The 136,743-nt window shown below is 39.0% G+C and overlaps 2 protein-coding genes and 1 long non-coding RNA gene across 4 annotated transcripts; 2 read left to right on the top strand and 1 right to left on the bottom strand.

The window, feature by feature from the left end:
- Positions 1-30,641: 30,641 nt before the first annotated feature.
- Positions 30,642-33,610, bottom strand: LOC138445990 (uncharacterized). Its single transcript, XR_011259076.1, has 2 exons — positions 32,844-33,610; positions 30,642-32,733 (listed from the first exon to the last, which is right to left on the bottom strand). It is a non-coding gene; the product is annotated as an uncharacterized lncRNA (long non-coding RNA).
- OTUD6B (OTU deubiquitinase 6B) lies at positions 33,094-55,615 on the top strand. 2 transcript variants are annotated; one of them, XM_069600657.1, is made up of 8 exons: positions 33,104-33,333; positions 33,972-34,123; positions 36,588-36,668; positions 44,110-44,422; positions 46,005-46,066; positions 47,940-48,046; positions 48,728-48,778; positions 52,784-55,615. In XM_069600657.1, the coding sequence occupies exons 1-8, from the start codon at positions 33,252-33,254 to the stop codon at positions 52,794-52,796; spliced, it is 861 nt and encodes a 286-aa protein (XP_069456758.1). In that variant the 5' UTR covers positions 33,104-33,251; the 3' UTR covers positions 52,797-55,615. The 2 variants fall into 2 exon arrangements, with proteins under 2 accessions (XP_069456757.1, XP_069456758.1); XM_069600656.1 differs by lacking the exon at positions 52,784-55,615 and having other exon boundaries at positions 33,094-33,333; positions 48,728-49,557.
- A 2,262-nt stretch (positions 55,616-57,877) lies between these two features.
- LRRC69 (leucine rich repeat containing 69) lies at positions 57,878-134,509 on the top strand. The gene is made up of 8 exons (XM_069600661.1): positions 57,878-58,060; positions 85,001-85,127; positions 91,712-91,784; positions 94,632-94,827; positions 97,726-97,797; positions 111,442-111,543; positions 120,492-120,671; positions 134,181-134,509. The coding sequence occupies exons 1-8, from the start codon at positions 57,878-57,880 to the stop codon at positions 134,289-134,291; spliced, it is 1,044 nt and encodes a 347-aa protein (XP_069456762.1). The 3' UTR covers positions 134,292-134,509.
- The last annotated feature ends 2,234 nt before the right edge of the window (positions 134,510-136,743 follow it).

The raw sequence follows: 136,743 nt of genomic DNA, 5'->3' as shown, positions 1-136,743 counted from the left end.
ATAGATATTTTTATATCGTTTACATTGTATCAATATTAAGTATATCGCAAGCAATCTAGAGATGATTTAAAGTACATGGGAAGATGTACATAGGTCACATGCAATACTGTATAATACTGTGCCATTTTATGTAAGAGACTTGAGCATCCAAAGGTTTCGGTATCCTTTAGGGGTGGGATGGGATGGTCTGGAACCAATACCCCAGGGACAGAGAAGGACAAGGGGCGACTGTAGTGTCTTATCCTGTCATCTATCACACTTTATTGTAATACTGTGTTTACATTTTCATGACCCACTCACCTTTTACCCCCAGCTGACTTTGTGAGATCAGAAACCAACTCTATCTCATTCACTATTACATCTTCAGTATCTAATACAAGGCACAGCACATTAATAAGCACTCAATAAATGCTTGCCAAATAAATAACAAATGAGTGTATGAACAAATGCTATGCAGTCCCAGAATCTTACTAAAATAAATCGTTAACAGGAAAAAAGTGAAAAGAGTATTTCTTGACGTTTTGATATCAGAAGACGAGCATTTTGCCATCTGACTATGTTATTGTTCTGTTATATCTTTACAACTAGAGTTCCTTTATTGCCCAGGTATAATGATCAGTATCAATTTTTTTCATTCTTTATTTCTTTTATGTGATTTCTCTATTCATGTCAGAATTCATTTGAGGATGATACAGTTAATGGGTATATTGGGATTATATTTGCCACAATGTCAAATTTTACCAAAAGTGAAAAAAATTTTTTCTAGATGAGTATCACTTCATTCTAGTTTAAAGATAATATTATAGTTTATGGTTACTCAGTAAATAGTAAATGGTGATGGTTTAGTTGCTAAGTTGTGTCTGACTCTTGCAACCCGGTAGACAGAGGAGCCTGGCAAGCTACAGTCCATGGATTCTCCAGGCCAGAATACTAGAGTGGGTTGCCATTTCCTTCTCCAGGGGATCTCCCTGACCCAGGGATCGAACTCAGGTCTCCTGCATTGGAGGTGGATTCTTTACCAACTGAGCTGCAAGGGAAGCTCAAAATACTGATCAATCTAAGGCATTTTATGATTATGACATCACTATTTACTTTCACTTTTGGAATAATAGCATAGTATAATCAGATATGTATGAAATAACAGTATGGGATAAGCATCTTTGTATATTTTGTCATCTAAATCAATCCAGGTTTAGACCAAGTTCTTTGAAAGTGATTCCGCAGATTCAGCTCCTTGAGCGCAGAACCCGTTTATTCAGGGAGGCACGAACTGAAAACAGACAAATGATGTGCCTTCCTCATCTCTGTCTGCCCCAGTCTCCAATATTTAACTGTGAAACTGAAGAGGATAACAGCCATAAACACTCCGGTTTCGTCAGGGGAGGGGAGGGAGATGACTTGCATTTAGAATGGAAAAAGCATCGCATACGCTGAACCACAGACTCCTGAGATCCAGTTGAGCACATGTCACTAGTCGCCTTCCACCGGAGCCGGGGAATGCTCCTTTATTAGGGTGATTCTGCTCCCGGCGTCCTTATGCTTCCTCACCTATTGCTCTCCTTGCCTCTTTGCTCTGCTACTGAGTTCCTTCTTGTCCATAAGGTATGGCTCCTGTTTGCTGCTGAGTAACTTCTCAGCCTGTCTCCTGTCTAACACTGGAGGCCCAGAGGCCTTTTAAAAATTGTGAACTGTCTCTTTTCCTTTTAATGCAAGTTGATAAACTCCATTTAAAACTTTACAGGCTTCTTATAAATCTGATTAGGGTTTACTTCCTACTCCCACAGCCACAGACATAATTCTTTATGGAAGTGAAGCTAGGTCAGATTTGAGACCCTTCAGATTTGCAGAAACTCCTTTGTCTTAGCTAAGGAAGTCTTTGGGTCACTGCTTAAATCTTTCTGATGCCTTCACAAGGGATTTTTATGGCCATCCCTTGGATTAAAATTTTATCCTGAGGCCATTTCTTGTTAAAAATCTCTTACTGGACTGGTCTGAACCCTCTGCTTTTCCTCTAGATACTGTTGTAAACTCAAAGTTCTTTTTTTAGTTCATCTCTTTGATAGGCAAAATAACGACCCCTCAAAAGATGTCTAATGCTAATCCCTGGAACCTGGGAAACATTACATGGCAAAAGAGATTTAGCACATGTGATTATGGAATGCAGATCTTACCATACGGAGGCTATCCTAGATTACCCAGGTGGGCCAGTGAGTCTTTAAAAGCAGAGAACCTTCCCGGTCGTAGTTAGCAGTATTCACAGAAGCAGAAGGAGGAGAGATTAGAAGTGTGAGAAGGATACAGCCTACCACTGCTGACTTTGTGGGCGGAGGTAAAGAGTGTGGGTGGCCTTTAGAGCTAAGAGTGACTTTCAGCTGACAAGCAGCAAGGAAGTGGGGATTTCAGTCCCACAGCCACAAAGAAGTTGATTCTATAAACAACTTTAATGAGCAAAGAAATCGTGAGCAAAGAAGAACAAAAAGCATCACTCATCCATCACCCACCTATACAAGGGTTAAGCTGAAACCCACTGCAGTCTCTCCTGCGAGGAATCCAAAGTGAAAAGCAGGATGAGGCACTCTGTGCTTTGGATAAACAGGCCTCTAGATCGGTGCACATCTTAGGAAGAATTTCAATGACCCCAGGTTCTTGCATCTTCCATATATAGAAAAGTACTAAAATAATTAACCTGAGATGTTTGTTCTTTGTGATTAGCAATAGTCTTTTACCAAGATTTAAGCTTGACTGTTTGTATTTCCTAGTCCCTCCTCCCACCCCAGCCCCCCCAAAAAACCCATATATATTCTGTCTTCTCCTCTACCTCTTTGGAGCACTTCCTCAGAGCTGTCTCCCAGGCTACACTCCTCAGTAAGACTCTGAATAAAACTTAAACTCACAACCCTTTATGTCCTGTGTTTTTTCCAAGGTGACATACAGATCTTCCCCTAGAGCTTGTAGGTGGAACATAGACCTGCTAATCCCTTGACTCTGGGCCAGGGAGAACTACTGGACTTCTGACCTACAGAAGCATTAAATTAAAACAAAATAGAAACCAGGTTTGACAATCCCACAAGCAGACAAAAATCATTTAAGTTACATAAGCAAAATAAATCTAGCTTATTTCATGAACAAAAGTAAAAATCAACTTAGCTTTTTTCTTATAAGTGACTTATAATCATCTTCCTAAAATGGTATAAGATAATCACTTTAACCAATCCTCTACTACCTGGAAACCCCCATTGTAATACCCAATCACTGTAAAAGTTAAACAACTTTCTTGCTTCCACTTTATAAAATCATCCTGTGATGTCATGCCTCTGAGCTTCATCTCAGTGTTGGATCTGAAGACTCCCAGTTTGCAAACTATCCTTTTGTACAACAAAACTCTTACTTAATATTATTTTAGTTATATAGTTTAAATTCTTATCATCCCTAGACTTTGACAGAATTATAAAATGATAAAATCATGTTGTTTAAGCTGCTGTTTGTGATAATTTTTATGGCAGCAATATAAAATGCCACCTCTTATCAAGTACCTTTATCTTATCAAACACCTTTATCTTATAAATGAAGCTAATTGTTACTTTCTGTATCGTGGATGGAAATTAGCAAGATCAGCAAGTTCATTGTGTGCTTTTTCTACCTTCCAAGTTACCACAAGCAGTAGTTCATTGGTAAACCTCTGTTATCACGTCTTTGTAGCAATTTCCTCCCTGTTTTATAGCTTCTACTAAAAGTTTCCCCTCTATACCTTCCAGCATTCTCAGTCTCCCTAGTCCTAAAGACAGTGGCATACCATACACTTGGGTTTTGTTAGAGCAATACTAATTTCTGTTACATTTATTTATTTATTTGCCCTTTAAGTACCAGTCTCTGTTGGATTTATCTTTTGCTTTGTACTTTCAGTACCACTTTTTATTGCTTTGTAAGAATCCACCATCTTACAACATAGTTGGTTAAAACAGCAATGTTTTACTTTTCAGAAAGATGCTTTCACCTGGTGGATGAGCAGGGTACTAAAAAAGCTGCATTGGCTGAATCTCTGTCTACAAATGCACTTTTACCCTGGGCTTCTTCATTCCATGTCAGTCTCAAAACAGGGTACCTAGAGGGCAAAGACACAGCTGCCAAGGCTTCACAAGCCCAAGGTTTTGGAACACCTACAATGTTACTTCTTCCGTATTATATTGGTCAAAGAAAAGCACAAGGCCAACCCACATTCAGACAGGGAGAAGGATAGATTCAGTCTCTTGTTGGAAGATGTGGCATGTTACATGCAAAGGAGCATGGATGCAGAAGGTGTAATTCACTGGAGGTCATTTCATAATCTCTCACAAACACACAAAGTATTTTGTGTAAAAAAAAATTCATTAAGAAAGACAAAGGAGAGTTCTTCAAGGGACGTAATGCTTTAGAGAAGTTCAATTTTAAATTCTTTGCTTCTCTCTCTCTTTCTCTCCACAAATTGGCACTGAGGAAATACCATGTGAGGAAACAGTGAGAAAATAGCTGTCTGCAAGTCAGGAAGAGAGTCTTAATCAGAAACTGAGCTCCTGCTCTGAGACTTCCATCCTTCATTTCCAACTGTGAGGAAAGAAACTTCTGTTGTTTAAGCTGTCTGTGGCATTTTGTTGTGGCAGCTTGAACTAATGCAATCTACTAGAGTAAAGCTGCTTTGTAAAAATCCTTTTAGCCCTCGAAGACACACATATGCACATTTCATAGAGAAACCTATTTGAGACCATATAAGCAGTTGATTAATGTAAAAACACATTTTATGATAAGAAACCTACTTTTCCCATGGCTTCAGAAGCCAGCTGTGTCACTGAGCTGGACCCTGCGGGACTTTCCCCACCACCCTCTGCTTTAGGTTTTCTTTGAAGCACCTAGGCAACAGTACTGGCTGCACAATTCCTGAGCTGTTCTGCAGAAGTGGAAACTGAACTACTTGATGACCATGAGCACATAGCCCTAGGCCTCCTGGAGCCTAAGGACTGTTCCCGCACCATCAGCCAATCAGGGAACTGGCATGAGCTGATTAGCTGACCACAAACCCTGCGACCCCCCCACCACCTGGCATTTAAAAGTGTTTTGCCAAAACTCTTTGGGGAGCTCAGAGCTTTTTAGGGCATGACGCAACAGTCTCCTTGCTTGGCCCTGCATTAAACCTTTCTCTGCTCCAGACTGACGTTTGGATTTGTTTGGCCTCATTGTGCATCAAGGAGTGTGTGTGTGTCCCCAGGAGCCTAACAATGCACGCTGGTCCCCTGCCCTCTCCCACCCCTCATCTCCCTGCATCCTCTGCAGCCCCCCATGTCTCCCTTCCACCCTCTGGTGTTTGGGATGGTCCTGCTCCAAGCTTCTTTTTCAAGTAGAAGCCAAGAGGAGGATCGGGATGAGTGAGTCTCAGATTTCAGCAGTGATCGCAACAGTTCACAATAAACAGTGATGAGGTTAAAAAAAAACAAAACCAGAAAACTTGAACTCGAACACATGAACTTACAAGAACAGTTCTGGTGAACGAGCGGAAGTCTGGTTTTGTGCCCGTAGCAGGTTGACCTTGGCTGGGATAGGCCCCTCCCTGAGCCCCCTGCAGCTGCTGGAACCCGTTTTGCTCCAGGGATCTCAGAGGGCCTGTCCCCAACGGGCACCAGCCACCCATGGCACGAGGCTGTCTGGAGCCAGGGAAAGTCTGGATCTGCAGGCCACGTTTAGTGTCTTTGGAAGTGACTCACTCCAACTTGCCCAGGCTGGGAATTCTCTCCACTCCATTTGGGGTTCTTCCTTTGTGAGAAGTGGGCAGCTTGGTCCACGCTCTTTCGCAAGCCGGGCCTATGTGTTTGGAGGCCTCCGTCTGGGAATAGAGGTGGAATTTGAGATTATACCTCCTTTGATTTTTTGTTTCGGTGACCATATCTTAGTTGTTGTTTGTGTTTTTGTGGGTATCATTCTGGGGTAAGCCACTTGCCTTTCATTCTTTTTTTGGGAGTCAGGCTACTCTGGAGCCTCTGTCTACTTAAAAAAAAAGATGCACAACGTGTTATGAGAAGCTTTATTTGGTGCAAAATGAGGACTGCAGCCCAGGAGAAAACACCTCAGATAGCTCAGAAGTGCCCCAAAGAGGTAGGAGGGAAGGTCAATCTATGCGATTTTGGTGAAGGGGGAGTTCATGTAACCAAGCACTTATCTTATGAAAGATTTTCTGCTAGTCACATGGAGCTGAAGTCACCATGAAGGCATTTAGTGCTTTTCTAGATGTGAGGCAATGCAAGGATTGGGCTTGTAAAGTCAGATCCTGAAAATATCTAACTGTTCCAGTTTTCCTGGAGTACAAAGCACCTCATCCCTGTTATCCACACTGGATTCCCTTCAGGGCGTGTGGAAGGTCATCAGCTGTAGCAGCATAAGGGTCAGTCCCCTCAGAGGTAGATGGCAAATGCCCTTGGCAAGGGACAATTTGTAATTGACAGGGCCCCCTCGTGTTCACAAATCCAACCATACTCTGGGAAGCATTTCATGACCGTTTCCTCCCATGGAGCTAGGAAGGCTCTTTCCTAGGTCTGGTGAAGACTTTTCTGATAGGTCACTGCTGGACTAAGTCTTAATAGTCAAAGGTCTCTGGATGCCTATCTTCTAGCTATAGAACAGAAAGATGTTCCCTCATGTTGCATCTTCCCATATCTAGAGTTGCACGAATACAGTCATTGATCACATACCAAGCTATATCTTTGATCAACTGCTACAAGTCACCTAGTCATCATTATTTTTGTTGGAGGTTCAGTTAGATATTTGGTAATTGCAAGCAACAGCAATCTTGTAAAATAAGCAAATACCAATAACACAGCTAGCCATATTATTAAAGTCATAAATGAGAATTATGCCAAGAACTTCCATTAGGTGGAGCCCAGTATATCCTTAGGTTGTCTGAGTTAGTCTATTCTGTACCGATCTTTATTTTTAGTTTTTTAGGGAAATTATACATGGGCACTCCCAGCCCAATTTCCTAGTGTTACTAGGCTGATTATCCTTGCTGCTGCTGCTGCTAAGTTGCTTCAGTCGTGTCCGACTCTGTGCGACCCCATAGATGGCAGCCCACCAGGCTCCCCCGTCCCTGGGATTCTCCAGGCAAGAATACTGGAGTGGGTTGCCATTTCCTTCTCCAATGCATGAAAGTGAAAAGTGAAGTCGCTCAGTCGTGTCCGACTCTTAGCGATCCCATGGACTGCAGCCTGCCAGGCTCCTCTGTCAATGGGATTTTCGAGGTAAGAGTGCTGGAGTGGGGTGCCATTGCCTTCTCCATCCTTAGTATAATTTAATTGTTCCCAAGATAAAGGAGGGGGGCCTTAACAGTCAGGTGTTAACCACATCAATCAGTCCCGTAATGGTTGGGAGTTTTATTCCTTGGCTGAATTTTTGCTTATTGTTCTGATTGAGCTTGAGTAACTTTGGAAGAAAACTCATATTTCTGGCCATGGTCAGAACAGGCATTACTAGTTGGCCAGGTGAGAGGATCCTATCTACTAATATCAAGAGTAGCCTAAACAGAATTGAACTTTCATTCTTCTAAATAAATTTCCTGAAGCCGTCTTCCAATTAGAGCCTTGGATTTGAGGGAAGCACCAAGGTAATTTAGAAACACTTGACACAGGTAACTGGCCCAAAACTCAACGATTTGCTTCCCTGATAGCTCAGTGGGGCTCCCCTGATAGTTCAATTGGTAAAGAATCTGCCTTCAACGCTGAAGACCCTGGTTCAATTCCTGGGTCGGGAAGATCCCCTAGAGAAGGGATAGGCTGCCCATTCCAGCATTCTTGGGCTTCCCTGGTGGCTCAGCTGGTAAAGAATCTGCCCGCAATACAGGAGACCTGGGTTCAATCCCTGGATTGGGAAGATTCCCTGGAGAAGAGAAAGGCAACCCACTCCAGTATTCTGACAGTCTGTGGGGTTGCAAAGAGTCAGACATGACTGAGTGAATTTCACTTTAACTTTTCAACAACTGGATTGATTTTTTAAAATTAGCATAGGGTCATGTTCACGATAGAAAACTTTTGATTCATATGTAAAGATCCAAGAAGTCAGGAAAACATTGTAAACGATCACGAGTCAGGACCAGCATCTTGGGTAAGCTGTCTACTTGTGATGCCTTCTCAGTTCTTTATCAAATTACTATAAGTCATAATTAGTTTGAGGAGAAGGTTTTCCTTATACCTGGAAAACACAGATTCAAATCAGTAATTTTTCAGATGGAAACCATAAAAGTTATAAGCCTGTTCACCAGTTCATTCAGTCCTTTTGTTAACCTTTCATGATACTATCAAGTTTCCCATTAGTTTCCTTTAATTTCTTACCCAGGTCAGCATTATGATCTGAAAGTTAGAAACTTGTGTTTGTCTATAAGTCCTTTCTATAAATCTTCTTGAAAGGAAGCATTTTTGCAAAGGAATTAGAATAAAACAATAACTGTATATAATGACGAAAGTCTTAAGGCACGTTTAAAATCTGATTATAATGCAATTGACAAAGAAATTTGGTTACTGTAGTGACAACACTTTAAGATAGTAACTCTAATTAGGACTGATAGCATTTTGTATGAGGATGTATCAGAATTTTTAAAACTCCATATAGTTCTAGGATATCCATATTAGTAAGAGTTACCATTTAATGTAACCTGAGGAGATTTATTATTCATTTGACAACCCTTCCCATGCAATTAAACATACTAAATGAACCTAATTAGTTTAACATCTCTCTTTTGAATGTTTCAGGGGCCCTTTGAGGCATCCCAAAGTTAGCTAGAGGTTAAAAGGGCTTCATTAGAATTTGATTTAGGAAGTTTTGTCAATAAATAGCAAAAAGGGTTTATAACACTCAGTCAGATGGATTACAGGTCACTGTAAAATGGTATTTATTGCCTAGCCAAAATAACAATAAAAGATTTCAAAGGCATATACATAACAGATCAATTAAGAGGTAATGAAGCATAAACTCTATTATTGAAGACAGTTCAACATCTGGAGAAAGCTTGTCCTCTTCACAGAGAGAAAAGCCAAATTCAAGCTTTGCACCAGCTTATTTTTAAATTCATTTACGCAATGAAATTTACTTTAAGCTTAGTCAATCCTGACCATGCACAAAACTCTTTTATTAGGGTCAACTGTCCACAAATATTTTTATCACTTTCTATGTTCATAACTTTGTTCTTCCATTCAGAAACAGACATCCGTGTCAAACCTACTGCCTTTTCCCCTAACAAAATGCAATTCCATTCTTCATACCTTTACTAAAACACACATTCTACTTTCCTTCAGCAACCATGAATGGTCCTTTATGCTAACATTCTGTAGATTGGTCAACATAACTACCACTGATAATTTCTAAAAGAACTTTTGGTTTCTTATACAGAATGTCTCGGGATAGCACCAAACATGTTCATTAATAGTCCAAAATCACTTTAGTTTCTCTGTAAGAGGAAGTTCAGTTCAGTCGCTCAATATATATATATATATATATATATATATATATATATATATATATATATGTTTAATTCCCTTGCTTTTTGTATAATTCAAGGATGTTGGCAATTTGATCTCTCGTTCCTCTGCCTTTTCTAAATCCAACTTGTACATGTGGAAGTTCTCGGTTCATGTACTGTTGAAACCTAGCTTGAAGGATTTTGAGCATAATCTTCTAGCATGTGAAATGAATGCAACTGTACTGTAATTTGAACATTCTTTGGCACTGCCTTTCTTTGGGATTGGGATGAAAATTGACCTTTTCCGGTCCTGTGGCCATAGTATGATAAAATGATATTATAGTTTTCTTTTTAATTTTTGTTGGAACATCATTGATTCACAATGTTGTGTTAGTTTCAGGTGTACAGCAAAGTGAATCAGTTACGCATATACACGTGCCCACTTTATTATTTTTTAGCTTTTTATTTTATATTGGCACATGGCCGATTAACAATTTTGTGATGGTTCCAGGTGCACAGCAGAGTGACTCGGCCAGACACGTACATGCATCCATTCTCTCCCAGCCTTGCCTCCCATCCACGCTGCCACATACCTGAGTAGAGATTCCTGTGCTTTATGGTAGGTCCTTGGTGATTATCCATTTTAGACACAGGAGTGTGTACATGACTATCTCATAACCCCTAAGTATCTGTTCCCCCCACTCTTCCCCCAGATAACCATAAGTTCCTTCTCATAGTCTGTGAGTTTATTTCTGTTTTGTGAATAAGTTCATTTGTGTTTTTTCTTTTTAGATTTTGCTTTCAAGGGATGTCATACAATATTTCTTTCTCTGCATAAAACCTGCTTCACTCGGATGACAATCTCTGGGTCCGTCTACGTTGCTGCAAATGGCATTATTTTGTTCTTTTCAATGACCAATACCCCACTGTATATATGTAGCACATCTTCCTTTTCCATTCCTATGTCAGTGGACATTTAGGTTGCTTCTGTGTCTTGGCGATTGTCAACAGCGTACAGTGACCATTGGGGTGCACGTATACTTTTGGACAATGTTTTTCTCTGGATATACGCCCAGGAGTAGAATTGCAGCGCCATATGGAAGCAGTATTTTTAGTTTTTTAAGGAACCTTCATACTGTTCTTCATAGAGGCTATACCAACATACATTCCCACCAACAGCATAGAAGGCCTGCCTTCTCTCCACATCCTTCCTGGCATTTATTGTTTGTGTATTTTTTCATGATAGGCATTTTGACTGATGTTAGGTGATATCTCATTGTAATTTTGATTTGCATGTCTCTAATAATTAGTGATCTTGAACATCTTTTTATGTGTCTCTCAACCATCTGTGTGTCTTTTTTGGAGAAATGTCAGTTTAGACCTTGACCATTATTTACTTATTTATTTTTAATTGAATGATAATTGCTTTACAGAATTTTGTTGTTTTCGGTTTTTTGTTTGTTTGTTTGCTTTGATAATATTAAGCCTCATGAACTGTAAATTTTGGAGAATATTTTATCCCTGTCTTTTGGTTGTCTTTCCATTTTGCTTGTGATTTCCTTTGCTTTGCAAAATACTTTGAGTTTAATTAGGCCTCATTTGCTTATTTTTTGTTTTTATTTCTGTTATTCTGGGAGATCAGTCAAAAAAGATCTTATCGCAATTTATGCCAGAGTGTTATGCCAATGTTTTCCTCTGGGAGTTTTGTACTGTCTGGTCTCACATTCAGGGCTTCCCTGATAGCTAAGTTGATAAAGAATCTGCCTGTAATGCAGGAGAGCCTGGTTCAGTTCCTGGGTTGGGAAGATCTGCTGGAGAAGGGATAGGCTACCCACTCCATTTTTCTTGGGCTTCTCATGTAGCTCAGCTGGTAGAGAGAATCTGCCTGCAATGTGGGAAACCTGGGTTCAGTCCTTGGGTTGGGAAGATCCCCTGGAGAAAGGAAAGGCTACCTGTTCCAGTATTCTGGACTGGAGAATTCCATGGACTATACAGTCCATGGGATCACAAGGAGTCAGACACAACTAAGTGACTTTCACTTTTCTGTGCATTCTTGACAGCTCTTCTTAATCTCTTCTGCTTCCATTGGTTCCTTACCATTTCTGTCCTTTATTGTGCCCATCCTGGCATAAAAGGCTCTGTCAATATCTCCAATTTTCTTGATGAGATCTCTGGTCTTTAGTCTTTCATGTTCTATTGTTTTCCTCAATTTCTTTGCAATGTTTATTTAAGAAGGTCTTCTTATCTCTCCTTGCAATTCTCTGGAACTCTGCATTTAGTTGGATTCATCTTTCCCTTTCTCCCTTGCCTTTCACATCTCTTCTTTCCTCAGCTATTTGTGAAGCCTTTTCACACAACCACTTTGCATTCTTGCAATTCTTTTTCCTGGGGATGACTTGATCACTGCCTCCTGCACAATGTTACAAACCTCTGTCCATAGTTCTTCGGGTCTAATCCCTTGAATCTATTCATCACCTCCACTGTATAATCATAATGGATTTGATTTAGTTCATACCTGAATGGCCCAGGTCTTCTCTGGTGGCCCCGTGCAGTGCAGGAGACCCGGCTTCAGCTCCTGCATAAGGAAGATTCTGTGGAGGAGGGCATGGGAATCCACTCCAGTATTCTTGCCTGGAAATCCCATGGACAGAAGAGTGTGACAGGCTACAGTACATGGGGTAGCAAAGAGCAGGGCATGACTGAGTGGCTAAACCGACCTATCTGAATGGCCTAGTGGTTTCCCCTTCTTTCTTCAATTTAAGCCTGAAGTTTGCAATAAGGTGCTCATGATCTGAGCCACAGTCAGATCCAGGTCTTATTTTTGCTGACTGTATAGAGAGTCTCCATCTTTAGCAGCAAAGTATATAATCAATATGATTATATTGATTGACCATTTGGTGATGCCCATGTATAGAGTCATCTTTTGTGTTATTGGAAGAGGGTGTTTGCTATGACCAGTGTATTCTCCTGGCAAAACTCTGTTAGCCTTTGCCCTGCTTCATTTTGTACCCCAAGGCCAAACTTGGCTGTTACCCCAGGTATCTCTTGACTTTCACTTTTGCATTCCAATCCCTTATGGAGAAAAGGACATCTTTTTTTGGTGTTAATTCTAGAAGTTCTTTTAGGTCTTCATAGAATCAATCAACTTCAGCTTTGTTTGGCATTAGTGGTTGGGGCATAGACTTGGATTACTGTGGTGTTTAATGATTTGCCTTGGAAACAAACTGAGATGATTCTGTCATTTTTGAGACTGCATCCAAGTATTGCATTTTGCACTCTTTTGTTGGCTATGAGGGCTACTCTGTTTCTTCTAAGGGATTCTTGCCCACATTAGTAGACATAAGGGTCATCTGAATTAATTCACCCATTCCCATCCATTTAGTTCACTGATTCCTAAGATGTCAATGTTCACTCTTGCCATCTCCTGCTTGACCACCTCCAACTTTCCTTGATTCATGGACCTAACATTCCCGGTTCCTATGCAATATTGTTTCTTACAGCATCAGGCTTTATTTTCATCACCAGACACATCCACAACTGAGCGTGATTTCTGCTTAGACCCACCAGCTTCTTTCTTTCTGGAGCTCTTAGTAATTGCCTTCCACTCTTTCCCAGTAGCATATCGGACCCCTTTGACCTGTGAGGCTTTTCTTCTGGTGCCATAACTTTTTGCCTTTTTGTATTGTTCATGGGGTTCTCTTGGCAAGAATCCTGGAGTGGGTTGCCATTCCCTCCTCCAGTGAACCATGTTTTGTCAGAACTCTTCACTGTGACCTGTCCATCTTGAGTTGCACTGCATGGCATGGCTCACAGCTTCATTGAGTTATGCAAGCCCTTTTGCCACCGCAAGGCTGTGATCCATGGAGGGATTTTTTTTTTTTTAATGATAGCTGAAAGAAAGAAAAAATTTCATGAAAGAAGAAGAAAAGTAACTTAGCAAAAAGGATTTGGAAATGGGCAAGAAAGGAAAATGTGAGATTTTAAACACTGTAACTTAAAATATTTGAACAAATTAAAACAGAATATAAATCAGAAGACATCCTAGAAAGTTAAAAGACGAAAAGAGAAAGTTCTTTAAGGTGTTTCTTTTTATTTACTGGCATTCTATTATTTGCCATTGGGTAAAAGCTCATCGAAGAGACAAGACCTGATCTTCCATCTTATAATCACAGCTGAGAAATACTGAAGGTAACATGTAAGAAGATATTTCTATAAATGTTGAATTCAAAGATAAAAGAAACCTTAAATACTCTTTTATCCGCCTTTACTATTGCTAAGTGATTATAAGTTCATGTTTGACTTATTAAAATGTTTACTGAAGGGCTTCTATATACTAGGCACCATACTAGGTAATGAGAACACACACGTGAAGAAGACAGATCTAGTTAGTCCATGCTTCATGGAAATATATCCAAGTGCAGGATTCAGAGAAGACAAAAATATTACAAAGAAGAAAAATAAGGCACTTGCAATAGAGAATGAATGTATAAGATTGTGAATTACTTTAGACAGAGTGGTGAGAGAGTGATAACAGGTCTATATTTGCAGTGTTGAGAAATCACTGTTTCCAAAGGTATCCATGCCTGGGAAAAAAAAAAAAAAAAGCATGGTAGTTCGAGATACCAAATTCCAGATGGCTTAATCAGATTGTAATAGAGTGTGGCATGGGATAAGACTGCTGATGGCCCTGAGAAGCATACTAAAAGCTACACATTCATTGAAAACCTAAACAGTTGGAACTCTTAAGCTCGGCTTGAATTTTTAAAGATCACTGCATTGTGTTATAAAGAATAAATATGAGAGCAGCATGTTTTTGTAGTACAAGTGAGAAGTGGTTAAGGCTCAGACTTATACAGGTGCCAGTGAAAGCGGAGGAAGGTGGATTAATATAAGATATAGTTAAAAAGTAGGACTTAATGATTTGTTGTAAGTAAAGTAGTCAAGAAGGATACCCAGGGTTTTTTTTTTAATTTATTTATTTTTAACTGAAGGATGATTGCTTTACAATATTGTGTTGGTTTCTGCCATACATCAACATGAATCTGCCATAGGTATACATATGACCCTTCCCTCTTGAACCTCCCTCCCACCTGCCATCCCTCTAGGCTGTCCTGGAGCCCCAGTTTGTGTTCCCAGAGTCATACAGCAAATTCCCATTGGCTCTCCATTTTACATACGGTAGTGTGTATGTTGGTTGTCCCAGCTGTCTCTAGTGGTAAATGCAGGCGACATAAGAGATGTGGGTTTGATCCCTGGGCTGGGAAGATCCCCTGGAGGAGGGCATGGCAACCCACTCCAGTATTCTTGCGAGCAGAATCCCACAGGCAGAGGAGCCTGGAGGGCTACAATCCATAGGGTTGTGAAGAGTCAGACACAAGTTCTCCATGGACGCACACAGTCTCTATGTTTCCACGCTACTCTCTCCATTTGTCACACCCTCTGCTCCCCACCCCCCATGTCCGTAAGTCTGTTCTCTATGTCTGTATTTCCATTACTGCCCTGCCAATAGGTCCATCAGTGCCATCTTTCTAGATTCTTCACATATGAGTTAGTACACAATGCAAGTCTTTCTCTTTCTGACCTACTTCACTCTGTATAATCGGCTCTAGGTTCATCCACCTCAGTAGCACTGACTCAACTGTGTTCCTTTTTAGAGCTGAGAGGTATTCCATCGTATCCATGTACACAGCTGATAACATCCATCTGTCAGTGAATATCTAGGTTCTTCCACATCCTATGTATTGTGATAGTGCTGCAATGAACACTGGGGGTGCATGTGTTCCTTGCAATTATGGTTTTCTCAGGGTATATGCCCAGTAGTGGGATTGTTGGGTCATATGATACTTTTATTCTTAGTTTTTTTTTTTAAGGAATCTCCATATTGCCTTCCTTAGTGGCTGTATCAGTTTATATTCCCACCAAAAGTGCAAGAGGGATACCCAGGTTTTTGATGTAAGTAACTGAGGAAAGTGGTGTTATTTATTGATTGATTTGTTATAATTTTCTGTATGTCAATTATACCTCAATGGATAAAGCTTTAAGAAGATAAAAGGTTAAAAGAAGATGCTATCAGAGAGAAAGCAGCGCTATAACAGTGATACAGCAGGTAAAGAGACTGGCAGTGCCTTGAGAGAGGTGCTATATAGTTGATGGCAGGGGTGCCATGTAGGTTTTGAAGCATCTTTGACAAAGTGAAACGTATGAATTTTTACCTGAGTAGAAGGCCAGCTTAAAAAAAAATTGTATTTTTCCCAATTCGTAAAAGTACCTTGAGGAAAACTTCTGTGTCAAGAAAAAACAGAGAAAAAGATCAAAATTGCTAAGGTCTGGGGTTGGGAGTAGATGGGATCAGACATGAATACAGGCATAAAAACAGGTGGGGTCTTCTCAGATATGGAGTGATGCCGTTTAATGAGTTCTAGGACTTTAAATACGTTAAGTCTGAAATACCTGTGGGGCGATCCAAGTGAAGTCAACCAGGAAGCTGTATATGTACGTCTGACCCTGGCACTTGGAAGACAGGTTCATCTGGCACGGAGATGCGTAGTTACAGCCATGGGAAGTGAAACTGGCAGGAAGTGCAAAGAATGACAGATGTGCTGGGACAGAGCCCAAAGGCATCCAGCAAATCTTAGTGAGTGATAGAGATCCAGCCAAGAGGAGAGGCTGTGTCACAGAGGCCACGGGGGAGACAGATGATGCTGAAGAAAGTATATATGTATGTATTCCAGACAGTGATAACTGTTAGCATTAAGCAGGTTAAGCAAGGCATTAGGAAAGCTAGGTGGGGAGGGCACATTGCTCTTGGTTTTGTTTTGTGAAGACGGACAAGGGCAGGGTTATTCATGTTTGAGTAGAAGTTGGACAGGAGGGATAGTCAATGGTGTCCAATATTACTTACAAAGTAAGCTAGTTGCAGGCTGAAAAGTGATGATTTTGACAGTTGTCTTATGTGATGGGAAAATATGCAGCATTAAAAATGCTTTACTGCAAGTGAACAAAAATCAGAAATATATATATATTATATAGTCTAAATATCAATTCAGTTCAGTTCAGTCTCTCAGTCATGTCCGACTCTTTGCGACCCCATGAATCACAGCACGCCAGGCCTCCCTGTCCATCACCAACACTCGGATTCACTCAGACTCATGTCCATCAAGTCCATGATGCCATCCAGCCATCTCACCCTCAGTCGTCCCCTTCTCCTCCTGCCCCCAATCCCTCCCAGCATCAGGGTCTTTTCCAATGAGTCAACTCCGCATGAGGTGGCCAAAGTACTGGAGTTTCAGCTTTAGTATCAGTGCTTCCAATGAACATCTAGGACTGATCTCCTTTAGGATGGACTGGTTGGATCTCCTTGCAGTCCAAGGGACTCTCAAGAGTCTTCTCCAACAACATAGTTCAAAAGCATCAATTCTTCGGTGCTCAGCTTTCTTCACAGTCCAACTCTCATATCCATACATGACCACAGGAAAAATCATAGCCTTGACTAGATGGAACTTTGTTGGCAAAGTAATGTCTCTGCTTTTAATATGCTATCTAGGTTGGTCATAACTTTCCTTCCAAGGAGTAAGCATCTTTTAATTTCATGGCTGCAGTTACCATCTGCAGTGATTCTTGAGCCCCCCAAAATAAAGTCTGACACTGTTTCCACTATTTCCCCATCTATTTCCCATGAAGTGATGGGACCGGATGCCATCATCTTCGTTTTCTGAATGTTGAGCTTTAAGCCAACTTTTTCACTCTTCTCTTTCACTTTCATCAAGAGACTTTGTAGTTCCTCTTCACTTTCTGCCATAAAGGTGGTGTCATCTGCATATCTGAGGTTATTGATATTTCTCCTGGCAATCTTGATTCCAGCTTGTGCTTCTTCCAGCCCAGCGTTTCTCATGATGTACTCTGCATAGAAGTTAAATAAGCAGGGTGACAATAGACAGCCTTGACGTACTCCTTTTCCTATTTGGAACCAGTCTGTTGGTTCATGTCCAGTTCTAACTGTTGCTTCCTGCCCTGCATACAGATTTCTCAAGAGGCAGGTCAGGTGGTCTGGTATTCCCATCTCTTTCAGAATTTTCCACAGTTTACTGTGATCCACACAGTCAAAGGCTTTGGCATAGGCAATAAAGCAGAAATAGATGTTTTTCTGGAACTCTCTTGCTTCTTCCATGATCCAGCGGATGCTGGCAATTTGATCTCTGGTTCCTCTGCCTTTTCTAAAACCAGCTTGAACATCTGGAAGTTCACGGTTCACGTATTGCTGAAGTCTGGCTTGGAGAATTTTTAGCATTACTTTACTAGCATGTGAGATGAGTGCAATTGTCAGTAGTTTGATCATTCTTTGGCATTGCCTTTCTTTGGGATTAGAATGAAAACTGACCCTTTCCAGCCCTGTGGCCACTGCTTAATTTTTCCAAATTTGCTGACATATTGAGTGCAGCACTTTCACAGCATCATCTTTCAGGATTTGAAATAGCTCAACTGGAATTCCATCACCTCCACTGGCTTTGTTCATAGTGATGCTTTCTAAGGCCCACTTGACTTCACATTCCAAGATGTCTGGCTCTAGGTGAGTGATCACACCATCGTGATTATCTGGGTCGTGAAGAGCTTTTTTGTACCGTTCTACCGTGTATTCTTGCCACCTCTTCTTAATATCTTCTGCTTCTGTTAGGTCCATACCATTTCTGTCCTTTATCAAGCCCATCTTTGCATGAAATGTTCCCTTGGTATCTCTAATTTTCTTGAAGAGATCTCTAGTCTTTCCCATTCTGTTCTTTTCCTCTATTTCTTTGCATTGATCGCTGAAGAAGGCTTTCTTATCTCTTCTTGCTATTCTTTGGAATTCTGCATTCAGATGCTTATATCTTTCCTCTTTTCCTTTGCTTTTCACCTCTCTTCTTTTCACAGCTATTTGTAAGGCTTCCCCAGACAGCCATTTTGCTTTTTTGCATTTCTTTTCCATGGGGATGGTCCCTGTCCCCTGTAGAATGTCATGAACCTCATTCCATAGTTCATCAGGCACTCTATCAGATCTAGTCCCTTAAATCTATTTCTCACTTCCACTGTATAATCATAAGGGATTTGATTTAGGTCATACCTGAATGGTCTAGCGGTTTTCCCTACTTTCTTCAATTTAAGGCTGAATTTGGCAATAAGGAGTTCATGATCTGAGCCACAGTCAGCTCCTGGTCTTGTTTTTGTTGACTGTATAGAGCTTCTCCATCTTTGGCTGCAAAGAATATTATCAGTCTGATTTTGGTGTTGACCATCTGGTGATGTCCATGTGTAGAGTCTTCTCTTGTGTTGTTGGAAGAGGGTGTTTGCTATGACCAGTGCATTTTCTTGGCAAAACTCTATTAGTCTTTGCCCTGCTTCATTCCGTATTCCAAGGCCAAATTTGCCTGTTACTCCAGGTATTTCTTGACTTCCTATTTTTGCATTCCAGTCCCCTATAATGAAAAGGACATCTTTTATGGGTGTTAGTTCTAAAAGGTCTTGTAAGTCTTCATAAAGCTGTTCAACTTCAGCTTCTTCAGTGTTGCTGATTGGGGCATAGACTTGAATAACTGTGATATTGAATGGTTTGCCTTGGAAACGAACAGAGATCATTCTGTTGTTTTTGAGATTGCATCCAAGTACTGCATTTTGGACTCTTGTTGACCATGATGGCTACTCCATTTCTTCTAAGGGATTCCTGCCCACAGTAGTAGATATAATGGTCATCTGAGTTAAATTCACCGATTCCAGTCCATTTCAGTTCACTGATTCCTAGAATGTCAACGTTCACTCTTGTCATCTCCTGGTTGACCACTTCCAATTTGCCTTGATTCATGGACCTGACATTTCAGGTTCCTATGCAATATTGCTCTTGATCGCATTAGACCTTGGTTCTATCACCAGTCACACCCACAACTGGGTATTTTTTTTGCTTTGGCTCCATCCCTTCATTCTTTCTGGAGTTATTTCTCCACTGATCTCCAGTGGTATATTGGGCACCTACTGACCAGGCGAGTTCCTCTTTCAGTATCCTATTATTTTGCCTTTTCATACTGTTCATGGGGTTCTCAAGGAAGAATACTAAAGTGGCTTGCCATTCCCTTCTCCAGTGGACCACATTCTGTCAGACCTCTCCACCATGACCCGGCCGTCTTGGGTGGCCTCACGGGCATGGTGTAGTTTCATTGAGTTAGACAAGGCTGTGGTCTTAGTGTGATTAGATTGAGTAGTTTTCTGTGATTATGATTTCAGTGTGTCTGCCCTCTGATGCCCTCTTTCAACACCTATCTTCTTACTTGGGTTTCTCTTACCTTGGACATGGGGTATCTCTTCACGGCTGCTCCAGCAAAGCACAGCCGCTGCTCCTTACCTTGGACGAGGGATATCTCCTCACTGCCACCCCTCCTGTAATTTAAAAGTAATTTCCAATAAGAAATATCCTGTTCTCAGGACATCCCTGGATGGTGGGTAACACTTAATATCATGGATAATTTGTTCAAAATTTCTGCAGAAATGTTTTAATTAAAAAAGGTAAAGTAACTTTATTTTTTCTTTTAACATGAACATGATGATGAAAGATAAATAAAAAATTATCCAAAAGTCTACCACTCAGATGTAGCTACTGTTAAATGTGCAATATCCAAATATTTTTCTACATTTTCTGTATAGATGGAGAGACAAATACATTGAACAGTAGAAAAAAGTAAAAGAAGTAATATTATATTTGCTTTTGACTTTTATTTAGACTTTCTCTTTCCTGTATGTCATGAGACCCTTTCCATTATCCATCAGTAGAGAGCTTGCTCTTTTTAACAGTTATACATTAATGTATGTAACTAACATCTTATACCTGGACATACACATTGTTTCCAATTTTTACAGATTTTCTCATACTCTTCTATTGTTATCCAGGATAGATTTCAAGAGATTAAGTAGTTGGTTTTGGTATGAATTACTATGCTACCTTCAAAAGTGTAAAAGGTTAATCACACTGAAAGAATTTATTGATCATTTCATCACTATTGTATTATTTGCTCCAGTTCAAATCTCCTGGACCCTATTTTCTTTATCTCTAGCATAGGATTGATGATGGTAATAGTTTTTTCTTATCTTAGTGAACTGAGGTTTTAAAATAGTAATAATATATAAGGACTTTATAGTCATAGAGCACTGTGCCCATTTTAGCAATCATAGAAGGCATATGATGGAAATTAATTGAATATCTGCAGTTCTTCTTTAAACAAAACTGGTGCAGAAGTTTAGTTAACATTTTTTTTTAGAATACAGAAACCTCTTAAACTCAAACTTCCAAGTTGATTTTCATTCCATTTTTTTTATTATTACAAAATATTTAGCATATAATAGCTGAGTAAACAGGTTGTTGCCTAAGAGCTCAGTGTTGGTAAACTAGTAGTTGCTTAGGGCTGCACGTCTCAAAATGCACGGCCTTCCCATTTTGCTGTAGGTTGAACTGGTGGTGGTGGTGGTTTAGTCTCGGTTTCCCCCCTAAATTCATATGTGATGGTGGTGATTTAGTAGCTAAGTCATGTCCGACTCTTGTGATCCCATGGACTATAGCCTGCTAGGCTCTTCTGTCCATGGCATTTCCCAGGCAGGAATGCAGGAGTGGGTAGCCTTTCCCTTCTCCAGGGGATCTTCCCAACCCAGGGATTGAACCCAGGTCTCCTGCATTGCAGGGGAGTTCTTTACCAGCTGAGCCATGACGGAAGCCCAAGAATACTGCGGTGGGTAGCCTTTCCCTTCTCCAGCATCTTCCCGAACCATCAATCAAACTGGGGTCTCCTGCATTGCAGGCGAATTCCATAGCTCTGACTATACGAATCTTTGTTGACTAAGTGATGTCTTTCTTTTTAAATAAGCTGTCTAGGTTTGTCACACCTTTTTTTTCCAAGGAGCCTGTGTCTTTTAATTTCATGGCTGCACTCATCATCTGCAGTGATTTTGGAGTGCAAGAAAGTAAAATCTGTCACGACTCCCACTTTTTCCCCTTCTATTTACCATGATGTGATGGGACTGATGCCATCATCTTAGTTTCTGGTGAAAAGCCAACTTTTTCACTCTCTTCTCTCACCCTCATCAAGAGGCTCTTTACTTCATCTCCATTTTCTGCCATTAGAGTGGTGTCATCTGCATATCTGAGGTTGTTGATATTTCTCCCGGCAACCTTGATTCCCACTTGAGTGTCATCCAGCCTGGCATTTCACATCATCTACTCTGCATATAAGTTAAATAAACAGGGTGACAATGCACAGTCTTGACATACTCCTTTCCCAAATTTGAACCAGGTAGTTGTTCCCTATAAAGTTCTAACTGTTGCTTATCGACCTGCATACAGGTTTCTCGGGAGACAGTAAGGTAGTCTGGTATTCCCATCTCTTTAAGAATTTTCCACAGTTTGTTGTGATCCACATAGTCAAGGCTTTCTCATAGTCAATGAAGCAGATATTTTTCTGACATTCCCTTCATTTCTCTATGATCCAACAAGTGTTGGCAATTTGATCTCTGGTTCCTCTGCCTTTTTTAAAACCCAGCTGGTACATCTGGGTTTCATTTCACATACTGCTGAAGCCTAGCTTGAAGGATTTTGAGCATAACCTTACTAGTATGCAAAATGAGTGCAATTGTTGGGTAGTTTGAACATTTTTTGGCACTGCCCTTCTTTGGGATTGGAATGAAAATTCACCTGTCCAGGGTCAATAGGGGCTTCCCTGGTAGCTCAGCTGGTAAAGAATCTGCCTGCAATTCAGGAGATCCCAGTTCAATTCCTGGGTTGGGACGTTCCCTTGGAGAAGGGATAGGCTACCCACGCCAGTATTCTTGGGCTTCCCTGGTGTCTCAGATGGCAAAAAAATCGGCCTGCAATGCAGGAGACATGGATTTGATCCCTGGGTTGGGAAGATCCCCTGGAGGAGGAGGGCATGGCAACTTATTCCAGTATTCTTGCCTGGAGAATGCCCATGGACAGAGGATCCTGGTAGGCTACAGTCCATGGGATTGCAAAGAATCGGACACAACAGAGCTAGCGACTAAGCACAGCACAAGAAGATGCCAGAGAGCTCATTCTCTCTCCCATTCCTGCTTCTTTCCCTCCCTTCTCCTCACCCTGAAACGCATCAGGAAACAATGAGAAGGCTGCTGTCTACAAGTCGTGGAGAGAGTGCTCATCAGAAACAGAGTCTCTTGGCATCTTGACCTTGGACTTGTCAGCATCCAGAACAGTGAGAAATAAATTTATGTTGTTTAAGCTACTCAGTCTATGGTATTTTGTTATGGCAGCCACATAGACTAAGAAATATAATTTTTTCCCCCTTTTTATCATTATGATAGTCTTTAGGATGATTGGCTCAAAATTGCCAACTAATAAAAACTAAGACCCAATTCCCTTCTGCTGTGTGTAACCCTGCTGAGGTAATTTGTGACGCTCGAATATCAATCTCATTTCATAAATAGTTGCAGTCTTGCCAACCAAACAGAAAATGGAAACCCTCAATTTTCCTGTAATTTTTTTTTGGCATATAGATTCATACCATCATTTAATCCTCCTGAGAGTCCTTTGAAATTAACAGTTGGGAACAGGTATTTTAGATTTCAACTCTTCTTGTTTCATATTGGGATTATTCTCCTACCATCTCAGAGAGGATAATGAAATAATGTTTCTAGTAAGCTAGATTTTCTGGCTCAGTGCCAACAGAAGAGAATACAGCAAGTCTCCTGAGCAGTTCATGGTAACCATGTACAAGTCCTTCAGAACTTTTGTATTGATGTTTGAACCTGTGGCAGTCATCAGTGTGGTACTCTCTACCAAAAAAAAAAAAAAAAAGAAAGAAAAGCCAGAATTTTTAGGCTTCATTAGTAGAAATATGGCTTCCCAAACTCAAGTTGAAAAAATACTGAACAAAGCATGTTGTTAGTGTATACTTATTTTTCACAGATTGTGAATTCATTTACTAAAATTAGTAACCCTGAAATCAAAACTAATGGCATATTGATGTGCAGAGCAGCAAAAAAATTATACATTATAAATTATACATTGTATGATTATACATTTATAATTATATAATTATACAGTTATACATTGTACCAGTCCCCTGAAATGTATAATCCCTGATGAAATGGAAAAAGGTGACAGCCTATCTTGTCTCAGTTCTCACACTGTAAACAAGTGTCCTTTTCAGAATACAATTACTGGATTTTTGGAATTTTGTGCTTTTTATGAGTGATTTGGCTGTTTTAGATGATCCCTAAAGGTAGTGTACTGTTCTTAAGTAACTCACAGAGGAAATATGTGTTAGGTAAGATTAACTGCCTAGAGCCAAACATCCTGGAATGCAAAGTCAAGTGGGCCTTAGGAAGCATCACTATGAACAAAGCTAGTGGAGGTGACGGAATTCCAGCTGAACTCTTTCAAATCCTGAAAGATGATGCTGTGAAAGTGCTGCACTCAATATGCCAGAAAATTTGGAAAACTCAGCAGTGGCCACAGGACTGGAAAAGGTCAGTTTTCATTCCAATCCCAAAGAAAGGCAATGACAAAGAATGCTCAAACTACCGCACAATTGCACTCATCTCACATGCTAGTAAAGTAATGCTCAAAATTCTCCAAGCCAGGCTTCAACAGTACCTGAACTGTGAACTTCCAGATGTTCAAGCTGGTTTTGGAAAAGACAGAGGAGCCAGAGATCAAATTGCCAACATCTATTGGATCATCGAAAAAGCAAGAGAGTTCCAGAAAAACATCTATTTCTGCTTTATTGACTTTGGCAAGGTCAAATCTGGAAAATTCTTAGAGATGGGAATACCAGACCACCTGACCTGGCTCTTGAGAAACCTATATGTAGGTCAGGAAGCAACAGTTAGAACTGGACGTGGAACAACAGACTGGTTCTAGATAGGAAAAAGAGTACGTCAAGGCTGGCTATTGTCACCCTGCTTACTTAACTTCTATGCAGAGTACATCATGAGAAATGCTGGACTGGAAGAAACACAAGCTGGAATCAAGATTTCCAGGAGAAATATCAATAACCTCAGATATGCAGATGACACCACCCTTATGGCAGAAAGTGAAGAGGAACTAAAAAGCCTCTTGATGAAAGCAAAAGAGGAGAGTGAAAAAGTTGGCTTAAAGCTCAACATTCAGAAAACGAAGATCATTGCATCTGGTCCCATCACTTCATGGGAAATAGATAGGGAAACAGTAGAAACAGTGTCAGAATTTATTTTTTGGGGCTCCAAAATCACTGCAGATGGTGACTGCAGCCATGAAATTAAAAGATGCTTACTCCTTGGAAGAAAAGTTATGACCAACCTAGATAGCATATTCAAAAGCAGAGACATTACTTTGCCGACTAAGGTCCGTCTAGTCAAGGCTATGGTTTTTCCAGTGGTCGTGTATGGATGTAAGAGTTGGACTGTGAAGAAAGCTGAGCACTGAAGAATTGATGCTTTTGAACTGTGGTGATGGAGAAGACTCTTGAGAGTCCCTTGGACTGCAAGGAGATCCAGCCAGTCCATTCTGAAGATCAGCCCTGGGATTTCTTTGGAAGGAACGATGCTAAAGCTGAAACTCCAATACTTTGGCCACCTCATGCGAAGAGTTGACTCATTGGAAAAGACTCTGATGCTGGGAGGGACTGGGGGCAGGAGGAGAAGGGGACAACCAAGGATGAGATGGCTGGATGGCATCACTGACTCGATGGACGTGAGTCTGAGTGAACTCCGGGAGTTGGTGATGGACAGGGAGGCCTGGCGTGCTGTGATTCATGGGGTTGCAAAGAGTCGGACATGACTGAGCAACTGAACTGAACTGAATTCAGTGTTTTTTTAAGGAACTTTAGAGAACATAACTACCACCTCTAACAAAAATCAACTAGATACAGACATGTAGTAGTGAATCACAAAATTAGAATCACTATGGAATAATGTGTGCTATTACAGATTTTTTATAGTTTATAAATTATAAGTTAAAAAATCTAAAGTGTTAGCACAGTTGTGTCCAACTCTTTGCGATCCCATGGACTATAGCCCACCAGGCTCCTCTGTCCATGGAATTCTCCAGGGAAGAATACTGGAGTGGGTTGCCATTCCCTTCTCCAGGGGATCTTCCTGACCCAGGGAATGAGCCCAGGTCTCCTGCACCGCATGATTCTTTAAAGATAAAAGGTTCTCCTACTCATTATTCAACTCAGTGATTGTAGTGCATTATTTTTGATGTTTAATTCAGTTGAAACTATAAATTTGAATATATTTCATTCTTCTTTAACAACTACCCATCAACTATAGGTGTGGCCCTTAAGGTTTAACCTCCTTTTCTTTTTCTTCTATTTCCTATCACTCTTTCCAGGGTGATTTCTGATGGATACAAATGCCAGCTTCAAGTCAGAAAGCTAAAACCTAAATTTCCAATCATGACATGTCTTCTGGCTCTGGATCTGAATTTCTAAATACCTGTCTGACTTACCCACAAATGTCCCTGTCACAAATCATGCTCAACATGTTACAAACAAAATTCATTTTCCCTTCCATGAGCCATTGTTTTCTGACCTATGTACCTTACCTGAAATAATGAGCTTTATTCATTATTCTGTGAATTTTTTCCTCACAACAATCTTCTACATAGGTGTTGTAGTATGGATGAAGACAGGATTGTATAGATGGTATAAAGTGACCTTGAGATCAGATTTGGTTCTGATACTTACTGTGTGGTCTTAAGCCAATTACCTTTTTTTTTGAGCCTCATTTTCATGGACAGTAGATACAATATAGGTTTTATTATTGTTCTTCTTGAAAGTGTGGTAGGTACTCAAAGTGGCAGCAACAACACCCCACAGGGACTCGCAAGAAATCTCAGTTTACCCTAAACTTGGTGAATCAATATTTGCATCTTAATATGATCTTCCCTCGTAGCTCAGTTGATAATCTGTCTGCAATGCAGGAGACCAGGGTTTGATTCCTGGGTCAGAAAGATCCCCTGGAGAAGGAAATGGCAATCTACTCCAGTATTCTTACCTGGAGAATCCCATGGACAGAGGTGCCTGGCGGGCTACAGTCCATGGGGTTGTAAGAGTCAGATACGACTTAGCGACTAAACCACCACCATGATCTTCCCAGGCAACTGGTTTGCATATTTAAATTTAAGCATCACTGGTCTGGTTTTCCCTTGCTAACAAAGGTTTTGTAGCGCCTTCAGGGGAGTAGATCATTCATGAGTCAAAAAAGTCCTGTAACTTACTAAAGCTACTATTACAATTATTGCCAATGCTCTTACGTACCTGTTATCAATTATATATAGCTGCTGTAAATGGATATTTTATTCAGAAACCTTGAAATATCTAATTTCAATCTACTTCATGGTTATTTTATTTACTAGAGAAAGGTCCATTCTTTCATTATCCTTTTATTTTTTTATGCATTTTTTGCTGTTCTGGGTCTTTGTTGCGGTGTGGAGGCTTCTCCTGTTGCAATGCAGTGCAAAGACTTCTCTCAGGGCCTCTCTTGTGCATGGGCTGAGTGAGCACGCACACTCAGCAGTTGTGGCATGTGGGATCTTAGTTCCATGACCAGTGGCCAAACCCACGTCCCCTGCCTTGGAAAGTGGATTCTTAACCACTGGACCACTGGGGAAAATTGTCTTTTTGCCATTTTAAATTGTACTCCTTCAACATTTTAAAATTTGGATTGTTCAATAAGTTTTCCTTGTGTTCCATCTTTACAAAGAAAAACAGAAGCACTAGTTCTCATCTGAAATATTTAGAAAACCAGCCCAAATCGTTGATTTAAAGAGGGATGTTGCAATAGCCTAGTTTAATCACAAAATCTCTCATACAATAACACTGCTTGAATGAACCTGTTTCTAGATTCTAATACTATTTAACCCTTATTAAACATTCATAATGTACAATGCACTGTGTGAACTGAGGTTTATAGATGCTTAACGATACAGTTCATTATCTAATCTGTGCCACTGTTACCTTGGCATACCACATTTCTAACAAGCTCCCAGGCAATGCTCACGCTGCTTTTCTGAGGATGATACTTTTCAATAAAGATTGTAGAGCAAAAAGAATTATATAGATGTCTGAGAAACACAGTGACGGGGAGACGGCCAGGTTGGTGGTGAGAGTTGAGAATTAGCTTCTCTCTCTTTAAAGAGTCAACTGTTAAGTCCTTAGATTCATAATGGTAAATTTCAGTTGTGAAAAATCTGCCACTATGGTTTTTCCAGTAGTCATTACAGAATGTGAGCACTGGACCATAAAAAAGGCTTGAGCACTGAAAAAACAGATGCTTTAGAATTGTGGAGCTGGAGAAGACTCTTCAGAGTCCCTTGGACTACAAGGAGATCAAACCAGTCCATCCTAAAGGAAATCAGTCCTGAATATTCATTGGAAGAACTGATGCTGAAGCCGAAACTCCAATACTTTGGCCACCTGATGCAAAGAACTGACTCACTTGAAAAGACCCTGATGCTGGGAAAGATTGAGGGCAGGAGGAGAAGGGGACGACAGAGGATGAGACAGCTGGATGGTCTCAGTGACTTGAAGAACAAACTCCGGGAGATAGTGAAGGATAGGGAAACCTGGTGTGTTGCAGTACATGGCGTTGCAACTGAACGACTTAGCAATTGAACAAGAAGTTAACTGTGGCACTTAGAATAGTTTATATTTAAGTAAATCCACTGCTTAGAATTGGAAGGTAGCAAAATTTACAAAGTTCAGTAACTAGGTCTTTCCTAGGTGCATATACCATTCTTCATCTCCTTCCTAGCTCCCTGCCTTTTGTACATCGATCCCATAATATACAACACATAATGTTCTTATTCTTGCAGTTCCTAAATTATTATTTATTATAATCTAAATCATTATACATTGGAAGTGAGAAACAGATTTAAGGGACTAGATCTGATAGATAGAGTGCCTGATGAACTATGGAATGAGGTTCGTGACATTGTCCAGGAGACAGGGATCAAGACCATCCCCATGGAAAAGAAATGCAAAAAAGCAAAGTGGTTGTCCAGGAGGTCTTACAAATAGCTGTGAAAAGAAGAGAAGCGAAAAGCCAAGGAGAAAAGGAAAGATACAAGCATCTGAATGCAGAGTTCCTAAGAATAGCAAGAAGAGATAAGAAAACCTTCTTCAGCAATCAATGTAAAGAAATAGAGGAAAAGAACAGAATGGGAAAGACTAGAGATCTCTTCAAGAAAATTAGAGATACCAAGGGAACATTTCATGCAAAGATGGGCTCAATAAAGGACAGAAATGGTATGGACCTAACAGAAGCAGAAGATATTAGGAAGGGATGGCAAGAACACACAGAAGAACTGTACAAAAAAGATCTTCACGACTTGGATAATCACAATGGTGATCACTCATCTAGAGCCAGACATCCTGGAATGTGAAGTCAAGTGGGCCTTAGAAAGCATCACTATGAACAAAGCCAGTGGAGGTGATGAAATTCCAGTTGAACTCTTTCAAATCCTGAAAGATGATGCTGTGAAAGTGCTGCACTGAATATGCCAGCAGATTTGGAAAACTCAGCAGTGGCCACAGGACTGGAAAAGGTCCGTTTTCATTCCAATCCCAAAGAAAGGCAATGACAAAGAATGATCAAACTACTGCACAATTGCACTCATCTCACACGCTAGTAAAGTAATGCTAAAAATTCTCCAAGCCAGGCTTCAGCAATACATGAACTGTGAACTTCCTGATGTTCAAGCTGGTTTTAGAAAAGGCAGAGGAACCAGAGATCAAATTGTCAACATCTGCTGGATCATGGAAGAAGCAAGAGAGTTCCAGAAAAACATCTGTTTCTGCTTTATTGCCTATGCCAAAGCCTTTGACTATGTGGATCACAATAAACTGTGGAAAATTCTGAGAGATGGGAATACCAGACCACCTGACCTGCCTCTTGAGAAATCTGTATGCAGGGCAGGAAGCAACAGTTAAAACTGGACATGGAACAACAGACTGGTTCCAGAAAGGAAAAGGAGTACGTCAAGGCTGTCTATTGTCACCCTGCTTATTTAACTTCTATGCAGAGTACATCATGAGAAATGCTGGACTGGAAGAAGCACAAGCTGGAATCAAGATTGCCGGGAGAAATATCAATAACCTCAGATATGCAGATGACACCACCCTTATGGCAGAAAGTGAAGAGGAACTAAAAAGCCTCTTGATGAAAGCAAAAGAGGAGAGTGAAAAAGTTGGCTTAAAGCTCAACATTCAGAAAACGAAGATCATGGCATCTGGTCCCATCACTTCATGGGAAATAGATGGGGACAGTGTCAGACTTTATATTTTTGGGGGCTCCAAAATCACTGCAGATGGTGACTGCAGCCATGAAATTAAGACTCTTACTCCTTGAAAGAAAAGTTATGAGCAACCCAGATAGTACATTCAAAAGCAGAGACATTACTTTGCCGACTAAGGTCCGTCTAGTCAAGGTTATGGTTTTTCCTGTGGTCACGTATGGATGTGAGAGCTGGACTGGGAAGAAAGCTGAGCACCGAAGAAGTGATGCTTTTGAACTGTGGTGTTGGAGAAGACTCTTGAGAGTCCCTCGGACTGCAAGGAGATCCAACCAGTCCATTCTGAAGGAGATCAGCCCTGGGATTTCTTTGGAGGGAATGATGCTAAAGCTGAAACTCCAGTACTTTGGCCACCTCATGCAAAGAGTTGACTCATTGGAAAAGACTTTGACGCTGGGAGGGATTAGGGGCAGGAGGAGAAGGGGACGACAGAGGATGAAATGGCTGGATAGCATCACTGACTTGATGGATGTGAGTCTGAGTGAAGTCCGGGAGTTGGTGATAGACAGGCAGGCTTGTTGTGCTGCGATTCATGGGGTCGCAGAGTTGGACACGACTGAGTGACTGAACTGAACTGAACTGATTTCATGACAGTAAAAATGTTCAAATATGTTATTTTCCAGCATTTAACTTAGCTCTTAGGCTTTTTTGCAATGTGATAATTTGTGATTTCTAGAAACATATTAAAGTTTTCTCTGCACCCTAGTATAAGATCACTTAGAAATGTTTCAGGACAATTTGAAAATAATATAAATGCACACACACCTCTAAGCTATTTACTTCTTAGTTATCTCAACTTTTCATTTATTTGGCTTACTAAATGCTTTAAGTATTGAAGTCACAGTCCGACAGTTTTTGTGATGCGTATTTTCTTTAAAGGATTACTTTATTAATTCTAAGTACATAAAGTGTACTAATGTTAAATGTACAATTTTAAAAAACATGTATACATCAGTAAAACTGTCACTTACAGGAAGATATTGAACATTTATTTTACAATGGATTCATGTTATCTACCACATAAAGCATCTTAAATATCACAACCTGTACTGTATATTTTATAAATGTTATAGCTTGAGTTGTCTAATAAAAATATTGCTCCCTTATGACTAATTGTTTTCATATTCTTTAAATTCTTTTACAGTTTTCTACAAATGTGGGTATCCAGGATTATAGATTGAGTTTTGATCCAATTTAATCTTTTAAAATAGGAATATTTAACCAGTTTGAGTGTGGTAACTCAGCAGTACCTGTATCAATCTACTTTATGCCAATTTTAATGCTTCCTTGCTGTTTTCCACCACTTCCCCTACAATTTGAATATGTACTCTATTTGTAGCATTTATTGTCAAATTTACCTTCAAGGATCTACTACATAAAGCAGTAGGTACTGATTTTCCACAGGCAAGATGTACTTTAAACAAGGTTTCAATCCAGTACTACCCCAATCGATAATTTATAAAGTTTCTTTTTACACTGGTAGTATTAGCATTACAAATTTGCTACTTTCCCACCCCTGTAATTAAAACTAGTGGAAACAAAACTATACTACTGGTTTTCCCATTTTGTCAGGTTAACATTTGATATGCCTTTATTCTACAGGTTCTGTCCACAGTGACAAAGTCCGTTTATTTTAATGTTTAACTTAAGAAAATGCATATCTTTACATGCTAAAAATAAAGCAGTATCTTTTTGTTTTACATATTAAACATTTAGCATGCCTTTTAAGCTTATAAAGACATAAGCTGAAATTTTAGACCCAGTTTACATATTTATGTTTGCTTGCGTTTAGTTTTATAATTCTACATAACACTGTAACCTTAAGGCTGTTTAACTAAACCTTACCACCAAGTTTTTAATCCCTTTGCCTCCTTAGTCTTATTATTTTAATCCATGTTTTTTGTTGGCTGCAGTATATCATTTAACAAAGTTTTCAATGGCAGTACTTAAAAGATATATTTTCTCAGCCTCTGCATATCTGTGAACGCTTCCAATTGCCTTGGTACAGAAATAACTTGTCAGGACATCTAACTGGTTCAAAACTATTCACCCTTAAAACCATAGATGGGCTCCCCACATGGTAAAGAATCCGCCTGCCAATGAATGAGGCAAAAGAGACACCTGTTCCATCTTGGGGTGGGGAAGATCCCCTGGAGGAGAAAATGGCACCCCACTCCACCATTCCTGCTGGGAGAATCCCCCAGTTAGAGAAGCCTGATAGTCCACGGGGTCGTAAAGAGCCGGATATAAGACTGAGCCTCTGAGCAAAAACTGTAGATACTATTCTGACATTTACAGTTGCAAGGGAAAAATTTGAGGTCAGGCTAACTTTTATCCTCTTATAAGTGGCTTGATATGCCTTCTCTGGGATACTTGTGGACTTTTTTTCTTTACCTTTCCTAATTAAAAAAAACTAGCACGATATATCTAGGTACTGCTTTCTTTTCACTAAAACTTAATGGCACCCTGCAGGCCTTTTCTACTTGTAGATCTAGTTTCTTAACTTTGAATATTTTTCTTCAGTTAGTTCCTTAATTACAGTTTCAGCTTCATTTGCTTTGTCTTCTGTTTCAGGTATTCCTATTATGCATAGATGTTATCACCTGGACAGGTCATCGAGGGCTTCCTTCTTCTCTTTACTTGATTCCTTTTACTGTTTTTTTTTTTCTTTTCCCTGCATGGTTTGAAAATTTCTCGTTTTGCGTTCACTTCAGTAATTCGATTTTGTGCCCCATCAGACTTGAACATTTCCGTTCTCTCAGCTCCCTCGCACTTTTCAAGTGCTCCGACAAGAGCAATTTTTATCATTAAGCATAGGTCTTTAAGGTCTGGTGCGATATGATACTTAATCCTTGCTATCTCTTCTGTTTTCACCGCTATACTCGTTTCAAGAGGCGGCATTTTCTCAATTAGCTGTTTTCCTTCGGACCTGCGGTATCAGGACCTTGAAAATAAGAAAAAAAGAACTCAATCCCCTACTGTTTGACTGAATCAACACAAAGATTTCCAATGAGAATTATTCAAGATTTTGTTGAAATGTTTTTTCTTTCTTACCTTTTGAACAACCCTTCTAAGCAATGGCACCAAAAGGGAAAGATGTTTCGATTAACGAACAAAACAAACGTCCGAAAAAGTTCCCTCTACGTCATCTCTGCACGCCTCAGTCTACGTCATCTCTGCACTGCTCAAGTCAGGGCCAATAGACTAGCGCTCACATGCAAACATCAGCCGACGGAGCCACACCCACAATCGGCCGACACGCTCCACCCCGCCGCCCCTCCCTATCAGCGCGGGTCAAGGGAGTGCGCACGCGCAGACCTTTGACCTTTCGATACCGCCTTAAGGCGGGGCTGGATGCCATTCGCGGCCAATGGCGCGCGGGGTGAAGGTTGAAAGGTGGAAGGTGGCGCTAGGCCGCGGTGCTGGTTCTTCTCAGCGCGTGTGCTGGGCTGCCTCCCTGTCATGGAGGCAGTCTTGACTGAGGAGCTTGATGAAGAGGAACAGCTGGTGAGACGGCATCGCAAAGAGAAGAAGGAGCTGCAAGGTGACGGGGGAGCGGGGAACCCAGGAGTCGCCAGGACCCAGGGAAGGGAGCGTGGCGGGTCGTTTCTGGGGAACGTTGAGGGACTTCTGAACCCTCCTAGGCTTCTTCAGGGTAGCCAGTGACCTACATCCCAGGCCCCCTTAATCCCTCGACCTTCAAAAGCTTCCTCTTTTTGGGTGCGCCGCGTTCCCCCATCCTGCGAGGGCGCCGGGGTGCGGGTTTCTGAAAACCCTTGTTAGCCACAGTCTTGGATTCAGGCCCCTCCTTTCCTGTTCCTGCCCTAGTTAACCGACACTTGGCCCTAATCGGTGCATTTCGAAATATCTCACCTCAGTTTTAAGGACTCGGAAAGGAGAGTTGAAAGATTTAAACGTTTAAGTTTCTTCCCCCCCACCGCCCGCCCTTTTCTCATCCCACACCAAACTCACGGTTATGTTATTATTATTTTTTTTTTTGAGAGAGGGCCTCAGCTTCATCTGGACTCTTCTCTGTAGCTGTCTGTTTTGTAATCTGTCTTTTTGCTTTCATAATTACTTTTTTCCTATACCCTTTTCTTCTTACCATCTCCTTATTGCTATTATCTCTTATTTCCTCTTAATCCCTTGGTTTTTGACGTAATGATTTTGGTGGCTTTTCAGCCAAAATACAGAGTATGAAGAATGCTGTTCCCAGGAATGACAAAAAGAGGAGGAAGCAACTTACAGAAGATGTTGCTAAGTTAGAAGCAGAAATGGAACAGAAACATAGAGAGGAGCTGGATCAGTTGAAGCTGACTTCTAAAGAGAGTAAAGTATGTGAAAGTAATGTTTCTCCTTGTCTACAACATCGGAAAGCACAGTTAGCTATATAAAATCCATAATTTATATAGATTCTGTTACACAGTTAACTAAGTATATGAAATGTAAAACTGGAGGGAAAGAAGGCACTTAGTCATGCTCAGGCATCACCTTTCATTGGTATTTTTCTGATCAGGTTTACATGGTAGTGTGTTTTTTAAGGAAGGACAGCAAAGAAAGTCTGCTGCCCCAAAGATGAACGGATTCATAAAATGGGCTAGAGGAAGCTTTATCACAAGAAAGTGGAAGACCAGTCTCCTAGTGTCAGAATTGCTATTAAATAGTATTTGAACCTGGGCAAATTTACTTTATCTTCTCAAGCATCAATTTCTTCACATGTATGATACAAATACTACTGCTGTTTAAGCACAAGATTTTTCTAAGAAATAGAATAAATGTGAAATCATTTTTTAAGTTATGAAAGTGCTTTATGAGCAAGTTGTAATAAATAGAAATTTACTGATGTTTCTTGGGTAAATTGGAGCATGTTAACTGTCATCAGTTTAGCTAATATGTATCTCATCAGTATAGCTGCACACAGTGTATTGTATGCCACATACTTTGTTTAATATAGTGCATTCATTTTCTCAAATAATTCTCACAATAACACACTGGTCAGTGTTACCTCTGAAGTAAGTGTGGATAATCCCAGTTTTAAAGTGGGAGACAGATTCAGAGAGATTAAAAACTGCCTTCTAAATTTATAACAACTGTTAAGTATCAAAGTCCAAATTCAAATTTAGACCTCTTACTCCAGAAGGTAAATACTGAATTCTGTTATAATTTTTATCTAGAGTGATAATTTATTTCATGGGTTTTAGATGTCAAATATCATAGACTCTTCACTCTCATTTTTGATAGTTGAAAAGTTCTTATGTCTATGCAAGATTTTATCAAGTAGTAGTAGTAAAGTTGCTGAGTCTTGTCTGACTCTTGCAACCCCATGGACTGTAGCCTGCCAGGCTCCTCTGTCCATGGGATTTTCCAAGCAAGAATACTGGAGTGGATTGCCATTTCCTTCTCCAGGGGATCTTCCCGACCTAGGAATCGAACCCAGGTCTCCTTCATTGCAGGTAGATTTTTTACCAACTGAGCTATAAGGGAAGCCCAAGATTTTATCTACCATAAATAAATTTTATTTGGTTTATTTTTGATCTGCTGTTGACAGGGAAAATGGCTTGTTTATACTAAGTTTAATAACTTAGTTTTATTTTCTTGAAGTTTTTTTGCCATTCATCAAGATCCTGGCCTTCCTTGCCTTTAACACACTTTATTAAAATCCAAGTAACAAGGCATGCTTCCAGGTGTTTGTATTGTTAGAGTCATGACATTCCTAATTATCTCCTTATCTTTTCTGTTAGTGAGATAGGTTAGTCTCTCAGGCCCTTCAATTGTGAGATTTCTTTCCTAGGTTTCGAAGGTGAAAAATGTTTGATTGTTAAGTGACATATTGTCCAACTGTTAAAATACAAACTCTCTTCATACTTTGAACTATTACCTTTTTAAAATTTTAACTGAAACTTGTGTTCTTCTAGAATGTCACCTGAATTCTTTTGTCATTTCTCTTTTTTTCCCCAGTTGTTTCTTTGTATCTTGCCTGTTGTCAGTATGGCAGTTTGTAAATTTTAGCACATTCCTCTGAAAAACTGTAAGAATCCTATTTCACTCTTTGAAGTCTTAATCTTATTTTGATATTTTGATCATTTGGGCCAAAGAGACTTAGAGACTGCTGACTCTTGTTATTAGAGGCTTTGATATGTTCCATGTTTGTGTCACCTAAAAACTAGCTTAATATATAGTTGTGGTAATAAAATACTAGCTGTTAATCCTGATAGTAAATAAGTCTAAATCTGTTTTCTTTAGCAAACATATAACAGTCATTTGATGATTAAGACTGGTTGTAATGTCTTAATGATAACTATAAATTAACAAATTTCTACTAGGGTCAAGAAGCATTGCTTATCAGGTTTTGGCTAACTATGATGGAGGAAGGCCTTTGCCCCCATTTTTGAGGTTATGAAAGTAGTATAAACTGAGCCAACACAGGACCTTATATATTTTATAAAGTAAAACATTTAGAGATGGGAAGGGTGGTGCACTGAATGAATTGGCACTTGTAGGAAGTATTTATATGAATGGAGTAGGCATTCTGAGACGGAAGGAAACCATGCAGAAATAAGCATTGTCTTTGTAGAGCTATAAGGAAAGTTCTTGGGAACCTGACAAATTCTCTCTAAAATATAGAGAAAGTATATACAACCATGTCATTTAGTATTGTATCTAGTGCTGTTATTCAGATTTGAATTGTGGAATGACACATAATATGTGACTTGCAATAATAATTTAATAATCTAATAGTTTAAATAATAACTTAAAGGTATTTTTCCTTAACTTGGTAATGTTTTTTGTTTCCTTTAGATAGATTCTGTTGCTGTCAATATTTCAAACTTGGTTCTTGAGAATCAGCCACTTCGGATATCAAAAGCACAAAAGAGACGGGTATGAAAGTCGCCTAGTATTTGTTACTGCTATGGGTGTAATACTATATTAGGTGTTGTATTGGAAGGGAATAGAAAAAAAAAAAAAAAAGGGAGTTCCCTTGCCAAAGGACCTAAACTAACATTTATTAGGCTTTGAAGTGAACTTGCTCAGTCGTGTCCGACTCTTTGTGACCCTGTAGACTGTAGCCTACCAGGCTCCTCCGTCCAGGCAAGAATATTGGAGTGGGTTGCCATTTACTTCTCCATGGGATCTTCCCGACCCAGGGGTTGAACCAAGGTCTCCCACATTGTGGGCAGACGCTTTTACTTTCTGAGCCACCAGGGAAGCCCTATTAGGCTTTAGATTATATGAAATCTCATTTAGTCTTGACAGTAATCCTGTGAAGTGGGATTTCTTATCCTCATTTTATAGATAAGAAAATAGATAGATAAGAAATGTCCAGTCTGCAGTTCTCATAGGAGGGTGGATCTAGGAAAGAGGGTGTGAAAAGGATATTTTTTACAAATATATTTTTCCAGACTTAATTTAGAATCTGAAGAGTGTGAGCCCAGGTGATTCTGATGTACAGCTTCGGTTAAGAACTATGGTATTAAGTGATAAAAGAAGAATTTGAACCTAGAAGTTAAGATATATAGATACACAAAATTAACAGGATTATGTAGTTATATATGTATTGGTTGTGATGAAAATTTAGAGAAGGAAAAATTCACTGTGCTAAGTGTTAAATAGTTGGTATTTTATGGAAATATAATTATTTAGTTAGGCTATTTGGAGTAAGTGAGACATCTTGTACAAAAACAAATGTGAGAATGAAATTTTGCATCATCAAAGAGCTATAAGGAAACTGATTTATTGGATGTAATAAGTTTATGATATCAAAATTATGAGAATGTGATTAGATAGAAAAGGGCTTTTCACTTTGAAAAAGAACAAGTTTAAATCCAGTCTTTTTATTTTCAAATATTGTTTTATTAACACAGTGTTTTCTAGGATTCAAATGTTCATTTTAAACTAGCTTGTATCTTATAATTTAGTAGTAAATATAATCTAGTATGTACATTTAATAAAGCATGGAATTGGTGTCAGTCAGGTGGAGATTTTAATCCCACTGTGGTGGCTTTGGATAAGATTCTTAACCTTTCTAAGCCTTAGTTTCACATGTATGAAATGGCAGTGGAAGTGTTAGTTGTTCAGCCATGTCTGATCCTTTGGACTCTTTGCGACCCCTTGGACTGTAGCCCTCCAGACTTCTCTGTCCATGGAATTTTAAAGGCAAGAATACCAGAGTGGGTTGATACTCCCTTCTCCAGGGGATCTTCCTGACCCAGGGATTGAACCCAGGTCTCTATCATTGCAGGCAGATTCTTTACAATCTGAGCCACCAAGGAAGCCCATGTTTAGAATAGGAGAAAATTAATACCTACTTCATAGAGTTATTGTGAATGTTAAAGAATTTACTGTTTCCAAAGCCCTAACACAAGGCCTGAAGAACTGCTGGGTCAGCAAATGATACTGTTTTTCACTGTGTTTAAGTACTGCATAGTACACCGCTTAAGAAATTCAACCTAAGACAATTTGTTTGAAAGTTGCTTAAGTTGCAAATTGTCAAGCATTTCTTATACTAATGTAAAATTTTATTCTTGAGTAATTATTATAATTGTGAACTTCATAGACTCATGAAATTTAGGTTTTATGGTATCTTAGAGGTTATGGCAACTCACTCCAGTACTCTTGCCTGGAAAACCCCATGGGCAGAGGAGCCTGGTAGGCTGCAGTCCATGGGGTTGCTACAAGTCGGACACAGCTGAGCGACGTCACTTTCACTTTTCACTTTCATGCATTGGAGAAGGAAATGGCAACCCACTCCAGTGTTCTTGCCTGGAGAATCTCAGGGACAGAGGAGCCTGGTGGGCTACCATCTATGGGGTCGCACAGAGTCGGACATGACTGAAGTGACTTAGCAGCAGCAGCAGCGGTGGTTATCTTGAGAAATTTGTATGCAGGTCAGGAAGCAACAGTTAGAACTGGACATGGAACAACAGACTGGTTCCAAATAGGAAAATGAGTACGTCAAGGCTGTATATTGTCACCCTGCTTATTTAACTTCTATGTAGAGTACATCATGAGAAACACTGGGCTGGAAGAAGCACAGCTGGAATCGAGATTGCCAGGAGAAATATCAATAACCTCAGATATGCAGATGACACCACCCTTATGGCAGAAAGTGAAGAGGAACTAAAAAGCCTCTTGATGAAAGTGAAAGTGGAGAGTGAAAAACTTGGCTTAAAGCTCAACATTCAGAAAATGAAGATCATGGCATCTGGCCCCATCACTTCATGGGAAATAGATGGGGAAATAGTGGAAACAGTGTCAGACTTTATTTTTTGGGGCTCCAAAATCATTGCAGATGGTGACTGCAGCCATGAAATTAAAAGATGCTTACTCCTTTCAAGAAAAATTATGACTAACCTAGATACCATATTGAAAAGCAGAGACGTTACTTTGATGACTAAGGTCCTTCTAGTCAAGGCTATGGTTTTTCCAGTGGTCATGTATGGATGTGAGAGTTGGACTGTGAAAAAGACTGAGTGCCGAATTGATGCTTTAAACTGTGGTGTTGAAGAGGAGTCTTGAGAGTCCCTTGGACTGCAAGGAGATCCAACCAGTCCATTCTGAAGGAGATCAGCCCTGGGATTTCTTTGGAAGGAATGATGCTAAAGCTGAAACTCCAGTACTTTGGCCACCTCATGGGAAGAGTTGACTCATTGGAAAAGACTCTGATGCTGGGAGGGATTGGGGGCAGGAGGAGAAGGGAACGACAGAGGATGATATGGCTGGATGGCATCACTGACTCGATGGACGTGAATCTAAGTGAATTCCGAGAGTTGGTGATGGACAGGGAGGCCTGGCGTGCTGTGATTCATGGGGTTGCAAAGAGTCGGACACGACTAAGCGACTGAACTGAACTGAACTGAGAGGTTATCTAATTCACCAGCTCTCTACTTAACGACATATGTTCTTTCTGTTACAGTCTTATAATTGTCATCTATTTTCTATAGGTCAGAAGTGAAGGGCAGAAATTTTGCATAACAAAATATTTGTTGGAATTGACTCTGCTTAGTGTACAGTAGTATATAGTATATACATACCTTAAAGTGTGTTTGCTCAGTCATTGTCGTGTCCAACTCTTTGCAACATCATGGACTGTAGCCCGCCAGGCTCCTCTGGGATATCCCAGGCAAGAATACTGGAATGGGTTGCCATTTCCTTCTCCAGGGGATCGTCCTGATCCAGGTATTGAACAGGTGTTTCTTGAGTCTGCTGCACTGGCAGGTAGACTCTTTACCACTAGTGTCACCTGGGAAGCCCATGCATGTTAGAGTGAAGTTGCTCAGTTGTGTCCAACTCTTTGCAGTCCCATGGACTGTAGCCTGCAAGGCTCCTCTGTCCATGGGATTTTCCAGGCAAAAACATGAGTGGGTTGCCATTTCCTTCTCCAGGGGATCTTTCCCACCCAGGAATCAAACCGAGATCTCCTGCATTGCAGACAGATGGTTTACTGTCTGAGCCACCAGGGAAGCCCCTGTATCTTAGAGAAGCAACTATTTAATTCTAGAAAAGGATACAACTCCTTTATGTCTATCAAAGTTTGTTCACTCTACCTTGTCCCTTAGGCAACAAAACAAATGCTTACCTTTCTCAAACATTTTGTTACTTTTCTCCTAAAATATTGCATAGCTGAAATGCATGCTTTTTCCAGCTATAGTGTCAAAAAATGTATACTTTTATAGTCAGCAGATTGGCAACACTTCTCTGCCAGTTCAACACTTGGCAGAGAAAACACCCTCGTAAGTAATGCCCAAAGTTTCTTACTGCTTCGTTGTGTTAATAGGATTTTGGAGCAGAAAACACTGAGTTTATAGTATTTAAGAAAATGGGACCTGAAAACAAGGGTAGATAATTGAGTCTTAGACTTATATTGAACCACTTCCCACCCTACTCCCCACTCCCGCCCACCCAGAGGCGCCAAGGGATGAAAAGTCAATCTAGAAAAGCATAGGGAGTATTTTGTTTATTTCAGAGAGCTTCAGTGAAAACTCATTGATATAGTAGAAACAGCCTGAAGTAGAATGTAGAACTGGGTTCCAAAAATTTGAAATTTGAGAGCTGGAATGAGATCTCCCTCAGTTTCTTTATATTATAAACGAGAAAGCTGAGGAGTCTCAAGTTGTCTCAGTGGCATGCTAAAAGTTTACAGCTGCTGCACTGGTTCCTAGCTCTTAATATTTATCTTCAGATTTGTTTTTGCTGTTGCTATACCAGAATGAGTCTAGTTTTACTGACAGTGTGTGTTTGAATTATTGTGCTATTTTCATCTCACATACATTTTCATTGGAGTTTATTGATGCCATTCTGTCTCCAGGACTAGGGTTGTAAAATGGAAATTGCTCATGCCATTGGAAAACTGCCATTGGAAAACTTCATATAGTAGAAGAATGTTGGGAAAACAATCCAGTGTGTTTTCTACTGGGTGTCCTGGAAAGGAAATGCAGTTGCTGTGTAATATTGAAGCAGAGCATGAGGGGAAAAAAAATGAGATTCCTTGATGAGTATTTTAGAGGCTTAAATTAAGGTTTTATAGATAGTGTAAAGTTCCAATTTTCCAATAGTACTTGACATCATTAACTCCAGCTCCTATCTGCTCCAACTTTTATTCTGATTCAGGTGCCTGGATAGAAGGAGCTCTCTGTTGTCCCTGGTCCCTGCTCAGCTCCTAACCAACTGTATGGCCTTTTGAAATCTTTCTTCATGCTATTTTGGAAATCTTCCTTTCCTCAGAAGAGGAAAATGAGGAGTTTTGGATTAGATGATATTCAAGGTGCTTATTCTTCCTCTCCCCTCTGAAAAATGTTTTCTGTAGTCTTTTAAAAAGTAATAGTGCCATCTTGTGTTTTAAGGTTTTATGCCACTGTGATCCACAGTTGTAGATATGCAGTGAAATAAATTGTATCATGTTACTTTTGGCCTGCTTTGAGTTGGAAAGAAAAATTTAAATAGGTTTATGTTTTATTAAGATAATACTGCTTCTGATTCGGAGAAGGCAATGGCACCCCACTCCAGTACTCTTGCCTGGAAAATCCCATGGACAGAGGAGCCTGGTAGGCTGCAGTGCATGAGGTCGCTAACGGTCGGACAAGACTGAGCGACTTCGCTTTCACTTTTATGCACTGGAGAAGAAAATGGCAACCCACTCCAGGGTTCTTGCCTGGAGACTCCCAGGGACGGGGAAGCCTGGTGGGCTGCTGTCTGTGGGGTCACACAGAGTCGGACACAACTGAAGTGACTTAGCAGCGGCCGCAGCTTTTGATTCAGGTAACTTAGGAAGCACTAGCGTTATCTGGCATGGCATATAACAAGCGTATAGTAGAAGCAGGTGGCATTAAGTGAAATTGAAATTTGCCTTTCCATTCATATTTTCTGCCGTTACGGAAAGGTTAGAGCTGGGGATATAAAAATTTTTACCTGTATCTTCTTTTTCTTGGTTTATCCAAATCCTTCCCTGTAGTTTGCTGCCAGTACATCAAAATTTATAGAATGTAGTTTAACTTTTTATTCTCTTAAGTTGAAAATACTTGCTCTCAGCGTACAAATAAAACATACCATGGACAGCTAGAGAGCTGTTTACACGCACAGGCAGGCACATGTGCTATGTGCTCAGTCGTATCTGATGCTTTGTGACACCATGGACTGTATCCTGCCAGGCTCCTCTGTGTGGAATTTTCCAGGCAAGGATACTGGAGTGGATACTGGAGTGCCGTTTTCTCTTCAGGGATCGTCCCGACACAGGGATTGAATCCCATCTCCTGCATTGACATTTTACCATTGAGCCACTTGGGAAGATACCAGGGTACCCAAAAGAAACCATGGAGATTCAGAAACATGTTCTCACACACACACACACACACACACGCAGGTGGTACCCAAAAGAAACCATGGAGATTCAGAAACATGTACACACACACACACACACACACACACACGCAGGTGGTACCCAAAAGAAACCATGGAGATTCAGAAACATGTTCTCACACACACACACACACACACACACACACACACACGCAGGTGGTACCCGAAAGAAACCATGGAGATTCAGAAACATACACACACACACACACACACACACACACACACACACGCAGGTGGTACCCGAAAGAAACCGTGGAGATTCAGAAACATACACACACACACACACACACACACACACACGCACGCACGCAGGCTCACACACAAAACAAAACTTATTTTGTAATCCTACCATCCAGAGAAAAGCACTATTGTATGGATATCCTTCTGGTGCTTTTTGAACTATGTATGCATAGATTTTCATGTTATTAACTATGTACAGTCTTTTTTGCCTCCCACCTCATCTCTTGACACTTTTCTCTGGTATTCTAGCTATATGAACTGTGTTCAGCCATGAATGAAGCATACAGTGCTTTCTGCCTTTTGATCCTTGTTATTCCAAGTGTCAGGAATTTTCTCTCTTTTCCCTAGTCTTCCCATTCTACTTCCTATCCATCCTTCATGTCATAAATCTCTCATTACCTTCTCCTCATCCCATCTTTGCATATGTTGGTATGGGAAGATTTCTTAGGAAATTTGTATAGAAGGAAAGCAAGTTGAAGAATGTAATGGATGATAGTACTTTTGTTAAAATACTGTTTTCTATAGATTTTCTATGAATACATCTGTATTTATTAAAATGCATAGGAAAAAAATCTAGAGGGATACATATCAGATCTCTAGAGCAGGCTGAGAGATTGGCAGTGGTCCTTAAGGGGGACTTTAGATTATCTGTAATAGTTTTTTTAATAGAGAAGAATGCTTTTATCTGTTACTTAAGCTAAATGTGTGTGTGTATGTGCACAATTTTTTTTTTTAATGCCGGATAAATAGAGCTGCTATACCATTCTAAAGACCTAAGCAAATTAATGCCTTGCTCATGAACTGGTGATCTAGCACATTAAGACCTCACTGGTGGAGTAATAAGTTATAAAGCTTGGACTTAAGTATGATAATGATATTACTTTAAGGCCTAGGACAGCTCAGTCTACCATAGTACTTTGAAATCAGTAAGTCAAGTTTTTAGAAACTTGGCGTATAGTTTCAGACAGACTTCACAGAAAAATTCGAGAGCCTTCTTTTGTTCCAAGACAGCTCCGTGCTGGGTACACACAGATGAGAAATATTGTTTGCCTTTAGAAGAGTTCACAGTATAGAAAATTCTACAGGTGATGAGATCATCTATCTGATAGTGCTTGTGGGAGAAGGGAGAAAAATGTTTTTGAGAATCTTATATTTCTGTCCCCATGATAAATGTAAATGAGTCTTAATTATTAGGAATTAACTTTCCTACATTTTACCTTCTGCATAGGACAAAAAGGCTGCATTGGAAAAGGAGCGGGAAGAAAGGATAGCCGAAGCTGAAATTGAAAACTTAACTGGAGCTAGACATGTAGAAAGTGAAAAACTTGCTCAAATATTGGCAGCTAGACAATTGGAAATTAAACAGATTCCATCTGATGGGCACTGTATGTATAGAGCCATTGAAGATCAGCTGCAAGAGCAGAACGGCTTTCTGACTGTGGCTGCCTTAAGGTGTCAGACTGCTAACTATATGCAGAGTCATGTGGAAGACTTTCTGCCATTTTTAACAAATCCTAATACAGGAGAAATGTATACTCCAGGTAATTTATTTTTCTCTGCTACGTCTTGTTGCTGTTGTAGCTGTGATGGTTATTAAGTAAAGTGGTTTCTGGAACTGAGAATGAAAAAAAAAAAAAGAAAGCCTGAATAGTCCTATGGGGGGAAAACATCTCAACATTTAGGCAAAATTATTTTCTATGACTTTGGTAGATGATAGCACATTTTTGTTTATCAAGATCTTTTTAAGTACTTAACTATTTTGTAGTTGAAAATATTAATCTTAAGATAAAAATAGGAATAGGGTTTATATTACTAGTTTTAAAAGTGTGTAAATAAGTTCATATTTCACAAAGTTAAGCTTTGCCTAGTCTCTGCAAGTATTGAATCTGAAGACTATCAGTAGAGAATGGTTAGGAAAACTAATTCTTCCTTTTATCCTGTACTTTGGAAGATTTAATTTTATTCTTAATAAGTCATAATATTCAGGCAGAATTTGACTGCAAAACCTGCCTTATTAGTCTGTATAATATCTTTGATAGTTGAGAAGGTTAAAAAAAAATATGTACAACTAGCAAATAAAGGAGGAAACGAGTAAAAATTTGAAAAAGTTTCTGAAAGCAAAAGGGGAGTAAGGGAGAAAGTTAGTCTTTGAGATAAGACAGCAGACGTGGCAGTATCCCCTGAGAGTAAGTCATATGGTCAGGGTGGATTGAAGAGGGGAAGGCTAGGGTTGGCTTTTGTTTAATGAAGTCCCCAGCTGTGCTAGTTGTAGCGCATGGGAGAGGAGATGATACCTCAGCTTGGTGAATCAAAGAAAAAGACAAAAGCTGTAATCCCCAGTCCTTCAGTCAGTGTTTATTGAGGGCCGCAGCGTGCTGATGCACTGTTCTCATCACTGGGGATGTGAGACAGTGAATAAGACGGGCATATGGAACGTGTTTTCTCCTAGATGCCCATAATTTTTTTCCTCTTCCTCTAAACACCAAGGGTGTTAGTGTTTTTTCCTGACTTTAACTTTCTGTATAACAGCAGTGTGTATGCTTAAGATATGCCTAATTCTGAAGTTAGGTCTTTTACCTCCTCTTAAGACTGATACAGGAAGACTGTTTTTTGGCTAGAACAATAAAATAAACATTTCCAAAATATGTAGGCACTGTTTGATGTCACTGTCATCAAATAGTCACTGGGAAAGGAGTTTCAACTCATTTGTACTTTGATTTTCTTCTCACATTTCTTATAGGGTTTTATAGTGAAGCCTGTTTTACAGAGGATGCATCTTTTAATCTTGTAGCATATTCTTTCAGATGCAGATTTGGATTTTGCAATGTGAATGTGGTGGCAATTTTGGGGTCAGTGCTTGGATCAAGAGAGAGGTAGGCTTATAATTTAGTTGAGATTGCTAGACTTCAGGTTGAGAGAGAGAAACAGATGAATTGCTTTGCTCTTGGATGGAAAGATGGAGTGAGTTAAGTTTGGATTTGGGAAATGGATTAAATTCTGGAGGATATATGTGGAGAAAGAGGAAGTTCGTAACTTGGGCAGTTTCATCAGGCATTGTGGGAGTTATAAAAGGGATCTAATATGAATTCTAAAAAGTGCTATATTCTGATCTGTTTCCTACAGAAGAGTTTGGAAAGTATTGTGATGATATTGTAAACACAGCAGCATGGGGGGGTCAACTTGAGGTAAGTTTGTTATTCATCGTGAAATTGTTAAATTATTTTTAAATCCCTTCTGTAGTTTCCAGACATATTTTTCAGGTGACCCAAATTTTTCTTTGACAATTCCTTTTCTTTATATATTTGCTATTTCTCTCCCGATAAAACACTGATATAAGGAGTTAATATTCTTAGGCCTTTAATTTAATTATGTACCTTTGGGAACTGAAGCACTGTTTAATTTTAAATAGCCCAGTGTTTGATCTGTGAGTTGGTGAAGCTAGTGTTGTCTGCATATTTCCATTTGTGATCTTGCTACAGGCAATATATTTGAGTTTATGGACTTATGAAAGTGAAGATTTTCTCAAATACAGTAAAATTTTACCCAAGTGGCTCAACTGATGAAAATCACATTGGAAAATGTCAGAAATAGAAAACAATATTTTAATGTGAGATTACAGGTCAAATCCTACCATAACACATCTATTACAATTGTGTCTTGAGTTCCTAGTTGATACTGACTGATTTGAAAGCAGTATTTAATGCATTAAAATTTACTTGCAAGAAAATATGTTTAGTCATTTGTAGGGAGTTAATCATGATTTTTTTTAAAGCTCTAATTATTTATTTTACTGTTATCTTTGTTTCATTAAAGGAAAATAAAACCCCCGAGTGTGCAGATGGTGATAAGGTAGCTTGGGGTGTTAGAAGTCAGGGAGTAACAGGGAAAGTCTGGGGGCTGGGTGCTGGTTCCTTCTACTTCTCAGTTTTCTGACTTTGGGGGAGTCAGCCAACCTCTTGAGCTCCAGTTTCCTGATTATTGAATGAGGATAATAAAACCCCATGTGTACATGATAGTCCATTTGTATATACTAAACAAAGCAAAGGCTATATGCATTGAAGCTTGAAGCTAAATGCTACGTGGATGAATCTAGCAGTATTATTAATATTACTGTGTAATGATGATTGCTGCTGCTGCTGCTAAGTCGCTTCAGTCGTGTCCGACTCTGTGCGGCCCCATAGATGGCAGCCCACTGCTGCCCCTTGGATTGTCCAGGCGAGAACACTGGAGTGAGTTGTCATTCCCTTCTCCAATGCATGAAGGTGAAAAGTGAAAGTGAAGTCGCTCAGTCGTGTCCGACTCTTAGCGACCCCATGGACTGCAGCCCACCAGGCTCCTCTGTCCATGGGATTCTCCAGGCAAGAGTACTGGAGTGGGGTGCCGTTGCCTTCTCCAGTAATGATGATTAGCCATCTCAAATAGTTTGTGGCTCTGAGTATTTCACTTCAAGAATTAAGTTTGAAGATAGGACATGATTGCTTCATCCAAGTGTTTTTCTTAGCAGTGTTATATTTGTACTTCTTCTCAGCCACCAGAGGGAACTTGTTTCATATGCCTTAATGTTTTACATGCCTCTCCTGGGTCTTCGAAACTTGGGAAGGCTAGCTTTGTGACTACATTAGGAGTAATTAAAGATGCTTGAACTTTTAATAAGAATCTCAAATCAATGTGAGTTCTAGAGACATAAGTGACTTTTTAAATTGGAAAAACCTTTAAACATCTTTTGAAGGACATTTTCTCTTAAATCATTTGTTAATTCATTTGAAATAAGAGTTGCTATTTTCACAATGGAGTAAGTTTAAATTATTAAAGAGAAATTCTGTGTATGATTTCTGAAGACTTAGATGGGATGCTAAGATTTCCAGAGCTTGTTTTGCACCCTCCATTCCATGCCCTTTTACTGAGCTCTTGATGTGTATTAAGGAATAGAAGTAGATCCCTGCTCTGACTGGTTGCCCTGTTCATGCATCAACTCAGTAGTTTATGATTTGAATAAGATTTACCTCTATTTCTCTTACAAATTATATATATATATAGTTTTCATTTTGTCTTTTATAGCTAAGAGCCTTGTCTCACATTTTACGAACACCAATAGAGATAATACAGGCAGATTCTCCTCCTATAGTAGTTGGTGAAGAATATCCAGAAGATCCATTAATACTTGTGTAAGTACCTGGAAATTCCTACTGTTAATATTTTTCATAATTAAGACAAAAGGGATTATGAAAAATTTTGGGTTATGTTGATTAATCAAAACAAGTCTATTTTCAGCAGCATTAATTTTGCTTATTTCATCTTAAAGGCAATTACAGAATTAGAAAGCATTGTCAAAATACATGGTTTAGATAATTGTTTAAACCTTTTGTGATTTATTCTTATGTATGTGTTAAGAATAAAGTCATTTCTAAACGTTACAAAATTGGAGGATTATTTTTAATGTTCTTCTGGTTTGACATTAATAATGCTAAAAGTTTCAGCAAGTGTAAAAGCTGAAATACACTCATATTGCCTTATTGTTTATTCTTTAGAGATTTTTCTTCATATTGTAAAAGTATTTTACATAATTGAGAGTTCTTTGAAACACAGCATGGAGAATTTGCCATCTCAGTCTTTTTTTTCACTCTAATGATTCTGTTTTACCGGACAAACTCAGCAGAGTTACTGAACCATATTTTACTCACTGATGATGCTTTTTAAATGGTGTTAAAGTTTTAAGTAATGAAGTCTATTGAATGATACCCCTGTGAAGTGATTAATTCAGAGTACTTGGTTTTAAATACATAAAACATTTATATACAGTGAAATACTTTTGTCTAAATTACTTATTTCTCCTTTTTTCATTTCAGTTATATGAGACATGCATATGGCTTAGGAGAACACTACAATTCTGTTACACGGTTGGTGAACACAGCTACTGAAAATTGCAGCTAGTCTATAAAATGTTGCTATTATGTCAGTGTGCTGATCTGAGTATTAATACCAAGTATTGGATTATTTTCAGTGTTTCTGAAAAAACACAACTACCTTAAATCAGTTTTATGGCAAAGCTACTCATAGGTTAAAAAAAAAACGTGTCCGAGAGAAACTTTAACCAATGTCCCCTTAATGGTGTTTTAAAAACACTTGTAAGTTCTTTGTGAAGAATATCATTTATAGACCAAGATGGTACCCTGATTGTTGATATTTTTATTAAATATAAGATTCTGAACATTCTATTCTGTGTTGAAGTTGTTAAAAAACATTTTTTTTTCTCCTTATACCGAAAGCTTTCAGTAACTGTATCAATGTAATTTTTCGTGTAGAAGTGAAATGACTCAGTCTCTTTGACATTGCAATAATGTGGTGATGGTGATAACAAATATAATTAATGTTTATAAATAATTTGATTGCAGTAACATTGCTGTTGATGGGATTAATGCTGTGACTTTTTTTTAACATTTATCTTTAATTGGAGGATAATTGCTTTAGAACGTTGTGTTGGTTTCTGCCATATAACAACATGAGTCAGCCTTAAGTATACATATATCCCTTCCCTCCAGAACCTCCCTCCCATCACTGCCCTTCCCACCCTTTTAGGTTGATGCTGTGACATTTTTGTAACCCCATTAAAGTGCAGCTGAAAAGGTTGCTTTAATAAAAATAAAAATAAGTCTTTTATTTGTATATAACTTTAAAAGATGCAGCACATTATTGCTTTTCTAATTCATTGATTATTCTTTGTTATTTCTCCACTGCAGAGACTTGTGACATCATTTCTTGATTATCTTAACTATAAATTTTTATATTCTTTGTTGTACTTTTTCTCCATCACTACTCAGCTGCTTTGCTTTCCTTGCACCCTTTTCCACTGAGAAATAAGTTATTAGCTTCTGTTATTCTTTAACTTGTGCAAATTGAAGGAGTAGCAATTTGTAAATTTATAAAAGGGTCCAAGGCCAAATTTACTTCAAATTCTTCTTCTTTTCCAATTTGTCTTATAAGGTCTCTCTTTTTGCTTCATTCTCTAGGATTAGGGAAAGCCTTTGTTACTATTATTTTATTAGCCTTATTAATTTCATCTTTCCTCAAATATTTGAAAATATTTGTTTCAAATATCTGGGAATTTTTATGTTATATATATGGAGAAAGCTGAAAGCCACTGTTGAATCAAGATTGTATAATAAAGTCAGTGTAGTACTTTTCAGTTGAATGATTAGTCAGATCAGATTTTAAGTTATTTATAAAAATATTTTAAGAAGATGGTACACCCATATGTACAAATGTGTGTGATAATTTGTTATGTAAGGGGTTTTATGATAATGAGACCTTTTTGGTTTGATCTGTTTTTCTCAGATAAGTAACTAATAACATTTTACATCAAGTGTATATAAAGTTTGAATTTTTTCTCCATGAATGCAACAAATTTTTCTAAGTAAATACTGGGTTTTATGAGCTTCCCCAGTGGCTCAGTGGTAAAGAATCCACCTGCAGTGCAGGAGGTGTGGAGACCCATGTTTGATCCCTGGGTCGGGAAGATCCCCTGTAATGGGAAATGGCAACCCACTCCAGTAATCTTGCCTGCAAAATTCCATGGACAGAGGAGCCTGGTGGGCTGCATAGTCTGTGGTGTCAACAGAGTTGGACACGACTGAATAACTAAGTAACAACAACTGAGTTTTATAACAGAAAACAGGGTATCAGTGTTATGTATTCAGCAGGTGACAGTGTGGGGAACTATTGAGCAGATAAGTGCTGCATGAAGGTTTTACATACTTGCAAAGACTAAGAACCACTCTGCCTGCTAAGCAGAATATATTCTGAATGCTGCTTGTTTTGTAATGCTGGATCTGGATTTTTTTGCAAAGGAGGGGCGATGGGTAATCTGTTATTTTAAAATTAAAAGAGAAGCATTAAGCAATAAAATAAGATACAGTGAAATCTAGTTATTGTAAATTCCCACTATACTTAAAGTATTATAAAATAACTTATTGGCTATTTTTTTCTAGAAGGGTGAATAGAATTTTCTTGATTATAGGTATATTTTTAATTTTTAAATGGCCAATATGGTTACGGACAGGATTTGTATGTTTCAGCTTCTGTTCTTTTATAAAACTTGAGATAAAAATTATTTTAGCTGTGACCTAAAATTAAAGTCTGAAAAATGGCACATGTTAAGTTAAAAGCAGCATATACTAGTTTAGTTTGCTGTATGATGCTGATCTCATAGGAAAATCTGATAAGCTTTCTTTTGCCTGACTTAGAAAAGTATATGTCAGAGTTCTGGAATATGTCTAATTCAGTGAATTTTATCTGCTTAAGTATGTTTATAACATATAAAGCAAATAAGGATGTGTAACTATAGTTAACAGTACAGTTTTGTTCATATTATCTAATGTTTGCTAAAAGAAAAAATAAAAGATGAATTAAATGAGCATTGTTTAAATTGTTATTCTTTAATACTTTTAGAATATAGAAGTAGAGAAAACTTTTTGAGAATTTTATGTAGTTTTTATTTTGTCCTCATATAATTGAAAATAACAGAGATTCTAATATTTATGTATTATTTTGTTATTTTAAAATAAGGGCAAATTAGAAGACTATCCAAAACTCTTGGATGTTAAAGAAAAATGAATACACATGAGTAAGAAAATGAAGCAGTAAGAAGGAAATCTGTGCAAGTTACTGCGGGCACATACTTGTTAATACATGGTCTTGGTAGAAGTTGTTAGGAACTAGCTGAAGCAATAGGGCAGGGTTTTTTTTTTTTGAAGTTTAATTTGTAATTTCATACTGTTTTTACTGTTACTGAACAAATGAGCTTTTTCTTCCTGTCTTGTGTATTTACATACATTGATTTTTCTAAGTCTTATTTGAAATATATCTTTCTCCATCTTGTGCAAAAGTAGAACTTACAGAGTTTCTAATGCTGTTTTTAAAGTCAGTTTCAGAAGCAGCAGTTCTCTATATTATCCCACCATGTTCCCTCCTACAAGGCCTTTGAACTGACACTTGAAGTTGGGTCCCACCTGCTTTACCTGGTTTATTGTCCTCCTGGTCTCAGCTTAAATAGCTCTGACCTAGGTCAGCTCCCGAGACTTCTCCCACCGGGGCTAGGTTAGGCACCCCGGGTCATACATGCTACTTGCAAGTAACTTAATGATAGTTATTTACATTTAGTTGTTTATTATTGTTGTTGTTATCTCCCCTTAGTCTTTAAGTGCTTAGAAACAAGGACCTCACTATTAAAATGTCTATCACATTGCTAGGCCTATATATTATAAAGTGCTTAAGGTTTGTTAATAGTTATAAGATCAATTCAGTGGATAGGATATGACTTTTAGGAGTTTCATTAGGCTAATAGACTGTTAAGAATAAACAAGATAGTGACTTAGAATTATTCTTGGCTCACAGAAGGGCTGTCTTTTAATTTATATTACCCTTGGTGAATTCTTAAGTCTTCTGGTTAGTTGAAGAATGGAACCCAAGAGAGTTTTCCCTTTTTAAAACTTCTGATAGTGTGTTACAGTTAATTTACCTTCCTGTGTCGATTAGGACAATCTGATTTTAACAAACCTAAAAAATAATTTCTGAAATAAGTGTGGGTATGTGTGTGTGCTCAGTTGTGTCCAACTCTTTATGACCCCATGGACTGTAGCCCACCAGGCTCCTCTGTCCATGGAATTTTCTAGGCAAGAATACTGGAGTGGGTTGCCATTTCCTCCTGCAAGGGATCTTCCTGACCCAGGGGTTGCTGAAAATAAATATACAGACCCAAAACAAATAAAAAGCTTTGTTAATATACTGACCAGGAAGAAGTTAATGATTGTCTTCTTTCAGTATACTTGGGTGACTAACATGGCTTACTGAAACAAATTACTGCTTTTGCACAAGGCTGCTGAATTTATTACTTTTTTTTTTAACAGGAATGACTTATAGTCTTGCTTCTGATTTTTTAAAAAAATACCAAGCCCTGCCTTCTATAAGAACTAAGTAAGTCCACTTACATAAAGAATTTAGCACACTGCCTAATATGTAATAAATGCTCAGTAAAAGTAGTTATTTTTTGTGCTGTTTCATGTAGACATTTAAATAGAAATCTTCAGCTTTTGTTAACTCAACTGTGCAAGCACGACTCTTGGGGCTTAGAGAGGTGCTAACACCATGTAGCACTGAGGCACTAGGGACAGAGAAATGAACAAGATAGGTCACGTTTTTCATAAAGCCTTTAGCTTCTCCCACTTCTGCCAGATCTTTTGCTTGAGCTTCTCTGAATTCTGGGGTAGGCACAGCACCAGACACAAACGCAACAGACCTACACAGATGGCTTCCGCAGCTTCTATAATTAGCTAAAGTCAAACTGTATGGTTCCCAGTTGGTCTTTTTCTCTGATTGAGCCCTGAAAAGAATTTGGTACGGCAACAAAATACTTAAACCATGAAATGAGCTTTGGGACTCGGGTGTAAGTTAAAAAGGCCTTGAAGAGATTGTTAGCAGGAGCCTGATGTTGGTAAGGAATATGAGGAAAATATTATTAGAATTTGGAAGAAAAGTAATTTCTGTTGCATGGTAGAAGAAAGTTTAATAATGATGCCAGTAAGCATTAACGTGGAAAATAAGTATATCTCATCAGCTGGGTGATCTCCCTGACGAGATTTGTAGAGAGTGTTGAAGGTACTGTCTGGATTCTTCTAGATGGAGGAGAAAGGCAAGCAAGAGGAAAAATTATTAAATATAAATGAGCTGCAAATTTTGGGGGTTTGAAAAGCAAAGCAAAACTTTCTCACTCTTAGCCACTCCAGACAGTTCAGTTCAGTTCAGTCACTCAGTCATGTCTGACTCTTTGCAACTGCATGGACTGAATGCAGTCCACCAGGCTTCCTTGTCCATTACCAACTTCTGGAGCTTGCTCAAACTCATGTCCGTTGAGTTGGTGATGCCATGCAACCATTCACCCTCTGTCATCCCCTTCTCTTGCTTTCAATCTTTCCCAGCATCAGGGTCTTTTCCAATGCATCAGGTGGCCAAAGGATTGGAGTTTCAGCTTCAGCATCAGTCCTTCCAGTGAGTATTCATTACCGATTTCCTTTAGAATTGACTGGTTTGATCTCCTTGCAGTCCAAGGGACTGTCAAGAGTCTTCTCCAACACCATAGTTCAGAAGCACCAATTCTTTGGCACTCAACTTTCTTTATAATCTAGCTCTCACATCCATACATGACTACTGGAAAAACCATAGCCTTGACTAGACGGAACTTTGTTGGCAAAGTAATATGTCTCTGCTTTTCAATATGCTGTCAAGGTTGGTCATAGCTTTTCTTCTAAGGAGCAAACATCTTTTAATTTCATGGCTGCAGTCACCATCTGCAGTGATTTTGAAGTCTAAAAAAATAAAGTCTGTCACTGTTTCCATTGTTTCCCCATCTGTTTGCCTTGAAGTGATGGGACCGGATGCCATGATATTAGTTTTTTGAATGCTTTAAGCCAGCTTTTTCACTCTCCTCTTTTACTTTCATCAAGAGGCTGTTAAGTTCTTCGCTTTCTGCCATAAGGGTGATGTCATCTGTGTATCTGAGGTTATTGATATTTCTTCTGGCAATCTTGATTCCAGCTTGTGCTTCAGCCAGCCAGACAGTAAATTATGGTAACATTAAGGAGTAAGTTTCAGATAGAATCTGTCTGCAATGCAAGAGACCTGGGTTCGATCCCTGGGTTGGAAAAGTGCCCCTGGAGAAGGGAATGGCCAACCACTCCAGTATTCTTGCCTGGAGAATTCCATGGATGGAGGAGCCTGGTGGGCTACAGTCCATGGGGTCACCAAGAGTCGGATATGACTGAGCAACTAAGACTTTAACTTTCAGATAGAGACCAAATCGGGGAACTGTCAGGAAAATGAACTCCAAAGATGAAGCCTAGGGCATATGTGAAACCCTTTGTTAGGATCTCAGAAATATTAAAGGCATTTCTTAATCAGCAGGTGAGAGAGCTTCTAACATTCTTACTGTCCCACAGTAGTTTCATTTGGGAACCTATAATAGAGAAAGGCTATTGCAAAGAGTTTTGGGATGTGGCTTTTGTCTGATGGAGTGAATCATGAACTGTTTCAAGGCAAAATTTTTTAAAGGGATTGATTGTATCAATTTGGGTCAAAAGCGACAGTAAAAAATGAAAAGATAAGCTTTTATACATTGCTGGTAGGAATATAAACTGATGAAGGCACTTTGGTAAACAATCTGGCAGTTCCTGAAAGGGTACCATTTGACCTATCCTAGGTATACGCCCAAGAAAATTGTACAGAGCACTGTTTGTAGTAGCCAAAAAGCAGAAACAATCTAAATGTCCATCAACTGATAAGTAGATAAATAAATATAGGATGGAGTATTTTTATTCAATAAAAAGGACTGAGGTACTGGTACATGCTATAACTCTGGATGAACCTTGAAAGCATTACGTTGAGTGAAAGACATATGTTCTTATCTGTATAAAATGTTTGGACTAGGCAAACATATAGAGATAGAAGGGAGATTAGTGGTTACCTAGGGTCTGGGGTTGGTCGTTCTGGTGGCTCAGCATTAAAGAATCTGCCTGCAATGCAGAAAACCTGGGTTCAATCCCTGAATCCGGAAGATCTGGAGAAGGGGATGGCACCCACTCCAGTGTTCTTGCCTGGAGAATCCTCTGGGCAGAGGAGCCTGGAGAGAGAAGGAGAAATTAAAAATGTTTACCAGATTTTCTAGGTTAGGAAAATTAATTAAAAAAAAAAAAGCAGTAGTAGATTGTACTGGCCTGTTTACCCATTTAAAGCAGGAAAAAAATGACCCATTTAGACAGTGTCAGCTGGGGTCCTAGCCATGCAGCATTACTTTAGAGGAGATGCATATTATGAGACTTCTTTTTTTAAAACAAAGTTTTATAATTTGTTCAGATAGTAACATCGTGATTGTTCTTAGGAAACTAAAAGAGTATCAAAATAAAGACATTGGAAAATAGGTTTGGAAGGTTTGGAAGAGATATTTCAATAAAAAGAGCAGTGATTAAGTACCCCCAAAAATGATGATTCTAGCAATTGGAACTCTATTAATCAGCACCTTTTATTTTAGTGTTATGATGATACTGATGTTCATTATAATAACCTGTATAAATTTAATGATTCTTCTTTGCACTTGCTTCGCCATCTTATTTGGAAAAGCTCCCGTCTCTGATAGCACCCTTGCAGTGAAGCCTTCTCAGGTTACTCTAAAATTGCAAACTTCTTACCTGTTTTATTATTTTTTTTTGTAGCATCTAGTGCCAGATATCTAACACCTTACTTACTTGCTTGTTTTTTCTCCTCCTTCTAGAATGTAATTTCATTGAGATATTTTTGTCATTTTATTTCATTCTTTTATTCCCAGTGGAACAGTGTCGCACATAGTAGGTACTTCTAAATGTTCGTTGAATGAATAGAGGGAGTTACAGAGGAAGATGGAATTGTGTTCTGAGCGCTTTGAATGCGGAATGCATTTTATAGTGTTCAAGTGTTTGGAAATGAGCCCTCCAGATGTGGTGCATATGTAGTCCTAATGCCTCCAAGCCTCATAACTAGCCCAGGTGGGGTTCTAGTCAAATATCTTTGCCCTTATCTCTTTTCCCTTACTCTTTTGCCTTTGTCTTAATCATTCATTTGGAAATTTTCAAAGATTATACAAAAAATAGTAAGAATAATATAATGAACCCCTATTACCTATTACTGAGCATTAATAATTACCAATGTTTGGTCAATCTTATTTGATCTATTTTTTCCACTCACTTTTCTGCCCCACTTATTAAAAAAAAATTCACCTGAAAATTCAGATCCATTTCTAAATGTTAGGTACATTTTAAGAAAAGAGTACTACCATGTCATTATTATACATAACAAAATTAGTAATTCCTGTTATCTGATACACTGTCCATGATCAAATTTCCTCAGTTGACTCTGAAATATTTTTATTCAAATCAGGAGCTAAACAAGATTCACAGGCTGCGTTTGACTGTTGTTTTTCTTAAGTCTCATTTTTCATAACAGTTTTCCCATCTTTTTATTAGTGACATAACTTGTTGGTTAAATATTATATATCATTTGCCTTATATAATTTCCCAGTTTGGGGATTTGTCTGACTGTTTCCCTGAGATTAATTTAGCTTTTTTCTATCCCTCATATTTTCTGTAAATGGTATTTAGATATAGAAGCATGATTAAACTCAGATTCAAGAATATTTAATATTGATACTGTGTAATTTTTATTGTATGACACCATGATAAACCTAAAAACAATATATGATTTTCTCAATTTTAGTGATGGTAAAATTGATTAGTAGGTAATTAACCTGATTTCATACTTGGAAAGTTCCCTGTCAACCTCTCACCTAATGCATTTAGCATCCAGTTATCTTTATATATCCATTATTTCATTAGTTTTGCAAAAATGGTGATTTTTCTAAATCTGTTTTTTTCTTCCTCATTTATTGGCTTCAATTTTTCAATGAGTAAGAACTTTATTAGGTTACACAAAAATATGATTTGTACTGGAAAAGCAGAATAAGTGCTTCACTTTTTTCCATTTATTATTTTTCAGTCTTAAGAGTTGGTTCCCCAGCAACTTCCAATGTAATCAGAGGCTTTCTTTTATTTTTATGATACCATTAGCTCTAGATTTTAATTTATTTTGGTCCATTCGTCATTCTTTGTGATTCTCAAATTTTCCCATTTTAGACTAATGGAAGCCCGCTTGTATGTTCTTTTGATGTGATCTCATTAGTCCTTGGTAATGTCATGTTTCTGGTATAAGATATTCTAGGCTCATCTTGTACATTTGCTGCCCTAAACCTAAAATAACTGGAATCAGTTATTTTCCTTCCCTACCTTTTACACAGGAAATTATCCAGTGCTCCCACCTTCAGCATGATAGATCTCAGAATGTTTTTGTTTCCATGACACACCAATTCTGCAATTAGAGATTCCAAAGATGGGTAATAAGGAACCTGTTTCTCTTCCATACCCATGGCTGAAAGGTTGTTAATAAGAGCACTGAAGGGTGGTAAAAACACTAAAATCATAACCTTAAATGGAAAGAACATAACAAAGATGCCCTCAGTGTTAGAAAAACTGCCAGGCCTGAAGACACTGTACCTTCAGAATAACCAAATTTCCAAAGTGTGCCCAGAGATAAGCAACTTGACCCAGGTAAGAAACAGCATTATCTTTTTCAACTAAGGGTGGAAAGAGAGGATAGGAAGAGAAAAAAGAATTAAGAGGAGAAGGCTTCAATCACTGGAGACTTAGCTCCCTGGAGAATTAATGTGGATGGTTGCTGGAACAGCATCAGATGGTTTTCTCTTTTAGTGAATTACATATGGTAGGGGGAGATGTTTCAATTTATTCATATGCTCTGTGGCCCACACTTGGTATCAGAGGGTTAGGCCTCTGCAACACTTATTTTTCTGGAGGCTGTCATTTGGAGAGGGCTTGGGAGCCTGGATCTACTTGTCTACCTTGGGGCTCCATCTCAAAGTGAGTTTGAAGATCCCTGAGAGGCTGTATACCCTGGGGACTATCCTGAAGCTGTTGGGTGTGGAATGAAGAGAGATTTCTGATATTAGAGGGGAGTTCTTTTCAATTTCCTAGAGCAGGCTACACTTTGAAATGGAGTACTGGAAGGAAATGGGAAGGACAACATGGATTTCTTATGAAGTAGTCCTTAAAAGAAACTTAGCATTTTAAATAAAGAATATCCCTTGTAAAGAGCAACAGAATGAATCCCAGATGCTTGTGTTAAGTATTTCTGATGAACGACATCTCTGTGAAACTCCAGCTACTAAAAATCTTAAAGTTGGGAGCAGGCAAGGGATATTAACTTTGTAGTTTTCTTTTTGTTCATTTCTAAACTGTCATCAGCACTGAAAGAATCTCTAACCAGCTAAGTAACAGTAATTCATTATAGTTCATTAGTTTTGAGTTGAGAGTTACTAACAACAGCTCTTATTTTCTTACCTTCACCTACTTCATTTCTTAGGTTTACAAAATTATTTGAGTTTGTAATCTGTGCCCATGTCTTTCCAAGAAATAGGGAAATACTCCAAAACTCCCCCTTTAATAACTTCCAAAAGGACCTTTGAGTTACAGAATGACAGTAAAGATTTGGACTTTTCTAATGTGACAGAGGAGTTTTATGTAAAAGAATTTGGAATTTGAGTGAGCCAATTCTCCACCTTTGTGTGATTTTTTTTTTTCATTAGAGTAACAGTCCATTTGTTCTTAAGAAATCACAATTTTGACTTCCTTATATAACTGCTTTTAGTTCTTTTCTTGATATGTCCATTTTAAATATCAATCTTCATCATCTTCCAAATATAAATTATTAATATGTTTAGTTTCTTCATAGTTATCTTTGAAATGTACCTTTGTTTCTTTTTTGATTAATTTTTACTGGAGTATAGTTGATTTATAATGCTGTGTTATTTTCTGATGGACTGCAAAGTGAATCAGTAATACATATACATATATCCACTCTTTTAGACTCTTTTCCCATATAGGTCATTACAGAGTACTAAGTAGAGTTCCTTGCGCTATACAGTAGATACTTACTAGTTATCTGTTTTATGTATAGTAGTGTGTATGTGTCAGTCCTAATCTCCCAACATTTGTTTATTTTTCATCAGCTACAGTCTTTTTCCTCTCCACTTGGTAAGATGGCAGCGTTAGCATCTGTAATCTACTTTCAGCTCACGTTTTCTCTTCCTCTTCACAAATTATAAACTTCTTACTTTTATGAGGTGTATAGTATTTACAATGTACCCAGTAATAACCATGATTAAATCTTTGTCTCGAAGAATTCTAAAATTCTAAAATGTATATTATTAATAAGTAAGTATCATTTTGTTCAGTGGCTCAGTTGTGTCTGACTCCCTGCGACCCCATGGACTGCTGCGTGCCAGGCTTCCCTGTCCTTCACTATCTCCTGGAGTTTGCTCAACCTCATGTCCGTAGAGTCAGTGATGCCTCCAACCATCTTGTTCTCTGTTGTCCCCTTTTCCCACCTTCAATCTTGCCCAGCATCAGGGTCTTTTCTGATGAGTCAGCTCTTCGCATCAGGTGGCCAGAGTATTGGAGCCTCAGCTTCAGCATCAGTCCTTCCAATGAATATTCAGCGTTGATTTCCTTTAGGAAATGTACATGGAGCCAATCAAAGTACTACGATTATATTTTCGTCCTTATATACTGTTTTTGTTACCTTGGAGTTCCTAATGTCTTTCACTTATTCTTGTACCTTTTTCCTTTGTCATGGCCTCATTTTGAACTTGATCATATTACATATCCTATCAAATGTGCTTTTTCCTTGGGTGACTTCTTCCAGGAGCCTCCATCCTCCTGCCCCAGTTTAAGCTAATCTAGGTTAGGTGAATACTTCCTGCTCGAATATCCTTGTGCATTTCTCCTGAATTGGAATCAGTGTTTCCCGTAACCATATTTTCTTCTTTTTTTTGGTTTACTCATTTTCTAGAAATAATTCTCCAGGCATCATCCCGATCTTCGTGTATCCTAAGTCTCATATCTAACTCTTTGTGACCCCTTGGACGGTAGCTTGCCAGGCTACTCAGTCCATGGGATTCTCCAGGTAAGAATATTGGAGTGGGTGGCCATGCTCTCCTCCAGGACATCTTCCCAACTCAGGGATGGACCCTGAATCTCTTATATCCTGCATTGACAGGCAGGATCTTTACCACTAGCACTACCTGGGAAGCCCCACCCTAGACTAGGTATGTGGTAATTAGATTTTTTGAACTTTTGCATATTTGAAAACATGTGTATTCTTCTCTCCTGTTTGATTAATAGTTGTTTAGTAAAGAGTATAGATTGCAAAATATACTTCCGCAGGTAAAAAAAGATGATGAGTCTGATCATTAGTTTGTCTTCCTGTGGCTCCCTTGTTACTTTCCTCCTCATCCTTTGACTATTAGGAGAGACTCTAAATTTTGACTTCCCAGCTCAGTTTCCTTTAACAGGGTGTTGGCTCAGCTCAGCTCTTAACTTTTAAAGAAGAAATCACATCTTACTTTTAAAGAAGAATTCAGCTGATAGAAATTAGGCTTTTTGTGGTCCATCTTTAAAGTGCTTTACAAACATGCAGGCTCATGGCATTATTGTTTGACTGTTATGAACTAGCCAATATTTTTCATATAGAATCTCCAATGTTGTGGACTTTTGGAAAAAAAATGTATTTCCCTTTTATAATGGGTGTTGAAGAAGCATCTCAAATAAAATGTGCTAGAAACCTTCAAATGAGAGGTAGAGATTATTTACACAGTTCTTCTCCAGGGGTTCTTCCCAACCCGGGGATCGAACCCAGGTCTCCCATGTTGCAGGTGAATGAACCTTCTGAGCTACCAGGGAAGCCCATTCTAGAAGCACCTCAAATGTGCTAGAAATCTGCAAATGATGGATAGAGATTATTTACACATTTCAGAAGTATTGCTCATTTTGCCAGCTGCTAACAGAGAAAACAAAACTTTCAGAAAAGAGAGCGCTTGGAGAGCTGAAAAGAGCCCTGGATGAGTATCTGGAAGTCCTGGGTACTTCAACCTGTTCAGCTGTTCACCAACTAAACATAGGTATTTAATCTTCAGTTCAGTTCAGTTACTCAGTCGTGTCCGACTCTTTGCGACCCCACAAATCGCAGCACGCCAGGCCTCCCTGTCCATCACCATCTCCCAGAGTTCACTCAGACTCACGTCCATCGAGTCAGTGATGCCATCCAGCCATCTCATCCTCTGTCGTCCCCTTCTCCTTCTGCCCCCAATCCTTCCCAACATCACAGTCTTTTCCAGTCTTTTCCACCTCACATGAGGTGGCCAAAGTATTGGAGTTTCAGCTTTAGCATCATTCCTTCCAAAGAAATTCCAGGGCTGATCTCCTTCAGAATGGACTGGCTGGATCTCCTTGCAGTCCAAGGGACTCTTCAAGAGTCTTCTCCAACACCACAGTTCCAAAGCATCAATTCTTCGGTGCTCAGCTTTCTTCACAGTCAAACTCTCACACCCATACATGACCACTGGGAAAACCATAGCCTTGACTAGATGGACCTTTGTTGGCAAAGTAATGTCTCTGCTTTTGAATATGCCATCTAGGTTGGTCATAACTTTTCTTCCAAGGAGTAAGTGTCTTTTAATTTCATGGCTGCAGTCACCATCTGCAGTGATTTGGGAGCCCCCCCAAATAAGGTCTGACACTGTTTCCACTGTTTCCCCATCTATTTCCTATGAAGTGATGGGACCAGATGCCATGATCTTAATTTTCTGAATGTTGAGCTTTAAGCCAACTTTTTCGCTCTCCTCTTTCACTTTCATCAGGAGGCTTTTTAGCTCCTCTTCACTTTCTGCCATAAGGGTGGTGTCATCTACATATCTGAGGTTATTGATATTTGTCCCGGCAATCTTGATTCCAGCTTGTGCTTCTTCCAGCCCAGTGTTTCTCATGATGTATTCTGCATAGAAGTTAAATAAGCAGGGTAACTATACAGCCTTGACATACTCCTTTTCCTATTTGGAACCAGTCTGTTGTTCCATGTCCAGTTCTAACTGTTGCTTCCTGACCTGCATATAGGTTTCTTAAGAGGCAGGTCAGGTGGTCTGGTATTCCCATCTCTTTCAGAATTTTCCACAGTTTCTTGTGATCCACACAGTCAAAGGCTTTGGCATAATCAATAAAGCAGAAGCATATGTTTTCCTGGAACTCTCTTGCTTTTTCCATGATCCAGCGGATGTTGGCAATTTGATCTCTGGGTCTTCTGCCTTTTATAAAACCAACTTGAACATCTGGAAGTTCACGGTTCATGTATTGCTGAAGCCTGGCTTGGAGAATTTTGAGCATTAGTTTACTAGCATGTGAGATGAGTGCAATTGTGTGGTAGTTTGAGCATTCTTTGGCATTGCCTTTCTTTGGGATTGGAATGAAAACGGACCTTTTCCAGTCCTGTGGCCACTGCTGAGTTTTCCAAATCTGCTGGCATATTGAGTGCAGCACTTTCACAGCATCATCTGTCAGGATTTGAAAGAGCTCCACTGGAATTCCATCACCTCCACTAGCTTTGTTTGTAGTGATGCTTTCTAAGGCCCACTTGACTTCACATTCCAGGATGTCTGGCTCTAGGTGAGTGATCACACCATTGTGATTATCTGGGTCGTGAAGATCTTTTTTGTACAGTTCTGTGTATTCCTGCCACCTCTTCTTAATATCTTCTGCTTCTGTTAGGTCCATACCATTTCTGTCCTTTATCGAGCCCATGTTTGCATGAAATGTTCCCTTGGTATCTCTAATTTTCTTGAAGAGATCTCTAGTCTTTCCCATTGTGTTGTTTTCCTCTATTTCTTTGCATTGATCACTGAGGAAGGCTTTCTTATGGGCCTCATTTTCTGCTTTCATTTTTTCAAAGCCACACTTAAGTGTTGAGTACCATCTATGTCTCAGGTAACTTAGCAATTAAAAGCAGGTGAAAATACCTGCCTTCATGGAGCTTATGCTGTAGTCAGAAGAGATGCAAGAAACAGCAGAACAAGTCAGAATGTGAGGTAGTGATTAGTGCTAAGGAAAAAAATATAACAGAAAAAGCAGGCAGGACACGTTGTGGCTTTCAGGTGAAATGATGTAAGAGTCCTTGTGGTCTTCATAACTTGGTCATGCTTATGTCATAGTTCAAAGATGATAATTTTTACTCTTAACAGTTTTCTGTAAAATCCAAGAATGTGTTTTTCTAAAGTTAATTAGAATTCTTTTTTGTGTTGCTACAGGTTGTAGTTTTATTAGTAATGATTGAAACTCTCCCGTGATATATATATATAAACACTTACATGGCGTTAAAATAGTGTTGATATTTAAGTTCCTAATTGAAAAGTAATGTTTCTAAATTTTTGTACCATTTTGATACAAAATGGTATGAGATAGAATAGAAGCATCCCCCATGTATTGAGTGCTGGCACAGTGCTAGGAGGGAAGTTTTCAAGGAAGTTATTATTATCACTGATATGATAATAAAATTTATGATTCAGAAAGAGATTAAGTTGCGTTTCAAGGTCAACCATTGAATACATGTATAAAATGAAGTCTCTTGAGGTGCTCTCAGCTCTGTTGTTTTATTATTTTATACACTTAGAAAACCTGAGTTGTCTGAAGATGGCAGTTTTAAATACTATTAATACATATATTGTTCCAACTCTCCGTCTTACATGTCCATTCTTTTGACAAATACTTATCATTCATCATCTTGTGTCTATGCTGGTCCTGAGGATACAGATGTGAAAAAAACAAGGTCTTTGTCTTCACATTTGAGAATTAAATTTTAATATATAAAAAACTCAGTACTTGACATTGGATCTATTAAATAAATTAGTGTTGCTATTAAAATTATTATCACCTTTATGGTCTGACTAGCAACACAAGGCTCGGAGAAGGCAATGGCAAGCCACTCCAGTACTCTTGCCTGGAAGATCCCATGGACGGAGAAGCCTGATAGGCTGCAGTCCATGGGGTCACTAAGAGTCGGGCGACTGAAGCGACTTAGCAGCAGCAGCAGTGTATATATATGTCAGTCCTAATCTCCCAATTCATCCAGCCCTCTCCACCCCGCCTTTGTATCCACACGTCTGTTCCCTATGTCTGTCTCTATTCCTGCCCTGCAAATAGGTTTATCTATATCACTTTTCTAGATTCCACATTAATATAAGATGTTTGTTTTTCTCTTTCTGACTTATTTTACTTTGTATGACAGGCTCTGGTCCATCAACATCTCTACAAAGGGTCTGATTTCATTCCATTTTATGGTTGAGTAATATTCCATTGTATATATGGACCACAACTTCTTTATCCGTTCATCTGTCAGTGGACATTTATGTTGCTTCCATGTTCTGGTTATTGTAAATAGTGCTGCATTGAATACTGGGGTATATGTTTCTTTTTGCATTGTGGTTTTCTCGGGGTATATGCCCAGTAGTGGGATTGCTAGATAATATAATAGTTCTAGCTTTTTAGTTTTTTAAGAAACCTCCTTTCTGTTCTCCATAGTGGCTATATCAGTTTACATTCCAACCAACAGTGCAAGAGGATTCCATTTTTTCCACACCCTCTCCAGCATTTCCTATGTGTAGATTTTTTTTCTTGTATGTAGATTTTTTTTTGATGATGGCCATTCTAACTAGTGTGAGGTGATATCTCATTGTAGTTTTGATTTGAATTTCTACAGTAGTTTGTGATGTTGAGCATCTTTTCATGGGCCTCTTAGCCATCTGTATGTCTTCTTCAGTGAAATATCTATTTAGATCTTCTGCCTATTTTTGTCCTTGGGTTGTGTGTTTTGATATTGAATTCATGAGTTTTTTGTATATTTTGGAGATTAATCCCTTGTCAATTTCTTCATTTGCAAGTATTGTCTCCCATTATGAGAGTTGTCTTTTCAACTTGCTTATACTTTGCTGTGCAGAAGCTTTCAATTAGATCCCATTGGTTTATTTTTATTTTAATTATGCTAAGAGGTGGGTCAAAAAAAACCTTGATGTAATTTTTATCAAAGAGTGTTTTACCAGTGTTTTCATCTTAGAGTTTTTATAGTCTCTAATCCTTTTTGAGTTTATTTTTTGTGTATTAAGCAGTGTTCTAGTTTCATTCTTTTACATGTACTTCTCCAGTTTTCTCAGCACCACTTTTTAAAAAAATTAATTTTTTGCTTTTTAATTTATTTTTAATTGAAGGATAATTGCTTTGCAGAATTGTGTTGGTTTCTGCCAAGCGTCAACATGAATCAGCCGTATACATAGGTATACCTATGTCCCCTTCCTGTTGAAGCTCCTTCTCTCCTCCCACCCATCCCACTCCTCTAAGTTGTCACAGAACCCTGGATTTGAGCTCCCTGATTCATCCAGCAAATTTCCACTGGCTCTCTAATTTTACATATAATAATGTTTGTCTTAATGCTACTCTCTGAATTCGTACCCTCTGCTCCTTACCCCTGTGTCCACAAGTCTGTTCTCTATGTCTGTGTCTCTGTTGCTGCCCTGCAGGTAGGTTCATCAGTACCATCTTTTTAGATTCCATGTATATGCATATGTAAAGTCTCTTCATGACTTTATATAATAGGCTCTAGGTTCATTCACCTCATTAGAGCTGAATGAAATGTATTCCTTTTTCTGTCCAAGTCAGATTGTGTATATGTACCATAACTTCTTTATCTATTCATCTTTCTAGGTTGGATATCTAGGTTGCTTCCATGTCCTGGCTATTGTAAATAGTGCTGTGATGAACATTGGTGGTACATGTGTCTTTTTCAGTTATGGTTTCCTCAGAGTCAGACATGACTGAGCGACTTCACTTTTCACTTTCGTGCATTGGAGAAGGAAATGGCAACCCACTCCAGTGTTCTTGTCTAGAGAATCCCAGGGATGGGGGAGCCTGGTAGGCTGCCATCTATGGGGTCGCACAGAGTCAGACAACGACTGAAGCGACTTAGCAGCAGCAGCAGCAGCAGCAGCATCAGGGTATATGACAGATAGTGGGATTATTGGGTCATATGGTAGTTTTATTCCTAGTTTCTAAAGAAATCTCCATGAATTCTCCATAGTGGCTGTATTGATTTGCATTACCACCAACAGGGCAGTACAGTTCCCTTTTCCCCACACCTTCTCCAGCATTTAGTTTGTAGATTTTTTTGATCATGGACAGTCTGACTGGTGTGAGGTGGTATCTCATGGTAGTTTTGATTTGCATTTCTCTAATAATGAGCTTTTCATGTGTTTATTAGCCATCTGTATATCTTTTTTTGAGAAATGTCTATTTAGGTCTTCTGTCCCAAACTTTATGATTGGGTTGTTTGTTTTTCTGGTATTGAGCTGAATGAGCTGCTTGTATATTTTGAAGATTAATGCTTTGTCAGTTTCATTTGCTGTTATTTTCTCTCATTCTAAGGAATGTCTTTCACCTTGTTTATAGTTTCCTTTGCTTCCAGCACCAGTTATTGAAGAGACTGTCTTTTCTCTATTGTGTATTATTCCCTCTTTTGTCATGGATTAGGTGACTGTATGCCTGTGGGTTTATCTCTGGGCTTTCTATCATGTACCATTGATCCATATTCCTGTTTCTGGGCCAATACCATACTGTCTTGATGACTGTAGCTTTGTCGTATAGTCTGAAATTGGGGAGCCTAATTCCTCCAGCTCCACTTTTCTTTCTCAAAATTGTTTTGTCTATTCTGGGTCTTTTGTGTTTCCATACAAACTGTAAAATTTTTGTTCTAATTCTGTGAAAAATGCCATTAGTAATTTGATAGAGATTACATTGACTCTATAGATTGCTTTAGATAGTATAGTCATTTTCACAATATTGATTCTTCTGATCCAAGAACATGGTATATATGTCTCTCCATTTGTGTCATCGTTGATTTCTTTCATCAGTGTCTTATAGTTTTCTTCACATAGGTTTTTTGTCTGCTTAGGTAGGTTTATTCTTGTGTATTTTATTCTTTTTCTTGAACTGGTAAACAGGATTGTTTTCTTAATTTTTTTTTACTGATCTTTTGTTGTTAGGTTATAGGACTACAAGAGATTTATGTGCATTGCTTTTGTATCCTGCAGTTTTACCGAATTCACTGATGAGCTCTAGTAGTTTTCTGGTGGCATCTTTAGAATGTTCTATGTATAGTATCATGTCATCTGCAAACAGTGACAGTTTTACTACTACTTTTCCAACTGAGATTTTTAAAAATTTCTTTTCCTTCTCTGATTGCCTTGGCCTGGATTTTCAAAACTACATTGAATAATAGTACTGAGAGTGGACATTGTTGCCTTGTTCCTGATCTTAGACAAAATGATTTCAGTTTTTTACTCTCAAGAATGATATTTGCTGTGGGTTTGTTTTAATGACCTTTATTATGTTTAGGTAGGTTCCCTCTATGTCCACTTCCTGGAGATTTTTCATCGTAAATGGGTTTTGTATGTTGTCAAAAGCTTTTCCTGCATTTATTGAGACTATCAGATGGTTTTTAGTTTTTGTTAATATGGTGTAGCACACTGATTGAATTGTGTAAATGTTGAAGAATCTTGCATCCCTAGGAAAAATCCCATTTGATCATGGTGTATGATCCTTTTAATGTGTTGTTGGATTCTTTTCACTAGTATTTTGTTGAGGATTGTAGTGTCTGTGTTCATCAGTAATATTGACCTGTTATTTTCTTTTTTGTGTGTGTGCTGTCTTTGTCTGGTTTTGAGATCAGCGTGATTGTGCCATCATAGAATAAGTTTGGGAGTGTTCGTTCCCATGCAATTTTTGGGAATAGTTTGAGAAAGATAGGCATTAGCTCTTCTCTAAATGTTTGGTAGAATTTGCTTGTAAAGCCATCTGGTCCTAGACCTTAATTTGTTGGAAGATTATAATTATAGTTTCAGTTTAATTACATATGAGTGGTCTGTTTATATTTCTTCCTGGTTCCGTCTTGGAATGTTGTACTTTAGTATGAATTTGTCCATTTCTTCTGGCTTATCCATCTTGTTTGCATGTAGTTGCTTGTAATATTTTCTTATGATCCTTTGTATTTCTGCAGTGTCAGTTGTAATTTTTCTTTTTTCAATTCAAATTTTACTGATTTGAATCCTCTCCCTTTTATTCTTGAGGCATCTGGCTAATGGTTTATCAATTTTATCTTCTTAAAAAACCAACTTTTACTTTTATTGATCCTTACTCTCATTTTCTTCATTTTTGTTTCATTGATTTCTCCTCTGATCTTTATGATTTCTTTTCTTCCACTAAGTTTAGGTTTTATTGTTCCTTCTGTGGTTGCTTTAGTTGTAACGTTAGATTGTCTACTTGAGATTTTTCTTGTTTCTTGAGGTGAGGTTGAATTGCAATGAACTTCCCTTTCAGAAGTGCTTTTACTGCCTCCCATAGGTTTGGGGTCCTCATGTTGTCATTGTCATTTGTTTCTATGTATTTTTAAAATTTCCTCTTCGATTTCTTAAGTGATCTCTTGGTTATTTAGTAATGTATTGTTTAGCTAGCATGTTTTTATTTTAATATTTAACTTAATACTTGTTTTCTAATCTCATAGTATTGTGGTCAGAAAAGATGCTTGATAAAATTTTAATTTTGTTAAATTTACTGAGGCTTGATTTGTGACCCAAAATATGATCTATCTTAGAGAATGTTCCCTGTGCACTTGAGAAGATTCTATATTCTGTCACTTTCAGCTGGGATGTCCTATAGATATCCATTATATCTACCTGGTGTATTTTGTCATTTAAAGCTTGTATTTCCTTATTTATTTTCTGCCTTGAAGATCTGTCCATTAGTATATTTGAGGTGTTAAAATACCTTACTATTTTGATTTCACCTTTTACTGTTGTTAGCATTTGCCTTATTTATTGAGATGCTCCTATGGTGCTCCTATGGTGGGTGCATAAATATAATTGTTAAATCTTTTTCTTGGTTTAATCACTTTACCATTATGTAGTGACCTTCTTTGTCTCTTGAAACAGTCTTTATTTTAAAGTCTATTTTGAGGAGGACTTCCAAGATGGAAGAATAATAAGATGGGGCCATCACCTCCCTCCCCACAAATGCATCAAAAATTCATCTGCATATAGAACAGCTCCTTCTGAACACCTTCTGCATGCTGGAAGGAAAACCCAGACTTCCAAAAAGGCAAGCCGGTCTCCTTAGAATGAGATAGGGCAAAAGATAAAGATTTAAAAAAAAGAGAAAATTTCAGGATGGGGACCTGCATTCTGGGAAGGGAGTCATGAAAGAGGAAAAGTTTCTGCACACTTTGAAACCCCATCATGGACAGGGTGGACGGAAGTGCAACATCCGGTGCTCAGAAGGCAAAATGGAGAGAATTCACCACAGAGGTCATTGCCGAACAGCGTGTAAGAGCCAGAGAGCGGCTGGCATGCCTGCCTGCAGCAGAGGGAGGGGTGGGGTGCTGAGGCTCAGGCTCAGGTTTCGGCCCCAGGAGAGAGCACTGGTGCTGGCTGCTGTAAAGATAACTCTGAGGGGTCTAGTACGACACAGTTGAGGGAGTTGAGGGAAAAGACTGGCCGTCCCAGAGAGGAGAGATCTTTCTTCCCAGGCCATTCTTAACTCCGTGTAGTCAACAGACAATGGCTGTGTGCCCATCAGTGGCCACCAAAACTGGCCAAACCGGTAAGAGTGCTGCTGGCATTAGATGTGACTGCTGTTTATGATCCCAGAGCAGGAAACATAAGCCACTAGCTACTGCCAAAGCTAGGGGAAGTGCCTGACAGCAGACAAAACACTGCCGCTGGGGTCCCAACCCCAGATAACATCTGCCACCAGGTATTGAGCAGCACAGGTTACTGCCCACACCTTGCCCAGAGCTTGAGCAGCTTGGCTCTTCCTAGGTACTCAAAACCCAAGGCCAACTCCTCTGGGAGAGCACACGTGACATCTCAGACTGTAACGACATACCACAGGTTCTGCTACTGCAGACACTCATTGGTACATCACACTGAGTGATGTCATATACTACCTTCTCCCCAGCCCAATTGAAAAAGTGGCCCTAATAAGCCTTGGTCTTTGCCCTGTCTTGCCTAGGTGGGGAACAGACACTGGAGGGCAACCTGCAAGCAAATGTTAGCCCCAAACCAAAGCTGAACACCAGGGGCTATGTGACTGAAGAATAGAAAGGGAATTAGCTCCTGCAGCTTCAGATGTAGCAAACTAAATCCTCGCGATTAGCCTGAGACTGGATTATAGGGGCAACTGTGGCCCTTGGGAGCAAGTACAGGCTGGAGTAAGTCCAGGTCTGAGACTGTGCTGACCCTACTCTGCCCACACAGGTCCAGAGACCTTCCTAGAAATACTAGAGAACTTTCTGAGTAAGTAGATTGACTGGAGCACACTATGTGGGATGGAAAATACAGAAATCAGAAGGACATTCCTCTTACTACCACTCTTATATAATTTTCTGTTATTCTTTTTCATATTATTCTAGTGTTGGTCTTTCTATATTATTCCATTTTTATTTTGTATAACTTTTTACTTTTTAAAACTATCTTAATTTTTAAATAAATTTCCCTATTTTTACAGTTTTTGTTATTGTTCAGTTGCTAAGTCATGTTCAACTCTTTGTGACCCCATGGACTGCAGCACACCAGACTTTTCTTTCCTTCACTATCTCCCAGAGTTAGTGCAGAGTTATGTCCATTGAGTCAGTGATGCCATCCAACCACCTCATTCTCTGATGCCCGCTTCTGTTCCTGCCCTCATTCTTTCCCAGCATCAGGGTCTTTTCCAATGAGTTGGCTCTTCACATCAGGTGGCCAAGGTATTGGAGCTTTAGCTTCAGCATCAGTCTTTCCAATGAATATTCAGAGTTGATTTACTGTAGGATTGACTGGTTTGATCTTGCTGTCCAAGGGACTTTCAAGAGTCTTCAGCACCACAGTTTGAGAGCATCAATTCTTTGGCACTCAGCCTTCTTTATGGTCCAACTCTCACATCCACACATGACTACTGGAAAAACCATAGCTTTGAAAAAATGGACCTTTCTTGGCAAAGTCAACAAAGTACCCTTTAGTTATGTTGCATTTTTGGCTATGCTTTTGATTTTGTATTCTTGCTAGTCTAGGTTTGGTTATTCATTTTCATTTAAGGATTTATTGGCTTGATTGCTCTCTTCTTTTTTGACTCCTGTTTTTATCCCCCCTCCTTTTTTTTTTCTTTTTCCTTTTTCTGTCTTCTTTTTTCTTTGTAAGGATGTGAGTTTCTTTGGGTTTTCTGGGCTGTTCAGTGTGCTTTCACCATTAATCTTCAGGTCTTATCTTCTATGCTATATGGCCTGTGAAGTCTTGGGTCAGATGTAAACCCCCAAGCTGGGAGACCTGAGTCCAGGATTTTGGACCATCAGAGAACTTCTGACCCCGTGGAATGTTAACTGGCATGAGCTCTCCCAAAGGCCTTCATCTCAACACTATGACCAAGCCCACCCAAAGGCCAGTAAGCTTCAGACACCCCACACCAGTCCTTCAGGAAGACAGGAACAAAATCTGCACATTAGTAGACAGGCTGCCCCAAACCATACCAAATATATAGACACCCCAAAACACACTACTGGACATGCACTGCCCTTCAGAGACACAGGATCTACTTCTGTTTACCAGAACACAGGCAAAAGTCCTTCCAACCAGGAAATCTTCACAAAGCACTAGTCCAACCCCACCCATGGGGGACAGACTCCACAATTATTAAGAACCATGATCTTCCAGGTGACATAAAGAAGACACAAAACACAGTAAATTAAGCAAAATGAAGAAGCAGAGACATGTGTAGCAGATGAAGGAACATGGAAACACCCATAAGACAAAGAAATGAAGAGGAAATAAGCATTCTACCTGAAAAAGAATTCAGAATGATGATAGTAAAGTTGATCCAAAATCTTGAAAATAAATTAGAGGCTCAGATAAATAGACTGGATGCACATATCAAGAAGATATGATAAAGGGTTAATAAGACCTAGACGGAATAAAGAAGAGACAATCTGCAATGTGCAACGAAATCACTGAGATTAAAAATACACTATGTGAAACCAATAGCAGAAATATTAAGGGAGAAGAATGGATAAGTAATCTGGAAGATAGATTGGTGGATAAAGGAAGCAGAGCCAAATAAAGACTAAGGATAAATAAGGACTGTCTCAGAGATCTCTGGGACAACATTAAACACACCCATATACAAATTGAGGAAGAGGACAAAAAGAAACAGTATTGAGAAAATATTTGAGGGGATTCTATTAGAAATGTCCCTAACATTTGAAAGGAAATAGCCATTCTAGTCCAGGAAGCCCTGAGAGTCCCATACAGGATTAATCCAAGGATAAACATGCCAAGACACATATTAATCAAGCTAATGAAATTTGAACACAAAGAACAAATATTAAATGCACCAAGGGAAAAGCAACAAGTAACATTCAAGGGAATCCCTTTAAGGCTAACGGCTCATCTTTCAATAGAAACTGCAGGCCAGAAGGGAGTAGCTTGATATACTCAAGTGATGAAATGAGAAACCCTACAACCAACATTATGCTATTGAGCAAGGATCTCATTCCTATTTGAAGGAGAAATCAAAAGCTTACAGACAAGCAAAAATTAAGAAAATTCAGCAACACCAAACCAGCTTTACAAAAAATACTAAAGGGATGTGTCTAGAGAATAAATATAAGAGAAAGAAAAGGCCTACAAAAAACCCCAAAACAATAAATTAAGTGGTAATAGGATCATCAGTTCAGTTCAGTTCCTCAGTCGTGTCCGACTCTTTGTGACCCCATGAATCGCAGCATGCCAGGCCTCCCTGTCCATCACCAACTCCCGGAGTTCACTCAGATTCACGTCCATCGAGTCAGTGATGCCATCCAGCCATCTCATCCTCTGTCGTTCCGTTCTCCTCCTGCCTCCAATCCCTCCCAGCATCAGAGTCTTTTCCAGTGAGTCAACTCTTTGCATGAGGTGGCCAAAGTACTGGAGTTTCAGCTTTAGCATCATTCCTTCCAAAGAAATCCCAGAGCTGATCTCCTTCAGAATAGACTGGCTGGATCTCCTTGCAGTCCAAGGGCCTCTCAAGAGTCTTCTCCAACACCACAGTTCAAAAGCATCAGTTCTTTGGCTCTCAGATTTCTTCACAGTCCAACTCTCACATCCATACATGACCACAGGAAAAACCATAGTCTTGACTAGACGGACCTTAGTCGGCAAAGTAATGTCTCTGCTTTTGAATATGCTATCTAGGTTGGTCATACATATGAATAATTGCTTTAAATGTAAGTTGAATAAATGCTACCACCAAATCACATGGAATTACTGGATGGATACAAAAACAAGACCCCTTATATATGCTGTCTACCAGAGACACAATTCAGAGGTAATGACACCTACAGAATGAAAGTGAAAAAGATACTCATGCAAATGGAAATCAAAAGAAAGAGTAGCAATACTCAGATAAAATGGACTTTAAAATAGTTACAAGAAATAAGGGCACTACATAATGATTACAGGATCAATCCAAGAATATGTGACAATTAAAAATATATATGCACTCAAGAGGACCTCAATAAATAAGGCAAATGCTAACAACAATTAATGGGGAAATGGACAGTAACACAGTAATATTGGGGGACTTTGACACTTAACCGATCACCCGGACAGAAAATTAATAAGGAAACACAAGCTCTAATGGATACATTGGACCAATTGGACGTAATTGATATCCACAGGGCATTTCATCCACAAACAGCAGATTTCACTTTTTCTCAAGTTCACATGGAGCTTTCTCCAGGATAGATCACCTCTTGTGTCATGAATCAAGCCAAGGTAAATTATAAAAAAAATGAAATTGTTTCAAGCAGGTTTTCTGACCACAGTCCTCTCAGATTAGATACCAAATACAGGAAAAAGAACACAACAACAAAACAAAACTATAGAAACACAAACACATAAAGGCTAAACATCATACTTTGAATGAACAAGAGGTCAGTGAAGAGATAAAAAGAGGAATTGAAAAACACTCATCTCAAGACATTGATTGCAATTAAAGCAGTGTTAAGAGGGAAATTTATCACAATACAAACCTACCTCAAGAAACAAGAAAAACATCAAATAAGCAACCTAACCTTATACTTACGGTAAGAGAAAAAGAACAAAAGCTCCAAAGTTAGTAGAAGGAGTGAAATCACAAAGATGAGAGCAGAAATAAAAAGAAATGAAGGTGATAATAGCAAAGATCAATAAAACTAACAGCTGGTTCTTAGAGAAGATAAAATTGTCAAACCATTAGCCAGACTCATCAAGAAAGAAAGGGAGAAGACTCAAATCAATAAACTTAGGAGTGAAAAAGGAGAAGTTAGAACAGACAATGCAGAAATACAAAGGATCAGAAGAGGCTACTACAAGTAAGTATATGCTAATAAATTTCACAACCTAGAAGAAATAGACAAATTCTTAGAAAAGTGTAACCTTCTGTAATTGAACCAGGAAGAAATAGAAATTAAGAACAGACCAATCACAAGCATGGAAATAGAGTAGTAAAATATCTTCCAATGAACAAAAGCCCATGGCCAGAGGGCTTCACAGGCAATTTCTATCAAAATCTTTGAGAAGCGCTAACACCTATACTGTTCAAACTTCTCCAGAAAATTGTAGAGGAAGGAAAACTAAACTGAACGTATGAGGCCATCATCACCCTGAATCCATAACCAGTCAAAAGATGCTAGGGGAAAAAAAAAGAAAACTACAGGCCACTATCACTTATGAACATAGATGCAAAAATCCTCAACAAAATTCCAGCAAACAGAATCCAACAGCACATCAAAAGGATCATACATTGTGATCAAGTGGACTTTATCCCACGGATGCAAGGATTCTTCAGTACATACATATAAAACAATGTGATGCACCATATAAACAAATTGAAAGCTAGAAGCTGTATGATCATCTCAATAGATGGAGAGGAAGCTTTTGACCAAATTCAACACCCATTTATGATTTAATAAAAAAACAACCCTTTCCAGAAAGTATGTATAGTAGGATCATACCTCAACATAATAAAGGCCATATATGATAAACTCACAGCAAATATTGTTCTCAACAGTGAAAAACTGAAAGCATTTCCTCAGGAACAAGACAAGGGTACCTATTCTCACCACTATTACTCAACATAGTTTTTGAATTCCTAGCAGCCACAGCAATCAGAGAAGGAAAAGAAATGAATCTTGATTGAAAAAAGAAGTATTAATAAAATTCTCATTGTTTGCCAACAAAGGTCCATATAGTCAAAGCTGTGGTTTTTCCAGTAGTCATGTATGGATGTGAGAGTTGGACCATAAAGAAGGCTGAGCCCCGAAGAATTGATGCTCTTGAACTGTGGTGCTGAAGACTCTTGAAAGTCCCTTGGACAGCAAGGTCAAACCAGTCAATCCTAAAGGAAATCCTGAATATTTACTGGAAGGACTGAGGCTGAAGCTGAAGCTCTAGTACTTTGGCTGCCTGATGTGAAGAGCTGACTCATTAGAAAAGACCCTGATGGTGGGAAAGACTGAAGGCAGGAGGAGAAAGGGATAACAGAGGATGAGATAGTTGGATGCCATCATTGACTCAATGGACATGAGTTTGAGCAAGCTCCAGGAGATAGTGAAGGACAGGGAAGACTGGCAGTGCTGCAGTCCATGGGGTCACAGAGTGGGAAATGACTGAGTGACTAAACAACAGAGGTGTGAGCAGTTGAAAATAAAACCTTTAGAATGGAAGAGAATAATAGCAAATGAAACAACTGACAAAGGAGTAATCTCCAAAATATACAAGCAGCTCATTCAACTCAAAGCAAACAATCCAATCAAAAATTGGGTAGAAGACCTAAACAGACATTTCTCCAAAGAAGACATACTGATGGCTAATAAATACATGAAAAGATGCTCAACATCACTAGTATTAGAGAAACACAAATCAAAACTACAAAGAATATCACCTCATACTGTTCAGAATGGTGAACATGAAAAAATTTACAAAGAAGAAATGCTGAAGAGGGTATGGAGAAAAGGTAACAGTCTTGCATTATTGCTGGGAATGTAAATTGATACAATCACTAAGGAGAATGGTATGGGGGTTCCTTAAAAAAAAACAACAACAACAACTAGGAATAAAGCTACCGTATGACCCAGCAATCCCACTACTGGGCATATACTCTGAGGGAACCATAATTAAAAAGACATGTACCTCAATGTTCATTGCAACATTGTTTACAGTTGCTAGGACATGGAAGCAATGTGGATACCCATCAGAAGATGAATAGATAGTTGTGTTACCTATATACAATGGAATATTACTCAACCATAAAAAGGAACACATTTGAGTCAGTTCTAATGAGGTGGATGAACCTACAGTCTATTATGCAGAGTGAACTAAGTCAGAAAGAGAAAAATAAATATGCTATATTAATGCATATATATGGGATCTAGAAAGACAGTACTAATGAACCTATCTTTAGGACAACAATGGACATGCAGACAGAGAGAACAGACTTGTGGACACAGGGAGGGAGAGGGAGGGACAAATTGAAGGACTAACGTTGAAATATATACATTAGAGTATGTAGAATATTTAGCCAGTGGAAATTTGCTGTATGATTCAGGGATCTCAAACTTGGTACTCTGTGTCCATCTAGATGGTTGAGATTGGGTGGGAGGTGAGAGAGAGATTCAAGAGGGAGGGAACGTATGTATACCTATGGCTGATTCATGTTGGTGCATGGCAGAAACTGACAACTAAAAAATTCATAAAAATATTGTCTATTTTGTATGATATGATTATTGCTATTCCTGCTTTCTTTTGATTTCCATTTGCATATAATATTTTTTTTCCATGCCCTTACTTTCAGTCTGTATGTGTCCCTAGGTCTGAAGTTGGTTTCTTGTAGATAGCATAGATACAGGTCTTCTTTCAGTATTGAATCAGTCAGTCTATGTCTTTTGGTTGGAGGCTTTAATCCGTTTACATTTAAAGTAATTATCAATATGTATGTCCCTGTTGGCATTTCCCTAATAGTTTTAGATTTGTTTTTATAGATGTTTTCTTTATCTTTTGTCTGTCTAGATAAATTCCTTAGCATATATCTGAAGGCTGGTTTCATGGTGCTCAGTTTTTTTTGGCTTTTGCTTGTCTATAAACCTTTTGAATCTGAATGCAATCCTTGCTGGGTAGAGTAATGCTGGTTGTAGGTTTTTCCCTTTCATCACTTTAAATATATCCTTCCATTATCTTCTAGCCTGCAGTTTCTGTGGAAAAATCAGCTGATAAACTTATGAGGATTCCCTTATATTATTTTCCTTTGCTCCTTTCAGTATTTTAAAATTTTAATTTAGTTTTGTTGGTTTGATTAATATTTGGTTCTGTATGTTTCTCCTTGAGTTTATCCTGTATGGGACTCTGGACTTGGTTGACTATTTTCTTTCTCATGTTAAGGATGTTTTCACTATAATCTCTTCAGATATTGTCTCAGACCATTTCTCTTCTTCTCTAGGACTCCTATAATTCAAATGTTCCTATGTTTAATGTTGTCCAGAGCTGTCTGATACTGTCAGACTGATTTTTTTTTCCTTTATTCTGCTCCTTGACAATTGTTTCCACCATTCTATTAATATCTTCCAGCTCACTTATTTTTCTGCTTCAGTTAATCTGCTATAGATTCTTTTTAGGGTATTTTTCATTTCAGTTATTGTGTTGTTCATTACTATTTGTTCTTTAGTTTTTGCTTTTTAGTTCAGTCACTAAGGCGTGTGCAACTCTTTGTGATTCCATGGACTGCAGCACACCAGCTTCCCTGACCTTCTCTGTCACCCTCTTCTGCCCTCAGTCTTTCCCAGCATCAGGGTCATTGCCAGTGAATTGGTTCTTCATGTCAGGTGGCCAGAGTATTGGAGCTTCAGCATCAGCATCAGCTTCAGTCCTTCCAATGAATATTCAGTATTGATTTCCTTTAGGATTGACTAGTTTGATCTCCTTGCTGTCCAAAGAACTCTGAAGAGTCTTCTCCAACATCACAGTTCAAAAGCATTAATTCTTAGGCACTCAGCCTTCTTTATGGTCCACCTCTCACATCCGTACATGACTACTGGAAAAACCATAGCTTTGACTAGATGCACCTTTGTTGGGAAAGTGATGTCTGGTACTCTTCCATCTTGACTCTGCCTCTGTCCCGTAACATAGGATGAACGCATTTGGCCTGGGACTGTTGAAGTGCTGGGATATCAACAGTGTTCAAAGAAGCACTTTATTTTAATTCTTGAGGGTGGAGGCCTTGTCTTGTCCCTATTGACTGCCACTAAGTAAACCACTGAGTGTCGACTTGAATGGGATGGGATGTAAGCCATTCTCAAAGTCCAACTTAATCAAGCACAGGGCTGTCATAATTATGGCACCATCTAGAAACTAAGATCCTTTATAGGTAAGTCACTCAGAGCTTTAAAATCCTGAAAGAAACAAATAGCCTTTATTTCTGATTCTGTGCAGTGTATTTTGACATGCATCATAAAGTCCAGTGGTAGCACAGCAATGATCTCCTTGAGTGGTTCATATGTGTGGCTGCCCAGGACAAAGATATGGTCTGTGATAGCTTTTTATTTGACCTGAAATAATTGACAGTAAATAAGGACAATTCTCAGCAGAGTTCGGTAGTTTGTAAATTGTCTTTATAGTCATAGTTTCTATTTTTCATACTTTTACGGTCCTTTTGGATGACCCCTAACCCAATTACCTCCCTCCCCAAATGCCTCCCTCCCTTCCTGCCTTCCTCCTTTCCTGTGTTTAACAAATAGTTCTTGTGCCTGCTAGTAGACTAGCACTCTGCTAGATACTGGCAGTACGAAAAGGAATGAAAACATCCGTGGGTCCTTACTCTTAGGTTTAGTGGGGAAAAGTAACCAAATATACAAATAGATGAAAAAAAAATAATAAAAAAAAATTAAAAAAAAAACAAATAGATGTAAAATTATAATTGTGAAAAGTGTCATGAAGAAGAATTATGTTGTGTTATGAGGAACTGTAGTCAAGGTCAAGCATGACATCTAATCTCTAGAGGATCCCTGTGACCTCTAAAAACTATTCCCTTAGAGCCCAAAGTTAATCCTATGGGAACTGGCATTTCTTATTCAACAGTGTTGGAAAGAATCTCTGGCAGTCTTAGCACAAGATTTAACAAGGCATTTTATCATACTGTCCACAGCTTCTAAAGAAAAGACTAAAGAAGCAAGGATAAGAGTTCCAAATCCCCAAAAAAGAAGAATTACAACGCAAAACTCATTCCATTAAAATGTAAAACTTTAAATGTTTGGAAGAGCTAAGCGTTTGGATGTTTGAGGACCTGATGTCATTGTACTGTTTGTCCACATCAAGCCTGTCCTTTGTCCTGTCTCATTCACTGGAAATGCACTCTTTCTCTGTCAAGCATAGGCAATGCCTTCTGTTTGCCAAGCCTGGCTTTGCTATCAAAACAGGGCCTCCTTATACTGTGTACCTTGTCTTGGCACCTAGTGAATTCCTTCTCTCTACCCTAGTTTGATTCTTCCTTTTGCCTCTGCTTGTATGCCCAAGGCTGCATTAAACCTCTTGAACCCCCACTGGAACTTCTGCTTCTTCCTCTAGCTGTCAGATCTCCAGAAGAGCACCAACCTTCTTTTCTCACTTTGCTGACAGAGCATATAATGTCTCTGTGCCTCCCTTGACTCATCTTGTGCAGAGTGCCTTAGCAGTGTTGGCTATTCATAAAATTTTAGCCCCTATCCCCTGGGTTTTTAACGAAATGATCTAAGGCAGCATTCAACTAATATTTGTTGAACAGCTATTATATGCCAGACACTGTTTTCTAATGCTAGATGAATGACGGCATTGCAAAGAGGCCCTATTTTTGCAATATTTCCAACTTTGTAGTAAAGGTAGGATATATGCATGAGTCACTATAATACAAAGCGGAAGATAATAATTGGTCATAGGAAGTACACAGTGCTGTGCAACCTCAAAAGGAAGACAGCTTCCTGGTGAAGGTGATACATGGAGGAGAAGCAAGAGGGAGTATTAAACACAGATATCCATTATAATAATTGGAGAACCAAGGTATAGTAATAGTTTAATGGAAATTCTGAACACATTATCATTGTAGAAACAATAAAAAAGTTTACAGCAAAATTAACTGTTTAATAGAAAGTCATTCTGTAGCCAACAGAATAACAGATATTTTTCTCTTTCCTGAAAATGTCATTCAAAAGTGGCTATGAATTTAGAAATCTTTGGGAAAATGAATTAGAAATCATTAAGAAAACAAACGGGCTCAACATTTGAAAACTGAGTTGAAGTGTCAACATAGAAGCACTCCTAGCACCATGTATGTCTAACATCTTGTTCCATGGTCTTCTCTTAAGTCTAAAAGATTATAGTTAGCATTTTATAATATCCATTATTTGCCAGGTACTTCATTATATTGTCTCTAATCCTTAAGACAGCCCTGAAAAGTAGATACTAGTATCTCCATTTAAAAAATAGAAAGGGTGACTTAGGAATTTGAGTGACTTTCTTGAGATCCCAGAGCTAGTACATCGTACAGCAGATGGTCTCCAAAGCCTGTGCTTTACCTACTGCAAAATACTGACTAGATGGTGTAAAGAATAAAATGAGAGATCCATATATTGCATACAATTCCATTGTGTGTGTATGTGTAATGAGTGTATGTATTATATGCATATATATGATCATTCTGAACAGCAATGAATTCTTTTTAAAAATAGTTAAAAATTGCTATAAATAGTGCATATAATGTAGAAATTAAGAGTATAGGCCATTGAGTGATGTAAAACTGCCTAACGAAATAAAAAGCCACTCATTCCCGTGTTCATGAAGAAGATATAATAGTTGCTCACTTGTATTTTATCTGCTGCACTAGGTGGCTTGTGAAGCTTTTCTTTTTTTTAATATTTATTTACTTGGCTGTGTTGAGTCTCTGTTGCAGCATGCAGGATCCTCCATTGTCACGCACAAACTCTCTAGTTGTGGGGCACTGGCTCAGTAGTTGTAGTGTGTGAGTTTAGTTGCTTTGGTACCCCAAAGATATATACATCCTAATCCCCACAATCTACAAATATGTTGGATCATATGTCAAAGGGGAAAGAAGGGTGAAAATGAGATTAGAGTTGTCGGCTCATCTTGATATAAGATTATCCTGGATTACCTGGGTGCACCCAGTGTAATTATGAGGGTCTTTAAATGTAGAAGAGAGCTTCAGAGTAATGTGATCTGAGAAGGGCTTGACCAGCTGTTGCTGGCTTTGAAGACAAGAGGGGGATCGGATGTTGAGGAATGTGGGCAGCCTCTGGAAGCTGGAAAAGGCAAGAAAACAGATTTCCTCCTAGAGTCTCCAAAATACACACACCCGCTACAACACATTGATTTTAGGTCTATGAGACCCATTCTGATAGCTGGTCTGCAGAGTTGTAAGATAATAAATTTGTATGATTTTAAGCCACTAAGTTTTTGGTAATTTGTCATAGCTGCAATTGGAAACTAATACAGTCACTGACTCTGGATTAAGTCTTTCAGTAGCATGGCTATCTGAATATATTTTAACTTAAGCTTCACAAAAGAATAAGGCCTCCAGGATGGATGCATTTTTTTTTTGTTGTTGTTTATAGGATAATGGTAATTCTCAGAGGAAAGCATGAATTTCGAAGTAAAATCTTTTCCATGAATTCTAAGGACAGGGAATTTCATTGTAAATATATCTATGTCTACTTTATATTAATTTAAATAATTGACATACATTCATACCAAATACCAGGTGGTATTTCAATATAAACCACAAAGTGCCTTAATTTTCTTTTTAGTTATTTTTGTTGTCTTATGTAAACTCAATAATTTGTCAAACTCCCATGATTCGTTTTCTTTTACCCTTTAATATTAAAATTCTGAAGTATGGAAGTTGTAATGCAATCTGAACGGTAATCTATGCCGCTGCTGCTGCTGATAAGTTGCTTTAGACGTGTCCGACTCTGTGCGACCCCATAGACGGCAGCCTACCAGGCTCCCCTGTCCTTGGGATTCTCCAGGCAAGAACGCTGGAATGGGTTGCCATTTCCTTCTCTAATGCATGAAAGTGAAAAGTGAAAGTGAAGTTGCTCAGTCATGTCCGACTCTTAGCGACCCCATGGACTGCAGCCCACCAGGCTCCTCCGTCTGTGGGATTTTCCAGGCAAGAGTACTGGAGTGGGGTGCCATTGCGTTCTCTGACGGTAAGCTATGCTGCTAAGTCACTTCAGTCATGACCGATTCTGTGCGACCCCATAGACGACAGCCCACCAGGCTCCTCCGTCCCTGGGATTCTCCAGGCAAGAATACTGGAGTGGGTTGCCATTTCCTTCTCCAGTGCATGAAAGTGAAAAGTGAAAGCGAAGTTGCTCAGTCATGTCCGACTCTTCACAGCCCCTGGTGGACTGTAGCCACCAGGTTCCTCTGTTCATGGAATTCTCCAGGCAAGAGTACTGGAGTGGGGTGCCATCACCTTCTCCTAATGGTTTTCCCTACTTTCTTCATTTTAAGTCTGAATTTTGCAATAAGGAGTTCATGATCTGAGCCACAGTCAGCTTCTGGTCTTTTTTTTGCTCACTATATTCGTTGGACCTGAAGGTGAAAATGAAAGTTTCTCAGTTGTGTCTGACTCTTTGTGACCCCCTAGACTATACAGTCCATGGAATTCTCCAGGCCAGAGTACTGGAGAGGGTAACCTTTCGCTTCTCCAGGGGATCTTCCCAACCTAGGGATCGAACCCAGGTCTCCCACATTGCAGTTGGATTCTTTATCAGCTGAGCCAAAGGGAAGCCCTGCACCCGAAGGTGGAGAAGCTCTATAATCAATCTGATTTTCGTATTGACCATCTGTAGAGTTGTCTCATGTTGTTGGAAGAGGGTGTTTGCTATGATCAGTGCATTCTCTTGGCAAAACTTGGTTAGCCTTTGTCCTGATTCATTTTGTACTCCAAGGCCAAACTTGCCTGTTACTCCAGGTATCTCTTGATTTCCTACTTTTTCATTCCAGTTCCCTATGTTGAAAAGGACATCTTTTTTTGGTGTTAGTTCTAGTAGATCATGTAGGTTCTTCATAGAACCATTCAATTTCAGCTTCTTCAGCATTAGTGGTTGGGGCATAGACTTGGATCACTATAATATAGAATGGTTTGTCTTGGAAATGAACAGAGATCATTCAGTTGTTTCGAGAATGCACACAAGTACTCTATTTCAGACTCTTTTGCTGACTATGAAGGCTAATCCATTTCTTCTAAGAGATTCTTGCCCACAGTAGATGTAATGATCATCCGAATTAAATTTGCCCATTCCCATCCATTTTAGTTCACTGATTCCTAAGATGTTGACGCTCACTCATGCCATCTCCTATTTGAATACTTCCAATTTACCTTGATTCATGGACCTAACATTCCAGGCTCCTATGAAATATTGTTCTTTACAGCACCAGACTTTACTTTCACTACCAGATACATCCACAACTGGGTGTTGTTTCTGCTGGGCTCAGCCTTTTCATTTCTTTGGAGCTATTTTTCTGCTCTTCTTCAGTAGCATATTGGGCACCTATGGACCAGGGAAGTTCATCTTTCAGTGTCCTATCTTTTGCCTTTTCTTACTGCTGAAGTGGTTTGCTTGTCCCATCTCCCATGGACCACATTTTGTCAGAACTCTCCACCATGACCTGTCCGTCTTGAGTGTCCCTACTTGGCATGGCTCACAGTTTCATTGAGTCAGACAAGGCTGTGATCTATGTATCAGTTTGGTTAGTTTTTTTGTGATTGTGGTTTAGGAGTAAAAGAAAAGATTCCAGATCTTGAAAGATAAAATTAGATTTCAAATCAGTGAAGAATACCATCTTTAGGGAATAATCCTGTGTCATGGATTTATTGGATTAGAGGATCTTTCTAACTCCTCTTATGTATGGTCCTTCCTATATCTGACCAATCTGATGTTAGTAGGTACATGTAGAGCAGATCTTCCCTACCCTACCTATCATGTTAATAGTTTCTGGTATGAACTTTGTGACCACAGTGATGTTAATGGTTACCTTCCTACTCCACCCCCACCCGTGTCTTACTGGCCTAAGTGAAAAAGTTCATTTGGGGTTAGTATGAGAGAAGGACCTCAGGTCTTTGGCTAATTTCTGATTTCAGGAAATTAGCCCCTTTGCTGAGTTTTGAATGATTCTCAGTCTGTGAGTCACAGTGTTAGGATACTCTTGAGTTGCTCAAGTGAGTTATTAATGGATCATTAATTATGTTTTTAAATACCCTTGAAATGGTTTGTAATAAAATTTTAATGAAATTATGTACTTTAATTGAGAATTTGTGCTTAAATAAAGTGAACATGAAACTCAAATGAACTTTTATTTATAAAGATAATTTTAGGTAATGTGAAATAATTAAGGTTATGATGTTTTTTTTTAGGTTATATGGATCTCAGAAAAGTGGCTTAATTATTTCTTTTTTTCTCATTTGAAGGTAGATAATGAGTTTATTATGAGTTTATTAATCTCTATATGTTTGCAGTTGACAGCACTAAATCTGGGAAACAACCTTTTAGAAGAAGTTCCACAAGAGATGAAATACCTTACATCCCTGAAGACGCTCCATTTATTTAGAAATAAGATACATAGATTTGCGCCTGGAGTATGTGGTAAGTTAGTCAAATAAGAGCATGTTTATAGTGTCAAAGTTAATTTCCTTATATTGAACAATTTGGAACTAAAGTGAAAAAGGAATTTTAGTCTTTTTTGGTTTGAGATATTTACACTTGAAATTAGAGAATTTGGGGAACAACGTTTTTAAACTACTGTATTATATATTTCTTTACATGTAAATCTAAGAAAATAAGTAGTTAAATTAAAGTTAGCAAATTTTCCCCTTTTCAGAATCAGTGTACACATAGACTGTCAAATCTGAGCACCCTTTTTCTGGACAGGAGAGAAAACTAGTTGAAAATCAAATCAAGAAACATCTCCACAGTTCTGCTTGTTCTTTATACTTTTTATACCATGTTAACTATTAAGTCACTATCTTTGTTTAAGATGTGAAGCTGCATTTGAATCAGTTCTAATGAGGTGGATGAAACTGGAGCCTATTATACAGAGTGAAGTAAGTCAGAAAGAAAAACACCAATACAATATATTAACGCATATATGTGGAATTTAGAAAGATGGTAACGATGACCCTATATGCAAGACAGCAAAAGAGACACAGATGTAAAGAACAGACTTTTGGACTCTGGGAGAAGGCAAGGGTGGGATGATTTGAGACAATGGCATTGAAACATGTATATTACCATATGTGAAATAGATTGCCAGTCCAGGTTCAATGCATGAGACAGGGTGCTCAGGGCTGGTGCACTGGGATGACCCTGAGGGATGGGATGGGGAGGGAGGTGGGAGGGGGCTTCAGGATGGGAGACACATATACAGCCATGGCTGATTTATGTCAATGTACGGCAAAAACCACTACAATATTGTGAAGTAATTAGCCTCCAATTAAAATAAATAAATAAATAAATAAAGATGTGAAGCTTAACTCAACTTGGGGAGAATTTTAAAGAAAAGATATGAGGTTAAATAAATGGCATTTCTTCTTCGTGTTTCCCTTAAGCTAATAATTTCTCCGTTTAATATAACCTTTTTCCTATTTCATATAGGTAGAAAATGCTTAAGGATAGAACACATGACAAAGAGATCCAGATAATCTTATAGCTTCATTAACTCATGTAAGGCCCTTCACTACTTTATGTGTCCTCAAGAGTAAAATCATAACTATAGAATAGAATTTATGACGTCCTGTGAACTTCTGAGGCATGGGTACTGTATATTGTCATCATTATCACTGAGTAGCATTTATTAAAGGTATAATTTCATGGGGTCTCAGTTGTGGATATATAACAAAAACACAAGTAGATTCTAGTACTACCTCTTTAAAATATTTTAAAATATTAGATCATGTGTCTTGGAGAAATATTTTTCCACAAAATAATAACTGTAATAAACTTATTGGTATGTACATTATATATACAAACTTATAGGTACAGGGTTCAATTATAATTTACTTACAAAGAAACCAGTTTATAAATAAGAAAAAATTAAGGGGATGCAAAAAAGTACATCATAATATTTATGATCTACACTGAGGGGCAAACAGGTAAAATCTGATATACATAAATGATATTAAGCAACCTGGTTCATGCTACTTTAGGCTTCTGTAAAGAAATTTTTTCTCATGTTGCTCTTAAATTTGAGGTTTAAAAAATATATGTAATCTGTGTACAGTACCCTACCCCTGAAGGTCTATAATTTCTCTATATCTTGATCTGGGGCTGTCGAACTTTGAAAATGTCATGTGAGTGACATAAATTATGTTCTATGCCAGGTCTTGATTATCCAAAGGCAGAAGCAGTTTGGTGTCTAACATATATTGCATGGTGCTGTTCTTGCCCCTCTCCCTACCCCATCAGAGTAGACTGGACCAGGATAAGATGTGTCCCAAGCTGAGTCAGTCACATTCTCTTTCTTGGGGTTTATGACAGAATCTAAAATAGTTTTTCTGGTCTGAGCTAAACACATGAACTAAGAGAAAAGTTGCAAACTGGTGACCTGTGGGATGAATCTGGTTTACAAATAGCTTGGTTCTGTTTTGTCTGCCTCTTTGAATTAGGGTCAAAGCCAGCTTAAAACTCAATATTAAAAAAACAAAGATCATGGTGTTTGGTCCCGTCATTCCATGGCAAATAGATGGGGAAAAGGTGGGAGAGGTGACAGATTTCCTCTTCTTGGGCTCCAGAGTCACTGCAGATGGTAACTGCAGCCTGGAAATTAGAAGACAGTTGCTTCTTGCCAGGAAAGCTATGAAAAACCTAGACAGTGTGTTAGAAAGCAAAGACATCATTTTGCCAAGAAAGGTCCATATAGTCAAGACTGGTCCTTCCTGTAGTCATGTACAGATGTGAGAGCTGGACCATAAGGAAGGCAGAGCACTAAATTTGAATGTGGTGCTGGAGAAGACTCTTAAGGGTCCCTTCCTTGTATAGCAAGGAGATCAAATCCTTCAATCTTAAAGGAAATCAACACTGAATACTCATTGGAAGGACTGATGCTGAAGTTGAAGCTCCAATACTTTAGTTACCTGATGTGAAGAGCCAACTAATTGGAAAAGACACTGATGCTAGGAAAGACTGAAGGAAGAAGGACAAGAGGGCAACAGAGGATGAGATGGTTGGAGGGTATCACTGATTCAGTGGACATGAACTTGGGCAAACTCAGAGAGATGGTGAGGGACAGGGAAGCCTGGTGTGCTGCACTCCATGGGATAGTGAAGAGTCGGACGTAACTTGGCAACTGAACAACAACCCAAATTTGCAAATTAAGAGAGTTCATATAAAAGTCTGGATCTCTGGCTCTTTTTGTTTTACTGAAAAAGATCAGGCAACAATGGATTCGTATTCCCACATGACACCAGTTACTGGGAGCTGGCAGAAATGCAGGTCCCCTGTGGCAGAAAGCATGTGCTCACCAATTCAGTGTACCCATGCGAGGTGGACCCCTGCCAGGCCCACTGCTGTGCTTTGAGTTATCTTCTTGGTTCCTGCCAAGGTCCAGCCCCAGTGGATCCAGGGTAATTCGAAGCGGAGACGGCATCGGCGAGAAGAGACTTATTTATTTAGAGATATAAAGAGATTAGAAGAAAATAGTGTAATACATAAAAAGGGGCTGAGATTCCTTGGTTTACACAAGAAGCTAATAAAGTTCTGAGACAAGGAGCTTGCACCGTCTATGTTAGGCCACAGGCGCCCTGCTGGTCTCCCGAAGGAGTGGAGACGCAAAGCACCTCCCCGTTTGAGTCTTAGAAGCCCAGGCAAAATTAGTAGACATGGAGAGCCTTTGTGTTCCAGACAGGAATTCAGTCTGAAAAGGAGAGGGAGGGAGAGGGAGAAAGAGAGAGAGAGAGAGAGAGAATTGACACGGGGGGAGCCAGATTTCTGAGAAACTGGTCCGCCTCTTTATTTTCCAGGAAAGCTTTTATACTTTAAGTTGTACATAGAGATCAATGGATAATACAAAGTCATGCAGGGTCAGCAGCCCTGACCCTTATCGAGACCAGGCTTTTTTCTGCATACCTTTCCCACAAACAATGTTGTGTATATTATCTTCTGGCCTTGGAGGCCTGAGGACATTTTATAACCCTCTTTTGATAAAGGCTGCTCAGCCAGAAAACTTATTTTCCCTTGAAGTGTTTTTTCTTTATATTTCTAATCTACGTTAGCCTCAGAAAGTATCAAACAGAGTTACATTTTCATGAAGCAGAAGTGCAGTGAGTTACAACAAAGAAAGAACCAATTAGCTCAAAGGTCTGATGTGGTTAATTTCAAGGCTACACCTGTTTTTCTTACATTCCAACTATGTTAACTAATGCACTCCCAGGTGCACAGTGGGTAAGGGATATGGGAACTTGGCAGAAGCATTGGCTCAACAGTGAAATCTTACACCAGCACTATTCTAACAGCTTTTAACTCTTTGAAAGGCTCTATGTTTTAGACTTCCCGTGCCTCTCACAGTTGGGGGGCTGTAAACAATCACATGTGTAGTTGTAAAAGACTGGGTAAACCTGTCAGGCAAGTTAGAGAGCCATCAGAGGGGTTTGAGCTGAGACACTCCTTTTATATGTAAGAGTCTATTAACTGGAGCTCTAAGTTATCTTTTTCCAGAGAAAGGTGGTTGGGGATAGCCCCCCTGTAATGTCAGAAGAATAGGTGGAAAGCATAATGCAGTAAGGCAGGCAGACTCTGGTTTTTGGGAGTAGATGCTCAAGAAAGTCCAGGGGGACCCCTGAGGCCTGATCCTGCCTTTGCATTTTGTCAGGCCTCTTTCCTCATGACCTTTGCCACGGGCGGGATTCCCCATGCTGGCTCCCGGCAGGTTCCTGTAGGCATTTCAGTCTGAGAACTCCGTCTGCTCCGTAACCATTCAAACGCAGGAGTTGTGGGATGGCTATATGGATACATGGAAAAGTAGAGATAATACGTTTAAAAGTGAAAGAATAAGGAGTGAAGGAATGCGGGAGAGAGAGAATATGAATATGAAGCTTAGAGAAGCTGTAATGAATAACGAAGCTCTATGTTCTGCAGAGATTCCCAGAGAGTATAATCACCCAGACTTGGAGAATCTTCTGGAGAGAGATAGACTGTTAATCCTGGAGCTGGTGTGGGGGTCTCCTTGACCATCACAACCCGGTTCAATGATTCAGAGGGAGCATCAGAAGCCCAGGAGACCCTCTGTGACTACCAAGAGAAATCAAAGGACTGTGTGTATATGTGTGTACCCAATACATACAGTTGGCACTTGAACGACACAGGCTTGAATTGTGGGTCCACTTATACCAGGGTATTTTTTCAATGGTAAATACTGCCTACTGCAGGTTCCCCGGTTGGTTAAATCCTGGGGTGCGGAGGAAGAACAGATGGGAGTACCCACTGGAAGTTATACATGGATTTTTCCACTGATGGAGGATGGGTGCCTCTAATGCCTGCCTGTTGTTCATGGGACTGTGATATATATATATATATATATATACACACACGTAAAATTACATATTATGTATGTTTATACACACACATTTATACATATACATACATTTCTATTAACTTGACTCTTGCTGCACCACAGGGCCCAGCGTGTTGGAAACAGGATAGGGCAGGGCAGGCCCAGGCAGCAACGGACTGGCTCCTGGGGAAGTCAGGCCAAGACCAGGGAGACTGCTCGGGAGACGAAAAGGTACCTAGAAGCGGGGTACACCCAGTCTGGAATCACCGACTTCAAGTTCAAAGCACTGGTAGTGGTGCCTAGGAGATCGACCTCCTCCAGGGGCTGGGAAGCATCGCGGGATGGTGTCCACGAGTAGCGTGGGCAAGCCTGGCGCCCTGCACGCAGGAGGGGTGCCAGAGGGGAGCCATCAAAGTAGCCGGCATGGAGAGGGGGAGAGCCCCCTAGTACTAGACTTCGTCTTGTGCCCTGCGCAGATGCTGGTGACCGAAGAAGACCTGTTCTCCATGAAAGACCGCACAGAATTTCCCAGATCCTTCCAGTCTCCCGGGAAGATCAGAAACTTTCAGGGGCCAGTGCACATCTGCGCCTTCCGCTCCAGGGAGACCCTGGCTCTGGACTTGCATGGAGTGGAGCACGCTCTGCGTCTACTTTGCTTTCTTCGATATGGAGTTCTGCCTGCCTGGTTCCTAAGAGACTGCAGACTCCGGGTGGGAGGTCTGCAGACCCCTGCCTGGGTGGGAGGTGCCTGCAGGCCACGGACCTTTGGCGAGTTTTCTGTCAGGTGAATGAGTTCTGCGGGTCAAGAAGACCCTCTGGACTTGATTCATGGCGCTTTGCAAACATTTATGAGGCTTACTCCTTGGAAGAAAAGTTATGACCAACCTAGATAGCATATTCAAAAGCAGACATTACTTTGTCAGCAAAGGTCCGTCTAGTCAATGCTATGGTTTTTCCAGTGGTCATGTATGGAAGTGAGAGTTGGACTGTGAAGAAAGCTGAGCGCAAAAGAATTGATGGTTTTGAACTGTGGTGTTGGAGAAGACTCTTGAGAGTCCCTTGGACTGCAAGGAGATCCAACCAGTCCATTCTGAAGGAGATCAGCCCTGGAATTTCTTTGGAAGGAATGATGCTAAAGCTGAAACTCCAGTACTTTGGCCATCTCCTGCGAAGAGTTGACTCATTGGAAAAAACTCTGATGTTGGGAGGGATTGGAGGCAGGAGGAGAAGGGGACAACAGAGAATGAGGTGGCTGGATGGCATCACAGACTCGATGGACATAAGTCTGAGTAAACTCTGGGAGTTGGTGATGGACAGGGAGGCCTGGAGTGCTGCAATTCATGGGGTCGCAAAGAGTTCGACACAACTGAGCAACTGAACTGAACTGATGGGGCTCCTCTTGCAAGTCTCAAAAACAGAACTAAAACAGTCCTGGGCACCGGTGCCTTTGAGTTTCTGCTTCAAGTTTGTAGTGAGTTTGGCAGTACTGGGGCCATGATTTAGCTTTGTAACTTTGTGGTAAGGTGTACCTTTTTGCCTTAACTAATTTAAGAGGATATCAGTTAGCAGCACCCAAAGAACTTTGGCCAACGCAAAAAAAAACAAGGAGAGCAAAGGTGTATGGAAAAGTGACTAAACATTTTTCTAACAGATAGCTAAAGTGATTGAAATTATTTTTTAACAGATGGTTTACAAAGTTTGATCCTGCTTAATCTGAACAACAATCAGCTTACTTGGATTCCTCAAGAAATTAGCAGGTAATTTTATTATAATGAGAGATGGTTACTTTTTCCCCTCTCAGCTGCTGTGTCCCCCCACCCTGGTTGTTAGAACACTGTATGTCTAGACTCAAGTCCTTGTGAGATTTATACATAGCAAAGAGCAGTCGAAAGACTGAGGCAAGCCGCTAAGTTTAAGCAGATGGTTCTTTAAACACTTCAGAGAAATGAGAAACCACAGGATTTGGTAGTGTTTTTAAGTATAAAAGTGAGGGTTTGAAACAGTTCTAAAGTTGATTGTTACTGATTTCCTAACTGTGGGGTTCTTGGAGCTTGCTCTGCCATAGAACTGGGGACTTTACAGTAAAACATTTTCAGCTTGATGGAATAGGTAATGTGAAAATAAAGGCTTTAAAATCAGTATGTCATTTTCATGAAAAAAGCCTCACATTTTATTATCACTCACATTTGCATGGACAGGCTGTTGTTAAAGGGGCTTTCTGGAGCCAACTGAGGGCCTTGTCCTTCTGTTGGCAGAACACCCTCTTGGGCTTTTCTTCTGACTGTTAGAGAAACCTTTAGGGTTACTTTGGAGACTCCTTATTGCCTGTTGAACAGAAACAGATGTATTACAACATAAAAACATCCAGATTTTTGAAGGAAGAATCCAAAACTATGAATAGTTCTCAACAAAAGGCTTTTCTGCCTTACCTTATTCCAATTTACTTGTCCATACCTCTACCCAATGTATTTTTCCAAGATAGATTTTTACAGAAAAAGTAATGTTTTAAATAAAAGCACCTAGAAAAATATTTGAAGCCATCTCATTTCTGAAGAAAAGGAATATTTATAGTAATAAAATGCCAATAGTTGTCTTCTTTTTCACTCATTGAGTTTATCAGTTGATTTATATGTTGGTGATGTAATGAAAAAAATGACTCTTTGGAAGATCTGGTGAATTAGGTTCAGGTTGTAACTGTGCAAATAGCCTTATGACATTAGCCAAATATTTTAACTGTCTTGGATCTTGGTTTTCTCATCTCTAATAACTAATAAATAATTAATAAATTTTAAATAGAGACTTTGCAGTCTGTGACCCTGCTTTTAGTTCTAGTAGGTTTGGGTTTTTTTTATACTACTCCTCTTTAATATTTTAATATTTAGAGTTTTGCTCGTCTTTTTAATTTTGAAATACTCTTCTCCCATACCTTTAGAAATTACTTCTTAACCTGGTTTATCTATTTTTCTGCTCTTGCCTTCTCTGAGTGCCTTTTGGGAGGGGATCAGATGTTCATATTTCTCAAGAATCTTTCCATTGGCTTCCTGTCTGTCTCTTTCTGCCCTTTCGTTTTTGTTCTTTCTGTCAGTCTCGTCTATTCATATGGCTTCCACAGTTGAGATCATAGAGTCTTTCCATAAATCTCTTTCACTTTCACTATTATCGTAAGCTCCAGGCCCCATTTATAACTGCCTAGAAATGGCACCTCATTGTGTTATTTTTTTAACACCTTTGAAGTGAAGTGAAGTCACTCAGTTGTGTCCGACTCTTTGCGACCCCATGGACTGTAGCCTACCAGGCTCCTCTGTCCATGGGATTTTCCAGGCAAGAGTGCTGGAGTGGATTGCCATTTCCTTCTCCAGGGGATCTTCCCGACCCAGGAATCGAACCTGGGTCTCCCGCATTGCAGGCAGATGCTTTACTATCTGAGCCACCAGGGAACACCTTTAGAGCATTATAAATCTTCATTCTTAGCTTTGCAAGAAGAAATTTGAATCTTGACACTGTTTTCTGATGGTTAAGTTAGACAAGTTATTCACTGCCTCTGATCTTTTATTTTCCTCATTTCTAGATTAAATGTAACAATTCCAACCTTAAGGTTGTGCTGTTGATTTTTAATGCACAAGTACAAAATTGGTGTTCAGTAATGCTTTTTTTAGCTTCCCTGGTGGCTCAGAGAATAAAACGTTTGCCTGCAATGTGGGAAACCCAGGTTCGATCGCTGGGTCGGGAAGATCCCCTGGAGGAGGAAATGGCAACCCACTCTAATACCTTTGCCTGGAAAATCCCATGGACAGAGAAGCTTGGTGCAGGCTACAGTCCATGGGGTTGCAAAGAGTCAGACATGACTGAGTGACTTCACTTTTCACTTTCAATGCTTATTTCTTCTGGCTTCTTTATTCAAAATAAACTTAATATTTTCTCAAGGGAAATATTACTCAAGGCATATTTACTATGCCTCCCTGTTGCCCTAATTTTTTCAGGCCAAGTTCAAAATGTTGGTTCTTCCAAAGTGCTTATGAACCTCAGGTACTGTATCTGCAATTACAGGCTCAAACATTAATCCTTTTCTCACTGTTTGTTGGTATCTGCTCTCCTTATTTTGTGTTTCTAAGATCTCCTTCTAGACCATGATATATATAAGGGTAGAATTTGTGGTCAACCTGTCTTTGCATATTTCACAGCATCTAAGTGATACAGAATATATGATCTATATCTAAATCTATCCCTATCTATCTATATCCATATGTGTGTATATGGCATTTGGCCTCTGGCTTCCTCTTCAGTATAATTACTAATAAAGTACAAAGACTGAAGACAAAATTTTCTTTCTCTTAAATCTAGGTTGTGAGTACATAAAGTACTTTAAACATGAACTATCTGATCATAAAATATCTTTAAGAGTTAAATTACAGTAAAGGCTTTTTTTTTTTTTTAATCCTCAAATGATTCATTGTAGTTGTGAACACTTGACTGGAGAAAAGCTCAGATGAGCTACAAAAAATATGAATTGATATGTGGCTCTGATAAATGACACATGTACATAAATGTACAATGGACTTCCTTATTCTTGTGAATTTCATTCATATATTTTGTTTATTTTTTAGATTAAAAAATCTTAGATGTTTGAGTATAAATCATAACCAGCTAGCCAGCATTCCTAGAGAACTTTGTTTCCTTGAGAATCTTTCTGAACTTCAACTTAACTACAATCAGCTTGTGTGCATACCCAAAGAAATTAAGTTCTTGGAGAAGCTCCAGAAGCTTCTTCTGGCCAGAAACAACATTAAATCTTTGCCAGAGGTAAGCAAAAGATGGAACCAGATTTTCTTTTGTTGAAGAACTCATTACACCATGATAGAGAGCAGTTATAGACTAGATTAGGGTGTCTGAGTACAAGCCATCATTTGCTTTCCCTCTGATTATATATGATTAGTTCCCAAATCACTATGACAAAAGAAGGTTATAACTTGGATTTTTTTTTTTTTTACAAAGCTAGACTTTGTAAATAAAAATACAAAATGCTTTAATTTGATTTTCAGACTACCAAAGAAGAATTCTTTTAGTATAAGTATGACCCAAATATTGCATGGGACATACTTCAACATTTTAAAAATCTCATCTTTTTTGTCTGAAACTTAAATTTAAGTGAGTCTCCTGCATTTTTATCTGGCAACTTTGTATAGAGCACAAAGTATAAGTACTTTTTGATTTTGGAATATATTCTGGATATCTTCCATTTTTCTTTTATATCCACTGTCCATCCTTTTCCAACCTGGTTTTCTCTTCTGTGTCTGGGAGACTGACTTGTATGAGCATCAGTGAACTCCTTCGTCCTCTGATTTCCTATAGGGTATGTTCAGTGAGAGGCAGTGTCAGGAGGTGAAAGGGCAGGAGAAGATTGAGTGCATGCATGCACACTTGCTCGGTCGTGTCTGACTCCTTGTGACCCCATGGACTGTAACCTGCCAGGCTCCTCCGTCCATGGGATTTTCCAGGCAAGGGTGCTGGAGTGGGTTGCCATTTCTTCCACAAGGGATATTCCTAACCCAGGCACCAAACCCTCACCTCCTGCATAGGCAGGCGGCTTCTTTGCCACTGAGCCCCCTGGAAAGCCCTAGAGACTGAGTACCAGATGGTTTTCCTATGGGGCTGTCTCTAGAATGTTGCTGTGAGTTGCCCGCATGCCTCTCTGGAGGGTCATAGCAACGTCCTGTGATCATCAGAACATTGTCGTGTGAGCATTGTTACATTCCCTTGGCTCTTTAGACCTGTGGTGTTAAAGAACTCCCTGCTGTTGCTAGCTTTTGGGAACTTTGTAGGTTTAGGGAACAACCTTTCTTGGCTTGGAGAACCTTGTTGGTTTCCCTAAACCCTGTCAAACTTTTATAAACAGTGACTTTATTAAACCACCCCCCCCCCCTCAATTTTTCTAGTTTGAGAGTACTGTTTCTTGTTAGGAACCTGTCAACAGATTTACCTTCCTTATTAGGCAAATTAGAATTAATTTGATAGGAGGAAAGGCATGGTGTGCAGTAAACTGAGGAATAAAAATAGATTAATTCCTACTATTTCACTTTTCTCTAAAGAAGATGTTTCCTTTAAAAATTCTGTGCACACTGTAATATGATATGGAAAAATATACCAAGTTATAGGCTATAAATAAGTGTGTTTCAAAAATTTATTCATATATTTCTTAAAATCCTACTTAGTATAAACAAGTAAAATATCTTGAAATTATAGAATAAACCTGTTAAAAGCATGTCTCTTATTTGAAGGAAAGCAACAGCAGCAGCAACAGGATCATCATGAAGCATTATGTTATTTTGTGTTTATAACAACTTTGTCATATATCTCTTATTAAACTCATTTTAGAATAAAGATCAGGGTGGTTATGTGACTCAAGCATAGTTTGAAAAGGTCAAGGAAGGATCTTAGATTCATGCCTGTCTAACGTAAAAGTCCATATTTCAAATCAATAGTCTTTCTACAAATTTATAAACCCTGAAGCTTTTAAACCTAAAAAAAACTTGAAGGCTAGTAAATCCTGTCCTGAATTATCATGCAAAGAATGCCTGTAATCATTTATATCCTTGTAAGTTTAATATGATTCAGTCTATCATTGGTTTTTTTGGTCTGTATTATAAATGATAAGACATTGCAGAAAATAGTCATTTGTTTTGATAATGAGTGTATTGTGAATCATTTTCTGATCTGTTGTAAATCATGTGTATGTCTGCACACATGTGTCTGAATGTATATGCCCATCCAGTCCTGTTGGGCATGCGCTAGACTAACGGATTTCCTTTACAAGGAAAGGGTTGTGTCAGCTTATTGCTGCACAAGAGGTAGTTGTGAAGTAAGTGCCAGTGGAATTATGTCTGTTTTCTGTCTCCCAAAGATTCTTTCTATTTTAATGATAGAAATGTCTACTAAATGCTCATTATCTATTAAACCCTTTAGTGAGCACTTTCTGATTAGTAATTTGTTTAATTCATTCAGTGTCCATATTGAAGGTCAGTTCAGTTCAGTTCAGTCACTCAGTCGTGTCTGACTCCTTGCGACCCCATGGACTGCAGCGCGCCAGGCCACCCTGTCCATCACCAACTCCCGGAGTTTACTCAAACTCATGTCCATTGAGTCGGTGATGCCATCCAACCATCTCATCCTCTGTCATCCCCTTCTCCTCCTGCCTTCAATCTTTCCCAGCATCAGGGACTTTTCAAATGAGTCAGCTCTTCACATCAGGTGGTCAAAGTATTGGAGTTTCAGCTTCAGCATCAGTCCTTCAGTGAACACTCAGGACTGATTTCCTTTAGGATTGACTGGTTGGATCTCTTGCTGGTATATTGAAAGTAAGGTTTCCATTAACGTTTCCGTTTTAGAAATGGAGAAGCTAAAGTACAAAGATTAAGAAATTTGATATATAGTAAGTGTCAGAGGTGAATTTGAGCCTACAGATATTTACTACAAATAGTCTAGTTCTTGGCTACCATGTTATGTTGCCGTGAAGTGGTCAGAGGAAATGGAGAATTCAGAGAATCTGGTGCTTCATTCGTAGTGATTTCCTTGGGGAGAGTACTGATCAGGTAATTAGGAAAGGTGATCAGCCTCATCAAGTTTAAACTTACAAGAGATGTTTATGATGCTACATATTAGATTTGTAAAAACTCTCTTTCTCTCTTTTGTTTCCTGACACAGGGACTTTGTGATCTTTTCAACCTGAGAATTCTAGACGTAGCTGGAAATGTTATTCAGATGTTTCCATCAGGAGTAAGTAGAGTCGACTTGTATTATAATTGAAAAATAATTTTGTTTATTGGGAATAGAAAAAATAGCGTCAGTCGCTCAGTCATGTCCGACCCTTTGCAACCGCATGGACTGTAGCCTGCCAGGTTCCTCTGTCTCCCTTCTCCAGGGCATCTTCCCAATCCAGGAACTGAACCTGGGTCTCCCACGTTGCAGGCAGACTCTTTTCTGTCTAAGCCAGAGGAAATCCTCTGTGAAAAAACAGGCAGCCAGTAAAACCTCTGGTAATTTGAACCTTGAATTAATACGAATAATGGAAAGATTTGCTTTGTTCTAGAACTTCAGAACTTGTTCTTTCTTATTCCTTCCTTTGTGTTCTGTGCTTGCTGAACTTGTTTGAACGGAGTGAACTCTGATTGTTATCGTAAATATTTTAATAGATTATCTATGATTTTTTTTTTTAAAAAATCACATACTGTTTTTGGTCACTTCAGACTTTTTCAAAGTATTACTTTCCAGAGTATAGATTTTTATCCCTTGCAGTTGAGAGTCCCTTAGACTGTAACATCAAACCAGTCAGTCCTAAAGGAAATCAGTCCTGAATATTCATTGGAAGGACTGATGCTGAAGTTGAAGCTCCAGTACTTTGGCCACTTGATGTGAAGAACTGATTCATTAGAAAAGACCCTGATGCTGAGAGCTGGTGATGGGGAAGCCTGGTGTGCTGCATTCCATGGGGTCGCAAAAAGTCAGACACGACTGAGTGACTGAACTGAGTTCATCCAAAGGAGATATTTATTAGTTACTTTTAAGCCATGGACAATGAGAAATGCACTTTTTTTCACTTGGAGATGAATTTTGACTTTGCTTTAAGTAACTGGTCTTAGCAACTTGTAACTTTTCAGAAATAAGCTATAGTTTTTCATGTTGGAGTGAATGTGTTTCCACTTCAAGGTAGTAATTAGAAGCCCAACAATCCAGGAGGTATTCAATAAATAGTTGTTGATCCATTACTTTTTCTGATTAATCAATACAAAATTGAGATTATCATCCTTTTTACCCTCTGAGTGATATTTAGTAAAGCTTACCATTTTAACCATTTTTAAGTGTATAGTTTTAAGTCACTATATATATATATATATATTCATGTTGGTGCAGCTCCATTATCACCACCTATCTCCAGAAGTTTTCTATCCATTCCTCGCTCCCTCTAACCCCTGGCAACCAGCATTCTACTTCTTGTCTCTGAGAATTCGAGTACTTTGGGAATCTCATATAAATAGGATCATACCATATTTGTCCTTTTATGACTGGCATATTTCACTTAGTATAATGTCTCCACAGTCCATCTATGTCTTAGCTGTGTCAGATTTTCTTTTTTATGGCTCCAATAATACTCCATTATATGTAATGCATATGCATTAAATGTATATATATATTTTGTATTTTCATTCGTCTGCCCAGACAGTTGGATTGCTTGCCCTTTTTGGCTATTGAGAATAATGCTGCTGTGAATATAGATGTACAAATGTCTGCACAAGTCCCTGCTTTCACTTTTGGGCATATACCCTGCAGTGGAGTTGCAGAGTCATATTCCATATTTTAATTTTTTTTAAGGAATTGCCAAACTGTTTTCCAAAAACATACAGTTTTGAATGTTTAATAAGCATTTGATATTAATACTGACCCTGCAAATCCTACAGGATTTTATTTCTCCTGCTACACGATATTATCCATGTCTTGGTATGACTCTTCTTCTGCCCTATGATACCTGCCTTGATTGCCAAAGCCGCCCATGTCTTCTCTGGCACCTCTGTGGTTCGTATGTACCACAAAATAGAACAATACTTTTCAAGTTGGTCTTCTCAATAGACTGTAATCTTCCAAAGGAAAAGGGTTCTCTTTTTTCCCTTTATACCAGCAGAGTCTTGAATTTCAATCGAATGCATGTGTGCTAAGTCACTTCTGTCATGTCTGACTCTTTGTGACCCCGTGGACTGTAGCCTGCCAGGCTCCGTGGGGAGTCTCCAGGCAAGAATACTAGAGTGGGTTGCCATGCCCTCCTCCATGGGATCTTTCTGACCAAGGGATTGAACCCATGTCTCTTATTATCTCCTGCATTGACAGTTGGACCACTAGACTACCTGGGAAGCCCTTGAATTGAATAAATATTTGTTAAACATATAAATAAAAGTAATTTTCTTTAACTATATTCAGTATTTGACTTAGTAGTACCATGAATTCAAAGTTCCTTCTATAGTGATACTATAGTTATAATTTTGCTGTTTTAATAAAACACCATCCCATTAATTTAGGGTAATTTTGAAAGAATATGACTTAGTGTTGCATTTGGAGCACCTATTTCAGAATTTTCTGGGAGCATTGAAGTAAAATATTCTGTGAATTCATCTGAGGTTTGGTCCAACTAGTCCAAATGAATAGAATTTTCCACATTTGAGAGATAAGGCCACTATTGTGGTAAATGATGAACACAGAGGATGAACCAACCCTTGGCCATTCAGGTATGACCTAAATCAAGTCCCTTATGGTTATTCAGAGAAAGTGACATAGATTCAGCCTGATAGAGTGTTTGAAGAACTATGGATGGCGGTTTATAACATTGTACAGGATGTGATGACTGAAACCATCCCCAAGAAAAAGAAATGCAAGAAGGCAAAATGTTTGTCTGAGGAGGCATTACAAAGAGCTGAGAAAAGAAGTGAAAGGCAATGGAGAAAGGGAAAGATATACTCAACTGAATGCAGAGTTCCAAAGAATAGCAAGGTGAGATAAGAAAGCCTTAAGTGACTAATGCAAAGAAATAGAGGAGAACAATAGAATGTGAAAGACTAGAAAATTAGAGATATCAAGGGAAGAGTTCATACAAAACTGGGCACAATAAAAGACAGAAATGGCACGGGCCTAACAGAAGCAGAAGAGATTAAAAAGAGGTGGCAAGAATACACAGAACAACTGTAAAAAAGGTCTTAATGACCCAGATAACCACAATCGTGTAGTCACTCACCTAGAGCCAGACATCCTGGAGTGTGAAGTCCAGTGGACCTTAAGAAGCATTACTATAAACAAAGCTAGTGGAGGTGATGGGATTCCAGTGGAGCTATTTCAAATCTTAAAAGATGCTATTAAAGTGCTGCACTCAGTATGTCAGCTAGTTTAAAAACTCAGCAGTGGCCATAAGACTGGAAAAGTTTAGTTTTCTTTCCAATTGCAAAGAAGGATAATGCCAAAGAATGTTCAAACTACCATACAATTGAGCTCATTTCACACGCTAGCAAAGTAATGCTTAAAATCCTTCAATCTAGGCTTCAACAGTATGCGAACCAAAAACTTCCAGATGTACTAGCTGGATTTAGAAAAGGCAGAGGAACCTGAGATCAAGTCGCCAATATCTGTTGGATCATAGAAAAAGCAAGGGAGTTCCAGAAAAACATCTGCCTCTGCTTCATTGATGATAATAAAGCCTTTGTGTGGATCACAAAAATTTTTAAAGATATGGGAATACCACACCACTTCACAGGCCTTCTGTGAAACCTGTGTGCAGGTCAAGAAGCAACAGTTAGAACAGGACATGGAACAAAGGACTGGTTAAAATTGAGAAAGGAGTATGTCCAGGCTGTGTATTGTCACTCTGTTTATTTTAACTATATGCAGAGTGCATCATGTGAAATTCTGGATGAAGCTGGATGAAGCTCAGGCTGGAATCAAGATTTCCGGGGGAAATATCATAAACCTCAGATATGCAGATGACATGACCCTTATGGCAGAAAGTGAAGAGGAACTAAAGAGCCTCTTGATGAAAGTGAAAGAGGAGAGTGAAAAAGCTGGCTAAAGACTCAACATTCAAAAAACGAAGACCATGGTATCCAGTCCCATCACTTAATGGCAAATGAAAGTGAAAGTGAAAGTGAAGTCGCTCAGTCATGTCTGACTCTTTGCGACCCGGTAGACTGTAGCCTACCAAGCTTCTCTGTCAATGGGATTCTCTAGGCAAGAATACTGGAGTGGGTTACCATTTCCTTCTCCAGGGGATCTTCCCGACCCAGGGATCAAACCTGGGTCTCCCGCATTGGAGGCAGATGCTTTAACCTCTGAGCCACCATAGATGGGGAAAAATAGCAACAGAGACAGACTATTTTCTTGGTCTCCAATATCACTGTGGATGATGACTACAGCCATGAAATTAAAAGACACTTGTTCCTTGGAAGAAAAACTATGATAAACCTAGACAGCATATTAAAAAGCAGAGACATCACTTTGCCGACAAAGGTCTGTATAGTCAAAGCTATGGTTTTTCCAGTAGTCATGTATGGATTTGAGAGTTGGATCATAAAGAAGGCTGAGTTCCGAAGAATTGATGCTTTTGAATGGTGGTGCTGGAGAAGACTCTTGAGAGTTGCTTGGACAGCAAGGAGATCAAACCAGTCAATCCTAAAGGAAGTCAGCCCTGAATATTCATTGGAGGGACTGATGCTGAAGCTGAAGCTCCAATACTTTCGCCACTTGATGTGAAGAGCCGACATATTGGAAACAACCCTGATGCTGGGAGAGACTGAGAAGAGGGTGACAGAGGATAATATAGTAGGATGGTACACTGACTCAATGAACATGCGTTTGTACAAACTCTGGGAGATGGTGAAGGATAGGGAAGCTTGGCTTCCTGTAGTCCGTGGGGTCATACAGAGTCAGACATGACTTAGTGACTGAACAACAGTATGGTCCTATTACCATTTTCTTAATTGTTTTGGGTTTATTTTGTGTAGGTCTTTTCCTTCTCTTGTGTTTTGTGCTTCGAGAAGTTCCTTTAGTATTTGTTGCAAAGCTCATTTTGGTGGTGCTGAATTCTCTTAACTTTGCTTGTCTGGAAAGCTTTTGATTTCTCCATCAAATCTGAATGAGAGTCTTGCTGGGTAGAGTATTCTTGGTAGTAAGTTCTTCCTTTTCATCACTTTAAGTATATCATGCCATTCCCTTTTGGCTTCTAGAGTTTCTGTTGAAAAGTCAACTGATAATCTTATGGGAGTTCATTTGTATGGTATTTGTCCTTTTGTCCTTGTTGTTTTTTATATTTTATCTTTAATTTTCATCATTTTGATTACTATGTGTCTTGGTGCGTTCCTCCTTGGGTTTATCCTGCCTGGGACTTTCTGTGCTTCCTGGACTTGGTTGACTGTTTTCCTATGTTAGGAAAGTTTTCAGCTATTATTTCTTTCAATATTTTCTCAAGTCCTTTCTCTCTCTCTTTTGGGACCCCTATAATGTGAATGTTGGTATTTATAATGTTGTCCCAGAGTTCTCTGAGGCAGTCTTCATTTTTTTCATTCTTCTTTCTATATTCTGTTCCGTGGCAGTGATTTCCACCGTTCTGTCCTCCAGGTACGTATCTGTTCTTCTGCATCAGTTATTCTGCTATTGATTCCTTCTTGTGTATTGTTCATCTGTGTTTGTGTGTTCTTTAGTTCTAGGTCTTTGGTGAACATTTCTTGTATCTTCTCAATCTTTGCCTCCATTCTTTTTCTGAGATTCTGGATCATCTTCGCTGTCATTTTTCTGAATTATTTTTCTGGAAGGTTGTCTATCTCCATTTCATTCATTTGTTTTTGGGGTTTTATCTTGTCCTTTCATCTGGGACAAAACCCTCTACTTTTTCATTCTGGTTAACTTTCTGTAATGTGGTTTTGATTCTCGCCACTGAGGGATTGTGGTTCTTGCTTCTTCTATCTGCCTTCTGATGGATGAAGCTAAGAGACTTGTATAAGCTTCCTGATGGAAGGGACTGTTGGTGGGAAAAACTGAGTCTTACTCTGGTGGGCAGAGCCTGCTGAGTAAAACTTTAATCCAATTCTCAACTGATGGGTGTGGTTGCACTCACTCTCTGTTAGTTGTTTGCCTCTGTTAGAGACAACCCAGCCCTGGGGTCTACTGGCTCTCTGGTAGGGTTAATGGTGACCTCCAAGAGGACTTATGGCAAGGGGCCCCTTCTAGGCCTGCTGCTGCCAGTGCCCTCATCCCCACAGTGAGCCCCTACCGACCCACACCTCCACAGGAGACCCTCCAACACTAGCAGGTAGGACTGGTTCAGTCTCCTGTAGGGTCATGACTCCTTTCCCCTGGGTCTTAGTGCACACAAGATTTTGTTTGCCCCCTCCAAGAGTGGAGTCTGTTTCCCCTTGTCCTGTGGACGTCCTGTAATCAAATTCCATGGGCCTTGAAGGTCAGATTCCCTGGGGATTCCCAGTCTCTTGGTTGGATCCCCAGGCTGGGAAGTCTGACATGAGACTCGGAACCTTCACAGCAGTGGGAGAACTTCTTTGGTATTTATTGTTCTCCAGATAGTGGGTTACCAACCCAGCAGGTATGGGATTTGATTTTATCGTGTTTGCACCCCTCTTACCATCTCATTGTTGTTTCTTCTTTGTGTTTGGATGTGGGATACCTTTTTTTGGTGGATTTCAGCATCCTCCTGTTGATGGTTGTTCAAAAGCTAGTTACGATTTTGGTGCCCTTTCAGGAGGAGATGAGTGCCTGTCCTTCTACTCTGCCCATCTTCAACCAGAAGTGATGTAATCTCTTAAACATGTATTCGTCAGCCGATCTAAGCAATGGAGAGGTTTTTAGCATGTGATTTTAAACAAGGATATTAATAAACACTTGTATCATAACATTGTTGGGTAAGTATTTGACACAATAGCTGGTGCGTAGCACATATAGAATGAATGAATAATTAAATTAGATAATGTATATAAATCCTTTACTAATGCTTGGCACATGCTGGATATTAAATGTTATTTTCTTTTCATTTTAAAGTTTGGTCTGAGCTATCTGCTGCTGAAACTATACCAAATGTAGGGATGTCTTTCAAAGCTACGAGAACACCTGAATGATTCTAATGTGCAATTTGTAGGGTAACCACCGTTCTTTGTGCAAGGGTAAATACTGTGTTAGGAGCACAATGTTTTGGGCTATTTTCCTCTACAGATCCATTGACATTCTCTGGCCTACCTTGGTTAATCAACAAAACAGTACTAATCAGCTGTCTCTCTGAAAGAGTTCCTTCTTTCCCTAGATCCTCACCTTTGATTCTCTGTTTATTTCTGTCTCATCCTTTCCCCCCTTCCTCCTGACTCACTTGGTTTCTGATTGTCGCATGAGATCCCTCTGAATCCATTGTAAACTGAATTCACCTTTTCTTAGATGCTTTACACAACTGGTCACCTACTACTTATCTTGATGTCATTTATTTCCTTGAATACTTTTAATTTAAAATTATTTCTCTGTTTATAGCTCTGTTTATATGTATATATTTTTCATTGAAGTGTAGTTGGTTTACAGTGTTGTGCCAATCTCTGCTGCAGAGTGACTCAGTTATAGATATATAGACATTCTTCTTTTATATTCTTTTCCATTGTGGTTTATCAGAGGATATCAAATATGGTTCCGTGTGCTATTCAGTAGGCACTTGTTGTTTGTCCATCCTATATATACAAATAAAAATATAACAATATATAATAATAGCAATATAATGATCATTTACAGCTGCTAATTCCACATTCCTAGTCCTCCCCTTGCCCAACCTTTTTCCCCCTTGCAACCGCGGGCATGTTCTCTATGTCTGTGAGTCTGTTTCTGTTTTAGTAGATAGGTTCATTTGTGCTATATTTTAGATTGCATGTATAAGTGATGTCACATGATATTTTTTTCCCCTTTCTGACTTACTTTACTCATTATGATAATCTCTAGCATCCATGTTGCTGCAAATGGCAGCATTGCATTCCTTTTAATGACTGAATAGGACTCCCTTGTGTACATGTGCTACATCTTTATGCATGCATCTGTCCGTGGACGTTTAGATTGTTCCCATGGCTTGGCTATTGTGAACAGTGCCACTGTGAACACGGGGGTGCATGGGTTTTTTCTGAATTACAGTTTTGTCTGGGTGTATGCCAAAAATGGGATTGCTGGATCATATGGTCATTCTATTTTTAGTTTTCTGAGGAACTTCCACACTGTTGCATCCATTGACATTCCCACCAATAGTATAGGAGGATTCCCTTTTCTCCACACCCTCTCCAATATTTGTTCTTTGTAGACACTCTAATGGAGAAGGCAATGGCACCCCACTCCAGTACTCTTGCCTGGAAAATCCCATGGACGGAGGAGCCTAGTAGGCTGCAGTCCATGGGGTCGCGAAGAGTCGGACACGACTGAGCAACTTCACTTTCACTTTTTACTTTCATGCATTGGAGAAGGAAATGGCAACCCACTCCAGTATTCTTGCCTAGAGAATCCCAGGGACGGGGGAGCCTGGTGGGCTGTCGTCTATGGGGTAGCACAGAGTCAGGCACAACTGAAGCGACTTAGCAGCAGCAGCAGCAGCAGCAGACATTCTAATGATGACCATTCTGACCAGTGTGAGGTGGTACATTATTGTAGTTTTGTTTTGCATTGCTCTAAAAATGCAATGCTGATTGATTTTAATCTATTCCAGTGAAAGCATATCTTATATTCCCTTGATTCCAGACCCTTGCCTGATATCTAGTAGATAGATCCTGGTTTAGTGTCACTCTTGGCTTCTTATTTGTCTAATTTGTAAAGCCTAAATATTTCACAAATGTTCCCAGTGCCTTTTGTTGTTTTACTTTTTTTGTGCTTCATCCAAAGTCAAGTGATGATAGCCATTTTATATTTGAATGATTCTTATAATTTCCAAATCAACTCACTTGCCTTCAGTAAAATTATACCCATGTATGAGCAGTTATTCACAGATATGTTCACATACATACATGGAGGTCATTCAGCTTTGGATTAAGACAAGTATTTTTGTGAAATTGATTGTACACTCAGAAAATTGTTCTATATAGTTTCAACATGTCCATGACCAAAAATGTCCTTGAGTGGTGACTTTTGTACAGTTTTGTGAAAGGAACTTGGAAAAATGAAATTATGATGTCAGTCTAGTACCAAAAGTTCTATCAAAACTTTTGAAACTCTTGCAAGATGATTAAAAATAACCTAAAAGTGAAAAATGATACTCAGGGAAATGTTCATAAAGCTATAGACAAGGACATCTCCAAATATCTCCATATTCTAATGATTTGTTTTGAAGTATTTTGAGTATTCCACTTTGCTCAAATAACCATGAGACATTCCAGTTATCTACCTCCATCTTCCTTGCTTTTCTGCCTCTATTAAATAGCAGCGTTAGAGATCCACTTTTTTCCTGTTCAGTATCTATAGTTTATCTTCTGTCTAGGCTGAATGTTAGGAAACGCTGTACCCTATTCTTACAGCTTATTATGGCCTCTCTAAAATTTGACCTTAATTTGAAAATAGTGTATTTTTCTTTGGTTGTCAGTGGTTCAATTTATTAGGAGTGTGTGTGTGTATGTGTGTGTGTTAGTTGCTCAGTCATGTCCGACTCTTTGCGACCTCATGGAGTGCGTAGCCCACCAGGCTCCTCTGTCCATGTAAGAATACTGGAGTGGGTTGCCATTCCCTTCTCCAGGGGATCTTCCCAACCCAGGGATCGAACCCGGGTCTCCCACCTTGCAAGCAGATTCTTTACCATCTGAGTCACAAGGAAGGTAAAAAAGCTTACAGGGGTGATATTTTAGTCATGCAGCGAATATCCAGGAGTGTGTTGAGTAGTGGGCACAGCACAAGTGATAATTATAAGACACTGGCCTCTTCTGAGAACCTAAGTTCTACAGGATGGCTGTTTTATAAGGGTAACAGTAGAGCCTACCAGGATATATGGCCTACAGGCCAAGGAGAACCAAATATGATATACTAGAACTTTTGAATTTATCCTATGGACATAAGGGAACCTTGATAATTTTAAGCAAGGATGTATTATGAATAAGTTCTCATTTTAAAAGACTACTTTGGGAGCAAAAGTGCAATATATGAACTGTTGCAGTAGTTCATATAAGATGAAGGCCTCAATCAAACCAGGGAGATTAGTGGCTGGGGCAGGAAGCAGGAAGAAGGATGGTGCAGAGGTGCTGAGGAGGTGGGTGGGATGGGGGATGAAAAGAAAGGATAAATTCCGGAAGTTTTAAGAAGGTAGAATTGATAGAATAGGAGGTTGATGACAGAAGATTTGATGTGGGTAATAAGGAAAAGGAATGAAGAAAATATGGGAGAAATGGATTCGATTCTTGAATGTTAGAATTTATGGTGACTGTGGGACTCCCATCTGGAGATGTCCAGGAGACAGCCAAATATTTGAGAATAAATATTACTCAAGTCTTATAAATGTGGTCAACACAGTCAACTTAGGCTCAAAGTCCCTTGATTCCTTGACTTTGATGCTCTTTTCAGGTCTTCGCTTCACCATCACATCACATCTGTTCAGCTGCTCTCAGTGTGAAGAATTAAGAGTCCAGTTTGGCAGTTTGACCTCTGTTTTATTCCATGCTCAAGTTCTCTTGTTGCTTTATCGCGGTATCTTTCCTTTGAGGTCACTGAGACTTCATGTCCCTCCACACTGCCTTTTACTTTCAGTCCCTCAAAACTTTGTATTGTTATTTCTTTTTCTATCTGGTCCAAACGCCAAAGAACCCAGTCCAGTTCACTTATGCTTTAGCACGTCTGAGCTCACTCCCTGCTTTCTGGTGTATCCTTCTGCAGATTCTCAGTGCATCTGGACTGCTGGGTGCCACAGGAGCACACAGCCTATGGGCAGGGACTGCTCCAAATGTGTGGATTCAGTGGGTCCCTCAACACCCCTGTATAATATTTTTGCTTGTACCATGCCAGGTTCCTTTTCTAAAACCTATAGCATATCCCATACTGTTCCATACTTTTCCCACATTAGCAACTTGCTAATAACTTCATAACTCAGTTAGCAGATGGTCTTATTCTCTATTTCAAAGGCAAAATTGAAAGGATCACGTCTGACTCCTTCACATCCAATTCCACACCTTCAAACTTATTCATGTCTGCATCTTTTCTTCTAGCCATAGAGAACAGGATAATTCAAAAATGTTAATATTCAAAGGTCTTTCTGTGTCCTTCACCTGAGCATTACTCTTTCAATTATTCTTTCTCCTCTAAATTAATCTCTCCATGTTGGTACTTCTACATGATCAAGTCGTCTTTATGTTAAAAAAATAAAACCCCTCATTTGAACCTTCATTTTCCTCCAGCTGCAAATACCCTTTCTAGATAAGAGGGTTAGTGAATGTTTATGACCTTGTACCTCTAAACCAGGGTTTTCTCAACTTCAGCACCACTTTGGGCCTGATAATTCTTTGTTATGGGGGCTGCTGTATATATTATAGGATGTTTCTCAGCATCCCTAATATTTACTAAATAGATGCCAGTAATACTGCGCCTCCCCGACTTGTAACAATGAAAAATATCTGTAGACCCTTGAAGGGGGAGGGGAGGGACAAAATTGTTCCATTTGAGATTAAAGTCATGACAGTGTTTGTTCAAGCAGGTCTATGCAAAGAACCTCTGAACAGCTATAACAGTATTTTATTAGCAGGAGAGATTATGCTATTGGAGTGATGACACTAGCAAAGTATATTGTTGTATTAAAAAGTTAGACTGACAGGAAGGGCTTCTGAGCTGGCGCTCTTGGTAAAAAACCCGCCTTCCAATGCAGGTAGACGTAAAAGACACAGGTTTGATCCCTGAGTCAGGAAGATATCCCGGAGGAGGGCAAGGCAACTTATTCTTGCCTGGAGAGTCCCAAGGACAGAGGAGCTGACAGACTGCAGTCCATAGGGTCAGACAGAGTCAGGCACTACTGAGGTGACAGCATGCTTGCACTGACAGGAAGCCCCATAGTGCATGTAGAAACAGGGTATTAAAGAATGCTGCTCTGGGAATATTCAGAGCGGACACTGAGACATTGTGTGACTTCAGGTTGCTGAAATTTACCTGCTACAAAACATATGTTAATGACTTTCATTATTAATTATTTTCCTTTCATTAATTTCTTTCTGATATATTATGTGTAGTAAGTTAGCAAGCTGGATAACTCATTACCATGTTTAATGGAAGAATAATGACAGGGTTTGAAGGAAGAAAAAAATGATCCCTAAAGAAAAATATATGCTCTTTGGACCATGGTCAGCTTTGAAATGAGGTTCACATCTGTTAATGCTTTTGCATATCCCAAGATACTCGTTTGTATCAGTTTTTTATAAAAAGACTGAGTTTAAGTATAAATAATAGAATGTTATTCTCCAGGACCGGAAGGAAGAAAGGGTGATTCCATTAAGCACAAGAAGTGCTCTTTTCATTTTAGCACACCCAGCACTTACCAGGGGCTACCATTGGATTCAACTCTCTGGGTTCTCCTTCTTGATGGATACCAGAGGAAACTAAATTAAGAAAGACAGAATGTCTAAAGGTGATTCCAGTGAGGTCTTGAACCCTGTATTTTATTTTAAAATCTTGTCTATGTTGTAGAAATTTCATGAGACTTTTGAGACCTGATGACATGCTGCCCTGGAGAGATGTATTAAAATCAATTATTTTTTTAAACCCTCAGCTGAAATCAAGGAAGTATCTCTAATTCTTTCATAAGTGTGAAGTGCAGTGGTGTAATGGCACTGGTCCTGGCTCACAAGAGTCAGTTTTCCACATCTCTTCTCAACTCTGTTCAGTGGCTGGAATCAGCCATTGTAGGAGAATTGACACCTTCAAATCGAAACAGGCCACAAATCAGAGCTTCTTTTTCCTTTCCAAAGAACCATTTTATCTGCACACCACTGAAGGCAGGTATTATTTTCCCTATCTCACAGTCTCAGAAAAGTAAATCTCTAAATTAGTTTAATTTTAAAAACCACATAAGTTCTTGGGAGTCAAAGCATAATATTAATATAAGAGAATTCCCTATTTTTCTATACGAAGCGTAGAATCCAGCTGAATTTAGGTTTTCTTCAAAGAAGATTTAATACCCTTGTGAATTGTATATTTTCTTTTTTTTTTTTTAATTTTCATTGTGCACAACAGGTAAATCAACTGTACTTTAATAAAATGAGATTTTTTTTGATATTTCTCTATTCCCCTTACCTTCCTCCCTGATCATAAATAAATGAATCATAAGACAGTATGTGATACCTAGATGTTGGTGTGTATTAGAGTGTTATTTTTCATCATGCATGAGTGCGTGCTAAGTCGCTTCAGTTTGTCCAACTCTGCAATCTTATGGATTGTAGCCCTCCAGGCTTCCCTGTCCATGAGGATTCTCCAGGCAAGAATACTGGAGTGGGTTGCTATGCATACCTCCAGGGATTTTTCATCATCTTGGTTCCTAACAAACATACTAGTTGCAAACTGTACCCAGCATTTGATTAATTAACCCTTATTTCATTAATAACCAGCTCTATGATCCTAAACAAGCTTTCTCAGCTGTCTAGTTTGGGGGATGCCACCAATGACCTCTAAAGTCATTGCCATCCTTGGTAACATGGTTATGCTTCTAATAACTTGAGTATGCCTTGCTGTTAAAATCCTAATATGGAATATAGATTTTAAATAAAGTAATATTTTTTAAAAATATTGATAAATATTTAATTATTTTAAATTTTAAAGTAGACTTTTTAAAAAGTCTAGTTTTGTTGACAATGGAGGCTCCGAAGTGAGGTTTATTTTGTTGTGTAATGAAGTTTTTTATTTTGTTTTTGAAAGTTTCAAGATTTGAAGCTGAAGGAGTTCTACTGTGAGGGAAACCCACTGTTCCTGAAGTGGCCAGTTAGTGCTATAAAACAGGAGGACGTCTGGAGTTTACAGGTGAAGCCTTATGTCATTCACACAGGTCTTCGAGCTAAAGCCATGATTTAAGTTTTAAAGAGTTTTCTTCTAAAGCATTCTTACCAAGCCAGCAAATGATTAATACAACCATAATCCATTGGCATTGTGGACCCTAGTCATAATCTTTTTGACTTGATGCAGAATCCAATGTGATCCTATCTGATTTCCAGAGTGACCACATTCAGAGACGTTTTAAACATTTTGTTGGGTCAAAAGAGAGGAATTTGTGTTTGCTTTAGCGTCCATGCATTTTTTCAGTATTATCTAAAGATATATTTGATTTGTTCTTACTGGGGTCTTTTGCCTCTTCCATCCCCTTGTCATTTATCCCCATTCCTAGGGGATGAAAGAATAAGATCCAGAAATTGTGTTCCCTTTAGTCAGAGAAGTCGGTGATATTAAAAGAAGGAATAGGGAAGTATACTAGAGGACAGGCTGTGTATGTCTTTTGGTGATAGACACATCGAAGACTGCAGATTTTACCACATTTGAGTATGAGTCTCTATTGTGAATGTGGATTTCTCAGGTCCTTTTAGCTGAACATGCAGAATTGTCTTAAAACGTTCAAGTATTGGGAATGGTTCAAGTTTCTTGACTACAGGAAACAATAATGGTTTAGTTTTTTTAAAAAAATAACATTTTCCCCTTATTGAACAAGTAATATATGTTTAATACAGAAAACTAGAAAATACAGATGAGCGAGGAAGAACATATTAGTTATAATGCCATGTGTGTCAGTCACTCAGTTGTGTTCAACTCTTTGCGATACTGTGGACTGTAGCCCACCAAGCTCCACTGTCCATGAAATTCTCTAGGCAAGAGTACTGGAGTGTATTGGTATTTCCTTCTCCAGAGGATCTTTCCAACCCAGGAATTGAACCAGGGTCTCCTGCATTGCAGGCAGATTCTTTACCATCTGAGCCACCAGTTGAAAAATTATTTAAAAGTAATACAAGCTTATTTAGAGAAATCAGAGAAAAGGCAATAAAAATTCATAAAAATACTCAAAAATCCAGTGTGCAGAGATACAGTCACTGTTCTAACATTTATTTTGCTAGAACTTTTCATAAATCCAGAAGTTTTTGATATCAAAACTTTGTTCAAGCTGTGTACTATTTAGATACTTCATTTTTTACTCAAAATATGGTGAATATTTTTCCAGTCAGTAAAAAATAAGTCCATGACCTCTTTATTAATGATTACATAATAATATACTGGTATACAATTATACCAGAATATTTTAAACTACTTTCCTGCTGTTGGCTATTTAGATATTAATAGTCTTATAACTTTTTGGCCTTTATAAACATTCAGTTCAGTTCAGTCGCTCAGTCGTGTCCCAACACTTTGCGACCCCATGAATCGCAGCACGCCACGCCTCCCTGTCCATCACCAACTCCCAGAGTTCACTCAGACTCACGTCCATCGAGTCCGTGATACCATCCAGCCATCTCATCCTTGGTCGTCCCCTTCTCCTCCTGCCCCCAATCCCTCCCAGCATCAGAGTCTTTTCCAATGAGTCAACTCTTGGCATGAGGTGGCCAAAGTACTGGAGCTTCAGCTTTAGCATTGTTCCTTCCAAAGAAATCCCAGGGTTGATCTCCTTCAGAATGGACTGGTTGGATCTCCTTGCAGTCCAAGGGACTCTCAAGAGTCTTCTCCAACACCACAGTTCAAAAGCATCAATTCTTTGGTGCTCAGCCTTCTTCACAGTCCAACTCTCACATCCATACATGACCACAGGAAAAACCATAGTCTTGACTAGACGGACCTTAGTCGGCAAAGTAACGTCTCTGCTTTTGAATATGCTGTCTAGGTTGGTCATAACTTTTCTTCCAAGGAGTAAGCGTCTTTTAACTTCATGGCTGCAGTCACCATCTGCAGTGAGCTTGGAGCACAAAAAAATAAAGTCTGACACTGTTTCCACTGTTTCCCCATCTGTTTCCCATGAAGTGATGGGACCAGATGCCATGATCTTCGTTTTCTGAATGTTGAGCTTTAAGCCAACTTTTTCACTCTCCTCTTTCACTTTCATCAAGAGGCTTTTTAGCTCCTCTTCACTTTCTGCCATAAGGGTGGTGTCATCTGCATATCTGAGGTTATTGTTATTCCTCCCGGCAATCTTGATTCCAGCTTGTGTTTCTTCCAGTCCAACGTTTCTCATAATGTACTCTGCATATAAGTTAAATAAGCAGGGTGACAATATACAGCCTTGTCGTACTCCTTTTCCTATTTGAAACCAGTCTGTTGTTCCATGTCCAGTTCTAACTGTTGCTTCCTGGCCTGCATACAGATTTCTCAAAAGGCAGGTCAGGTGGTCTGGTAGTCCCATCTCTTTCAGAATTTTCCACAGTTTCTTGTGATCCACACAGTCAAAGGCTTTGGCATAGTCAATAAAGCAGAAAGAGATGTTTTTCTGGAACTCTCTTGCTTCTTCCATGATCCAATGGATGTTGGCAATTTGATCTCTGGTTCCTCTGCCTTTTCTAAAACCAGCTTGAACATCAGGAAGTTCATGGTTCACGTATTGCTGAAGCCTGGCTTGGAGAATTTTTAGCATTACTTTACTAGCATGTGAGATGAGTGCAATTGTGTGGTAGTTTGAGCATTCTTTGGCATTACCTTTCTTTGGGATTGGAATGAAAACTGACCTTTTCCAGTCCTGTGGCCACTGCTAAGTTTTCCAAATTTTCTGGCATATTGAGTGCAGCACTTTCACAGCATCCTCTTTCAGGATTTGAAATAGCTCAACTGGAATTCCATCACGTCCTCTAGCTTTGTTCGTAGTGATGCTTTCTAAGGCCCACTTGACTTCACATTCCAAGATGTCTGGCTCTAGATTAGTGATCACATCATCATGATTATCTGGGTCGTGAAGAGCTTTTTGTACAGTTCTTCCATATATTCTTGCCACCTCTTCTTAATATCTTCTGCTTCTGTTAGGTCCATACCATTTCTGTCCTTTATCGAGCCCATGTTTGCGTGAAATGTTCCCTTGGTATCTCTAATTTTCTTGAAGAGATCTCTAGTCTTTCCCATTCTGTTGTTTTCCCCTTATTTCTTTGCATTGATCACTGAAGAAGGCTTTCTTATCTCTTCTTGCTATTCTTTGGAACTCTGCATTCAGTTGCCTATATCTTTCCTTTTCTCCTTTGCTTTTCACCTCTCTTCTTTTCACAGCTATTTGTAAGGCCTCCCCAGACAGCCATTTTGCTTTTTTGCATTTCTTTTCCATGGGGATGGTCTTCATCCCTGTCTCCTGTACAATGTCACAAACCTCAGTCCATAGTTCATCAGGCACTCTATCTATCAGATCTAGGCCCTTAAATCTATTTCTCACTTCCACCGTATAATCATAAGGGATTTGATTTAGGTCATATCTGAATGGTCTAGCAGTTTTCCCTACTTTCTTCAATTTGAGTCTGAATTTGGTAATAAGGAGTTCATGATCTGAGCCACAGTCAGCTCCTGGTCTTGTTTTTGTTGACTGTATAGAGCTTCTCCATCTTTGGCTGCAAAGAATATAATCAGTCTGATTTCAGTGTTGACCATCTGGTGATGTCCATGTGTAGAGTCTTCTCTTGTGTTGTTGGAAGAGGGTGTTTGCTATGACCAGTGCATTTTCTTGGCAAAACTCTATTAGTCTTTGCCCTGCTTCATTCTGCATTCCAAGGCCAAATTTGCCTGTTACTCCAGGTGTTTCTTGACTTCCTACTTATGTATTCCGGTCCCCTATAATGAAAAGGACATCTTTTCCGGGTGTTAGTTCTAAAAGGTCTTGTAGGTCTTCATAAAACCGTTCAACTTCAGTTTCTTCAGTGTTGCTGGTTGAGGCATAGACTTGGTTTACTGTGATATTGAATGGTTTGCCTTGGAGACGAACAGAGATCATTCTGTCGTTTTTGAGACTGCATCCAAGTACTGCATTTCGGACTCTTTTGTTGACCATGATGGCTACTCCATTTCTTCTGAGGGATTCCTGCTTTCAGTAGTAGATGTAATGGTCATCTGAGTTAAATTCACCCATTCCAGTCCATTTTAGTTCACTGATTCCTAGAATGTCGACGTTCACCCTTGCCATCTCTTGTTTGACCACTTCCACTTTGCCTTGATTCATGGACCTGACGTTCCAGGTTCCCATGCAATATTGCTCTTTACAGCATCAGATCTTACTTCTATCACCAGTCACATCCACAGCTGGGTATTGTTTTTGCTTTGGCTCCATCCCTTCATTCTTTCTGGAGTTATTTCTCCACTGATCTCCAGTAGCACCTAATGACCTGGGTAGTTCCTCTTTCGGTATCATATCATTTTGCCTTTTCCTACTGTTCATGGGGTTCTCAAGGCAAGAATACTGAAGTGGCTTGCCATTCCCTTCTCCAGTGGACCACATTCTGTCAGACCTGTCCACCATGACCTGCCCATCTTGGGTTGCCCCACAGGCATGTGTTGGTTTCATTAAGTTAGACAAGGCTGTGGTCCTAGTGTGATTAGATTGACTAGTTTTCTGTGAGTATGGTTTCAGTGTGTTTGCCCTCTGATGCCCTCTTGCATCACCTACCATCTTACTTGGGTTTCTCTTACCTTGCGCATGGGATATCTCTTCATGGCTGCTCCAGGAAAGCACAGCCGCTACTCCTTACCTTGGACGAGGGCTATCTCCTTACTGCCTCCATTCCTGACCTTCAACGTGGGATGGCTCCTCTAGGCCCTCCTGTGCCTGCGCAGCCACAGCTCCAAGGGTTGCTCCTCCCCGCCGCTGGCCCTGGCCTCGGACGTGGGTGGCTCCTCCCAGCTGCCGCCCCTGGCCTTGGGCTCAGGGTGGCTCCTCGGGGTCACCTCCCCTGGCCTCGGGTGCGAGGTGGCTTCTCCTGGCCGCCCCTGACCTCGGATGCGGAGTGTCTCCCCCCGGCTGCCACTGGCCTTGGATGTGGGGTAGCTCCTCTCGGCCACCGCCCCGACCTCGGACGTGGGGTGTCTCCTCCTGGCCGCCGCCCCTGACTTTGGACCCTCTTCTCATGTCCATATTATCCCTGTGAATGAAATCACTTAGCCAAAGGACTTTCATCCTTTCAAGGCTGATTAACTCTTTTCCAGTTCTCTTCCAGAGACTCAATCTATATTTCCATAAACAGTATTATTTCCCTCCCTTATGTGAATAAAAACTTATTTGATGTTTAATTATAAATGATTTTAAAATTGAAGTATTAAATTTGTTTAATTCCTCATACCCTAATTGTTCTCCTTGAATCAAACATTTCAGAACAGTGGTAATAAAATAGTATTGATAGTAATAATAAAAATATTAATAGACAACTAATACTTACTATACTTACCATGGGCAAGGCATTGTTCCAAGCACTGAATGGAAATGAACTAATTTCAGTTCAGTTCTGTTCAGTCGCTCAGTCGTGTCTGACCCCACGAATTGCAGCAGTCCTCCATTAACCCTCAGAAAGAAGACACCATTATTATTCCTCTTTTATAGATAAATTGAGCCTTGGTTTAAATAACTTGTCCAAGTTCACAGGTCTAGTAAGTTTTAAAATGCTGATGCCATTCTAAGCAGTTGGCCTCCAGACTCCATGCTGTAATATTGCCTCAGAAAGGGGCTGCCAGAAGTGAGGGAAAAGGGAAACAAAGGTAGTCTCTTGTTGGAAGAAATTCTTGTTTGTGGAGGGGACTGGATAAGCAGTTAACCCAAGGTGGCAGGGGTCTTACAGGGAGCGCATGAGAGCAAGAATGTTACCTTGAGTCTGGGACCCAGGTGCAGGGTGAGAGAACAGTTCTTCCCTCTCATTTTCAAAACTTTAAGGACCCAGGAGCACAACAATTTGGGAGTTTTGTTTTGTTTATTTAGTAGAAGCAATGATTTTTACTTATATAAATGATTTGGGTGTTTTTGAAAGTATCTCTAAGAATTTTTCTTAGAAAGCTGACAAATTTACTATAATTTTGTATTTATACTTAAAAGTAATTTCTACTGGATATTTGGTTACCATTATAACATGACTGATTAAACCACTTGGACTTTCAAAACTATAGGGACTGGTTTCAGGATATTCCTTGGTTAAGATTTTTAAAGACTTTTCCTTATCTCAGAGATTTGTGAACTAAAATTTAATATTGATAATTATATTATAACAAAATATTAACCAGAGTATACTCTGTCAGCAGATACTAGACAGAGTTTTACCTGTATTATATCATTTAATTCTCTGAAATCTGTATGGTAGAGTTGGAAACAAAATTCCTATTTTATAGGTGAGGTATTCCAGATCAGAGAATTTAAGGACTTGTCAAATAGGGTCACACTAGTAAGTCATCGAGCCACATGATTTGCACTTATTTATGTATCTGACTGACTCAGTATCTTGCTCTTGATGCTGTGTTTTAGTGCCTATCATTCAGTAACAACTGATTATACAAGAGTTCCAAAGTTCTTCATTCCTTCTGATTCACATTTGTTTTTATGTTTTATAATTTTTAATATTTATATATAAATATATGTAAAGATAACTTTATGATCCAACTCAAATCAAGGAAACTAAAAGAAACACCTTAAACTAATTTTAATCTGATTGTTTAAACATAGAAATAATCTCTGACCTGCATATAGTTAGCTAACAAATATTGTAACAGAATAGCATATAAGCTATTCAAAAGGAATAATTTATTTTTCCATAAATGATTTCTTGACTTTTAAATAACACTGAGATCAAGCCATCATTAAGTAGTATATTCTCAAAAACTGCATTGCGTGTGTCTTTATGGTACGAATTTCCTAAAATTTAAAGTTTTGGTCATGCCAAAAGTATCTTATTGTATATATGTGTGTGTGTGTTTCTTCTAGTAATAACTTTATATTTCAATGATATATATTAGTCTTCCAAAGCAACACATTGGCAGCAAGTAGGAGAAGGATATAAATAATGGGTAATAGAAGCGTTCTGCAACAATTCCAAGTGCAACAAACATGATTGGTTCCAGAAATCATGAATGGAAAATGTCAGCTGTGTGAATTGTTGTTCAGTTGCTAAGTCATGTCCAACTTTTTGTGACCCTGTGAACTGTAACACGTCAGGCTCCTCTGTCCTCTGCAATCTCCCAGAGTTGGCTCACATTCATGTCCATTGAGTTGGTGATGGTATCTAACCATCTCGTCCTTTGCTGCCCCCTTCTCCTTTTGCCTTCAGCCTCTCCCCATCATCAGTGTCTTTTTCATGGGACCTGTTCATTGGTCCCGTGTATTTCAGCAAATTCTTCTACTGTCTGCTATTTTGGGTCTGAATTCTTCTCTATTTTCTGTGGCTTTATAGTGAAACTAGCCATTGAATTCTGGTAGCTAAAACTTACCTCAAAAATCACCACTTTATTCAGAATCACAAGCTATGTTCTGTGTAATTAATTAGAGGGAAGTGATAATAGACATTGAATTTAGGAGTCCTGTAATATTAGTGTGAAAGGGCAGTTCTTTCAGAAAGGATGACTTCATCATGTAACCATCCCAGAGAATAAGCTGAAGTATGTAGGAGGTTATGCTGCTGAAGGATCAGGCAGTTAAGGAACCCATGCTCAGGGCTGTTTCTGTACAGAGGCAACTTTCCCAGATGTTTGCTGAGTGGGAGGGATAGAGTAATAAGGAACAGGGAGACAGATTTATAGAATTTGTTACTATTTTTAAATATTTTAATTGGGATAGTTGAGTGAAAGGTTATGCTTATATATGTATATTTATATATGTATGTTTGTATTTCCACATGGACTATCTTGAATACCACTGAGAAATCTTTCACTTTGGCCAAAAAAAGGTCTTGAAAGTGAAAGTGAAGTCTCTCAGTTGTGTCCGACTCTGCAACCCCATGGACGGTAACCTACCAGGCTCCACAGTCCATGGGATTTTCCAGGCAAGAATACTGGAGTGGGCTGCCATTTCCTTCTCCAGGGGATCTTCCCAACCCAGGGATCGAACCCAGGTCTCCTGCATTGCAGACAGACTACCATCTGAGCCACTAGGGAAGCCCATAGAAAAAGATCTTATACACTACTAAAAATTCATGCAGTGTTTTTGTAAAATTTACATAGAACTTCATGCTCTTGGTGCAAGAGGGGCATTTAGTGGAGTGAATCAAATGTTTATTTTGTTTGCTTGGGCAGTGAAGATATAATTATGTATTTTATAATTTTTTATTTTAGGATGGTGATGTTGTCATAGTGACCATCCTTACCACCTATTTTATTGTTTAATAATGTTATTATCTAAAGTGTAGTTTTCTGTATGTATTTATGTGGATACGTTTAATACATACTGTATTCAAAGATTTGATTAATAGAAATCAATACTCTACTAATTTGGTTCAATTCAGGTACTCAGTTTAGTAGATAACTTAAGTCTAGTATCTCTCAAACTTTAACATACATACAGAATACCTGGGGAACTTTGTTAAATTGTGGATTCTGGCTCAATAGATCTGAAGTGCAACTAAGTCTGAATTTCTAATAAGGTTCTAGGTGATACAGGTTCTACTGATTCTGCAGCTTAAGTAATAAGGATTTAGAGCTTAGTAAATGTGACAGACTCAATTTTTGAGTCTAGTCTGAATATTTGTACAGTCCTTGCCTATTGTGATGAGAGATACAAAATTTGAACCTATACTTTAATAATGTAAATTTATTATAATCTGAATTCCTATATGTCAGAGACAGAAATATTACAATGAAAGTAACTTGCTTTTTGTATATGCTGAAAACTAAACTTACAATGCCAGTTATTGACAATATAATTCATTATATATACCATGGAGAACTAATTTAACAGAAACTGTGAAGAATAAGCCAAAAATATAAATTAGTGAAATGGGAATCAATGTAATATAAAACAGTTATTTTGAGAATAATCTGAGGAACCATATTCTTTTTCAATCTAGGAAATAACATCAAGATTTATAATGAATCAGCTAGCAGAAAATAATCCTTTCCTAATGAAAGCCATAAAATGGTACCCACAGGTCAGGAGCATAATCTCTCAGGGAAGAAAGTGTGCAATATGTGGGAAGTTCTTTTTAACCATATGGCTGGAATGTGTGGAATTTTTTCCTCCATCAAAGGTAAATGGTGTTTTTTTGTATGAATATGAACATAAGACCACCTCTTATTCTTTGTCCTTGTCTAAGTTGATCAATATAAACTATATTTGTATCTAAGAATTGACATCTATGATGATATAATGAGTTTTTCACCAGCTTTATTGATTTATAATTGATAGATAACATAGTATAAATTTAAGGTGTACAACATGTTAATTTGATACATTTATAAATGCAAAATGACTACCACCACAGTTATCACCTACATCTCCATCCTGTCACATATCATCATTTTTTATTTTTGTGATGAGAACACTTAAGATCTATTTTCTTCAGTTCAGTTCAGTCGCTCAGTCGTGTCTGACTCTTTGCAACCCCATGAATCGCAGCATGCTAGGCCTCCCTGTCCATCACCAACTCCCGGAGTTCACTCAGATTCACGCCCATCGAGTCAGTGATGCCATCCAGCCATCTCATCCTCTGTCATCCCCTTCTCCTCCTGCCCCCAATCCCTCCCAGCATCAAAGTCTTTTCCAGTGAGTCAACTCTTCTCAAACATATGATACATATGTAATATGTATTCTAATATATGTGTATATGACTAATATATATCATACATATGTATGATGCACGTATATACATATATATAATAAGCATGATACATGTATATTGTACTAGCCATAATCAACATGCTGTACATTAGACCCTGTAACTTAATCTTACAACTAAAAATTTGTACACTTTGACCACTATCTCCCCATGTCTCCCAACCCATAACGTCAGATAACTATCACTTTACTATTTCTCTAAGTTTGTCTTTTTTATATTCCACATATAAATTATTGTGCAGTATTTATTTTTTCTCTGTCTGATTTATTTCACTTAGCGTACTTCCCTCAGTGTCCATCTAAGTTGTCATGAATGGCAGGATTTCCTTATTTTCCTTGGCTGAATAACATTCAGTGGTGTATAGATATACACCACAACTTCTTCATCCGTTCATCTGTTAACAGACATGCATAGGTTGTTTCTAAATCCTGGCTATTGTGAGTAATGCTGCAGTGAACACGAGTGTGCAGATCTCTACGAGATCCCGATTTCAGTTTCTCTGGATATGTAATAAAGTGGAATTGATGTATGTTATAGTAGTTCTATTTTTAATTTTTTGAGTGACCTACCTACTCTTTCCTAAAGTGGCTGTACAAATTTGCATTTCCACCAGTAGTGCATACAGTTCAGTTCAGTCACTCAGTCGTGTCCAACTCTTTGCAACCCCATAGACTGCAGCACGCCAGGTCTCCCTGTCCATCACCAACTCCCAGAATTTACTCAAACTCATATCCATTGAGTTGGTGATACCATCCAACCATCTCACCTTCCGTCATCCCCTTCTCCTCCTGCCCTCAATCTTTCCTAGCATCAGGGTCTTTTCAAATGAATCAGCTCTTCGCATCAGGTAGCCAAAGTATTGGAGTTTCAGCTTCAGTCTTAGTCCTTCCAATGAACACCCAGCACTGATCTCCTTTAGGATGGACTGGTTTTATCTCCTTGCAGTCCAAGGGACTCTCAAGAGTCTTCTCCAACACCACAGTTCAAAAGCATCTATTCTTCGGTGCTCAGCTTTCTTTATAGTCCAGCTCTCACATCCATACATGACTACGGGAAAAACCATAACCTTGACTAGATGGACTTTGTCAGCAAAGTAACGTCTCTGCTTTTTAATAAACTGTCTAGGTTGGAGCCCCAAAAATAAAGTGTGACACTGTTTCCACTGTTTCTCCATCTATTTCCCATGAAGTGATAGGACAGATGCCACGATCTTAGTTTTCTGAATGTTGAGTTTTAAGCCAACTTTTTCACTCCTCTTTCACTTTCATCAAGAGGCTCTTTAGTTCTTCTTCACTTTCTGCTGTAAAGGTGGTGTCATCTGCATATCTAAGGTTATTGATATTTCTCCTAGCAATCTTGATTCCAGCTTGTGCTTCATCTAGCCCATCATTTCTCATGATGTAGTCTGCATATAAGTTAAATAAGCAGGGTGGCAATATATAGCCTTGATGTACTCCTTTCCCAGTTTTGAGCCAGTCCATTGTTCTTTGTCCGGTTCTAACTGTTTTTTTTTTTTTTTGACCTGCATACACGTTTTTAGGGAGGCAGATCAAATGGTCTGATACTCCCATCTCTTTAGTAATTTTCCATAGTTTGTTGTGATCCCCACAGTCAAAGGATTTAGTATAGTCAATGAACCAGATGTAGATGTTTTTCTGGAATTCTCTTGCTTTTTCTATGATCCAGTGGATGTTGGCAATTTGATCTCTGGTTCCTCTGCCTTTTCTAAATGCAGCTTGAACATCTGCAAGTTCTAGGTTCACATGCTGTTGAATTTGAGCGTTACTTTGCTAGCATGTGTAATGAATGCAGTTGTGCGGTAGTTTGAACATTCTTTGTCATTGCCCTTCTTTGGAATTGAAATGAAAATTAACCTTTTCTAGTCCTGTGGCCAGTGCTGTATTTTCCAAATTTGCTGGTATAGTGAGTACAGCATCTTAACAGCATCTTATTTTAGGATTTGAAATAGTTCAGCTAGAATTCGGTCACCTCCATTAGCTTTGTTTGTAGTGATGCTTCCTAAGGCCCACTTGTCTTTGCATTCCAAGATGTCTAGCTCTAGGTTAGTGATCACACCATTGTGGTTATCTGGGTCATTAAGATCTTTTTTGTATAGTTCTTCTTCCCTGGTAGCTCAGCTGTTAAAGAATCTGCCTGCAATGTGGGAGACCTGGTTTGATCCCTGGTTGGGAAGATCCCCTGGAGAAGGGTATGGCTACTCACTCCAGTATTCTGGCCTGGAGAATTCCATGGACTGTTTAATCCATGGGGTTGCAAAGAGTCAGACATGACTGAGAGACTTTCACTTCACTGTGTAGTCTTGCCACGTCTTAATATCTCTTTTTCTGTTGGGTCATATTGTTTTTGTCCTTTATTGTGCCCACCTTTGCATGAAATGTTCCCTTAATATCTCTAATTTTCTTGAAGAGATCTCTAGTCTTTCCTATTGTATTGAAAAAGGAGACACAATCACAAATTGGCTTTGTTCTTGATTTAAAAACCTAGAAATAACTAAATATCAAATTGTAATGTTTCTATTCATGGGAATGTGGAATTATGCCATAATTATTTTATGAATTAGTGAGATGTGGATTGGAAAATATTTGATGAAAAATTCTTCTGAATCTCAAATATTAACTTTTACCATAATTCATTCAGATGCCTTTGACTTTTTCATGTGTTATAGATCTTGCCATCTGAGTTTTGTTAGTCCTCAGCATTTACAGAATTATCATTAACTTCAAGTAATTGATACTTAAGTATTAACTATTATGGATATAATGCTTCAAAGCAACAACAAAAATTAATCCTTTTTAGTTACCACCAACTTGGATCATAACATCTATGTTGATGGTACTTGGTACTACCAATGAAATAATCTCATAAAATTATTCCCAAATACTGCATTCCAAATAGTGCCAAAGATATGCATTCAATATTTTCACTTTGTATAGTTAGATTAATTGAACTTAATATTTTCCTAGATTCCTTTAAAGTTGAAGAGTTTAGGGAGGGAATAGTTTGGAATATGAACTCTCAGTCCTGTATTTAGTGATGTAATGTAATTAGGGCTTCCTTCAAAAGAATCTCAATTGAGTAGGTTTCACCACACATGAGTGAAAAAGCTGATCTACTTTATGAAAATAATGAAAATTTCAGTCTTAATTCCTTTTTTTTATAACAAGCTATCAGTAATAAAACATAAGATTACATTTAATAATTTTACTCATTACATATAGAGCAAAATCCTACTTTGCAACAAAAAGTTATTATTGTTTATATACCACTGACATTCATTTATGAAACTGATCATTTCAACCAGTCAGCTGTGAAAATGAATGTTAGTTTTAAAACATTTATGCAGTGGTTAGTTAATTTAAAGTAAATTACACACTTAGGAGATCAAAGATACCACATTTTCTAACTATAAATAATCATGACAGTAATATATAGTTATTCAGAAAATTGAAATGGCATGAATGTTTCTTATCACTTTATTTGGAAAACAGTAAAACAATTAGAGTATAGATGATCTTGCCATTCATGACCCACAGCTTTGTTGTGGCAAAGGGGCTTGCATAACTCAATGAGACTATGAATCATGTGGTGCAGTGCCGCCGAAGATGGATGGGTCATGGTGAAGAGTTCTGATAAAATGTGGTTCACTGCTGAAGGAAATGGCAGCCCACTCCAGTATTCTTGCCTGGAGAACCCCACAGACAGTATGAAAAGGCAAAAAGATATGACACTGGAGGATGAGCCCTCCCCTCCACCCCCAGGTCAGAAGGTGTACAGTATGCTACTGGGGAATAGTGGAGGGCAGTTACTAATAGCTTTAGAAAGAGTGAAATGGCTGGGCCAAAGTAGAAATGGCACTCAGCTGTGAATGTGTTTGGTGGTGAAAGTAAAGTCCAATGTAGTAAAGAACAATATTGTATAGGACCTTGGAATGTTAGGTCCATGAATCAAGGTAAATTGGATGCAGTCCAGCAGGAGATGGCAAGATTGAACATCAACATCTTAGGAATCAGTGAACTAAAATAGATGGGAATGGGTGGATTTATTCAGATAACCATTATATCCACTACTGTTGGCAAGAATCTCTTAGAAGAAATGGTGTAGTCCTCACAGTCCACTGGAGTCCAAAATGCAGTACTTGGGTACAGTCTTAAAAATGACGAAATCATCTTGGTTCTTTTCCAAGCCAAACCATTCAGCATCACAGTAATCCAAGTCTGTGCCCCAACTACTGATGCTGAAGAAGCTGACCAGTTCTAAGAAGACCTACAAGGTCTTCTAGAGCTAACACCATAAAAAGATGTCCTTTTCATTATAGGGGATTGGAATGCAAAAGTAGGAAGTCATGAGATACCCAGAATAACAAGCAAATTTGGCCTTAGAGTACAAAATGAAGCTGGGCAAAGCCTAACAGTTTTGTCAAGAGAATACACTAGCAACAGCAAACACCATCTTCCAAAAACACAATAGATGACTCTACGTGGATATAAATGGTTAATACCAAAATCAAATTGATTATGTTCTTCGCAACCAAGATGGAGAAGCTCTATAAGATCATAAAAACAAGACCTGGCTGACTGTGGCCCAGATCATGACTGAAGTTCAGGGTTAAATTGAAGAAAGTAGGGAGAACCACTAAGCCATCCAGGTATGACCTAAATCAAAGCAGTCAATATGTCAGAATATTTGGAAAACCCAGCAGTGGCCACAAGACTAGGAAAGGTCAGTTTTCATTCCAATCCCAAAGAAGGACAATGTCAAAGAAGGTTCAAACTTCTTTGCAATTGCACTTATCTCACATGCTGGCAAGGTTATGCTCAAAATCCTTCAAGGTCAGCTTCAGCAGTATATGAAACAGGAACTTCCAGATGTAAAAGCTGGGTTTTGAAGAGGTAGAGAAACCAGAGATCAAATTGCCAATTTTTGTTGCATCATGGAGAAAGCAAGGGAATTGCAGAAAAATATTTACTTCTGCTTCATTGACTATGCTAAAGCCTTTGACTGTGTGGATCACAACAAACTGAAAAATTCTTCAAGAGATGGGAGTACCAGACCACTTTACTTGCCTCCTGAGAAGCCTGTATGTGGGTCAAGAACCAACAGTTAAAACCAGGTGTAAAACAACTGACTGGTTCAAAATTGGGAAAGAAGCATAACAAGGCTATATGTTGTCACCCTGCTTATTTGTCTTATATACAGAGTACATCATGTGAAATGCCAAGCATGATTCCAACTTGATGAATTACAAGGTGGAATCAAGATTGCCAGGAGAGCTATCAACAACCTCAAATATGCAGATGATACTACTCTAATGGCAGAAAATGTAGAGGAACTAAAGAGCTTCTTGATGAGGGTGAAAGAGGAGAGTGGAAAACCTGCTTTAAAACTCAACATTCAAAAAACTAAGAGCATGGCATCTGGTCCCATTACAGCAAATAGAAGAATAAAAAAATGGAAGCAGTGACAGATTTTTATTTTCTTGGGTTCCAAAATCACTGTGGACAGTGATTGCAGCCATGAAATGAATAGATGCTTGCTTTTTGGAAGGAAAACTATGACAAACCTAGACAGTGTATTCAAAAGCAGAGACATCACTTTGCTAACAAAGTTCCATCTAATAAAAGCTATGGTTTTTCCATTGGTCATGTATGGCTGTGAAAGTTGGACCATAAAGAAGGCTGAGCACCAAAAAAGTGATTCTTTTGAACTGTGGTGCTGGAGAAGACTTGAGAGTCTGTTGGAGAGCAGGGAGATCAAACCAGTCAATCCTAAAGTCAATCAACCCTGAATATTTATTGGAAGTACTAATGCTGAAGCTGAAGGTTCAATACTTTGGCCACCTGATGCAAAGAGCTGACTCATTGGAAAAGACCCTGATGCTGGGAAAGATTGATTGGGAGAAGGGGGTGGCAGAGGATGAGACGGTTAGGTAGCATCACCAAATCAATGGATGTGAATTTGAAAAACTGGGAGATGGTGGCGAGCAGAGGAGCCTGGTGATCTATAGTTGGGAAACTACTTAGCTACTGAACAATAACAGCATCATGAATGATATCACATACTGTCTGTTGATTGCTTCTACTTCTATGGGAATTCATTGAATTCTCTTTTCCCTTTAAGGAACTCTATTCTTAAACTGCTAGGTAGAGTTAACAATTGTATTCAGTATACATGATTTTTTTTTTTCCTTCTAAAGAATCTTAAATTTCATTCAACTGCACCACATTTATCTGCTGTGCATTACCAGAATGTTTGAACCTCCCACGTGAAACTCAAAAGCCATTGATTATGCAGAGATGGTGATGAGAGGGCAGTATCACTCTGTACTGGAGAGAATGTTGCATAGCTAGATGGGTCGCTGAGTCATGAGCATGATTTTCTTTATGATTTCTGCCCTTATTACAGTCCAAACTGCCCTAAGGGTGGACTGACCATGTATAGTATATTATGTTAGTCAAGATTCTTTTGAGAGTGAAAGTAGACAGCATTCTTAGTAACTGAAAAATCAGGAAGCCAGGACTGTCCTAAGCAAAACTGAATATTCCTACACTTCCTAATTGAAGCAGTTAACTTTAGAGGAGTGCTCATTCCTGGTGCTTATGTGGAATAGAGGAGTTGTCATTCTGAATGTTCATCTTGTATTTTTATACTTACTTTCAGGGCTTCCCTTGTGGCTCAGATGGTAAAGAATCCACCTGCAACGTGGGAGACTGGGTTTGATGCCTGGGTTGGGAAGATCCCCTGGAGAAGGGAAAGGCTACCCACTCCAGTATTCTGGCCTGGAGAATTCTATGGACTGTATAGTCCATGGGGTCACAAAGAGTCAGACACGACTGAGCAACTTTCACTTTCACCTTTCATTTTCACTTTCAGTCATTCCATAGATATTTGAGAGCTTGCTTTAAGCAGGGACGTCTGGGTGCTAAGTACCATGGAAACAAATAGGGAACCTAGTTTGTCTCAAATGGTTAAAATCTAAGAGTTTAAACTCTGAAGATGTAAAAGACATTAGCTATAAACTCAAAATGTTAAATGAGACTAGTTGCTTTAGGGATTCAAAGTGTAAGATGAGATTGCTATAGGTTGTCAGGCTTAGGAAGTGCCTAGGCAGATGCTGAAACTTGTGCAGGGCATTAACATAGTTAGAATTCAGATACATGGAGAAGGAAGCAGGGAAGATATTCTAGGAGAAGAGAACAGTATGGAGGCGATAGAGTCATGTTTATAGGCAGTGAATCAATTAAGGTGATTTGTGGCTAAGAGTAGGAGAAAGAGACAGAAATATTAAGGTCAAATTCTGTGAACATGGGAAAGGATAGAATGAAGAGTTTGAACTTGATCCTGTTTGGAAATGGAGTGCTCCTGAATGTGTGGGGACGAGTCAATGCTATAAAAAAGAATTTTAGAAGGAGTCATTTGGGATTTAGAAGGAATCATTTATGCTAGAGTAATTGGAGTTTGAAGAGAAGAGAAACTAAAGAACAGAGACCTGTTAGAGTGCTTGCCTGGTGGAAGCACTACTACTGGGGGGTAGAAGTAGAAATGCAAGGAAAGGAAGCGCCATGAGGGAGGAAAGAGAGCAGAACGCGGTGACTGATTGGACGTGGGAAACCCAGAAGATTCCCGAGGGATCTGATTTTGGGCAAGACTTCAAGTTTCATTTTAGACATGTTGAGTTTCAAGTGATATGTGGATAATTCAAGTGACTATGTTTAGCAATCAGTTGGAGACAGACTAGAATAGCAGACAACAAACTTTTATGCTTTATTTGAGAATATGTACACTTTCCAATAACTGTTCATTCTTCCAAACAGTTCTGCAAATTATTATTAAACTCTGATCAAAACACTACATTGGAGAAAGAAGCTGGGAGGCACACTATGACTAAAATGATCTAGAGTTTAGTGAACTTAGATTCTTATCATGTCTCTGCCTCTAACTATGAGGCCTAAGGTAAGTCACCTTCCTTCTCATTATATCTGGACCAGTTTCCTCATCTGTATAATGAAGTAAGTAGATTCAAAATCTCTCCTAGCTCCAGAGTGCCTTGATTCCTTAGTTGGGAGAGTGGCTATCATAGTCATGCCTTTCATGGTCCTGCTAATTCAGAACATGATACTAGTATTCGTTTCCCATTGCTGCTGTAACAAATTTCTAATAATCTTGATGTTTTAACAACAAAAATGTATTATCTTGTAGTTTAGTAGGTCAGAAGTCCAATATGAGTGTTATTGTGCTAAAATCAGTGTCAGGAGGTCTGCATTCTTTCTGGAGGATTCTTTCCTCCAAGAGAGAATCCATTTTCTCACTCTTTCCAGGGTTTAGTGGCCGCCTACATTCCTTGGCTCATGGTCTCCTTCCTCCATCCTCAAAGCCAGCATTGGTAAATCTAGTCCTTCTCAGACCACGTCACTTGGACTTTCTCTTTTGTCTCCCTCTTCCACTTTCAGTGGTCCTTACGATGAAACTGGGTCCACCTGGATAATTCAGGCTAACTGCTCCATCTTGAGATCCTTTTAATCTTTTTTTTTTTTTAAGATCTTTAATTTTATCACACCTGCAAAGTCTCTTTTTCCATGTAAGATAACATATGTAGTCACAGGTTCCAGAGTTTAAGACCTGGATATTTTGGGGGAGCCTTTTTCCTGCCTACCATGATACCTTTTCCTAAAAAATAAGAAAGACATCTATCTCTTCTTTCCTAGTCCTTGTGCTTCATGAAATACTGAAACTTTATCCAAAGCTCTGCTTTATACTATATGATATAAATATATATTTTGATACTTTTTGATTTCTTAAAGCTTAAAATATGGTAGTTGTCACTCAGGCATATTTTAAAAACAACTCTCAATTCCACCATTCAATGAATATAAAACTTAGTAAGCACGCATTTTCAAATTTAAAGTGTAAGACTACTTTTCCTTAAAATATGGAGAGGATTATAATCATGTTTATTTCCTTTATGAAATAATGCATTTCACTGTAGAGACTAAAGACTGAAAATTAGACTTTAGTGTAGCATTTCGCATTTTAAAGCTTTTTGCTAAAAAGATAGAAAATCATAAACCAACTCCTTTCCTTCTTCTCTGACTTTGGCTTGATAAAAAGGATGTTTCAGCGTTTCAGTTTCTAACTGTAAACAACAAAGCAGTATTTATCTTTGGTAGAGTTACGAGGTGTTATTAATTGAGGTTTTTGAAGACATGTCTGCTCTGTGTGTCAATTCCTTTGTAAATGTTTATTTCAAATGGGTGTATGTTATACAATTGGAAATATATGTCATAGTGGTGACAGTGCCACAGATGGAAATAGAAACTTAAATGGGCATCAAGAGTCGAGGTATTAGAGATTTTCTTTTCTCATGTAAGCATTACTGAGTCCAAAGACTTTAGATGGAAAGTATATTACCAAGGAATTATATTGAGTCCATTTTTCTCAGTAAAATTCCCAGGAAACAATTAATAGCCGTGAGAGATATGATATCAAAATAGTAATTATTAACTCAGAGAATAACCACAAATTGTTCAATACAAAGCTGATAATGGCTTTTGGTAAAATAAGATACTAAAAAATTTAAATAAAATACTGTATTCTGATTAAACAATAATATCCTCCAGAAGAGGAATGAGGAACACAGACATCTTGCATTCCTGCTTGCAGCAAGTGCCAAGTCAAATTCTGCTCATGCAGTTTCTTAAAGACACGAGGGAGAATGGCTAAAACCACAGCAGAAATAGAAAGTGCTTTTAATAGTTCCTGTTATGAACTTTTCACCTCATGGAGAAACTGGACAAAGAGAATTGGATTGCTGTATGGCCGCGCTTGCTTCCTTGGTTTGTGTTTGTCTTTCTTCAACCTCCTCCTCTTGGTTCATGGTTCTGCTCTTTGTCCTGGTTTTTAAACAGAAGCTGAGTGAAGTGCATGTAGCATGGTATGTTTTGATAGCCGTTACTTCTGGATGAGATGTGTTACAGTAGTCGACAGGAATAGCTTGTTAGATGAGAGGGTTATCTACTATTGTATATGGAAAGGCCACATTTAGATTTCGGCTTTTGTCATTAGTTATTTAAGTACCATTTCAACATTCAACCATTATAAGCTAATTAATCAATTTGATCTCATATAGAGTAGATTTGAATTATTATATATAATGTGTCTGATACTGTACAACTACTTATGAATTCTTTTTATCTTTGGACTAATATTTATTGTTGATGTCCCGTGAGTCAACATTTTATGATGTTTATTGTTTATATAGAGAGTATATTTTCCCCAATACAAAATGAACATTCTTGAATTACTGCTCTCATAGTTAAACTTTCTATTAATAAATGTCTTTTTGTATCTTCTCCAGGTAGCCACATCCTAGACATCCTTAAAGCCCTAGTTCACTGTTTTGTTATATTGTGAAGTCTTGCTTCATATGCAGCCTATGGTGATGTGTCTTTTCTCTGCGTTCATGCAGAACACGTCATTGGATTGAGCCTTATGTTTCTAGTTATTTTTTGTGTGTTTATGTCTTACATTTCCAACTAGTTGCTGAAAGATTCTTAGAGGCAGGGATTGTTTCTTATATATCTTTGTATCTTTGACACTTTTGCCTAATGGGGTACAGGTTTTTGGTTGTTATTTGTCATAATTCCTAGCTGCAAGTAAAAGAAACCCACCTCACACACTAACTCAAGTAATGAAGAAGGTCTAGGGATAAGTCTGGCTGAATATTTAATCATGCTGGGTTGGGTATCCAAATTTATTCATCCAGAATTTGTCCTCCTGGTTTCCTTTGTTTTGACTTTTCTCTCAGATTGCATGCATGTGTGCTAAGTTGCTTCAGTCGTGTCTCACTCTTTGTGATCCTGTGGAGTGTAGCCCGCCATGCTCCTCTGTCCATGGGATTGTCCAGGCAAGAACAACCCACTGCAGTGGGTTGCCATGCCCTCCTCCTGGGGATCTTCCCGACCCAGGGATCGAACCTGCGTCTCCTGTGGCTCCTGCTCTGTAGGTGGATCTTTACCACTGAGCCACTGGGGGCACCCTTGCTCTTCGGTTAGAGTTCTCTCAGTTGTGTCTTTTGGCTGTGGAGGGGGCGCTTCCCTCTCTAAACAGATTCAGGGAAAGCTTTGGGGCTGATGATTATCGGTTTTCTTGGAAGCTCTTGGGTCATGTGCTTACATGGCTATGGTAGTGGGATCAGTTGCCCTCTCTCTTTCATAACATTTGCACTGAAATTGGAGTATGGGTAGTTCCTTAAAGGAACAGGTGGGCTTTTGTGCCAGTTGGTGGGAAATGGGTGCTGACAGACAAAAAATAATATTCCCGTTAGGAATTTCAGTCATGTTTCCTGGTTGATCACATAAACTTCTAGGCGATAAGTCAGATTTGTAGAGATTCTAATTTTCACCCTCATCCAAAGTATTTTATCATTAGTATTCTCTGAGCCTTTGGCTCTTCATTGATTTATTACCAAGGTTGAAAGATTATTACTCTCTTGAGGGTGGATTAATAGCTGTATTGAGGTGCTTTAACCTTTAAATAGGCCCAGGGTGTTCTTTTATGGAAGAGTGAACAGAACAGTAATGAAATCTTTTACTGTGGATTGTGATAATGATAGCCCAGTGGGTTGGTTAATGATAAAACTAAGCAGCGTTATCAACCAATTAAACTTTGACTCTGTTTTGGACTCTCTCACTGAGAGCTGTGTTGACCTCAGAAGTGTTTATAAAGCATATAAATGGTAAGCTTTGAGGTTGCCATTATTTCAAATATAGTGGTCAGAACATGTACAATAAGAGGTCAATACTTTGGCCACCTGATGTGAAGAATTGACTCATTTGAAAAGACCCTGATGCTGTGAAAGATTGATGGTGGGAGGAGAAGGGGATGACAGAGGATGAGATGTTTGCATGGCATCACTGACTCAATGGACATGAGTTTGAGTAAACTCTGGGAGTTGGTGATGGACAGAGAGGCCTGTCTGCTGCAGTCCATGGGGCTGCAAAGAGTTGGATACGACTGAATGACCAAACAGAACTGAATTGAAATGGTCAGAACATGTATACCAACTTAGTGTATATGTTCTAAAATTCCTTATTTGTACATTTAGAAGTAACATGAGAGATATTGTAAGTACAAAAACTTAAGTCATATATTGGTCTACTTGCCTGAAACCTAGCCCATGAAAATCTTAATGAACATTGCAGACAATAAACAGAGTATCAGGAAGATTAATTTCCATGAGAAATGGATGCTAGGTAAAACTGAGATGTGTATTGAAGTGTTCAGTTAGTCTCTGTTTACTGATCATTTTAACATCCCTGTAGATCAGAATCAGGTTTGTGTGGATTCTGTATCATTTTTTTTTGCCTTCATCCCAGAAACTTTACAACTAGGCAATACAATAATATCTTTGGATAAAAGCCTAGATAATCTTTTATCATTTGAATTTTATTTAGTGTCGAGTATGCCCTTCTTAGGGCTTCACTGGTGGCTCAGGCAGTAAAGAATCCACCAGCAGTGAAGAAGACCTGGGTTTGATCCCTGGGTTGGGAAGATCCCCCGGAAAAGGGAATGGAAACCCACTCCAGGATTCTTGCCTGGAGAATCCCATGGAGAGAGGAGCCTGGTGGGCTACAGTCCTTGGGGTCACAAAGAGTCAGACACGACTGAGCGACTAGGCACAGCACACAGCAGCAGCACACCTTTGTTAACTAGTTAAGCTTGTTTGTTTGTGTATGGGAAAAGAGCAAATCAAGCATAAATAGTTTAGCATGTACTTTAGAAATCAATATTCTGAAATCTCTGAGAAAGCTAATATTTATTTACTTAAAATACTTAAAATATTGTAAATGTTTAAAATATTTATTGAGTGGTGCCTTAATTTTATTTTTAATCTTTACTTTTTAGAACTGGAAAATAAGCAGAAATCTACAGCTGGTACCTCTTCGAATATTAATTTGTTCTTATAAATGTTTTTACCAACGTAACCCTAACATCTTTGGGATTGCTCAGAGGTAGAGCAGGTAAGAAGGTCATTTAGAGCCTCACATGACTTACCCATCAGCTCTGCACACATAGTCAGATTATGCCCGGCTTGTGATACCCTGCTCTTTGTCAATACATTAAGTAAAGAAAGAAAAGAAAAGTAAAGGACCAATTTAAGCACCACAGTCTACCTTTAGATTGTTTAGACTCTTAAGTGTGCTGAAAAATAAAATAAAAAAATAGAAAAATCAGTGTGTGTGGCAATTGAGTGTCATTTTTTTGTCATTCTGTTTTGATGGGGTCAAGTGTTTATTTTATGGGTATTTTGCAACTGAGAGAGAATCATTTTTTAGTGCTGGATAGTTCAATTATGATTTCAGTTGAGTTCTTATTTTCTAAGAGGCACTAAAATCTTTTTCTTTCTTTATTAAGGTAACATTGGTTTATAACATTATGTAAGTTTCATATATTCAATGTTATATTTCAGCTTCTGTATACACTACCAGAAGTTTAGTTTCCATTCACTGCCATATGGTTAATCCCCTTTATCCATTTTGCCCTCCCCCAACCCACTTCCCTTCTGGTAATCACTAATATGTTCTCGGTATCTGTGTGTTTATTTTGCTTGTTTATTTTATATTCCACATATAAGTGAAATCATATAATATTTGTCTTTCTCTTATTTTATTTAGTGTAATCCCCTCAAGGTGCTTCCCTGTTGTAGCAAATGACAATATTGCATCTTATTTTTTTATGACTGAGTAGTATTATATAATATCCCATATCTTTATCCATTCATCATTCATGAACACTTAGGTTGTTCCCATATCTTTGCTATTTTTAAATAATGCTGCAGTGAACATAGGGGGCATATGTCTTTTCAAATCAGTGTTTTTATATTCTTCAGATAAATATACAGAAGTAGAATAGCTGGATCATGTAATGGTTCTATTTTTAATTAAAACATTTTTTATTGAAGTATAATTGATTTATAATTGTTAATTTCAGTTCAGTTCAGTCACTCAGTCATGTCTGACTCTTTGTGACTCCATGGACTGCAGCACGCCAGGCCTCCCTGTCCATCACCAACTCCTGGAGTTTACTCAAACTCATGTCCTTTGAGTTGGTGATGCTATCCAACCATCTCATCCTCTGTTGTCCCCTTCTGCTCCCGCCTTTAATCTTTCCCAGCACCAGGGTCTTTTCAAATGAGTCAGTTCTTCACATCAGGTGGCCAAAGTATGGGAATTTCAGCTTCAGCATCAGTCCTTCCAATGAAAATTCAGGACTGATTTCCTTTAGGATGGACTGGTTGGATCTCCTTGCAATCTGAGGGACTCTCAAGAGCGTTTGAGCATCTCCTGTGGAGGTATGGGTCGGCAGTGGACTGCCACAGGGACAGGGGCTCTGGTTGCAGCAGACTTAGCTGTGGCATAGCCCTTTTGGAGGAGGTGGCCATTAACTCCACCATAGAGCTGCCAGAACTTACAGAGGAGGGAAATAGACTCTTGGAGGGCACAAACAGAACCTTGTGTGCACCAGGACCCAGAGAAAGGAGCAGTGACCCCACAAGAGACTGACCCAGACTTGCCCGGGAGTGTCCAGGAGTCTCCGGTGGAGGCGTGGGTTGGAGGTGGCCTGCTGCAGGGTTGGGGGCACTGAGTGTAGCAGTGCATGCATGGGATCCTTTGAAGGAGGTCTCCATTGTCTTCATCACCTCCATCATAGTTTGGCCCCAGGTAAATAACAGGGAGGGAACACAGCTCCACCCATCAACAGAAAATTAAAGATTTACTGAGCATGGCCCCACCGATCAGAACAAGACCCAGTTTCCACCACGGTCAGTCTCTCCCATCAGGAAGATTCCATAAGCCTCTTATCCTTATCCATCAGAGGGCAGACAGCCTGTAAAACACAATCTGATCACATGGATCACAGCCTTGAAATGAAACTATGAGGCATGCTGTGTAAGGCCACCCAAGATGGACAGGTCATGGTGGAGAGTTCTGACAAAATGCGGTCCACTGGAGAAGCGAATGGCAAACCACTTCAGTATTATTGCCTTGAGAACCCCATGAACAGTATGAAAAGCTAAAAAGATAGGACACTGAAAGATGAACTCCCCGGGTGAGTAGGTGCCCAATATGCTACTGGAGCAATGGAGAAATAACTCCAGAAAGAATGAAGAGACGGAGCCAAAACAAAAACAGCACCCAGCTGTGGATGTGACTGGTGATGGAAGTAAAGTCTGATGCTGTAAAGAGCAATATTACATAGGAACCTGGAATGTTAGGTCCATGAATCAAGGTAAGTGGTCAAACAGGAGATGGCAAGAGTGAATGTGAACATTTTAGGAATCATCAAACTAAAATAGGCTGGAATGGGTGAATTTAACTAAGATGACCATTGTATCTACTACTATGGTCAAGAATCCCTTAGAAGAAATGGAGTAGCCATCATAGTCAAGAGTCTGAAATGCAGTACT

This window comes from Ovis canadensis, chromosome 9, assembly GCF_042477335.2.
Source record: "Ovis canadensis isolate MfBH-ARS-UI-01 breed Bighorn chromosome 9, ARS-UI_OviCan_v2, whole genome shotgun sequence".
NCBI lineage: Eukaryota > Metazoa > Chordata > Mammalia > Artiodactyla > Bovidae > Ovis > Ovis canadensis.
Note: the sequence above shows the minus strand (reverse complement) of the source record. Positions and strands in the feature narration are given on the sequence as shown.

Bases quoted from the DNA above. Each gene is read 5' to 3' on its own strand.
- OTUD6B (XM_069600656.1), top strand. From the start codon at position 33,252: ATGGAGGCAGTCTTGACTGAGGAGCTTGATGAAGAGGAACAGCTGGTG. The intron at 36,669-44,109 runs GTATGAAAGTCG...CCTTCTGCATAG, and splicing joins CAAAAGCACAAAAGAGACGG to GACAAAAAGGCTGCATTGGA. The intron at 44,423-46,004 runs GTAATTTATTTT...TGTTTCCTACAG, and splicing joins AGGAGAAATGTATACTCCAG to AAGAGTTTGGAAAGTATTGT.
- LRRC69 (XM_069600661.1), top strand. From the start codon at position 57,878: ATGGCTGAAAGGTTGTTAATAAGAGCACTGAAGGGTGGTAAAAACACT. The intron at 58,061-85,000 runs GTAAGAAACAGC...ATATGTTTGCAG, and splicing joins AGATAAGCAACTTGACCCAG to TTGACAGCACTAAATCTGGG. The intron at 85,128-91,711 runs GTAAGTTAGTCA...ATTTTTTAACAG, and splicing joins ATTTGCGCCTGGAGTATGTG to ATGGTTTACAAAGTTTGATC.